The sequence below is a fragment of the Tachypleus tridentatus genome, chromosome 13 (genome assembly GCF_004210375.1).
Source record: "Tachypleus tridentatus isolate NWPU-2018 chromosome 13, ASM421037v1, whole genome shotgun sequence".
NCBI lineage: Eukaryota > Metazoa > Arthropoda > Merostomata > Xiphosura > Limulidae > Tachypleus > Tachypleus tridentatus.
Genome location: NC_134837.1, coordinates 250,365,408 through 250,487,722, shown reverse-complemented (window position 1 = coordinate 250,487,722; position 122,315 = coordinate 250,365,408). Strand labels below are relative to the sequence as shown.

The window sequence follows — 122,315 nt, the reverse complement described above, 5'->3', positions numbered from 1 at the left end:
CTATTGATAACCTAAATTATGTGCCAAATTTATCATTTACTATTATTACACAGTGGACCAACTGTGTGATCATAATGTTACAGATTTATTTTTTCTTCCACCAAAGTGAAATCTAAAAAAATAATATGTGATTTAAAGGCCTAATATAGTCTTTCATTCACCAAATTAAAGAATATATTCAGCATCTATGTCGCAGATTATATATTATATTTTTACCTTTGATGAAAATAGATCAGTAAAGTTGATTATTTACAATTTATATATTTAAAATATTTTAACATTACAACAAATGTTTAAGTAATATTATTAATAATATGGTGTTTATTTGTAGCATTTATAATTCTGTAATCATCAATTTTGAACAAATTTGTTTTCTTATTCCTTTAAAAAAACATTAAAACATTGCCACACGAAAAATGGTTTTTGATGGCGTCATACAAGTATAAATGTTACTGAATTCTACTGTTCATGCCTAGTCTTGAAAGAAATGTGAAATAAAAGTAAAAACAAAGAAACTGTACATGTGAGGAAAATAATGACCTATGTACTGCTAGTGTCAATAGGCTAATATCAAATTTCACATTTTTCTGAATAATAGTAAAGTTAATTCAAAAATAATCAGTTGAAATTTAAAACAATAGTGTTATTAATCTTTACCTTAATCTTAAATATGTTTAATGAAGTTCTGGTGAATATCTGAACAATTAATAATCCTAAAGTATTAACACCTAAGAATAATTTTGGCTTGTTTTTAATTTTGTGCAAAGATACAAGAAACTTATCTGCACTAGTCATCGCTGATTTAACAGTGTAAGACTAGAGGTAAGGAGTCAGTCAATACCACTAGCCACCAAATCCTGAGCTACTTTTTTTTTTTTTTAAATCAATAAATAATGGGACTGATCATTATATTATAAATGCCCCTGCAGCTGAAAGGACAATGATGTTTGGCAACAGGGATTCAAATCCATGACTCAAAAATTGCAAGTAAACTGTCCTAACCACCAGGCCATGTCAAGGCCTCTCAAAAATTATTCCATCAACTTTCTATCAAAAAAAAAAGTTTGAAAAATTGTAGTGTATCACAACATACATAACTTGGAACAATTAAAATTATATCTAAACATTTATGTAGCAACCACTTAACTTGTGCCAATATATTTATCAGCTCTTAACCATAAATGTTGAATATATTTTCAAAAAATTGTTTAAAGAAATACATGAATTACAACAACTATTTTTGGCACCATACGATTAGACAACACTTAAACCATTACCATAAAACATCAGCATAGGGTACGTGCAATAACTGAAATCTACAAGTAAAAGTGTTCTCACCTTTTGGCTGTATTTACCATAATATGGTTTATTTTCAATGGTAACCTCCTCTAACCTCTCTTGATTTATGAGGTAGTCTTTGGCATCCCATGCTTGGGAACCATCTTTAAACATGAATATAGCTCTGTGATCATCTACAAGAAACCTGTAGAGAGAATTTGAAATATAAATACAAGTCTTTTAAATTTAAAATATATGATTCTTGCAAGCAAAAGTATTTACAGACTGGAGTCAATCAGTATTGTGTAAAATGCAAATTATGAATTTTCTATGAATAACTTTTATAATATTTACCATCTTTAGTGTAACAAGCCTGTATAAGATTAGTTTTATATATAGCTAATAAGCAATAAAATTACAAGTTCCCAACCTTTTCCAATACATTAATATCAGTGTTGTATTTCTTATATTTCCCCAATTTCTACAGTAAACTGATATGAAAATGCTAGCAAAGTCTTTACATGTGCATTTAGCGATTTGTTTTTGCATAACAATTTGTTTTAAACAAGAAACTTGTGGAAAGTACACTCCTTCGCCATCAGGTGTATACAAGTCAACATACACACAATATACGTAGTTCGTGTAAGTACAGTTTTGTTTTGTTTTTTACAAAGGATACAGTGCTGGCAAAAGGACAGAAATGGTTTATATCTTATCTGTTTTCTCCTAATACTGTTTGACAGTTTTTTTTGTTAACATCAAATAACTAGTTTTTGTCAGATTATATAGCACCTGTACAAGGTTTCTAATGGATGCTTAGTTTTCCTGTTTAATGATGTACAGGTTGGGAAAAACCTAAAAGTATTAGCAGCTTCTTGTGAACGAAAACAATTTTGGTAAGTTATTACCACATTCTTTACTTTGTAGGAAGTTTTCAGCTAGTGTAATGCTAGCCATCATTAGGCTTAACAAAACTATATTATTAAAACTGCAAAAGATAGTGGGTATAATACAACAATTCAAGCACAGTTGCTAGTGCATAAGATGGCTAATAATAATAAAAACAACGTTGGATGAAAATTTATAACAACACAGAAGACGGAGGTGTTAGAACTTAGGACATAAATTTTAGAGTAAAACAAAAACAGTAAAAAATATACCATGTAAATGAATCTTTACCAAAAACAAAAACTTAAAACCCAGCAAATACCCATACAAATTTCAACATATGTAACTGATTATACTCCTTGACCTGTAATAATACTGATGCGTAATCACCACGCCTACACTTGTTGCAACAAAACTATTTCAAACCAACAGATTTCTTAGTAACATTATAAAAAGTCAAAACACAAACCTCTCGATAAAATGTGCAAAAAATTTCATATGTATTTTAATACTAATTTTATAGTAGTGTTGCATGTACCTATATATATATATATATAGTTTTGAAATAATAGCATTAAAATGTTAGTGTAATAAAATATTGTTTATAAAACTTGAAAATGTTTAATTTTAATCTAAACTAAACCAAAATTGAATTAAGAAATATGTTACTTACACAGACAAGCTACAAATGTTTTTGTGAAAAACCCTACTAGAAAGTGAGAAGAATGAATTTTATTGTTAAGAGAAAGGTTTAATGAATAAAAGAAAACAATATTTTTTAAAATCATATCTGTGCTATTGTAGTGCTAGTTGGAAAGTTGAAAAAACTTTTCATCTCACTTTTATTGTGAAATACATTACATACAGAGTATTACTACTAAGAAATTGTAATATACACATATACCATTTCCCACTACCAACAGATTATATCAAGTACTTACCGTTCTGCTGATATGTGATTATTCATCAAACTACTTTGCCATAATTTTGTTATTTCTTCTAATTCGTCTTTGCTTGGATTACCTGAAAACATACGAAATATGTTCAGTGTCTGAAGTTGGTTAGTGAAATGTGATGTACCTCCAAATATCATCTCATTAGAATGAGGAGACTGGATTATTGAGCATGTGAAAATGAACCTAAACAGGTTAACTTCTTTGAAACAATGCAACAAAACCTGTAAAGCAAAAGAACTGAAAACAAGTTTCACACAGAGAATGAACACTACTGCAACAATGGAGAGGCTAAATCTGTTGTGTTTTTTTTTTTAACGTCAAAATTATTTTGAGGTTTTTATGAATATTTTCCTCAATATTTATGGGTTTTCCTATGCTCTCACTCATGAAGATGAAGCATGGCTCATTATAGAACAAAGAGCTGTTGGATGAACCTTCTTCATTTGATAAAAGACACCATCTAAAAAGACAGAGGTTAATATGTTCCACAATATTTTTAATATCATTCCACCTTTCCCATGTATAAAAATGTGGCTTAATCCTGTTCTAGATTCTTTTTGAAAGAGTACAAGCTTACTTTCCTGGAGGGTGAAATCTGACATGAGTAACAAAAAAATTAGTGCTGCACACCATGTTAATAATAATAATGTTTGCTGCACACCTTTGATAATAGAATTCAATACACTATGGGTTTGAGCACCTGACAATATGCCCCTTCCCCACTGTGCACTTTGTATGCTGTGTTTGTCCATTGGATGAATTATATGTTACAGGTGGAATATTCCAAAACCTTTCAGGTATTCTCACTCCATTGTTGTCTCATGTACACATTTATCACAAATGGTACAATGTTGATTTTGTTTTATTTGTCAATAGTTATAGTTTGTATTGGTCTGAATGTAATTTGTTTGTGAAAATAGAATATGTTTGGTCACTAGTCCAAGTGTGATGTGATTTCATGTTATGATTAAAAGCTATTCTTCATCACAAAATATCAAATATTATTTGTGTAATCTCTAAAACCTCCTAGGTACATTTCAAATGTTAAGTTGGTCAAAGGTTTGAAAGCCATAAGAAATTTAATCTAGTCTACATACACTACCTCAGTTAATCTCTCGAGAGACTATCTTTACAGTTATCTCTATTTTCCAATGATTTAAAGAAAAAAAACACCTAATATTCTCTTCATAGACAAAAAAATCAAATATCACTTCACTATTTCTTCCTGCAGTAAGGAATCCTAAGTTGCACACAGTTTTCCAAAGGAAGTCCTTCCAAAACCTTACAAAAAGTAACAAGTTCCTTACTCTTAACTTAAAAACAAGTGGAATAAATGATGCAGATTAATAAGAAAACAGAAATTATGTAAACACACCTGATACTGAAACAAACATCATCAAAGTTCGTCCCTTTTTAGACATCTTTAACAAGTTTTCTGGATTAGTGGTATCCAAGTTGCTTAAGTCTATTTTCGGAGATGGTCGCAAATGCTCTGGCAACTCATCTTCTTCCAAAGGCTCTTCATCTTCCTGGAACAAAACAACAAAATTATCAATATTCCACATATGATTTCATCTCCAATGTCAGATCTGGATTTTACAATCTAAAATTAATTACAGAAATTACTTCAGCTCTAATTTATTTTAAATGTACAAAATTGTTTGACACCAGGTATATAATAATAAAGACAGGTTTATACAATGAAAAATAAGTATTTTATAACAATAATTATTGTATTTGAAGTAAGCAATGCCAAATAATATTAACAAACAATTAACTCAAGATATAACACTGGCTCACACAATGTCTACATTGCACTTCAAATGGCAGACATTCAGTTTTGTAACCAAATATTTCAGGTTAGCGATACTAGATACAGCATTAGTGATGATGAAAATACTGCTGTCTTGTTTTTATCAACTAAAAGGTTTTTTTTCATTAAAAACAAAATCTAACTGCAATGTAAACTTTGTCCAGCCCTCACCTTATGTTTGAAGATTAGAGCAAGTAGGTGTTATTTTTCTCCCACTAGCCACATTATTATTCTTCAAAATTTGCTGTAGTAAAACTAATCATTTCTTATATTAAATTTTCATAGGCAAGTATATATTCTATTTATCTGCATGAAAATTCCCTAATTTTAATTTTTAAGTATTTTTGAAAATGAAAACTGATTTCAATGATTTCACAAAAATTAAAATATATTTGATTTGGATGGAAACTTGTGTATCTAGACAACAACCTCCTGGATGAACAAAACCTATGGTACCCTTGCTGATGGATCACCTCACACTAAAAGAAGTATTTATCATTAAAAGTTATGGTTTAACTTCCAAATGCTGGTGGGGTACCAGAGTCCACTAAGCCTAACATTTGTTAAAAGGAATATGTAGAGAAAAAAAAAAAAAACCATCTGCAGTTCATATGATTTCTAACTCCTTATAATTTCCAATTAACGAGCACTTTGAGAACAGTATTTTTAACCACACTGCCAGCAAAACTTCACTTCAGAGGCATGTTTTATGAATGTAACCAGCTGAACCATGGGCTAATTTCCCTCATGACCAATCATACAAATCTCACTGTCTTCATTTTCTGAAACTTAGTCCGATATGCCATGCAAGTCCCAAATGGAAAGAGCAAACCCAGCATGACTCCAGCAAGTAGAACAATTTTATTAATCACAAATGCAGTAGTCTTCTGAACTCAGAAACTTGCAGTTCAAATTACTGAAGCTCACATAGCATGGGTGTACTTACTCAACAGTAAGAAGCTGCAAATCTTCCTTTTGAAATATGTACTACTAATTTGTTTCTAGTGCTTTCTACATTTTACTATCAAAACTGTGATACTAATCAATAATTTGCTAGCATTAATTTTGAACCATGTTGCCCAATAATAAATGTTTAATTTTCTGATCATTTAATATCCATATAGCCAAGCTTTCATGATGAATTAATGAGACATGGAAACAAGTTTTCTAAAAGCTGTAAAATATAATACTAGAATAAAATGTTATGATATTATAGCTACCAATTAACACTTTAAATTTAGTTTTTAGGAAAACAGCATGACCATTTCGTGTACTGCAATAACATATCTCTAACTCTTTAAACCCATCATGTTTTGCACATTCTGCCAGAACAATTTTTATGATTTCCTAATATCATCACTATACCTTGTAAAACTTCAATTTTTCTTTCATCTGTAGATATTAACATGGTTTGGATTAGTTTTCATCCAAAGATGCATAAATTTTATCAGACTCTGTCACTGTCTGATGAGTAAATCTGGATTTCTGGATGGATGCTGGCAGCTTCCACTTAGGTTTAAGGAGTTAACTGGCAGTTTCCAGGTCTTGTTTGATATTTCTCATGCTGAATTTTAAACCAAAAATGTGCTATTATGTACTTTGGATCCATACTTTGAATCCAAAAATGGTTTAAGGTAGATCATATACAGTTAAAAAGAGAATTCATGTAACATGAAAGAATGTATTAGCATAGTAATGATGTGTATTTGTCAATTTTAGTATTCACCTCACCCACTATATTGATGTTAATTTATTTTAAACATTTAGATCTTTCAAACAGTTTGAATCTAACAGACATGTTTTTAACATGCAGTCAGCCAGTTAGCAGGAAAGTTATGTTTAGATAATACTGGCCACAAGTAACAAGGTTTCAAATTAATTTTACGCACATTTAAAAATAAAGAATTTATCATTACACTTTCTTCCCAATTCAATGTAAAACAAAACATACTTACAAAACCTTTTAAAACAGGATACTTAAAAGGTTATGAAACCTGTTTTAAAAAAAATTATTTCAAAATAAAATCTAAAATAGATAAACAAGATTTTCTATTGCAATATTTGATTAACAGAACTAGACTTTGTATTTTAAATTGCACATTTTAAGAAGTCTTTACAAAACTTTTTAACATCAAATTTTATAAGACGAAATATTCAACTAAACAGCTTAAAAGTTTTGTACTACATTAAACTGGAAAGAAGTAACTAGTTCTACTTTTTTCTACACCACAACTGTAAAATATTAATTTCAAATCCCACCATTTTCATGTTTCAGCCTTCACAACCAGAATAATTAAAAGTTGACTAAAATACATAGAGAAAAACTGGGCATAATCCTCAAATCATTAACTAGTCAGTTTAGCAGAATTTGCAGCTAAAAATACTATATAAAATCTAATTTGCATGTATTGACATTATATTTATCCATTTTCATTCAAATTACTCATATTACAGACTACTACTGTTTTCACACTTGTTATTCATATCTATTTTGAAATTTTCATAACCAACTGCTCATTTTCAGTTTTTATATTTTACTACTGTGTACAAATAAGTATAAACGTTTTTAATTTAATAAATAAACAAAACTAGCATTTCATATTTACATAATTTAAAGAACTTAACTGAAGTAATCAAAGGCTTCTACATTTAAAATACACTCTATATGTGCAATGATTTGAAGCCTTCTGTGTTGTCTTCACGAGTTGTCTACAAGGCATACTAATTTATAATTGTTTTTTTTTTTAAGCTGGCATATATTACATTGCCTTCTGTATTTACATAATTCCTTAATCAAACTGTATACTACATCACACCATTAATAGATATTTTGCCCTGATGGCCCTTCATATCTGTTTAACACTTCTTTTCTAAACTTTATTATTTCTAGTGATTCTCTAATATTTGAAAGTGTAAATGTTATGAGGTTGAGCAGAAATTGTAGTTTTAATAACAATTTATTAATTAAATATTCTTGTCTTAATCATATTTTAAGGGCTGTAAACATATGTATAAAATGCACAGATTTTTTGCATTTTCATAGATTATTGTGAGAATCTCAAAAGTTGGTTTTAATTACTTATTACATTTCAGACAATTCCCCACAGCCAATCATTCATATTTATAAATTCTTCTGTGCTACATGTTTTTACATAATTTATAATGAATGCCCAACAAAAGTATAAGGTTCTTTATGACTATTAATATACACTGCAAGTGATTACAAGTTACAGTTTCAATGTTAACAAAAGTAATTATTTGAGTAAGTTCCTGTTATAAACTTCTTTAAAGATTACACAGAATCAGGTGAAAACCTAAATTATATGTAGTACAAAAAGCTACATCTCCAACTTATTGTTCAGCATATTATTTTGTCTCAGTTACTCATAATACTTAGTTGTCCTCTTCATAATTCAATTAATACTCAAAACTCTTCGATAATATATTTAATTCTTCAAACTTGTATGAAGGGCTAGAGTATGATTTTATATATATATCAGGAAATAATTGTTAAAATTCAAAGTACAGGAGTAACACTAATAGTAACATTGAAGGTTTTCAATGTTTAATTGGAAAATAAACATATTTTCTACCATGAAATAACATCCTAGCATTTAACATTTAAGTTATAAAGTAAAAACAAATGGTATTGAACATTTATTTATGTTGTTTTTATTCATTTAGGAGGGGCCAAGGCAGTACTAGAGAAGAATTAATCCAACAAAACATATCGATGAGCAGGTCTCTGTACTGATTGTATTTTGCAAGTTACAATTACATAATTAGTAATTTAACAAAAATAAAACATTAAGTGATACAAGAACACAGTCAAGTTAACTTAGTTATGCCTGATACAAAAGTGACGATCATGGAGTGTAACAATGCTCCAGTGTGCGTGTGTGTTTTCTTATAGCAAAGCCACATCGTACTATTTACTGAGCCTATCGAAGGGAATCAAAACCCTGATTTTATCGTTGCAAGTCCATAGACTTACTGCTGTACTAGCGAAGTGCTGCTCCAGTAACTATAAAAATAACATTTTAAAAAATTTAACTGCTGTTGTAATACTTAATTATGCAAATTATACTTTTCAAAAATATTAGTACTGTCAAGCCTTAAGCCAATAACTATATTAAGCCTAATGTTTCATCAATGTTTTACTTGTCAAGCCAGCAATAATTTAATTTATAAACAAACTGTTCTGTAACAGCACAGTTCTTTACAAACTATTATATAATGAAACTATTTAAAGGTTAATTTAGCATTAATAATTAATTTTGAGCCTACCTCCCACTGATCGTATAACCTTTCTAAGTCCGCATCATTGTAATCTCTGATATCCTTTTTCGCCCACGAAGGTTTATCAATTTTGTCCGACTTTTTGGCGAAAACAAATATACTTGAAAGTAAGAAAGTACATATAAAAAAACATAAAATTAAATGTCTACGCGTTAACATTATTGCATAATCAGTATTAATTACTAAGGGTACGAACAACATTAGCTGCGTAAGACGAGAAGTAATTACTATTCGTAACTTCATAAGTGACATTTCTAGTAATATATAAATATGGTCTTAATCTCCTATGAAAAGCAAAGACGTTCCAGGTTAATATACATAAATATTTATGTCTAAGTCTGTTCCAATGGAAACAGTTTAAAAATAATAATGTTTTTTATATACATCAATATAAAAATTATTCAAATATAGCATTTTATGACAGAATCATGAAAACACTTAACAAGAGTTGAATACACACATATATATTTTTATTAGATGTGTCAAATTTCAGTTACGAAACGCTCTTCCCCGCTAGTCTACAGATTTGCAACGTTAAAATCAGGGGCTCGATTCCCCTCGGTGGGCTCAGCAGATAGCCTGATGTGACTTTGCTATAAGAAAAAAAACACACACACTAATAAAAAACATTTCATTATATTTTCAATCAGCATCAGAAAATCTACAACTTTGACTTTCCAACTGCATAAAACATAAAAAATAAATAAATAGTAAAGATAGCCTGTAGATGACGTGACACACTGTTAATTAATAATTTTTCAAGATAGCAGAAATTATAAAAATAAACCTTGTGATCTCCATTACGTGATGATCCTGCATGGCCAGATGGTTAGGGCGCTAGACTCGTAATCTGAAGGAAACTACGATTGCACCAGACGAAGACAGTGTGTGTGTGTGTGTGTGTGTGTTTGCTTATAACAAAGCCACATCAGGTTATCTTCTGAGCCCATCGCGGGGAATTAAACCCCTTATTTTAGCTTTGTAAATCCATAGACTTACTGCTGTACTAGCGGCGGCACGAAGAGAAAAGGATGATGGAATCATTATATTAAACTATTAAGTAAGATCAAGGTCTTAGTGCTGTATTCTAAATTTCTTACGTTACATACGTTCACATAATACGTGTTAAAGAAAGGAAAGCTCCAACTCATATAAACTTGTACAAGTATCTGTAACACCCCAATAAATGTATATAACACTCCAGTAGGGTATCACAAAGAAATAGGACCAAAAAAGCTAAAGTCCTATTGAATAATTGTTGTAGTGTTAGTATAACGTGCTAACCTAAAAATTAGCGCAAGTGAATTCTTTGTACACATAGTTTACAAAACTATCATTGCCTAAATGCAATATACATACACAGAATTTTAAAGAAATGTTTGGTGTATAAACATATTATGTGTTTTTTACTTCCTTGAAACAATACAAGAAACTCTCGAAGTTTATTTTTACAAATATAACTAGTTTCCACAATAACACATTGAAGAAGGTCTTAAATTTTCTTGTTCACTTTTTTCGTCCTGGGAGGTCGATATCTGCAAGGTCATTCAAAGTATTTAGAGAGTATATTTTCTACTAGCAGTCAGAAAACCTCTTTCATATTTCATTAGGAATGACCAGTCACGTGAGCAGTGTTAATCATTTTATGTAAGTATATTATTTTATTATATAAGCAGGGATTTATTCAGTCCAGAACACGATCTCAGCCAACCCAGTCAAGAACAAGATATCAGAAGATTTAAACTTATGTAGAACTGATACGCGATTTATTCACAGCTAACTCTCCAACAGAGCTAGGTGTCTGTTAATTGTGAAATGTAAAGTATACATTTGAAATGTACAAGAGTATTTGTTCCAAATGAAGAGTATTTATGGTGACTGCGTTTGTATTCAGCCTCTTCTTATTACTGATGAATTTAGTTAACCAGAAAATATAAATTGTTTTTCAGTAGGTATTTTGATAAATATCCCATTAGTAAGTGGGATTGTCTTTTCACTCAGTAAATTATTTATAACTGAAAGAATTACAGTATATATAGGTAAGAGGAAAGTTTGGTGCCATGGCCAGAACATATTATTATGGAGTTTTTTGTGTGTTTTATATAACGCTTTTATCATCTGTATATATTCTCTTGTATATCTACGTTTAAAAAGCTTTATTTACATGGAAATGGCATTTTCCACAGCTCAAAATATTCGTGGACAGAAAGACGAATTGTTTCCTGACGAGAAATGGTTGTCTAAGAAAGTTGTAGGATACAGGAGAAGTTCTCTTCTTGACATACGCTCACCAATGCTGCAAAAAGCTAGGACTTCTATCTAATTACAACTAATGGGTCAGGGAGGAATGCTGTTCACGTCTTAGTCATCTAGATATGTTAACCAAGTTCTTCCTCTAAAGATCGAACTCAGAGTCATCGTTGTGGTCTGATGAATGTGCGCTGGTGAGCTGATAATCTATTGGTCAGATCTGGCCCAGGAAGAGTAGATTATATGGATGCATAAGAGAGTGTAAATCACGATATCTCCTAACACAAATGGTGATATGAAGTTTACAGTAAATGCAGTCTAATGTATCAGGAGCATGTAATACACTAAAAGAACCCATTCATGAATTGTTTGATATCCAAAATACAAAGATCATTAGTTTAGCCAATTATTTGTTTGAGGAGAGCTGAATCCCTGGCATTGTTTTGCAATTAGAGGTAACTGGAATGTTATCAATAAACAGTAAGTTAAGTAAAAGTAACCAGGGGAAGCAGTAATTCTAAGATTTTTTGTACTTGCACCATATATAAGGATGAATGCATAATTGTCAATTCATCTGGTATTGTCGATTGAGAACTATGCTATCAATCTAGATACAATGAAGTGATTTGTTTGTTGTATATTCTGATGTATTCTTGGGACCAGATAAGAGAATGGGCCAGAAAACAATGAACTAAAACTACAGTCATGTGAAAAAGTTAGGATACCTTACGAAAGCCTGTGTACTTTTAAAACATTTTTGGATATATAGATATTTAATCTCAATACTTAAAATACTGAGAGATGATAGGAATATAACTAAACAATTAACACTGAAGAAAAGACTTTTCAAGATCTTCTGTAAATGTAATTCTACAAAAATGCATATTTTAACTGAGGAAAAAGTTAGGCACCCCATCTATTCACACTTAAAATGGCTCAACTCACACACAGGTGTATCACACCAGGTGCATATGATTAGAAGATCGTTACTCAGCATTTTGAATGAGGCTTGCCCTATTTAAACCTCAGACATTTAGTTTGGTGTGCTCCTGACTGTTGAAGTAAGAGTGAGCACCATGGTGAGAGCAAAAGAGCTGTCTGAGGCCTTCAGAAAGAAAATTGTAGCAGCTTATGAGTCTGGTAAGGGATTTAAAAAGATCCCAAACGATTTTAAAATCAACCATTCCACTGTCCGGAAAATAGTCAACAAGTGGAGGGCTTTCAAAACAACTGCCAACATGCCCAGGTCTGGTCGTCCAAGCAAATTCACCCCGAGAACAGACCGCAAGATGCTTAAAGAGGTCTCCAAACACCCTAAAATGTCATCACGGGACCTCATACCAACTTTGAAGCTTGGAGGTGGAAATGTCATGGTTTGGGGCTGCTTTGCTGCAACAGGACCTGGACAGCTCACAATCATAGAATCCACCATGAATTCTACTGTGTATCAGAGGGTGCTTGAGGATGGTGTGAGACTATCTGTACGAAAATTAAAGCTAAAGCGGAACTGGACCCTGCAACACGACAATGACCCAAAACATACTAGTAAATCCACCAAGGACTGGCTGAAAACTAAGAAATGAAGAGTCCTGGAATGGCCGAGTCAAAGCCCAGATCTTAATCCGACTTAGATGCTGTGGTGTGACTTCAAACGGGCTGTACATGCAAAAAAGCTCTCAAACATCTCACAGATGACAGAATTCTGCATTGAGGAGTGTGGCAAACTTCCTTCAGACCGATGTCAGAGACTGGTAGATGTCTACAAAAAGCGTCTCACTGCAGTTATTTCAGCCAAAGGGGTTAACACTAGTTATTAGTGGGTAGGGTGTCCTAACTTTTTCCTCAGTTAGAATATGCATTTTTGTAGAATTACATGTACAGAAGATCTTGAAAAGTCTTTTCTTCAGTTTTAATTGTTTAGTTATATTCCTATAATCTCTCAGTGTTGTTGAAATTGGGATTAAATATCTATGTATCCAAAAATGTTACACAAATACACAGGCTTTCATAGGGCGTCCTAACTTTTTCACATGACTGTAACTCTATAGCTATACTGTATGTAACATTGTACTGTACTTGCCATATAACTCTATAGCTGGACATAAACTTCGATACCCATAGTGGATAGAGCACAGATAGCTTTGAGCTTAACTAGAAACAAACAAATCTAAAAAACTAAACTTTTTAGAGTTATTATGTTTTCCACAATTCCCAGAATGAGTGCAGAGGTTCAACTTAGTTCTTAACTTCTACTTTCCTTAACGGTTGAACTCGGTTAACCGAGGATTAAGGATCTGTTTATGTAACTGTAGTTGTTTTTATCTGGTGAGCCAAGTTATTCTCGTCGACGAATCAGGCGATGGTCGCGAATGGAATAATCTTTGATATTCACTTCTTATTGGCCAGCTGATCTAACAGGAACCAGTCACTTTAATTCGAAACTTGAGTGTTCTTCGAACTATTTAAGACGCTGCTGTGACTCATGAGAGCAGATTTCATAGCATTTAAGAGATTACGCAGTTTAAATATCTAGTAAAGTATTCAACCTTTTATGAAATGCATCTTATACCAATGTTAGGATGTTTGATGTTGGAGGACAACGTGGAGAGCGACGTAAGTGGATTCAAGTGTTCGATGGTATCACAGCCATCTTATTCCTCATATCATCGTCGGGTTTCAACCTCAAAGTTCGAGAAGCCCCGGACAAAAACCAGCTTATGGAATCCATTGAACTGTTCCAAGATGTTTGGTCAAGCAGGTCAGTTCATGGTTGTCTACCTCCAGTTAGAATATTGCAAAGTTAGAATATCCAAAAATGTTACACAAATACACAGGCTTTCATAGGGTATCCTAACTTTTTCACATGACTGTACATAAATATGGATGACAAGCGTTCAATTAAATAAACCACGTGAAAATATTCTTGCAGTACCAGAGATATAGACAACACTAAAGTACATCAGATGTTACAATAGAGAATTACGGAACCATCAGGCAGTGCTTGGCCATCTCCAGTCATGATTTTGAGATAGAAAGAAAGGTATTTCCAAGTTCTTTTTGATGATAAGAAACCCACTGAAGATGACCTAGGAAGGTCGAAACGTTGTTCTCTCCTTGTCAGTAAAAGTGTTAATATCCATACCAGCTGTTCTGAGATACATTTCCATGTTCTGTATTGATTTGAAACAGGCAGAATTAAATACAAAATAATTGATCGAAATAAGGTAAACTCCAGTTGTAAATTGTTGATTCTCTTTCACAGAGAACAGCCCTGAATATCGCTAGTCTATTCCCAAAGACGGAAAAAGGTCATCAATATACGTATGGACAAGGCCGGATTAAGAGTTTTATTGGCCCCTTAGACATCATAAGTAACACGATAAATGTGCAATACATTTATTGTCATAGCTTGAGGCCCCCTAATTAGTGTGAGACCCTGGACTTCAGTCTGCTAAGCTTATGCCTTAATCCGGGGTTGCGTAAGGCTATTGAATACTACACAAAGTTGGCTAAGACTTATCCATTGGTCAACGTATGACTAAAGTCTGCTGGTAAGGCATTGGATAATATGGTTTTAAGTGCCTGAAGATACTCACATGGACCAATCCTTGCCTACAGAGTTATAAAACAGTTTTTCAATGAAATATATTCTTAATATATTAGATGATTGCCAGGTCATCGATTATTATAAGCTAGAATAGACGTGGTTGAAAAATCAATGACAGACATCTAGTTGCAACCCTTGTTTTCTAAGATATTGAAGTGAAACTTCTATTAATATTTCGAGAGATTTACTTGCTAAACTATCTTTACTAGGCTATCATGACATAGAACATCCTAGACTACCTTTACCACACTTTAATATGTATATAACTTCTCTGTATGAAGTGAAAAAATTGTGCTTTCTCTAAATGTATATTAATAAGTTCACGTTGTAAATGCATGAATGTTAATTCTTCTATGGAATATTTATTTTCTGATGTATTAAACTTTAAATCTACGACTTTTCGATGGCTTATAGATGCCAACACATTACAAATCATATCTGTTCAAACACAACTTAGGTAAGACTACGACGGCTAACGAACTAATTTGTGTGTGTGTGCTACAAGTAATCTGTTATAAACAAAAATGCATGTATAAAGGAATACATGTGTGTGCTCTAAGAATTACGTATCAAACTTACATAATGTCATTCTTGAGTGTTGTATAACAAAAATTGGTCATTTAAACAAAACAATTATTGAGCAACATGTGAACGAAGATAGACTTTGATATGAATGTTAAAACTTTGTGACACGAAGTTAAATGTAAGTATTGATCTGGAAGGAACAAGCAGCAAAATGTACTGAGACTTGGGTCTTCTACGTTATACAACCGTAAAGATGAAAGGATACACAGTCTTCCATTACTGTGAAAGAAAAGGTTTGATGGTAACGCACAAATTTGGCACAGACCTGCAAGACCTTGACAACGGTCAAGAAAACCACGTGGCATGCCACTGCCATTGACAGAGAATTCCCAGCTACCTTGGAAAGCCTTCTAATGGGTTTGAAGTAAAATAAGACTAAATCTCGCATCACAGATTGGCATAAGAATTTAATGTACACATTTTTATATATCATAAAATCTGTGTATTTACTAATCTTAAATGGTCTGTAACTTCTATGCCGTTTTTCAATGATAAGTTAAAATTTTAAAATTAGTTATAGGTATCACTTCAATTTCATCCCTTTAAGTTCAATATTTGTTACGTAAGCATGTCTTGGATACACGCGCATAATGCAAGTATCGTAGTTGATTTTTATCTTTTTCGAATCCTAGTTGTTATTTTTTTTTACATATATTTATATGTATGCAATATGTGTGCTCCAAATTTTGATTTTTTTTGTTATTTCAATGTGTTGTTTGCATTTACCAGATTATGGGTTTACCTTTGAGATATGTTTACGAGGAAAGTGACCTACGTTTTGTGGTTAACGGCTCTATTTTATTTTAGTAAATGATCTTGTTGGTTTCAGTTTGATCAGTGGCGGATTTAAGGTTGTGTGGGCTCTACATCTCGTGTAATTTTACATGCGAGTATCATGATTAATATTCATATCGATGGTTAAGAGTTTTACTTCATGCTATTTGTGAAAGGGTTTATACTTGTTACTTTTCTACGTGTATCTATTAAATTGTAGCATTTTTCTATGTTAGTGGGTTTCAGTTTTGATTATTGTAAACATTTGTAAGGGTGTACTTTAATTTGTAATGTAGAATGTATTCTGTTTATTTTTACATCATTTAACTTGATCATGTAAGTTTGTGAAAGGTTTTTATTTCTGTGAAGGATTCATTTTGATTTGTGAAGTATATCCAGTCTCTTGTTTAAGTTGCAGAACCAAGAAAACATTTCTGGAAGCAAAGATAAAACGGCTGAAACCACTCTATGAAACCAAGTGTATATAGTGTCATGAATCTGTTCTAATCTATCATAAAATGCTCTCTACTCTATTTTGTAGGATCTTGTATCAGACACAAATTATCAATTATCTATTACAGTAATTTTCTACTCATTCCAAGTAGTTTAGTTTCTTATGTCACTAGAAATCTCTGTTAAAGTTGTTCACAACATTGCTGCCAACAGTTGATTTTCTTAAGTTCTACATAATGGTGAAAACACCCATATATATCCTCAAACATAGAACAACAGATGCAAATTTTAATGATATATTGGGATACGATCAGACGGAATTGCAAATGGTATGCTCATAAGTATGGCCCATCAGTGAGAAAGGCAAGCACACATAACTAATATTAAACAATCTGATTCACATCCATATTACACTCTAATTTAGTTCATATGCTATTCAGTGGTTTTTTGGCAAAGATGAGGCATTTCAGCTGACTTGTACAAATCTAACCCCACGCAGGGCCGATTTTATTGTACATGCCTTCTCTCGTAGCATTATTCTACAGGCAAGTTCTGGTTAAAAAACGTTTTTACTGTATATACCTACAGTTTTGTACAAGCCCGCAAGAATTTCCCAACTGGAGAGTCAGTACCCTGACTCCTCCAATAAAGTAATATCATATCTTTCTTATTAAGAACCAAAAAACGTAAACATAAATTTTCAATACTTCGATTGCTCTGAAAAAGTAACAACATATATTTGTTTTAAGAACCAAAACCGTAAACGTAATTTTTTCATTGTAGCTAGTTTCTAACGCATATAACATAAAACCAAATACAATTCAAATAGGTAATATGTTTTCACGATTCTTCTGATGAGCAAAAACATTGATCATCTCTTCCATTTTATTCTCCATCAAATTTTTTTTATTTCCTGTTCAATATTCGACGTAAAGCAGAGAATTATCTTTCAGCAGAACAGGATGTGGCTGGTACAGTGCTGAATATTTGCGCCAATAAGCTGGAAGGAGTTGAGAGATGTCATTCTCATAAATCCATTTTGACAAATTATATCCAGAAAAATAAATGGTGATTTTTTCTTGATCGAAAAGACCAACCACAATTTTTCTTTCTGAAAATAACTGATTCTCATTCAGTTTATAAAAGTCACAAAGAAATTAAATGTCTTCCTCTAGTTACATTATGATAGAAGAGAGACCGCAAAAAATATTTTTATCATTTTCATCGAAATGAAATTGACTTTGCTCTTTATAAGTTTGAACAGTGGAAAAGTAGATGATGTCCCTTACATAAGAGGTTAAACTATCAAAATCTGCAGTAGCAGATGCAAATCCAGCTTCTAAGGCACGTTCTGTTGGTATTCGGCAGCAAGGACGAGGAATGGTCAGTTCTTTGAAACTGATAATTGTTTTTCCTTAATTATTGCTTTTATGTCTGTCCTCAAATTTGTGGCCTCGCTCCATAGCTTCAAGACATTTTCGTTTGTCTCTAGTCATTTAAAATTGTTGCATCAGCAGATTATCTCGCCAAAAAGACATCCATTTTTCCTCATTGAAAGTAAGTTGATAAAGATGAAGTTTCACTCAAAGTGTTTTCCAAGATTAGAAGGGCAAAGATGAATTCTAAGTCGCAGACTGAAACTAAAAGGTCTTTACCCGTGGACAAAGTGCTGAGATCGTTTGAAACAATTTTAAGAAGGGCGAAAACTGTAGCTTCAATACGTTTCTTCAATACAGCTGCTGCAGCATGTCTTAAGGCCCAATAGGTCTCACTTAGACTGAAGTACAATGTTTTTCTCTCCGACAAAAGAATAAATTGATTATATTTTTCCTAGAGTATTCTTCAGTGATTGAGTTTTTCTTTAGGGCTTTTTTTTTAATGGAAAGATAAAGCAAGTGACCAACACAATGGATATAAATTGATTTGAGGTCACAGTTTTGATTAGACTTGGAAGCCCAGCATGTTCATCTTTCATGTTACTGACATTGTCGTATATTTGGCCAACTATCAAAGAAAGATCGAAGCCCTGTTGCACTAAAGTTTCCGTAATCAATCCTAAGAGTTTAAGCCTTCAATGATTTTGCCAAGAAGAAGGCTAAAAACTTTTCTTTAATAACATCTAAAATGTAGCAAAGGCAAAGAGAGTAGCTCGTCGCGACTGACATCCATGGTTTTATTTGCGATGATGAAATTAAAACCACTCGATTTTACTTCATTGGTCACTGCAACCAGATTCAAAATTTCATTTTGAATATCCCAACTCAACCATTGTTTATATCGGCCAAAATCTCTGTGAACTTTTCCTTAACCCATGGAAGCTCCTTACTCCGCAGGTGTTTGTTTGTTTGTTTGTTTGGGAATTTCGCACAAAGCTACTCGAGGGCTATCTGTGCTAGCCGTCCCTAATTTAGCAGTGTAAGACTAGAGGGAAGGCAGCTAGTCATCACCACCCACCGCCAACTCTTGGGCTACTCTTTACCAACGAATAGTGGGATTGACCGTCACATTATACACCCCCACGGCTGGGAGGGCGAGCATGTTCAGCGCGACGCGGGCGCGAACCCGCGACCCTCGGATTACGAGTCGCACGCCTTACGCGCTAGGCCATGCCGGGCCCCACTCCGCAGGTGTAAAAGCAAGAATATTCCCTCAATTTACATCAGAAGAATCACATACATTAAGACAATCTTCATGGTAGCTCCTAACGGCAATGTTTTGCATAGCAAGAAAAAAAAGTGTTTCTATCACTTTTGAAAGATAGTCTATTCAGTTGTACTTCATTTTCCTTTTGATTTTTGGCTTGAATTAGTACAGACCACTGACAAATTTCTGTTGCTTTTGAACGGATTCATGCTATCCTTGAATTTTCACGGCTTACGCTTTTAGCGTGTTTCTGCAATCTTCCTGGTTTTGATCATTTAACAAATGTGAATATCATACAAGATTTTGGAGCAAACTTCTCACAAAGGTAAACAATTGCAGAATCAGAATCCTGATGATAAGATACCCAAGGGAATCATTTATACCACTTAGCTTGAAATGATTCGTGAATCCTGTAGATAATCCGAGATGGGAAATTCTTCAAATTGTGATTGTTGTGGACCAGCAAATTCAAAACCACTAACTTTTTCTGTCGGCTGCTCTTTACGAATAGTTTAATTTTGATCATCTTCTGAATCGTCACTGGATTACCCTGGTTAGGGTAAAATACACAAAAAATGGCGTAAAATTAATGTTTTAAATTTTATTAAATTACTCACAAAATATAAATATATTTTACATCAAAATAAATATTTGATAATAAATTAAGAAAAAATATTTTTATTTTTCCTAAAAACATTTTATCACAAGACATATATCAATTATGAAAACAGAAGAAAAAATTATTCTATTCATTCATTATTCATCCATAACGAGACGTAACGAAAATGGATACATTATATGCAAAAACGGCTCGTTTGGGCTGAGAAAACACTTTTACATAGAAGAGCGAACAACGTTTCGACCTTCTTAGGTCATCGTCAGGTTCACAAAGAAAGAGGTAACTGACCGGAAGCTGACCACATGTTTGAAAGGGGTTGTGTAACTGTGTGTCGAAATGTAGAGGGAGGTATTAGATGTTTGAATATATAATTTTATTTATTTTATTAATATAGGTATAAAGGCGTTCCTTTATATTGTTTTATTTTGGGTTTAAGTTGTTGTATAAGTAAGGCTTTTTTAATTTTGCGTTTGTTTATGTTTGTTTCTTTATTTAGTATTTGAGTGTTTTCTATGGTTATGTTGTGTTTATTTGACTTGCAGTGTTCGAAAACGTGTGAAGGTGACTTTATGTTCTTTGAATCTGGTTTCCATTTTCTACTTGTTTCTCAATATAGAAGTCGTGGCAGTTATCACATTGTATTTTATAAATAATGTTGGTGTGGTGTTTGTCAGTGTAGTTTTTTACATAGTATAGAATCAGTTTTGTGCCTGGTTTTTGAATAAATTTGGTATTAACTTAAATGTCATATTTTGTTACAAGTTTTTGCCAAATGTTGGTTATTTGTTTGCTGATGTCAGGAATATATGGTATACAGCAGTATATGGTTTCGTGGTTTTTTGATTCGTGAGCTGTATTTACTTTAGTTGGTTGATTTTGCTTTCTGTCTAGGTGTGTGCGTATAACGTTTTCTACGGTTTGTGGAGGAAACTTATTGATGTTGGTGAAGTATTGTTTTATTTTGTCTAATTCATCGTTAATTTTATCTGGTGAGCATAGTTTTATGGCTGTGTTTATTTGGTTTCTTAGTATGTTGAGTTTTTTGTTTTGTTTCATGTGCTGAGTCCCAAGGAATGTATAGTCCAGTATGGGTGATTTTTCGGTGGATTTCTGTTTGAAATTGTGTATCAGTTCTTGTACTTTTGAGGTTAAGAAATGATATTTGTTTGTTTTCTTCCTGTTCACATGTGAAGTTGATGTTGGGATGTATAGAGTTAATGTGATTGAAAAAATTAAGTATGTGTTCTGTAGATTTGAATCCCGCAACCGTGTCATCTACATATCTGTACCAGTATAATGGTGGATGTAATGCTGTGTTAATTGCTTGTGTTTCAACTTGTGTCATAAAAATATTGGCTAGAACTGGTGATACTGGGTTGCCCATGCTTAGGCCATTTGTTTGTATATAGTTTTGGTTGTTGAACATGAAGTTTGTCTTTATCGTGGTGAATTCTATGAGGGTTGCTAACTGGTTACTGGGAATTTCTATAGTTGGGTTAGGGTCTCGGATATAGAGTTCTAAGGCTATCTTGCAGGCTTCAGTGGTTGGAACTTCTGTAAAGAGGGATATAACATCGAAACTGGCCATTAAGGCTTTATGATTAAGTTGATTTAGATTAGACTTGAAATTAAAAGAGTCTTTGATAAATGAGCTGGCTGATGTTACATATTTGGAGAATGCCCATGCTATGTATTTACCCAAGGTTGTAATTAAACGATTCATATGTGGACATTATTGGTCGTAATGGACAATCTGGTTTATGAGGTTTGGGGATGCCGTATATTTGCGGTGTGCGTGAGTCGGTTTTACGTAGGTAGGAATAAAGTGTTTGTGAAATTGTGTTGGCTTTTTTCATTTGTAGTAGTAATTTGTTCAGTTGCGTCTCGTGTGTCTTTGTTGGATTTGTGTGTATTGGTTTAAATTTGTTCGTGTCTGATAGGATGTTATTCGTTTTTTGGATGTATTCATTCGTGTTCATTATGACTATAGCGTTACCTTTATCTGCTTTTAGAATTTTATGTTTTTGTCTTGTTTTAGGTTTTAATGCAATTAATGTCTCTTTTGTAAGGTTGTTTTCAGTTTTCTGTTTTGTGAAATTATGTTGATGGTTTTGTGAGAAAATTCTTTGAAAAAATCGTTTAAGATGTTGTTTTTAGGTGTTTCTGGAAAATATAAATTTGTAATTTTACCTGGGAAGTTTGGCTGTTGGATGTCAATAAAATTATCTAAGTTGTCTTCTTTTTGTTGGTTGTTTCCTTGTTTTTGTTCTCTGTAGAAAGTATCACAAGTCTCCTGGCTAGGTCTTCTAAACATGTTTTGATTTCTATGGTTGGAATGTACCTAGGTGCTATAGCGAAGTTGAGTCCTTTGTTAAGTAGTTGTTTCTCGTCTGTGTTTAATTGACGGTCAGATCTGTTAATTATGAGGTTAGTCAACGGTTTGTCGTTTTGGTGTCTTTTCTGTTGTTTGCATCTTAGTTTTTCTAGTTTTTTGTTGTGGCAGATCTTTTGTCTCTGTCGTTTTAGTATTGATTTGGTTTATGTTTCGTTGTATAAGTCCGTAAATCTCTGGTTTAATGCAGCATGCCAGTTGATGGTCTAGATTCATTTTTTGTTTTTGTAAGTCATGTAGTTCTTTGTATTTTGTGTTCAACATGGCTTTCAGTAGTTTTTTCTGTAAATTTTGGATAATGTTTGTGTATGTATTAAAATTTTTTGAAAGTTTTACCTTTACAAAATTAGGGGTTAGTTGTTCTTTTCTACATTGTTGAATAAAATAAATGTCATTTCTTCTATTAATAATTCGTTGGTTTAAATTCCTTAGTTTCTTAACGATCGTGTGAGCGTGTACTGTTAATAGTGATGTACGGTATGCTAGTTCAGACATAATGGTAACAGGTAAGTACAAATACACAGAGAAAAACACAAAAAACTTACACTTCTCGTACAGTCGCCGTGATGAAATAATGATCAGTGATGACGAGAAACCCACAAACAAGTGGGTTTCTCCTCACTGAAAATGGATACAGAATTACGTTGGTCATTGTATCATTTCGCTTAATCCACTGTTCAATTGTTTACTGACATGTATGCGCTCGCGCTACGAATGTAAGTTAATAAGTTAAGAAAAAAACTAAAGCCAAATCTTAATCTTGATATTCGTACATATTTTTCAGTTTCTCTTTCCGTTCCATATTTTTTCTTTCCTTCAATCTTCTTCTGAAAACATGTGGTATTCTCCAAAGTGGGGAGTCAAATGATCCCCTGACCCCCATGCCTTGCAGTCATGGTTTTATACCAGTTAAGTGATAATTTTTTATATTAATTATAATTATCTAGACTCTTAAAAGTGAATTTTACAAAATTGAACCGAATATTTTATTGAAAAACTTTATCAAAAACCAATTTATTTATCACGTACAACGTTAATCATAACAAAATAAAATTAACACAATGGGTACATAACTCAGCAGACAAGGTTGACCAAACCTTAAAATGCCATTTGTCTCTTTTTTTTCTAGGCTACAAAGTGGTCTAGAACATTATCTTCTGCTATACAAATGTTTCGATCAACAACCAATCCATTAACTGTTTTGCTCCTATCATATTCTATAGCTGTGTTTTGAGGCACTTCAAACAGCTAAAAGATGACTCAATTTTACATGTTGTGAATGAAAAAATAAATAAAATCACTACGACTTATGAACTGACGAACAAAGAATTACGTGTACTTCTCAAGGTAGTTTTAATATCATCCCAAAGGAGAGTTCACTGCTTGTGTTGGCACATCCACTTTGTTTTGACTCCTAAATTACAGTCTTGATTTTTATTTCATACCTAACCTTTCCTTGCAAAACATTTGCCATTAAACAAAGATAATATCGTTAAAATTTCTTAAGTCACATCACGTCTAAAGGAATGGTAACTTTCATAAGATGTATATTTCATTAAACAAAGAACATTGTAAATTATTCCATTTGACAAAACTACCATGCCATTTCAAAAGCTTTTAAAAAGAAGCAAGCTATAAAAAATGGTGAGTATAACATGATGAGGCTAATGCTAACCATGAATTTATTTATTTATTCTTTATCAAAGCCATTTTGCAAGGAATTTGTATTTACACTTTATACGTATATGAAAAATATCTTCTATATAAAAATGTAAAATTAGTTACAAAATTGTGCTTGTTCTAATCTGGTATTTGTTTCTGTTTAATTTTAATAACTGTTCAACAATACTGTATACAACATTTACCTTTCATTGATATTAAGCCTTATAATATGCTAATGTAACTGTAATTAAAAGAACTATGTTTCCCAGTCAGTGCATGTGTGTATGCATGTTAGCTCATATGGAAACCCAATATTCCTATTGGCTAATGGTGCAATGGTATTTTCACATCTATAAGAGTGCTTAAGTGAAGGATCTTTAATGTGCATTTTATATACAAATGCAAAAGTAAAATATTGATAACATTAACTTTAAAGGCAATTATTTCAGTAACATAAACAAACATGCAAAAAAAACACTAAGTTAAATTTTAATATTTTCTGCAGCTTATAAATAATGCTATACCATTACATCTCAATACAAAGTCCACAGGCATTTAAAAATGACAGATATTTATAAAGTTTAAATATGCTTTATAAGTAAAGACCATGTTTACCTGTTATATAATCTATGACAATTAGCTTTAATAATCACTACCATAACTTCATTCATTTCTGATGCTCTACCCTTAACACTCTGTGCAATAGAAAATAATTACACGTTTCAGATGATATATAAATGTGATTTAGATGTGTACACACAAGAAATGTACGAAAAAAATGATAGGTGGTTGTTTTTTCATTTATGTCAGCTACATAACAATTAAAAAATATACCATTTTCACACACATATATGTATATAGTAAGTACTCCACTTAATAATACTGAATATGTGAAAAAAGTCTTTAGGTTTTGACTCATATGGCATGTCATACATTTTGTATGCAGGAGTCCAAGTATCAGCTTTGTTTATATACTAAACAAGGTTTCAATAGTCAAATACAAACATCACATGTAATGCTTAGTGTATCTTTCAGTAGTACATTGAAAAAATAGAGAAAAACTTTAATCAGTGATGTTGAGAAAACCCACTTGTAGAGAAATATATATGCAAAAACGGCTCGTTTTACGTAAAATATTTTCTCAACCCAAACAAGCCGTTTTTGCATATATAGAGAAAAACTTTCTTTGCCCTCAATCTTTGACTACAGGCGTAAAGATCCTGTTTAATTCACTTTTTTTTCAAATTATGAAAATTAACGTTTATATAATTTAGTACCTTTTGCGAAAAAAAAACTGAATTAATGTTTATATAATTTAGTACCTTTGCACTGAAAAAACTAAATTTTCATATCATTTAGTACCTCAGGATTGAAAAAACTGAATTAACTTTAATGTAATTTAGCACCTCAGCAATGAAAAAGCTGAATGAAATACAAAAAAAATAAAGCAATAATTGTTTTAAATTTGACAATACTGCTAAAATGACCTAAGATTGTACCAAATCTGAAATATTGTCACTTTTATAAAGCATACATCCTGTTAATGGAAAATATAGATTTCATTATTTTTCCATCTGGCCACTTGAAAAATTGTATAATAAGCAAATTATAAAACAAATTGGTGAATATATCCTGATAAATCTAATACCAATCATACATTTATCTATATTTAAATCAAAGTTTACATTTTTATTAGAGACTTTTACTTCACTCTTATTAACTCTTGAATAAAAGGACACTTGATTTTGGTTTTTGAACTTAAATACTAATCATATTTTTTAACTACAATATCCGACATATTTCATATCAAAAGTTTATACAAGTTATATTAAAGTTTTACAAATCACCTTATGGTACCATTTATATAATTGAAAATGTAAAATCCATTGCTTGCACTGGCATATTTACTTTGTCTGGTTTCCTTTATGATGGACTCATTTTAACTTCATAGCATGGTTTCAGAAAATAACTTCCCATGAGTGTGAAAATAAACTTAAACATGGTCTACAATATTCATCAATTAATTTGATTTGATGAAGAACTGTGAAGAAGGTAACATGTTTTCCATGAAGTAAATTTAAATTACTTTAAGTAAAACGTATATGAGTGCATTATACCCTAACTATATTTTTTACTGGTGGTAATATGAGAACAATATTTATCAAGATATAATACAGTGATAAAAAATATCCTATAAATGATAGAATCCAATAAGATTAGGTTTCATAACTAATTATCACAATCTTGTCTACTTGTGCTCAATGGCTCAACTGTTTGTTTTTATTGTAATCAATATAAAACCAGGATACAGGAACAATTAAATACTATATCATTAATTAAACTCCAAAGTATATCTAATGTAAAAATACAAAGCAAAATTGAAAACATTAAATGATTCACAAACAAAGCTGACAGCATACAGTATTACTTGTAATTTTTTGTAGTTATGCTAGAATAAAATTAAATATACAAAAACCAATGCTTAAGTACATTATCTTATCCCAGAGAAGAATATAATTTTACTGTTCAGTAGAATGTTTTACTAATGTTAATTTTATAATCTGAAGGAGAAAAAAAAGAAGAAAAAAAAGCAGGAAATTATACAGGTTCTAAAAGGATATTGAATTATCACCTATGTCATACAATCCACAGCAATTACCTTCACTTATGGAGTTGTCTTGTACACACAATTCAGTCTTATATTAGGTTTATCACAAAAATAACCTGAAGGATGTAGCCGTGAACTGCTATTCTTACACACTTTGGTAATGGCTTAAAAAAACTGGTTTTATGTAAGTATACACACGTATTCATTTGATTGCATACCAAGTGTTTACTTTCTTCCATCATCTAAGGCTTTTTCTAAATCTTGCATACTAATATCCTCTACATTAGTTGTACTTTTCCCAGTTTCAGAAGTCTGGTGCCAATGTTTAGTCTTCCCTTTACCTCGAGATGATGGTGCTCCACGGTGGAACCCTCTGGAACTTCCAAAGCCAAAACATATTGTTTTTGGAACTCTATAGAAAATCAAAATCACTGCATTAAAAAACAAAACACAACAAACTGAATATGTAACTCACGCTTTTATGACAGTTTATGGTCAATGGATGATAATCAAATGGTAAACACATACCATAAATTGATGGGTAGGGCAGTCATCAGAAATGGGATTTCTGTATGATCTGTTACTTCATTCATACAAACACACATTCCAGAAATCGTGCCCAATATGAGATTTTATTTAAAATAAAAAGCTAAAATAATTACCCATAAGATTCATACATTATTTCCAATTTCACTAATAGAGCACAGTCACTGTTGTTAGCATTTTGGATAAGACTAGTAGTTCTTGTATTAAAAATTATTAAAGTTTCTAAGGCTGAACACACACAATTTTCAGAATTATTAAGTTTACACTGCTAGAAAAAAAAAGTAATTTTAGAAAAGATAACCTTGAAGTTTGCCTAACTTTTCATTAACATATAATTTTTTATAAGTGATATTTCATACATTTGAAACTATCTGAACTAAAACTTCATGAATTACAGATTGAAATGTTCCTTTTGATCTAAGGACTTATTTTGAGCTGTAAAAAACATTAAATAATCACTTCACCAAGTACCTAAATCAACTAGCTAAAAACTTTTATTAAATATAAAAATGATCCTAACCTGGTCTGATATTTAATTGGTTCTTCTCCACCTGGTTTATCCACTTTATTGGATTTATTTCTATTGTTTAAGTCTTTTACTTTGTAACACACCTCATTCGTTTCCATGACGTCTTTGGTAGTGCTATAATCAGTGGTTCTTATTTAAAAATCTCTCATAAGATGCTAAGTAATTAAACTCACTTTTATGTAGGTTTAACCATGCACATTTTTATGAAATGTTTCAGGCAAACACTTATAAATTCTTAAAGTATAATTGAAACTATATATGTAAGTCCATCTACCAAATTTTCACATGCAATACTTAAATGTAAAACCACACTTTTTTAAGACTAAACATTTTTAAGTTTCAATAATTCTACATGAATGGATTAAAATTATTGAATAAACTAAAAAACAATGTAATAATTTCAATAAAAAACAATTTATAATATAACAATGTACAGTACTCTTCGTATATTCAAGCTACAGAAATTATTTTTTGGTATTTAGATGCATTTGTCTCTCAGTGAGTTTACAGACTTACACCACTACAAACCAGATTTTGAGTTTCCATGGTAAACAGAACATTATGTGCTAAATAACAATGATTTTGTTTTGTTTTTTATAAATGGCTTTGACACACTTCAGAAAATGATACATAAAGCATGGTTACATCAGTTTAAGCTTCTTGTACAGTGAATGCCTGTAATACATAGGTAATTCAACATACAAGATTAATGGTTTAAGTAAAGAACTGTAAAAAGTAAAGCTTCATTAATAAAGAAATTTTAATTGTTGGTTTGTTTTTGAATTTTGCACAAATCTACACGAGGGCTATCTGCTCTAGCCGTCCCTAATTTAGCAGTGTAAGACTAGAAAGAAGGCAGCTAGTCATCACCACCCACTACCAACTCTTGGGTTATTCTTTTATCAATGAATAGTGTGATTGACTATAACATTATAATGCCCCTACGACTGAAAGGGCAAGCATGTTTGGTGTGATGGGGATTTGAATCTATAACCCTTGGATTACCAACTGAGTGCCTTTACCACCTGGCCATGTTGGGCCAAGAAATTTTGAAGTCACATCTTATGCCTGTATCTTTAACACTAAACCTCTGTTGTCAGGCCTACTGAAAATTATTGAACATTTAGACAGAATTACAAAACATACCAGTATAGATGCATATGTGGAATTCTGTAGCTTAAAATTCAAGTGAAAACAGTGTTGTGGGAACTGAAGTTAGCATATACTTGTAGCATACTTTGTAGTCACAGTGTAAAAAAGTTACAAAATTTGAAGTTTCTTTAGAGATATTAGTGCACTTTTAAATGTATAGCCATAAATACTTTTCACATGTGTTCTTTACAACTGAAGTATAATAATGCACATATTAAATCACAATTTCCTAATGGTATAGTGTATTTCATATATTACACTTACATGTATTAGAACCTAATAAATACTAATATATATTTATATATATAATAGTCAACAACTACCAACTTATTCAAGCACTTACTTAGACCAAAAAGGCTAAATGTAAACACACGCTAAAAAACACGTCTTGTCAGAAAATTGAAAACTGAAAATGACCTAACTAGGCCTCACAATTCTGAACTTGATTTCGATCTATGAGAAACACTTTCTTTCCTATGTACTGTAATATCATAATTCAAATGAAATACAAAATGCAGTAATTAAGCTTTTTGTAATCATTAAAAGAAAATTATGACAGTAGTTGAAGTGGAAGTTATTCAGAAATACAGTTTCTTTCAGCAACATATCACCAAGCTAAGCTTTTATCACTTTGTCAAGATCTCTATGCAAGTCTTCTCTGAACTGGAAGTCACATGAGTTTATAAACTTCAAAATAATGCAAGAATTGCTTTTTTATATAAAACGGCTCATTTTGGTTAAGAAAATTTTTTAAGTAGAGCCGTTTTTACATAAATATTTTTCTCTACAAGTGGGTTTTCTCGACATCACTGATTAAGAATTGCTTTTATCAAGTGTTTAGATAAAAAGTGCATGACTTCTAAAAACCACTGTATCAGAAAAATACATAACATCATGAAAATCAAGGTGGAAAAACAAGATTATCTAAAATCAATAACTGACACTTTTTTTGAATTCACAAGGTTTACTGGTTTCTAATTAAGCACAAAGCTACACAATAAGATATCTGTGCTGTTCCTATCAGAGGTATCAAAACCTGGTTTATAGTATTGTAAATCCACAGACATACCACTTTACCATACTGAACTGAGAAAAATAAATTCAAGATATTCATAAATACTAACTTTTCATTTAGTGAATGCTGAAATCAACCCTAAATCACAATTTGTATGAATAATTTAAATGTATAAACTTTTTTTACCGAATAAATCTCAAATTTTAGAAGTTAAAAATAAAAGCTTTAATTTTATGGTGTAATTTTCCTCTCAGGTAACAGAAGCACTAGATATCATAGGGTTAACCTTTATTACTTCTAAAACTGATCTCTGATACACATACAACATGTGAAAGAACATCAGTATATTATTTTAGGACATTAAATTAAATGTCTTCAGGAGATGTCCAACATAAATAAAAAAAACTCTAACAAAGGGCTTAAATAAGAAAACTTAAGGCTGACAATTGCAATTTCAAAACTTATTTTAATGAACATAATGCTATGTATAACCTAAATATCTTGATTTTGTACATTTTTTAAATGGGCACACATCTTTTATGATACTATTATTTTTAATTTAGAATTTTATAATTAATATTAAAACAAAATGATAGCTTGATACCTCTGTGTTGTTTTCTGTTTAACGGTACTGAATCTAAAATCTGCAGGATACTTGTGTTCTTTTATCAAGTGTTCTTTCCTTTCTTGAGGCTCCTTGAACTTCAACATACAGCCTTCCACCAAACATTCAAATAATGGCTATAACAACACAGTAAAGAAGCAACTGTTTTCACAATAGTTTCAAGTGACAAGATAAAGATGTGTTAAAAAGGATTACAGTGCAATATAACATTGTATTTTCAAAAGAAAAGTAAGACACAACTAACAGTTTATACAGCAACATAAATATTCACACTGTGTGGATTGCACTATTATGTTCTAGTCATTTAATTGGTATAAAGAGATGTTTAAATATTATAATTCTATGCAATTCCTAACAACATTACTTTGTGTTGATGTGTAAAGACAATACTCCTTTCTAATTTTAAAGATTTTTCTAATGTGAAAGTGTTTCGATTGATACCTCCTCACACAGTTCAGCCACCTTCTTCATGTGCCTGTCTAAGAGAGATGTGTGTCAATAGTCTTGAAGCAACTTCCACCTAATTTCACGTCTTAATGTGAAGTATGATGTTATAAAGCAGCCAAAGTTCTCCACTCATAGAAAGGTGACAAAAACTGTAACTTCTTGTACACAGTTGTACGTGTGATAACTTCAACCTTTGATGGTACAAGAGAAGAATTTGCACCAGAAGTGGGGAGGAAAGATATGGAAGTGCAGAGAGGAATCTACTGTAAATACACTTCATAAACTTAGAGAATGATAACCCACCTTTCCACACATTTCAGCTAGAATACCATGTTAAAGTGGTGGAAGGGGCCAGTGTAAACTTTTACCTAGATTAACACCCTTCAAAAAGTGCCTGAAGGAATGTGGCACCTGAAGACAAGGGTTCCATAAAGGCACAGGACTGCCTCTTGTCTTCATCAGGATATACTCTTCACCTGGTACATAAAGGAAGAAGAAGTGAGTTCCACACATCACAATGACAGAGAAAATGAGAACATGACTGTCTGAGCATTTTTACACAAGTGATCGGTGAGCCAATATGTGTACAATAACTCTCTCATTTATCTGAGGGAGATAATTAGATAGAATGATGTAAATTGGTTGCTATTTTCCCAATGGCTTAGTGTTATAAAGGGAGGACGTGTAAACTAATTTTAGGACACCCAAAGAAAAACTAACCTAATATAAGACATAGGAAACAAGCAAATAAATATAGAAAACTTATGTTTAAGTGTTTTTAGAAAGTCTGGCACAAACATAATCACAGGGAATATTACATGGTAATGACCGACAAAACATATGTGTGATTGAAGCCAAGGGAAGTGTGGCCAGGCTGGTTTTGACCTGACTTCTCCCAAGAGTGGAAAAATACTTGCTTGGTGCACCTACTTGTTGTCATTACACAGAATAGGTCTAGGTGTGCAGTTTAAATTTTTCATTTTTGGCATGTGCCACAAAAAATGTTAAAAACTATATTTAACCAATGTATTTTGGATATTTTCCTTTAATTTCTTGAGAAACAACTTTATACTGGATCAACAGAATTACTGGAGAGTTACTGCAGTGTAGTTGGGACATGTTCAGACCACACTATTTGCTCACCTCAGCTCTACTGAATAGACTCCAGATGCAGGAGGAGAACAGATCAAGTATATATGTATTGTGCACTCACCTCAACTGAACTGAACATGCACAGATTCCAAGAGAAAGGCACAAATGGTACAAGTTATGGCTTAGAGGGGTGATAGTGTTATCACTGTCCTAATTTTTACTGTATTGTGATAAGCCAACTAGCAAGGGTTCTCCACGGTCCACCACGTCAATGGAAAGGATCTCTAATGCTTCACTCAACAAAGGAATGGAGCATTTATATTGAAGACACACAGAGAAATGTCTAGGTTTCATCAAACCTCTAGCAGGATAGGTCGTTTACTGAGAACATTTTTAAAAGCCAGCAGGTACAAGCTAAAGAAGTGGACAGAAAATTTCCTTGCTGCTGGCTTTCTACACGATAGTCCATGGAATAGGTGTAATCTGAATTCAACAATTGAATAAATATGTATCCATGAGGATACCTTAAGTGGTCTTGCAGGGTGGATGATATAGACACTTTTTATTATCCTGACTTGCTGAGGACTTTGAGTAAGTATAATATGGAAAGGCAGCACCAACTACCTGGTGGGATATTGTGAAATTAAAAAAAAAAAGAGCTTTGAAAGAAAAATAGTATGTATTCTTCTCAGAGATAATGGGGTGACTGAACAATGGCAACCAGTGGAAATCAAAGACTATCAGGAAATAAAACATTACAAGATGTAGAGATGGAGATGAATGTATGGAGAGTTGTTCATATGTCTGTTCACAGAATCACATCCTGGGATCAGTGAAGGATGGATATAAGGGAATAAGATATATGACAAATTGAATGCAAAGAAATACAAAATACCATGCTGACACCCACGACCCATGGTGAATATATTAGTTGGAGTCATTGATTTACCTATCCAGTAAAGGAAGGAGGAGATGAGTAGGGATAGACAATAGCAGAGAAGTAGATGACAAGGCACCTTGAACAGCCCAAACAGGATCCAGGTGGAAATCCAGGTCCAAACAGTCAAATCAATGAAAGACAAAGAAAATAGGAAAGAAGTATGATTATCCTTCCAAACAATCAAAGTCTTTAAGGATGAAAGTCTGGTCCAGGGAGAGGAGTATATAACTTCAGTAGAAGAGGTTGAGAGAAGTATCCATAGTATAGGTATTTGGCCTTCAGTAATCATAAGTGCAAGACAAAAGAAAGATGGTACAAAAAATCAAAAAGTTAGAAGCTCAAATGGTGTAGATATGAGATTATGCAAAACCCCATTAAGGTCTCAGTCAGGCATATGAATTGGGCAAGGAGAAGAGAAGATAATGAAAGAAGAAATGAGAGTGTAGTATCCAGATAGATAAAATGTCATGAACAAAACATCTTGATGACTGGTAAAGGCAAAGACCAACAAACTAAAAAGAGGCAGATAAGTGATTTACTTTATCATAGTCAGTAGGAAGGAGGAAAGTAGCACTAAAAGGACTGTCGCAGTCATTGTTAGACAAAGACAGTGAAAGGGCAAGAAGAATGACACACAATTAGAAAATGCACCTGAACAGGAGATGGATCAGGCACATCCCATGCATGGGGATAAAGGGAAGATATTCATAAATGCAAAAAAGATGCAAGAGGGTGTAGCAAAAGAGAAGGGATACTGGGGAGAGGAAGGGAGTCTGAATGTTCAGTGGACCAAGGGTGAGATGGTCAGAGGGCACCAACAACAGGACTTGACAAGGAAAGTAATGTGTAAAGTTTAGGGCCTGAGGGATAAGATAAATAACAGAGTAGGCATATAGAAAGAGGAGAAACAAGGCCTAAATGAGAAAACTGACAACAATAGCTGAAGGATAAGGAATATGGGAACAGAAGAGTAAAAGCACAGAGTTGAGAAAGGTGGCAAAATGGAACCATGAAGGGCATATTTAACAAAGAATAAATCCTATAAAAAACCTGGAATGTATTGATAATTCTGTTGAGAGAATGCTGACTAGTCCAAGAGAGATAACCCATCAAGAAGATTTGAAGTCTCCAGAAAATGACAGGCAATAGGACAAATCTGATGTTAAAGGGCTCAGAAGAGTATGTTTCATTCCTTACAGCAGAGAATCCAAAAATTGATGCTTCACGGATCAAGAGTGCGAGAAACAACCATATAATTGATTGATTAAAACATGACCAAGTGATCCCCCAATATGGACAGAAATGGAAACATGCTCAATTAATATTTAAAAGGTCAAGCAATGTGATGTTGAGCAAATGTTGGAAGCCCTGTTCTTATCCAGATATATGCCTGAATCAAAGAGAGGGAGGCACTGATGAAGAATGAGATCCAGTTTTAGAGGTGGTAAGGGAATGCTGCAAGTAGTATGAGCACAGTCTAATCATCATAATAATTCCTCAAGGAGAAGTTCACAAAGAAAGACAATACACCTCAATAAAGAAACACCTGGGTCTGCAAGATCCATAGTTGGAGATATGAGTGCATGTCTCAAAGAAATAAAGGATTCAAGAGAAGTAAGAGTCCCTAAAAGTAAAAGAAACTCTTACACAAGAAATAAATCACCTGGTTACCAGATATGACATAGCTCACAGGCAAAAAGGAGAAGACTGAAAATACTTGAGACAAGAAATGAAGAAAATGTCCAAAACTACCAAACATTGGGCATAATAAAGGACTTAGGTCCCAGGGTCTCTTCCCCAAATAAGAAGACACCTATAAAAAAGGGAGAAAACCACCAAAGAATGAATAAACAGAAGTATTGAGTTGGTTGATTTAGTGTTTTATGGCACAAAGCAGCTAGGCTGTCTGCACCAAACATCTGGAAAAAAGTTAAAATTAAAGTAAAACAAAATGAAGTTTAGAAAGAAACTTAAATAGCATAAAACCAATGTTTACATCTAGTCTACAATGTTAAGAGAAAAACTACAGTAATACAAGTTGTAAAGGACTTTCTGTAGCATAATTGTAATTATCATAACTCTCCAGGAAGACTAATGGGTAAGAACAAAAAACCACCATCAGTTGCCTGAAGTTGGCCTTTCCAGTACTGGTTCCAAGTTATTTGATGTTATGGCCACTTTCAAAAAGTAATAAAAGTTTTAAAAGACTTGTAACAAAATTTTAATAACAACTCACCAGGATGACTAATGGGTAGTTCAAACAGCAGTGCCAGCCACCTGAAGTTGGCCTTTCCAGACCTGGTTTTGAGTTATTTAATGTTACAGCCATTTTCTAATTTCAAATCAAACCAGATGGACTGTGATTCTTAAAAGGGAATCACATTAAAAAAGGTCTAATACATAAATTAAAAACCTTAAATGGCATTAAAATGATTAATGGCCTTTAAAAAACTAAAAACATTTTCAAGATGGACAGTGTCACCATCACCAATATCACTGTCTAATGTTATGGACAAACCCTGGGACAGAATGTCTTTAAAATGGTGCCATCGTTGAGAGTCATAACAGCAGCAAGACAGTAAAATGTGGCTTATTGTGACCTGAGTATTACACAGACAACAAATTGGTGCATCAGTCCCAGACAAAAGAAAACAACAAATTAAAAAACTGTGACCAATGCATAGTCCAGTTAGAACAACTTTCTCTTTCTGATCCTTAGTGAAGCATTTATTGGCCAAAGTCCAATACAGGGTTTTATTTAGAAAAGCTTATTTTCACGTCACTCACTCCAAATTGACTGCCAACTGATATGGAGCCGAGCCTTGAATACAGGACCATAGTTCCATGTACAGAACAAGCGCTGCAGTGACAGTGCCAGAGCAGACAGATTTAGCTGCAGTTTCAGAGAGCCCGTTCTTGCAAATACTAACGTGGCCTGGTATCCATAAAAATTGGATACAAGTAGATGTTAAACAAAAAAATGAACCAGTCGGTTTTGAATATCGGCGAGAACAGAGTGAGAACTAAGGTGAAGTAATTCCAGGGCCAGTAGAGAACTAAGTGAGTCAGTATAAATAGTGCAGTTTTAGCACTGCTTAGCTTCTATGTGATCCAGGGCAAGAGAAATGGCGTACAGTTCAGCAGTGAACACAAAAGCTATAGAGAGGATTCTACGCACAACCACTGAACTACAACAAACCATGGCAGAGCTCACACAGTCACCTGATTTTGAACCATGTGTATAAATAGGAATGAAAGGATGGTTTGAAAGATGTTCAGCAAATTGATTGATTTATTTAGTGTTTTATGACACAAAGCAGCTAGGCTATCTGCATCAAATGTCCGGTAAAAAAGGTAAAAATAAAATAAATGTAGTAAAATACATAAAAGGAAATGAAGGTAAAACAAAACATCATTGAAAAACAGAAAAAGCATAAAACTAATGTTGACACCGAGTCTACAATGTTAAGAGAGAAAGCACAGTAAGAGAAGTTGTAAAGGACTTTCTCTAGCAAAATGGTAATGATCATTTCCTGCCAGGAAGACTAACAGGTAAGTACAAGAACCACCGTCAGTCACCTGAAGTTGGCGTTTTCAGTCCTGGTTCCGGGTTATGTTGTCATAACAGCCATTATTAAAAGGTAAAATAATAAAAGTGTTAAAAGACATATAGCAAAATCATAATAAAAATTAGCCAGATGTCCCGTAAAAAGGTAAAAGTAAAGTAAATGTAGTAAAATTCGTAAAAGGAAATGAAGGTAAAAACAAGACAGCAATTAAAAACAGAAAATCGCATAAAACCAATGTTGACATCCAGTCTACAAAGTTGTAAAGGACTTCCTTTAGCAGAATGGTAATGATCATAACCTGCCAGGTAGACTAACAGGTAAGTACAAGAGCCACCATCAGAGACCTGAAGTTGGTCTTTCCAGTCCTGGTTCCAGGTTATGTGTCATTGTGGCCAGTACCAAAAGGTAATGTAACAAAAGTGTTAAAAGACATGCAGCAAAATCGTAATAACAACTTACCAGGACAATTAACGAGTAGTTCAAACAGCAGCGTTAGTCACCTGAAGTTGGCCTTTCCAGTCCTGGTGTCTAGTTATATAATGTTCTGGCCATTTTCCAATTTCAAATTGAACTAGAGAGATTGAGACTCTGTAAATGGAACCACAATTAAAAAGGTGTAATGAATAAATATCCAACACTTAAATGACATTAAAAAGATTAATGGCCATTAAAAAACTAAAAACTTTATCAAGGTGGGCAGTGTCACCAACACCAATAACACTGTCCATTGTTATGGACAAACCCTGGGACAGAACATGTTTAAAATAGTGCCATCGTTGAGAGTCATAACGATGACAAGAAAGTAAAATGTGGCTTAAGTGATTTGAGTGTTACACAAACCTCACACAAGTGCATCAGTTCCAGATTCAAGAAAACAATGAGTTAAAAAACTGTGACCCATGCGTAGTCTAGTTAGAACAATTTCCTCCTTCTGAACCTTATGGAAGCTAGATGGCCAATATAGGGTTTTATTTGAAAAAGCTTGTTGTCTCGTTGCTCACTCTAAGTGGACTGCCAGCTGGCACGGAGCCGAGCCTTGAATACAGGACCATAGTCCATGTACGGAATGGGTGCAGTGGTGATAGTGCCAGAGCAGATAGATTTAGTTGCCATGTCTGCAAGCTCATTCCCATGAATACCAACATGGCCTGGTATCCAGAAAAACTGGATAGAAGTAGATGTTAATGAGAAATGGGCCAGTCAGTTTTGAATATCAGCGAGAACAGGGTGTGAGCCAACGTTAAAAGATTTCAAAGCCAGTAGAGAACTAAGTGAGTCAGTATATATAGTGCAGTCGGAGTACCACTCAGCTTCAATATGATCCAGGGCAAGAGATACAGCATACAGTTCAGCAGTGAACACAGAAGCTGTAGAGGGGATTCTGCGCGCAACCACCGAACCGCAATAAAACATGGCAGAGCCCACAGAATTACCTAATTTGGAACCATCCCTATAAATTGGAATGGAATGATTTTTTGAAAGATGTTCAGTAAATAAACGACGGTGCTTCCAATCTGAAGTATCTGCCTTTTTCAGATGACTTAAAGAAAGGTCACATTTGGGGGCTGTAATAAGCCATGGGGGGATGGGCTGACCAGTGGATTCTGCAATGTTATCCATGGACAGACCCAATTCATCCAATTGTGCCTGGATGAGAAGGCCAAAAGGAGCAAGGGCAAATCGTCTGTTCTGAAAAAGTAAGGCCCACTGAGGAAGGAAAACACATCTCCAGGTGGAATGCTTTGGTAAGGAACAAAGTTTCGAAAAATATAGTAAAGACAGTTGCAGAGGAGATTCATGAGATTCTACATATAAACTTTGAGCTGGGGAGGTGCAGAAAGCTCCAGTGCAGAGTCAAAGTCCTTGATGATGAATGGAGTCCAGCATCTTTGAGGCCGAGGGTCTGACAGAGCCATAGACCATTGATCCACAGTCGAATTTTGATCGAATAAGAGCATGATATATCTTTAACACAGAACATCGATCCTCTCCTCAACTACTAGTAGAGAGGACACGGAGGATGTTCAGTGCTCTTGTGCATTTGACCCATAGCTGCTTTTAGTGTGGTATAAAGGTCAGCTCATGGTCAAAGATAAGCCCCAAGAACTTGGTCTCAGGGAACTGGTGGTAGAAGATATGCTAGTTGTGAACTTAATCCAAGATTCATTCTGGCTTTGACATCTTATCCACCTAGCATGTGCACTGGCCCGTTGTAAAGTGATGTGGTTCGAAAGTGTGGGATATCTACGGAAAGTATTCCAGGCACCTCAGGTGGGATGCTTTGGTAAGGAACAAAGTTTTGAAGCATATAGTAAAGACAGTTGCAAATGGCAGAGGTGCAAAGAAGGTTCATGAGACTATTTATAAGTTATGAACTGGGTAAATGTGGAAAGCCCCAGTGCAGAGTTGAAGTCCTTCATGATTAATAGGGTCTAGCATCTTTAAGGCCGATTGTCTGGCAGAGCCATAGACCAGTGATCCATAGTCGAGTTTCAATCAAATAAGAGCACACTATATATCCAGCATAGAACATCGATCTGCTCTCCAAGTGGTGGAAGAGAGGACATGAAGGATGTTCAGTGTTCTTGTACATTTGATCCATAGCTGCTTGATGTATGGAAAAAGGTCAGCTGATGGTTAAAGATAAGCCCCAAGAACTTTGTCTGAGGGACCACAGGCAGCACAACTTCACGAATTCAGAGTTCAGGATCAGAGTGAAGACCCAATTGGTGGCAAAAGTTAATGCCATTTGCTGTGGTCCACTTCAGTAAATGATTGAGGGCAGTCTGTAGCTGCTGCTCAATAACCTCATGTTCAACGACTGACATAAGATGTGAAAGTCGTCAACATAGAGTCTGTTTGCAACAGTGGGAGGGAGTTGTTCAGTGATGGCATTAATTTTTATACTGTAGTGTGACACTCAAAACACAGCCATGAGGGATTCCAAGTTCTTGTAGAAAAGAATGGGAAAGTGTCAAATCCACACAAACTTGAAATCTCCTGTTCATTAAAAAATTTTAAAATAAAAATGGGCAAATGTTCATGTAACCCACATATATGAAGGTCTCGAAAAATGCCATACCTCCATGTTGTATCATAAGCTTTCTCAATATAAAAGAATATTGATACAAGATGTTGTCGTTTGAGAAAGGCTTCTCTGATTAATGTTTCCAAGTTGAATCAGGTGGTCCATGGTGGAGCACTGTCATTAAAACCCACACTTGGTAAGCAAGAGGAGGTTGTTTGATTCGAGGAACCAAACAAGATGAACATTAACCATCCTCTCTAAGGTCTTACAGATACAGCTTGTCAAAGCAACTGGATGGTACTTTGAAGGAATCTTGGGATCCTTCCCATGCTCAGAGAAAGGTAGGACAATAGCCTGGCACCAGGCATGATGAAAAACATTCTCCTGTCAGATCCAGTTGAAAACAATCAGAAGAATAGCAAGAGAAGCAGGAAATGGATGGTGCACCATTTTATAGTGTACATCATCAGATCCAACAGAGGTACTACCAGACCGATGAAGGGTCAATTTTAGTTCCACCAATGTAAAGGGACAATTATAGTCATAGAGACAATCAGCTCAAAAGGAAAGAGGTGATTGCTCTGCCAAAGTCTTGATGGCTAAGAAGGTGGAGGAAGAAACAGAAGTGCTAGATACCTGGCAAAAGCTTTCACCTAGAGTATTGGCAATGTTCCAGGGATCAGCTACTTTCTGGCCATCGGAGAGCAAGATCAAGAGGGGGACAGATTATATTGCTCACTGATCTTTCAAATCTTGTCCCATGTGACTTTGGAACTGGTGGTAGAAGATATGCCAGTTGTGAACTGAATCCAAGATTCCTTCTGGCTTTGACATCTTACCCACTGAGCATGTGCACAGGCCTGCTGAAAAGCAATGAGGTGAGATAGTGTGGGATATCTAGAGAAAGTATTCCAGGCCCATTTTTGAGCCCTCCATGCAATGTGGCAGACAGGATTCTACCACGGATGAGGATATTGTGGGAAACATGTTGAGGTTTTAGGAATACACTGAGCAGCTGCTTGTATAGTACAGACAGTTACTGCTGCCACACAGTCATCTATGGATGACTTACATACGATGGCAGGATGAAGTTTTGTGAGAGTAGTGAAAGAGGGCCAGTTTATGTGATCCAGCTTCCATTGGGGCACATGGGTTAGGTGGCATCGACCAAGGCCAGTCTCTATCAAAATTATAAGAATATGATCACTGCCTTGTAGATTATTGTAAACTGTCCATGAAAAACGGGAGAATAATGAAGGGGAGCAAATTGAGAGATCAATAGTAGTAAAGGACTGACTAGGTGCATAAAAATAAGTAGAAGAACCAGTACTGAAAAAAGAAAGGTTGTGATCAGAGAGCATACGTTCTACAAAGCAACCCCTCCTATCAATATAAGCACTTCCCAGAGGGGATGATGTCAATTATAGTCCCCCAGGATTATGAAATGGAGACGGTAACTGTTCAATGAGAGCATCAAGGTCTGATTGATCATGTCTCTCCAGGGGCAGGTAGAGAGAACAAACAGTGATGGAATGACCCAAGGAATCACAGATGGGTACGGTCTCCAAGGGTATGTTGAGTGGCAAAGACAAAGTGGGCACAATAAACAGTGCAATCCCTCAATCACATAGCTTGTCATTTTTGTAGAAAAAAACTGCTAAAAGGTGATTGTATTGGTAGGTTTTATAAATGTTTCTTGTAAGGAAAGACGTATAGGATGGTAGGAAGGAATCAGTGTTTTGATGTCTTCCAGATTAGAACGTAAACCTCAACAGTTCCATTGTAGCAAGGTGGCCATTTTTATTTATGTGTAGGCAAATTGGGTGGAGAACCCTTTTGTTTATGACCATGTCTTTCTTCCTTACTGTCTTTATTTGAGGGAGGTCTATTGATTTCCATGGATCCTGCCCTGGGTCGACTGGGCAGGTCTTTGCTGTTGAAAGGGGATTCCAGTGACTGAGAATGTGAATGAATGATTGATTTACATCTTGGGGTGGGAGAAGATGTATCCAAGGAAATTCCTGCACCCAGAACCAAAGGATGTGGATCTTGGGCTTTTTTGAAATGTAAGGGACAGAGATGGATGTTGAAGTTGATTATTAACTTTTTATCCATGAGGTCAAAAGACTTTTCATTTGTTTCAAGAACGATTCTTTTGGAGGCACAGAGAGATCTGTCTGCACTCCCACTGTAGCTGTGGAATGAAGAGCAGCAGCATACATCCAAGATGAAGTTGTGGACAGCAACTTTTGAGCCTCAGGATAAGTAATGTTATGAACCATTTTCAAATGCTGCACCTCTTTTTCTTCCAACCATTTAGGGTAAAAACAAAAGTAGAATGAGTGAGAGCCATTGCAATTGATGCAATGAGGGTCCATTTCACACCCACATGCATCATGGTCCTTGCCACCTCAACAAGCACACTTCGGGGAACCATGACATGACATCTTTGAGTGACCGAACAGCTGATACTAGAAACATCAGAAAGGGTTTGAAATGTACGGCCATACCCTGCAATTACGATAACCTACCTTGATGGTGACAGATGGACATTGTGATGTAAGTGTCAGAACGAGGATATTGGTTGGCATCGTTATTCCATCTTTCCTAGTGGAGATACACCTCACTGCAGAAACCAGCGAGAATCTCTGACTCAGAGATGTTCTTCAAATCCCTTTCAAAAATAACTACTCATGATTAATTCAAAGTAGTATGAGGTGTAATCTCAATAAGTATATTCCCAATTGCCTTTGAATGCAAGAGGAGTTCACTATGTTGAGATGTGGATGTTTCCACCAATATGTCACCAGATCAAAGCTTCTTAACTGACTTTGGAGAGCCAGCAAGTCCCTCCAATCCCTTCTGAATGAAAAGGGAGATATTTGTCCTAAAGGTCTGTCTGAAAGAGAATGTAGTATAAGAAAATGAGGCACAACAGGTGTTAGAGATTTTAAAGATTGCTGCTCAGAATCTTCAAGATGTGGCCATTTACCTAGGGACTGTTTTTTCACTATTTTTTTAAATTTTATTTGGAGGATCCATAATAAAAAAGGAAAATTTCGGTGCCCACTGACCCCACCCACCATGGAGCCCTATAAGGGGACACACTATAATGTCAAATGAGGACACTGCAGCAATGCCAGGGTTTCATGAGCACTATGCCCAAACACCATCATCAGATACAATGTCCACAATCAATGCCTGCTGAGAACATCTGACATTGGTACTTGGTTGACCCTAGCCCAAGTGGACCAGCTGATTGACCCAAGGAGGGACCACCCCATGACTGCCCATCTACAGGAATTCAAAGCCAAAGTGGTGTTTTAGTGGTGTCTCTCCTCCCCTTCACGGGTTGCCAGGCATGGCATACACGTGGGTGGATGTTTAGATCCCAGAGGAGGTAAACTGAAAGAACAGAACCTTCCCTGGGAGGTCCTCTCACCATGTACAGGAATCCACATTGAGGGGCAGAAGTAAAGAGTACAAGAAAAGGAATACCAGCTCCAAGCCATGAATATGGCAAAGGATTTAATGATATCAATGAATAAAAAAGGGGCCAACACTAATTCAAAAGAAAGAGCAAGGAATGGGAAAACACAAAAAAGGTGGATTGACATGGAAAACAAATGTGATGTACGTAAAGGTGTCTGAAATGAGAACCATGGTTATCTGTATACTCAGTAAAAATGACTATAGATGAGGTTGGAGGGAGAAGAAAGGCAATAGGAAGAGTAGTGAGGAAAAAACAAGGTGGAAAAGGAAAAATGACTGTTGCCGAAAAAGAGGATAACAATAGGATAAGAGATAAGTACTTACAGGATCATAACTATCTGAAAGTCACTGACAAGAATAGATGAATTAGACTTCCAGTAAAGGGAAAATGATAAAAAGATTTCAGGTCTGGAACCTGAAATGGAACTGTTAGAGTAGACTGATCTAGATAAAAAAGAGAAGTAGAGGGTGAGGTGAAGAAAAGAGAAAACCTAGGAAGATAAGTTGAACAGAAGCTAGAGAACATTAGTCCATATCCCCAGGGAAAGGTACACTGCTGCAGGTATCCATGAAAAGAAAGACAACCAGACAAAATAACATGCACACAAGAAAAATGAAGGAACACATTAAAGAGAAACATAAATAGACCCAATAAGTCCCAACAGCTGGGTAACAAAGTAAAGAGGGATAAAGCAATGGATGTAGAACAGGATAAGCTGATAAAGAGAAGTGTCTTAGATAAAAGGCAAAGTTAGGAGAGAGAGAATACAGGAGGGTAGAGAAAAGATGGCAAAAACACAAAATTGTAGGGCATCCAATTACAAAGTTGGTGAAAGTGATAGCATGGACATAGAATCAAGAAAAGGAAGAAAGAAAGTTTAGAAGTTAGGACAAAAGAAGTCATAAATATTAGTGATACAAGACATTCAGTTGTAAGAGGGGTCATTAGAAAAAGGAAAGAGTATTAGTCCTAATAAATAAAAATGGGAAAAAAACAAGACAAACCTCAAAAACTGTGGATCATGGAGTAAAAAATGAATAATAATAAAAAATGTTGGCAAAAGATCAAAAAATACACCTGAGAATGAAATACCGAGAGAGATTGGAATAATCAGCTTATTTATCAAATGGTATTACTCAATTCAAATTACGTTAATGTTGTCCGTTAGATCATTCCTGACTAAGGAGAAATTCAGTCAACAGTACAGATGTAGGAGGCCCAGTAAACACGTAGTAATCCACAGCATGTTGATCAACAGCTACAATGGCTATAACAATTAACAAGTCTCCAAAAGCAACAGTACAAATAAGATCTTTGTGAACAATGCCACTTACACAGGACTAAGTAGAAATCACTGTCATTTGAGAATTCACAATAAAATTTAATGCAATTGAAACAAATCAAAGTTTCTTTAACAATGCAAATCTTAATTAATTGAGATAAGAAGAAAAAATTAAACAACTATTAAATAGAATGTCAAACAGAAGAATGAAACTATCACAAGTGCAAGGTACTGTACATGAAGATTGCATAGCCCTACTAGCAGTGGAGGGATTTTTTCACATGATGATGTCATCATGCACCAGTGGCATTCATGTTGAAACACAAGTTATGTAGGAATTGCCTCAAGGCTAATGGTGTAAAAATGTTTTAGAGACATGTGAAAGAAAGTTGAACTGTGTGAAGAGATGAGTTATCATCTCCAAGTTAGAAGTTTAACTGAAAATTAGACACTCACTGGAACGTAAATACATTCAACTATATACACGTACAAGTCCTAGGGTAAAAAAAAAGCTTTGTGTAGAATCATATAATACCAAGCAATATTTGTTTGAATTTTATAGTGAGCCTTGAATATCACAGACTTCAAGTGTATCAAGTGTGGAAACTTCATTCTTGAAACATTATGCAAGCACTGCAAACTTACATTGTAAAATAATCTCATATTTCTTTAGAATGTGTTGTAGTTACTAAATTACTTAATAAACATGTCTAGTTAAAAAATATATATTTTTCATCATAAATATTTGAAAGAAAAACTAAATTTAATCTGTTTACTATTGCTTGAATTGAGAATGTAGTAAATACTGTTATGATAGAAAATCTTGTGTGTAAATCAAACTGCATAAAAGCACCAAGACTCATGTAGTGTGTCATGCAGCCAAGGAAGAAGTAAGCATGAGTGCTCCAAAATATGCAGCCACTAACAAGTGTCTTTTTACACAAGATAAGTGTATACATAATTGACCTATCTGAAAGTCATCCACTGTATCAGCTACGCTGTAAATATTCGGCACTACAAACCACTAAGATATTACTACTTAGCACACATAAAATGACATAAATCCTTGGTGTTATTACTGAGATACAGCCTAACTAAATTTAATATTGTTTTCTTCATTTTTGCACACTTAATTTGTTTTTATTGTGTGCATATTTCAGCCATCAACTCAGCCTTTGTCTCATAAATTAACATCACCACTTCCTTCTTGTTCACTTTACTGGCAAGTGTTTGTCACCTGAAATAAGTTGGTTTTATCTGAAAAAAATCTAGATTTTAAACTTTCTTTAAACCTTGAAAAGATCAACAATACAATTACTTTTGATTCTGTGTAAAATTTGATGGAACTATGACAAGTAGGTTTCTTGTAAAAATGCTTGTAAAATTTAAAATTGCTCATATGAATGGTTGGAATTTAGGCTAGCTTACTGTGTAAACATGTGAAACTTGTAAGTTTTAACTGTTTGCTGACAGTCAGTATTTCTTTGTCCAAGCTTCTAGATTTAGTTGTGAGTTTAATTCATAAGTTTATTTTCCATACACACAAGTCTATATACTTGCATGCACTGTAGCTTGTACTAGTTATACATACATAGGACTCACTTGTATTCCAGTATTATTTACTATTCAGTATGTGAGTGGTGTGTGCTTGCTGTACACAGTTTATTCACATGGATTTACTAATATAAAAGCTTTGAAAGATGTTTTATCTAACTGGCAGGCTTCTGGATGTAACTTATAATTGAAGTGCAGTATTAACATTTTATGTGTCTGGTACTAATATTAGCAAGGAATTTTTGTCCTAATATACAAGTATAATAAACCTAAATGTATTCCATACAAAGATATGATATCAGAACGAAAAACAGCTTCATTGTTAAAAACAAAGCATGACCAAGAAAAAAACTTATTCGTTATGCAAACAGCAACTAAAATAATTCATATCAGAATGCAGCCAAGGCAAATAATGTTATTGGATACACTGTTTAAAATTACTTGCTAAAAAACGTAAATTCTCTATTTAGTTGAGAATTATTTTAACATGATGTTTGCCAATTTTATAAACATTAACATGAGATACTTCTAACTTGGCCACTTTTCTTTAATCAATACTAACATACACATAAGCATACACAAAATAGTTTACTTTTTAACATGAAATTTTAAACCATGTTTCCAGTAATACTGATTGCCTTGGTTACATTCTGATGTAAATTCTTTCAGCCACTGTTTGTGTAACAGGTAATGTTTTTCTTGGATTATTTATTTTGTAGACAAGCTGTTTTGGGTTTAGATAACATGTCACAAAGTAGATCTAAAAACGAAAACTAGTCAAATTACTTGAAAAAATGAGTTTTAAAAAACATTCATAACCTCTTCAGATTTCTTGGCAACAGAGAAAAAGAAAGAACTATGTGTTTCTGTAATGTGTATGGACAACAGATGATCCGAAGGGAAAGATTTTTTACATTGGGAACACACGTAATGATGAATGCTGTTGTAATGGTTTTCATAAGACAGGATATCATTAAAGCTGGCTTGACAGCCTCCTTCTCCACATCTGAATTCCTTATAACTGAAAAAAAAAAAAAAGGTAAAAGGATGAGTAAAAAGCAGATAACAAAGTGTGAAATAACACACAAGAGTGCTATGTTCTACACTTCATATATGATGCACAACAACTTTATGTAATGTGTATTCTTACATTTCATTAAACATTTTGATGTTGTGATTGATGATGTTTTAAGGAATATAAATAAACAGTTTTATAAACAACTTCTTACAAGAACAGTGGCAATGTCAAGGGGAGGAAAGTTTGATCCCTGAAATTCATCTGCATCCTTTTCACTTCCCTTAAGCTTTTCACTAAAAATGTTTCATTAATACAATATGTCCCTGAATTCAATACACTTAGTTACAATACACAAAGAAAGCCAATCAACAAAACATTATCTAATCTCTCATTAGTTCTCAGAATTTTTAATTTATATTCAGTGGATTTCCTTTCATTTATTCTTTTAAAATAAGCCTATTCCCACTAAGCCCATATGTTGGCTATCCTCTTCCCTCATCAATTTCAGAATTTGAGAGTTGACATTGAATCAAATGCTAGTATATAAAGTTGTATATTCAAAAAACATAAGTAAATGAAGTTAAAAAATAAATAATTTTTTTGGATGAAACAGAAATTTATTTTAATTACTTTTTACATTTGAAATATTATGCTTACTAGACATACCCACTTTCTATTGTAGTATACATTTAGAACATCTCTGTGTCTCATCCATGCAAAAATTTACTTAACTCTTAAAACTAAATTTGAAATTGTCCATCATTAGATACCCAAAGCTCTATTCTACTCGGTAATATTGTGTTACAATACAATTGGTCATCCATTCAGTCCTAGTATGTATAGAACGATAATTTTACATGTAATAAATATTTAGAAATATCTAACTACCTTTTATGCAAAAATTCTTCCTTATCCAACTCTAACATACACTGTTTTCTGGAAACTTGACCTGCAATAGTATTCTCCTGGAAATAAGGATCCCAAGGTGGAAGTCTTCCCAGAGGTGGAATAACACTTGCAATTTTCTGCTGTACATCATCAGGCAAAGGTGAAAGTATCTGGTTTGAGATTATGTATGATGATCTGCTGCTGGAATGTTAAAAGTAAACAAAAATAATGTTTTCATTTATATCACAAGTGTAAAATGGTTTAATGGTACTCATACTGTGCATAAAATTACATATACAAGTTCTATAGTTAAAATCTAATCAGCACGTTGTTTTATGTATGGGCCATTCCATGCCAACTCACCCAAGAAAAAAGAACTTTTCTCAATTTATGTCACAGATTTTTATTGAAAAAAAAAAATTCAAGCAAAAACTTCATTTTCGTTTATTCAGCCATTTACAGTTCTAAAGCTACACTGCATGGCTGACAACAAAATGAAGATTTTGCTTGAATTTTTTTTTCAAGAAATCTATTATATGAACTAGGAAGCCCTAGGTGAGTTAGCATGAAATGAACTATATGCATTTAATTCTACTTAGGTACGTTCTAGCACAAGGTATCTGGAAAACATCAGTTTGTGAGTGTTACATTAAACTGTTTTGATATATACTTTGAAAAAAAGGAAGGAAAGATACTTTACCATATTAATACTTGGTTTAAAAATGTTTATTAAACAAATTTTGAACTGCAGTTCAATTAATCCAATTATTTATAATTCTTAGGAATTTGACAATTTCCTTTTGGTTGATCTATTTGAATAATGGAGTAAATAAGTTGGAAATGAAATGCTAGGTATGAAGGGTAACAAGGTTATACTATAGAAACTTGGGCATATATTTATTCTTCCACAAATTTACTTCTCTGGCAGGGTAATAAGCTTAAGCAATGATTTTTATTGTGATGTACTGTGATCAGTTAGTTTAAATTAAACCTGTTTTAGATAAATTTATAAATGTGAAAAATTGCAATCTGGTCTAGTCTTGATACTTCAGTTGGTTATTTGTGATGAAGGAGCAATGGAAAAATGGCCCTCTATCACCTTGATCTTTAGATTTTTAAAAGTTTTAGAACTTCCATATGATCCTTTCACAGTTGTACTTGTTCTCATTGAAACATTAAAAGCAACATATCATTTAATTTCAGGGTTTTATTCATTGCAGGTTTAATCATACTATCTGTTGAAATTGTTAATTAGTTTAACAATCATGTGGTGTAAAATCTCTTCTAGGTCCCAAGTTCAATTCCATCTATATCTTACTCTATAGTAGCATTGGTCTAGCAGTGTACAGTACAGGGTTACAGCAAAAAAAGTATGTCCCAACTCTCCACGTAATTTTTTTTTTTTGCCCATAAGCATAAGGCCTCAACTGTTCATATTATTTTTTGACTTGTAATATATTAATAAAGAGTTAGTAACTTTACAAAATATATAAACAACACTATAACTTAAAAACTAAGTACTAAGTAAATTCAGCAAGAAGTCACATTATGTTGTATGATGGCTGTACTCCCTCTGCAATATTTGATTTGAATTTTTTCCATTATGACTGAAAAATTAAAAACAAACACTGTGATGAAATTTCAGTTTGCAATACATTTTTCTTCCAATATATTACATTCCCTACTTACACATATTAAATATTTAACCCACAGAGTTGGGGCTTTCTCCATCACAATCCAATACAGTTCTAAAATATTAGAAAAAGAAACAATGTATATTTCTTTATAAGCTCCTGGTTCAATGAATGATAGGAATTTGTGGTTATTGCATAAATACCCTTAAGTAACATACCAATAATGACTGGTAACTACCCAACAATATAACTAATAATTTGCCCTTGAATAACCATACAATTAGCGCAGAGATGATGGTCTACGAAAACAGGCCTTAAAAATGATCGTTGAATGATTTTGCTTTAACTTTTTTATTAAACAAAAATTTAAAAAATGGCAGACAAATATAAATATTTCATTCGTACTGTAATTCAGCTATCGTCTATGCACCAAAACAGTAATAATACAATTGTCATACAAACGATTCATCTTAACACACATGATCTAAGTTTGCTTATATTATTAGTATCTACATGCAACGAGCTACTATTATCATAATACCAATATTACAACTCAGTAACATATTTGTCGTTGTATTAGTTGTCATTATCACTTAAAAAATACGATGTATTTTACTCATGTTAAGATAAGATTTACAAATTAAGCTTTTTATATGAGCTGTCGTTAATAATTACTTAAATTATACAAAATCATAACCTCAGTATAACCAATTACCGAAACGTGTATTCACACTCCACTTTTAAATTTCGTACCTCGTTTCACCTTTTGAGTACCCAGGAGGATGTTGATTTGCAGCCATGTTTCTTGAAAACAATGGTGTCAGTGTTACCAATCCGTTTTTAAAAACAAAATGTATAAAAGTTCGGTAAGGACATAAAATGTATTGTTAGTTAAAATAAGCTGTTTTGTATAATTTTGTAGTAAGTGTAATAATAATTTTTGTATTGGAAAAATAAAAGACAATTTCTAAAACACATTACTCACTGTTTTTATTACTAAGAATGAGTTTTCTTTTAATTTTACATATTCATATTCGACCTGGTATAGTCAGGTGGTGAAGGCACTTGACTCCCAATGGGAGGTTATGCCATGGGTTTGAATCTCAGTCACACCACATATGTTCGCCTTTTCAGGCATGAGGGCATTATAAAGTTACAGTCACAGATTAAAGTTGGTCAGGTAGGTAAAAGAGTAGCTGTTGAAATGACGAAGGGTGATGATGATTACCTACCTCCTCCATAATTTTACACTGCTAAATTAGGGACGACTAGCGCAGATATGCTTCTTGTAGCTTTACCCAAAATAAAAAAAAAAAAACAACAACAAATATATGTTTGAATTGTTTCAACGTATTATTTTAAAACGAGTAGATTGCTTGCCATTTGTTTATTGTTGAAATTTATCGCCAACAAGTCACAGAAACCAACTGTAAAGAATACGGCCCATTGCATACAAAACCTGACAGTTATATTAAAACAAACAATGTTCCACCACAAAACTCTTCCTTATGCTTTAAAATAGCTGTTTGCCTACCTATAATTATACTAGATGTACAATACTGTGCAAAAGTGTTAGGACAAGAGCATAGTGTGTCATGCTTTCCATTTTATGGAGCTAATTCTACCATGCCATTAGAGAACGTGCATTTCATCATTATGGTAATGTTTCACTGATCCCTGTTGGCGACTGAATGAGCCAAAGTGAGAATACTTATCATTATTCAGAATTCCCATATAATTTTTACCAAGGGCATGTTGTAAGGGTTCTATTTGAATGAAAATACTTATCAAATTTAGTTTGAAATAACTGTCATGGTAACCCATATACTATCTTAACAGTTTAGAAAGAAGGTAGCTTATGGTACTGGTATATGCTAGAATAAATCAAATTGATAGTACTCCACAATTAAACCTTGATAAAAATAATGTTTAACACTATATATCAAGTTTTTCTTTTGTCATGCCATGATCCAAAACACAAAAATAACCATTAACAGATCAGAGAATTCGCGTAGCAGTTTTATATGATGCTAGTTGGACTAATTGCTGCAGTCTTGAAATATTCCCCTAAATACTGTTTAGTACACCCTAAGTAAGAAAGGAAGAAGCAGAACATCTAAACTCAATGATAGTGATGTTAAGTGTCTTCGTTCACGCAGTCTTTGGGACAAAAGTAAGACAGTCATTGATCTCAAACATAAGATAAACAAGCATTAGCAAAATGACAAAAAAGTGTTCAAATGTACAGTATCAAGAAGACTTGACGTGAATGGAATAATTAGTCATGTAGCAGTTTAAAAACCTTCACTTTGATCTGTGAAAATTTTCAAGAAATTGAAATCTACTAAAAATTACAAAACTTGGATTGTTTATGACAGGAAAAGTGTTACGGACGCACGAGTTCAAGTCTGAAATATTTAATTCAAAGTGTAGGTTGTACTTCTGGTGGAAGGAAAGTGAAATACACTTGCCTCAATGCATAGTACCTACCATTAAACATAGGTGAAGCAGCATGATGAACCAGTGCAAGTACAATCAGATCCTGATTCATTATAGGATACCTGGTGGTTTGTATATTATTAGTACAGGATTCTACTACGAAGAAGATGATGACCACAAACACTCAAACAGCCTACGTAGAAATTACTTAACTAAAAAAGAAGCTGTTGGAGTCATTAAATCATGTAATGAACCCGATAGAGCCCCTATCTCAACCCAATTAAGAAGATATGGAATTTGATAGATCAAAAAGTTAACAAATCAAAAGTCATTTCCAAAGAAACTGTATGTGAATGTATTAGAGGCATTTGGAATAAAATCCCAAAGGATACTTCAATCAAATATGCTGCAACAATGTCCGAAAAACTGCCCGAAGTTATTAAAACGAACTGTTGGCTGAACTCAAGCAGTTCCACTAAGTTTCTATTGTACAAAATGTAGATTAATAACATCAAAGATTAGATTTCAGGCTTCGTCCTAATACTTTTGCACATTATTGTTATTCCCAAGGTCCTGAAAGTGTTTTCTTTCAAGAATTAATAAAACTGAAATTAAGAGCAACACCTATTTCCATTTCTTGCTTTTGAAGGGTATGCATAGTTCTTGTAATTTACGTCAAACGCACGTTCTACTGACATCGCATTACAATTTGCAAAGTTAAGCGTCTCTTGTGTGATGTCATTTTAGTTTCTACTGATTGAATGATAGTCAACACACTACAGTATATTGGTACGAGTGGTTAAAACAGGTGATTCTTCCAAGATACTTTCGACCCCTTTTTGAGGGAATTTAGTACAATGTGGTTCCTTATTTAAGAAACACCTGACATCTGGTATTAAAATTGTAACCCTTCAGGAAAATGCCGGAAACAAATTACAACAAGTATATAAAATTAACAGGTTAAGATTTAAACTTTAACATAAGGTAAAGTATCAAAACTTAAACACATTATTTTGCTGTATAATAGACTTAATTGTACTTTTATTAGGTCCAACAAATTGTTTGATCTTAAAAAATCCCCCCTTCAGTGGCATAGTGGTATGTCGGTGGATTTATACTGATATAAACTGGGTTCCAATACCCGTGGATGGGCAGAGCAAATATAACTCTTTGTGCAGCTTTGTGCTTAACTACAACATCTTAAACATTTTAAAAGAATATAAAATGTACAAAATTCATATTGTTATACGTAATCACTAATCCTAAATTAAATATCGTTTTATTATGTCTTTTCATACAACAATATATCTGTATTTTTGAAATATGCATAATATAGCACAAAAAGATGGTCACGAACGAAAATATAGTCAAAGGAAATTATAAAAAAGTCACAGACTTTTAGCTTTTTGCTGCGTTTCAGAAACGTTTTATCACAATCCTTTCTAGATTTTGCTATGGTCTGATGGTTAGGGTACTCCTTTCTAAGTCAATGGGTAGAGAGTTCGAGTTTCCTTACTAAACATGTTAGCTCTTTTAGTCATGGATACATTATAATGTTTCGGTCAATTCCACTCTTCTTTGATAAAAAGTAGCCTAATAGCTGGTGGTGGGTTATATGTGTCATATGTAAATTATTGATGTATAGAACAGATAACCTTGAAGTTCTTATGCGAAATTCAACAATCAACACTCCTTTCTTCTTCACTATGAGAATTCTGGCGACCAACTTCATGGGAAATTGTACATTACTGCTTACAAATGCGTTATTTATGTTACAGTGACATTGTTTGACGAATATTTTCACTATCCAAGTACTCTCAGTTATAAATTTTATATTCTTTTTAGCCTGTAGGCAAGCTATATTAGTAATGCTGGATCTACTTGCTTTGATGTCATAAAATACCCTCAATACACATTTCTTGAAATATGTTTCAGAGAAGAGTAAAATTCACGCTAGAAACAGAACTTTGGATAAGCCTTTTTGTAATGATGTCACTGTGTAGGTAAATCTAAACTTATATTTTGGAATGAGTACATAAATTCTAAAAAATGAGCAAGGGCTTTGCATATGCGTGATACCCTTGCAAATTACATTTCACACATTTTGCGTAGTTACAAGACATTAATTATTAGAAAATCTCGACTATAAAATGTTGTATTCTTTCTTAAATTGTAAGATTTGATATAAAAGCTGCCATCGGTGTCATCTCAACCACCAGAGAGTTGCGCACTAGCACAAATAGGGTTAAGCAAAGTACAAAAACAATTTGTTATAATTTGTTTGCTTGTTAAATAACATACAAGGCTACACAAAAGCTATCTGCATCAGTTATGCTTAATTCAACATTATACACCACCAATTCTTGTGCTACTCTTGACGGACTGAAAAGTGAGATTTAATATTAATATTCTAATTCACCCATTGCCCCAACAATTGAGTGTAAATTACTATGTTAAGTATAAAAATAAATCTAACATTTTTAGAAGGTTTCAAATATTATATTATATTATATTATATTATATTATATTATATTATATTATATTATATTATATTATATTATATTATATTATATTATATTATATTATATTATATTATATTATATTATATTATATACAATGAAATACAGGCATATCATACACTGCTGACCAAAATCTTAAGGCCAGTGAACATAAAGAAAAATATGCATTTTGCGTTGTTAGACTCATCAGCTTATTTGAGTAGAGCTTCGAAAGATGAAAATAAGAAAAGGTAAAATAAAAACTTTTTAGTATTTAATAGGGAAAATGTGAACACTATGAAATTAGCCTAAATACTAGCTGGTCAAAAGTTTAAGACCATCCAAAAAGAAGTCCTAAACAGGGTAGGAAATGCCCAACAAGAGATCTCAGTAGTGAGTTGCACGACCGTCATTGCGAATAACTTCAAACATTCGCTTTGGCATGGTCGAAAAAAGCATTTGCAGAAGGCTGGCTGGAATGTTATTCCAAGTGGTGAAGATGGCTTCACAAAGATCATGCACTGTTTGGAATTGACGTCCATTTCTATAGGCTTCCCTTGCCATCAACCCCCAAACATTTTCAATGGGGTTCAGTTCGGGCAAACACGCTGGATGGTCCAAAAGAATCACGTTATTCGCCATGAAAAAGTCCTTTGTTTTGCGGGCATTGTGGATTGCAGCGTTGTCCTGCTGAAAGATCTAATCATTTCCAAACAAGCGAGGGCTTTCAGTCAATAAGGATGCTCTCTCCAACATGCCAATGTACCAACTGATGTTTGACGCTCATGTATAACCTGAAACTCCATCGTTCCATGGAAGGAGAAAGCATCTCAGATAATGATGGAACCTCCTCCACTGTGACGTGTAGACAATATCTCTGATTTAATATCCTTATCGTGCCAGTAACGTTGGAAGCCATCTGGACCATCCAGGTTATATTTTTTCTCATCAGAGAACAGAACCTTTGTCCACTTTTCCACGGGAATGTTTGTTGCTTCTCAGCAAAGTTTAACCGAGCTGTTTCGTGGTGTGGAAGAAAGCGTGGCCTTTGAAGATGTTTACATTTTTAAAGCTTTTATCTTGTAGATGCCGTCTTATTATTCTTGACTAAAATTCTGCGTCCGTAAGGGCCTTAATCTGGTTCGACGATTGGCTGGTGTTTTGCCGGACAACCCGTCGAATCCTCCTACTCAACGCAGGCGAAATTTTCTTGGGACGACTACTTAAAATTCTCGTTCCGTATCCCTTAGGGTCTGTTAAGAAATTTGCAACAGCAGTTTTACTACGCCCAATTTTACCAGCGATGGCACGTTGAGAGAGACCTTGTTTTTGCAGCTCGACAATTCTGCCACGTTCAAACTCTGTCAAATTTTTAGCCTTTGCCATGTTTTTACCCAATGTAACACAGGAGGTGTTCATGGGAGATGTTGACAACGCTAATACTTGAACACAAATGACTAAATTTCGTTACGTGTTTACTGATTAACGCTTCGTTTCAGTATGGTCTTAAACTTTTGACCAGTTTGTATTTAGGCTAATTTCATATGTTCACATTTTCCCTATTAAATGCTAAAAAGGTTTTATTTTTATTTTCCCTCTTCTTATTTTCATCTTTCTAAGCCCTACTCAAATAAGTGGTTGAGTCTAACAACGCAAAATGCATATTTTTTCTTTATGTTCATTGGCCTTAAGATTTTGGCCAGCAATGTATGTATTCTACTTACTTTAGAGATTTAGAACGTTGAGGATTATTCGCTTATTTAATGAGTATGTAACTTTCAAATAAACAGATGGTTAAGAAAGTCATTGCGATTACTTTGTTATGGCTGCTTTGTGTTTTTCTTTGTACTATATAATGTATTTTCTATCCAATAAGATACTGAAGTGGCATATAGCATCTAGTTTGAAAAAAATAAGCACGATAATATCCTTTGCTCGCTGAGCTGACGTTGTCTAAGTCTACAATGCTCTGAGAGAACAAAAGTAACAAGGTGATAACGTCGACTGTACAATGAAATTTAGTTTACTTAGTAAATTCAGGCTTGATCTTTTGGTTTGTTTGTTTGTTTTGGAATTTCGCACAAAGCTACTCGAGGGCTATCTGTGCTAGCCGTCCGTAATTTGGCAGTGTAAGACTAGAGGGAAGGCAGCTAGTCATCACCACCCACCGCCAACTCTTGGGCTACTCTTTTACCAACGAATAGTGGGATTGACCGTAACATTATAACGACCCACGGCGGAAAGGGCGAGCATGTTTGGCGCGACGGAGATGCGAACCCGCAACCCTCAGATTACGAGTCGCACGCCTTAACACGCTTGGCCATGCCGGGCCTGATCTTTTGGTTGACTTCTGCTAGAAGATTGTGAAGTGGTTGTGTTCTATAAATAAAACGTCTACAAGCTGAATGAAAATTATATGTTTAAAAGTGTGCAACACTAATTAATAATTCGTTAAAAAATCCAGTTGTGTGAGATAAAACATACATGATTCAGTCAATATCCATGTTTTATAAATAAACTGTTAATTTCGTCAAACACACATATATGTATAACATTTCCATCTTGTAGGGGGCATTACTCTACACTTCGGTCGAGAAAATATTTGTAGGTTATAATTTAGAAATACAATTGGAAGTTACTTAAGTTTCATAAATCCATATATTCTATAATTAGTTGTAACAAAGAAAAAAAATCAGAATGACGATTACAGAAGACTGTAAATTGCCAACTGAAAAGGAGTTAACTGTTGAAGAATTGAATATTTCGAGTCCTTCACTTCTTGCTGGATCTTATTATTTTGGAAAATACTGTGATGAACAGAGTAAAGTTAGCATTCCACTTTTTAGGCTTTAAAGTATTACTAGTACCTGTTTGTAGTATTATTTTTACCTGTGGTGTTGGTTTCAGTGGCAAATTTATATTAATTGTTTTATTTACTTAACATAAATCCTAACCCATTAGCTAAATGGGTGTAATTTTGGCACCTAGGCAGGTGCTGGACAAAGCTATTTTCACACTTGTAATTAAATGTTATTTAGGAACATTGGAATATTGTTAGTATTAGACTGTAGATGCATTACTAATAATTCCTGTTAGTGTTACTTTTATCCTTCATAAATCTACTACTTACAAATTTGAGGTATACACATTGTTTACCAAATAAATACATCAAATATGTAAAGCATTTATGCAGGAGCAAAAGAGAACAAAAACATCTGATTTTCTATTTTATCCCATTGTTTGATACACACTCTGAATGTTATTCAGATGTTTTCAGTTTATTGTTAAATAGCACATTGAAGAGAATTAGTAAAATTTTCTTGTACTGTGTTATTAAGGTACCTGATAATGTTAAAAGTATATACTTTTTTCAAGTATAATCACTGTTGTTTAAAGTGCAGAAGGAGGTACAAAATGACAGAAGGCAGTTTTGTATTTTGAAAGAACTCATTTATACACTAAAACAACCAGATAAAGCAGACGAGCTACTTATACTAGACTAAATGAAGTTTTATACATGAATAGAGATATTCATTCAATAACTATTAACACATGCTACATCATTAATTAAACCATCCTATGGATTTCTAACAGAATTATTTTGAAGAGTAGAACAAGTTTGTAGAATTCTAAATTTATTGACCTTATTAGTAAGGAAGGTGATGTTGTTTTCCTACAACTGTAATGATTCTAATAAATGAACAAAATTGTAATTTTTACATCAGTTATATGCTTCTATGTAAAACTGTAATATATACTGTAAACATATATCTATGCAAAAAAGGTTGGAATGTTTAATTAAATTCCAAGGAAATGACTTGTATGCTTATGAAATGTTCAGAAAAAGGAAAAAATCTAGAAAATTTTGGCTTAAACACAGTATGTTGTTTTATATTTTTATATTTCACAAAGATGGGTGTCAAAGAGCATTCTTGAAGGATCAAATGTATCCTTGGTTTCTGTAGGTATGTGTTCATATTAAAAAATTTCTACCAAAAATGAGATGTAATATTTATTTCAATGTCTTTATTTTTGAAACTTTTTATGAGGACCATATTTTTTTTCTTCATTATGAAGTTGTACATTGTTGATTATTTCATATTTCATTTCTAAAGGATGAAATGGGGCACTTGGCTTTTTTTTTTTTCCTTTTTACTGCCACAATATGGGACATCATATTAACTCCATTTTCTACAATCACTTTACTCAACTTATATTATTAGCCAACTTAAACTCCAGTTTTTCACCTTATTCCACATTCAAAAATAAATTATTCCCATTGATTCTAGTTTTTGCATATTATTTTGAGGTCTGAGACATGAGTCTTAGTCATGGTATTCCGTGAGATTGGAGTAAATCTAAAGGCGGAAATTCATAAATAATAATAATTTAGCTAGTACTGAAATCTATGTGGACCTCTATGTACCAAAGAGACATGTTTTACTGAATAAAAACTCAGTTTTGAATCTTGTATGGGGTGACGTTTTGATTCCCCAAGGTAAGTCTTTATCAGCTTAAGAGGTTCTGTGTTTATTTCTAACTCACTGATGCAGTTTCATTGGCAGTGACTACCAAGTTTATTATAACTAAAGTGATTGAATTTCATATTTTATTATTTATGAATAATGGAGATTTATTCTGTTAAATTAATATGTTGTCTTCAAAAAAAGATTAAACAAGCAATGAGAAGCTTCAGCAAAAGGGATTTTTTGAAGAAATGTGTCTGTTATGAAATATACATGACATTGTTGACTTAGGATACTAACAGCAAACATGAATTATGATATTAATTTGTGTGTGTGTCATATTTATGTTATTACTCAGTGCTCTTAATACTTACAATAACATTAAAGAAAAACTTTTAAAATGATTATGTTGCTGTTGAACATTTTTTAAGGAGTTCATGCTGTGCCGTAGAGAAGAAAAGGATCCTAGAAAATGCTTGGATGAAGGCAAAGCTGTCACTTCCTGTGCACTGGAATTTTTTCGTCAAGTCAAGAAAACGTGCCGAGAATCATTTGAAGCATATGCCCATTGCCTGGAGTATAGCAGTCCTGAAATGGCTTTTAAATAGTATGTGGAAATTTGTTGTAGGAAACTGTTTTTGTATATGTAGTAGTGTTAGTGTAAATGGAGGAGATAGGAAAGAATTATAAAATTCAGTTTTGGTTTTATTAAAGAATAAATCTGCAAATGTTTATACATGTTACTAATGACCACAAAATATTCATTTGTGTAGTTTTCTTGGTCAAAAATAAAGAACTATCAAAATTTTACTTATTAGAATTTTTTTCATGTAAAAAAAGCAGATTTAGGTGATGTTAAATACAGATAGTTTTTTTCCCACTTTTGCTCCTAATTTTTCATTTTGAGTTTAGTCACAGGAATGTAACAATAGCATTTCATATGTGTTTGTCGACTCCGGTCAGAAGATAGATTTGAAATGTTATTTACACACACTTGTGATTTTTAATATAAAACTAAATCAGACAAACTAACAAAAATGTAAAAAAAAACCTTGCAATTTACATGATTTGTATCATAAATTTTAGGTGTATTAATTTTCAATGTTTTGCTGGCCTTTGATGTTTTAAGTTGTATATTTATGGTCAAGACAAATTAGTTTTTTAGGAGAAAAAGATTATCCATGTCATTGACAATACCCCTCGGTGTGGATTCCTGTATGTGGTGAGGGACCTCCCAGGGAAGGTTCTGTTCTATCTGATTACCTTCTCTGGGATCTAAACATCCACCCACGTGTTTGCCGTGCGTGGCGACCCGTGAAGGGGAGGAGAGGATCCTGGTGGTTGAGGGGTCCAACCCTAACATACCACTTTGGCCTCGAATTCCTGTAAACGGGCAGCCTTTGGGTGGCCCCCCTTGGGTCAATCGGCTGGTCCACTTGGGCTAGAGTCAACCAAGTACTAGTGTTGGAAGTTCTCAACGGGTGTTGTGGACATTGTGCCTGATGCTGGTGTTTGGGTATAGTGCTCACGAAACCCTGGCGTTGCTGCATTGTCCTTGCATGACTTTGTTGTGCGTCCCCTTGTAGGGCTCCATGGTGGGTGGGTACTGAAATTTTTTCTTTTTCCTATGGATCCTCCAAAAAATTTAAATAAAATTGTAAAAAAACAGTCAGTGGGTAAGCGACCACATCTTGAATACTCAGAACAGCAATCTTCAACATCAGTAACACACGTACCTCATTTTCTTATATTACATTCTCTTTCAGAAAAACCTTTAGGGCAAATGTCCCCTTTTTTTATTCAAAAGGGACTAGAGGGACTTGCTGGCTCTCCAAAGTCAGTAAAGAAACTTCGATCTGGTGACATTGGTTGAAACATCCACATCCCAACACAGTGAACTTCTTTTGAATTCAAAGGCAATTGGGGATATACCTATTGAGGTTACACCCCATGCTACCTTGAATTCTTCACGAGGAGTTATTGTTGAAAGGGATTTGAAGAATGTTCCCGAGTCAGAGATTCTCGCTGGTCTCTCCACTCAAGGAGTTTCTGCAGTGAGGCATCTCCACTCGCAAAGATGGAGTTACACTGCCAACAAATACCCTCGTTTTAACATTTACTTCACCACGCACCTGCCACCATCAAGGCAGGTTATCTCATTTGCAGGGTTCGCCACACATACCAAACCCTCTTTGATGTTTCCAATGTCAGAAATTCGCCACTCAAAGACATTTTGTCGTGGTTCCCTGACATGTGCTCGTTGTGGAGGCAAGGACCACGATGCCTATGACTGTGACATGAACCCACATTGCGTAAACTGCAATGGTTCTCACCCTCTTACTTTCATTCTTGCCCAAAATGGTTGGAGGAAAAGAGGTGCAGCGTTTGAAAACGACACATAACATTAGTTATCCTGAGGCTTGGAAATTGCTGTCCACAACTCCATCTCGACATATGCTGCTGCACTTCATTCCACAACTACAGTGGGAGTGCAGACAGATCTCTGTGCCTCAAGAGAATCGTTTTCAAAACAAATGAAAAGCCTTTTGACCTCCGTGGTTAAAAAGGTTGATGAATCGACTTCCACACCCATCTCTGTTCCTCCCATACCTTCCAACAAACCTCAAGATCCACGTCCCTCAGTTTCAAATACAGGCATTTCTTCTGATACATCTTTTTCTCCCACCACAAGAGACAAAACAATTATTCGTTCGCATCCTCAGTCACTGGATTCCCCTTCCAATAACAAAAACCTGCCCACCCGACCCAGAGCAGGATCCATGGAGGTTGATAGACCTCCTCCGACTAAAGACAGTAAAGAAAAAAGACGTGGTCGTAAACCGAAGAGTTCTCCAGCCACTTCACCTACCTGTTCTTAAAAATGGCCACCTGGATACAATGGAACTGTCGAGGTTTACGTTCTAATCTGGATGATATCAAAACGCTGATTGCTTCCTACCATCCTGTTTGTCTTTCTTTACAAGAAACATTTCTCAAAACTCCTGATACTGTCTCCATTCGGCAGTTTTCTCTGTACAGAAATGACAGGTTGTGTGATGATCGAGTACATGGAGGGGTGGCACTGTTGGTTGATCAACACGTGCCCACCCTGTCTTTGTCACTCAACACACCCTTGGAGGCTGTAGCCATCCGTGTTTCCTTGGGTCATACCATCACTGTTTGTTCTCTGTACCTGTCTCCTGGAGAGACATATGATCAATCAGATCTTAATGCTCTCGTTGAACAATTGCCATCTCCATTTCTAATCCTAGGGGATTTTAATGGACATCATCCCTCTGGGGAAGTGCTATTATTGATGGGAGGGGCCGATCTGTAGAGCGGATGCTCTCTGATCACAATCTTTCTCTTTTCAATACTGGTTCTTCCTCTTACTTTCATGCACCTAGTTAGTCCTTTACTGCTATTGATCTCTCAGTTTGCTCCCCTTCATTATTCTCCCATTTTTTCATGGAGGGTTGACAGTAATCCACTAGGCAGTGATCATTTTCCGATCCTTTTGAGAGAGACTGGCCGTGGTCGATGCCACCCTACCCACGTGCCCCTGTGGAAGCTGGATCAGGCAGACTGGTCCACTTTCACTGCTCTCGCAGAACTTGATCCTGCCATTGTAAATCAGCCATCAATAGACGACTGTGTGGCAGCAGTATCTGATTGTATTGTACAAGCAGCTGCTCAGTGTATTCCTAAAACCTCGACACGTTTTCCACGATATCCTCGTCCGTGGTGGAATCCTGCTTTCCACTTAGCACGGAAGGCTCAAAAGCGGGCCTGGGATACTTTTCGTAGATATCCCACACTTTCAAACCTGGTTGCTTTCCAACGGGCCCGTGCACATGCTAGGTGGGTAAGACGTCAAAGCCAGAAGGAATCTTGGATTAAGTTCACAACCAGCATATCTTCTACCACCAGTTCCAAGATCATATGGGACAGGATTCGAAAGGTTAATGGGCACTACAATTCTGTCTCCCTCTCCATCTTACTCTCTGATGGTCAGGAGGTGACTGATGTTCGGAACATCGCTAACACTCTAGGTGAAAGCTTTTGCCGGGTATCTAGCACTTCTGCTTGTTCCTCCACCTTCCTGGCCATCAAGACTCGGACAGAGCGATTACCTCTTTCCTTTCGAAGTGACTGTTTCTTTGACTATAATTGTCCCTTTACCCTGGTGGAACTAAAAAATGGCCCTTCATCGGTCTGCCAGTACGTCTGTTGGACCTGATGATATTCATTATGACATGCTGCACCATCTATCTCCTGCTTTTCTTGATGTCCTTCTGATTGTTTTCAACCGGATCTGGCAGGAGAATGTTTTTCCTGATGCCTGGCACCAGGCTATTATTTTACCTTTCTCTGAGCCAGAGAAAGATCCCAAGATTCCTTCAAACTACCGTTTGAAAACCAAGATACAAGAGCACTGATCATGGGTCTGTCCTTGAATCAAACAACCTCCTCTCGCCCACCCAGTGTGGGTTCCGTCGACAGTACTCCACCACAGACCACCTAATTCGTCTTGAAACATCTATCAGAGAAGCCTTTCTCAACCGCCAACATCTTGTATCAATATTCTTTGACATAGAGAAGGCTTACGACACAACATGGAGGTATGGCGTTCTGCGAGACCTCCATACATATGGGTTACGTGGCCATCTACCCATGTTTATTAAAAATTTTTTAATGGACAGGAGATTCCAAGTAATTGTGGGTTCGACACTTTCCCGTATTTTTGTACAGGAACTTGGAGTCCCTCAAGGCTGTGTATTGAGTGTCACACTCTTCAGTATAAAGATAAATGCCATCACTGAACAACTCCCTCTCACTGTTGCGAATGGGCTGTATGTCAACGACTTTCACATCTCATGTCAGTCGTCAAACATGAGATATATTGAGCGGCAACTACAAACTGCCCTCAATTGTGTACGGAAGGGGACTCTGGCGAACGGCTTTAATTTCCAAAACTGTATGCATGCACTTTTGCCGTCGACGGGGTATTCACCCTGATCCTGAACTCCATATTGGTGAAGTTTTGCTGCCAGTGGTCCCGGAGACCAAGTTCTTGGGGCTTATCTTTGATCGTAAACTGACCTTTATACCACACGTAAAGCAGCTTCGGGTCAAATGCACAAGAGCACTGAACATCCTCCATGTTCTCTCTTCTACCAGTTGGGGCAGATCGCTGTTCAATGTTAAAGGTATATCGTGCTCTTATTAGATCAAAACTTGATTATGGATCAATGGTCTATGGCTCTGCCAGACCCTCGCCTTAAAGATGCTGGACCCCATTCATCACCAAGGACTTCGGCTGTGCACTGGGGCTTTCCGTATCTCTCCAGTTCAAAGTATATACATTGAATCTCATGAACCTTCTCTACACTTTCGCCGTTTGCAACTATCTTTACAATATACTTCAAAACTTCATTCCTTACCAAAGCATCCCACCTGGAATGTGTTTTCCTTCCTCGGTGGGCAGTACTTTTTCAGAACAGACGATCTGTCATTGCTCCATTTGGCCTTTGCATCCGGGCGCAATTGGATGAATTGGGTCTGTCCTTGGATAACATTGCAGATTCCACAGGTCGCCCATCCCACCATGGCTTATTACAGCCCCAAATGTGACCTTTCTTTCAGTCACCTAAAAAAGGCAGATACTCCAGATTGGAAGTACCGTCTTTTATTCAATGAATATCTTTCAAACAATCATTCAGTTCCCATTTATACAGATGGTTCCAAATCAGGTAACTCAGTGGGCTCTGCTATGGTTTGCTATGGGTCAGTACTTGCGCGCAGAATCCCTTCTACAGCTTCTGTGTTCACTGCTGAACTGTATGCCATATCTCTTGCCCTGGATCATATTGCAGCTGAGCAGTACTCCAACTGCACTATTTATACTGATTTGCTTAGTTCTATACTTGCCTTGGAATCGCTACACATTAGCTCACATCCTATTCTCGCTGATATTCAAACCGACTGGCCCATTTCTCATTAGCAGCTACTTCAATCCAGTTTTTCTGGATACCAGGCCATGTTGGTATTCGTGGGAACGAGCTTGCAGACATGGCAGCTAAATATGTCTGCTTCAGCACCATCACTCCTATGCCTATTCCATACATGGACTATGGTGTTATCTTCAAGGCTCGGCTCCGTGCCAGCTGGCAGTCCACTTGGAGTGAGCAACGCGACAACAAACTTTTTCAAATCAAACCCAAAATTAGACTTTGGCTATCTAGCTTCCGTAAAGTTCGGAAGGAGGAAGTTGTTCTCACTAGGCTACGCATTGGTCAGTTTTTTAACTCATCATTTTCTTTTATCTGGAACTGATGCACCAATGTGTAGTTTGTGTAACACTCAAATCACTATCAGCCACGTTTTACTTTCTTGCCATCATTACAATTCTCAACGACGGCAATATTTTAAACATATTTTTTCCCAGGGTCAGTCTGTAACATTGGACAGAGTTATTGGTTATGGTGACTCTGTCCACCTTGATAATGTTTTTATTTTTTTATGGCCATTAACCTTTTTAATCTCATTTAAGTGTTTCATATTTATTCATTACACCTTTTTAATTGTGGTTCCTTTTTTACAGTTTTAATCTCTCTCATTCAATTTGACATTGGACAATGGCCAGAACATTAAATAACTTCGACACCAGGACTGGAAAGGCTAACTTCAGGTGACTAACGCTACTGTTTGAACTATCCGTTTGAACTACTCGTTAGTCGTCCTGGCGAGTTGTTATTATACTTTGCTGCATATCATTTCACACTTTTACTACTTTACTTTTTTAGTACTGGCCATATTGACTCATAACCCGGAACCAGGACTGGAAAGACCAACTTCAGGTGACTGATGGTGGTTTTTATACTTACCTGTTAGTCTTCCTGGCGGGTTATGATCATTACCATTCTGCTACAGGTAGTCCTTTACAACTTTGTTGACTGGATGTCAACATTGGTTTTACACCATTTTCTGTTTTAATTGCCGCTTTGCTTTTATCTTCAATTACTTTTACAAATTTTACTCCATTTACTTGACTTTTATCTTTTTACTGGACATTTGGCTACTCATTATTACGATTTTGCGGAGTGTCTTTTAAAACCTTTATTCTTTTACATTTTGATAATAGCTGCTATGACACATAACCCGGAACCAGGACTGGAAAGGCCAACTTCAGGTGACTGACGGTGGTTCTTGAACTTACCTGTTAGTCTTCCTGGCGGGTTATGATCATTACCTTTTTGCTAGAGTAAATACCTTACAACTTCTTATACTCTGCCTTCTATCTTAACATTGTAGATTAGGTGTCAACATTGGTTTTATACTTTTTTGTTTTACCTTCATTTCCATTTATGTCTATTACTACATTTATTTTTTTTTTTTTACATTTTTACCGAATGTCTGGCGCAGATAGCCTCGCTGCTTTGTGCCATAAAACACTAAATCAATCAAGTCATTGACAATAAATAAATTTTTATTTCATAGACATTCCAAATATTCTACTATCACTATTGACAGGTGTAAAATGAACATTTCATGATGTATTTTATTAAGGAATTGTGTGTTCTATGATTGAATTTATAACAATGTATTCAAAATAGCATTAGAATAGATTGTAATGTTATAGTTACAATGTTTCAGAAGTATTATTAACAATTAGTAATTTAAAGAAAGATTATAATTGTCGTGTAAATGATATAAGTGTAGAAGTTAGCTTTCTTACTGAAATATGGTGTTTCTTTAAAAAAACAATAATATAAGTACAGGATGAAACAAGAATTACCAGCCAGTAATAGATAAACAATAACTATTACAGTTGGAGTCTCATTGACTTAGAACTTGGTTATAAATACAACATTCCTTTGTCTGTTGAAACACTGCATTAAAAAACAAGTAAAAAACGTTTCAAGAAGAGGAAATAAACATAGAAATGGCTAATATTAACCCTTCATACAGGATGCTAACAAAATAGTAGAGATGACATTTGCATCATTCATACATAATAACACATGCAAGATAATTGTATTTTTATCTGTTAACATTCTACTACACCATAGGAATGATCAGAATGCCATCTGTACTATCATGTTTATGTTGTGTGCCTATAGGCTTTAATAAACATTTAGTTCAGTTACCATGTCGAATTAATAGTACATATGTATTGTACAACAGTATTTATTTCTTGCATTTATTAAAAATGTTCAAACTGTATGTGCAAGTTCTTTATAAGTATAGATAAAACATGTTAAAATGTTTAAAAGTACAAAAGATTTACAGTTATTTCTTTTAGTGTTTGTCTTATAAAAATATATCTAATTTAGTTGCAGAAAGACTCAAGCTGCTTTAGATAACTGTATGATGGACAAAATGGGTTTGGAGAGGCCAGAACTTGGATATTTCAGTCGACCAAGAGTTCACAAGACTCAGCGACCTAAACCAGAACCCGAGACCTTGCCCAAGTATTCAGATCAAATTCCAAGTTTACCTGATGATTTCCCTCGAGAACCTGCCAAATATGGCTCTCGTTGGTTTTTCTTTAACTAGAGCATAGATTCTGAAATTAATGTGAAGATGGGTCTGTTTATTAGAAAGATTAATATACAAAAAAAGGAGGTTCATAGAATGTAGTTTTAAAGTTTTCAGGCATGTAGGGTTCTCATGTACAGTTTACTTTCAAGTGAGCTGTTAAATGTAAACATTCTAGAAGTTTAATAAACTTTATTTGTTGATATCTTTTTGTTTACTTGTCACTAGTAACATGCAGTGCAGTAGTAGCAAAATCCCAGCCTGGTTTTGTGTAGTAGTAATGAGATAAAGTGAAAAGTGGTGTTATGTAATCAAAAACAACTGTCGTAAACTGTTGTGTAGAGGTAAGTTACATAGAAGTATATCTTTATTAATTACAGATTTGTAAATTTTTTAAGCTAATCTTTAGAACAATTTTTGATTCCGTGATTGTTTTAATTAAGATAAAAACATGTTTTTTTATCACAGTAGGAGTTAAATTGGTAGATGTCATTTTTTTAGTTTGCAGAAGTTGCATTTTTTGCATCGGTCTTAATTGAAATTTTAGGGAAAATTTATTTAATATCGGTTGAGAAAGTTCATACTACAATTGTTTAAAGTGAAGTTGTATATTAAAACTAATGTTTTGAACATTAAAATTGTGCCACTATAAAAATTTGCCTATATTTATGCCATTTACTGGAACAGTTTTCTTCAGGTTTTAAGTTGTTATTTTTAACCATCCAATAGAGTTTTCAAAGAATATTATCAGACATAGAAAATACAGCTTCTTTCAATATTGAAAAACTAATACAAAGGGTCAAACTCATATTTTTAATTTTTGATACTTTTAGTGAATTTGCCTGATAGTTAATTGTACAGTGAAGGGGTTTAGATGTTTCTGTTATTGGATTATATGTTATCATTAGCTATACTGTTCTGATGTATACAGCAACAGAGTTTCATATCATTACATGATTCAAATAGAAATGTAATGTTTGTTGGTATTTGAAATTTGAATTTGTGCACATATTTCGTTTCTGTGAAAGGATTTCTTAGTAAGCCCTTTAGTACTATTGTAAGGTCACAATAAACATTATAACTTTTTACAATGTCTGTAATCACAGACTTACAAAACATATATATTCCATCAACCTTAAAATCACCAAATCCTGCTGTGTCGCAGACTTAGATTATATACTGTAAACAAATGTTTCTCTGATCTTGTGAAAAGTTCTCTTGGTTGACAATGTTCTGATCATTGTGGATGATAAGGTTCAAATCAACAGCCCCCAGCTGATCTTGTGAAAAGTTCTCTTGGTTGACAATGTTCTGATCATTGTAGATGATAAGGTTCAAATCAACAGCCCCAAACCATCTGTTGTTTGTTTTTCAATGGTACAGTTATTTCAATTAATTTGGTGTTTTGTTGCCTTTCAGACTAGTGAAGATATAACAGATTTTTATTTTTTTCTGAAAGAAAAGCAGATTATCTTGGAAGCACTTCTCACCTTTTCACAGGACTGAAAGCTATTAGCTTGAACTATTACCAAAAGATATTTTCGTGTATGTAACAAGGCTTGAATGAAACTCTTGTTTCTTCATGTGTTAACATGTACTGTGTATTCTACAATGAAATCAACATTAGGCTCTATCTTTCCTTTAAGATGAAGGCAACATATTCTGCATATGCAGTAGTCCCTTTGAGGTCATTGTCTGTTATCATGAGCTCATTCATTCCTTAGCACTAGTTAATGTCAAATATGTTTATATTTTGTTGAGATCAATGGAATTTTGTAATTTACTATTTTAAACTTACAGTTACCACTTGTAGCATAGTTCTTCTTAACTTTATTTTTTGGTGTTGAGAAAGAAAGACACAAATATTTAAACATTTTAGTAAGAATTGCTGATTCAAATTATAATTTCTTCTCTTCATCAATTTATAATATTTTGGGATGCTCTTTCCAGAGTCTGATATGCTTTTCCGACAGCACTGCTTCTCAACTTTATTAACCTGGTATATGGATTTTTATAATTCATCTCCAGTTTCATCATTAGTGATGAAGGATAACATTTATCTTATCTGAAAATCTATTTCAGATGGATATTCAAAGAACTACTTACCCTTCCTTCCCATTTATAGTGTTTCTCCTTTGCCTCATCCATAATGGGTTTGCTGTGACAAACAGTGCCCTCAAAGGGACTCCTGCACCTTTTACAAAGTGTCATCCTCCTGCTGATGGACGGGTATAATTTAATGCTTACTCCTTCATAGAGTGGTGTAGCACAAGTTAACATGTGTAGGGTGAGAGGTGATCTCCTTTCAAGGTTAAGAACATGCACAAAACTTTTTTCAGTAGTGGCACAAATTAATAACTGCCAGTTATGTGGAAAGTAAATATCAACTTTCCTCTTGGTGCTCTTTGGCTTGATTCTTTGATACCTTCTTTGAGAATTGTGTATTTTTTCTCAGTGAATACTGTTTTAGGAGGTGTTTTACAGACATCTTACAGAATAATAGTTTTATTAGAAACAACAAACTTGTGATATTTAAGCTGTATGTAAATATTAATAATTTGTTAGTCCTCATTTAATATTGGTTCTCTGTAATGTAACCAGTATATCCTGTCCTCGTATTAAACTTCCAGGAGCAATATGAAGTAATTCTTTAGAAGTTTATACCTAGTCCTTAATCATGTGTACGTCATTTTGTTTTTTCAGAATTACTATAGGAATAAACAACACTTCCTGTTATTTAGTCAGTTAATAACTTTATATATCTTTACAATTTTTACTCATAGTTCTGACAAACCTTTTTTATTTGATGAAAACAGAAGCTTTTTGTATACATTAGTTTAAGACATTTAAAATATTAATTAATTAGTTTTTCTATTTAATGATTCATTCAACTTGTAAAAATAATTTTTAATGCTAGATTTTGAACTAGGAATCACAAGAACGTAATGACATTTTTCAAATATAACATTTACACATGAATGCACATTTCTACTATTTCAAAGTAAAGGTTACTGTGAAGTTTTATGTAGTTATTAATAAGAAATACTGAGTGAACATAAAGAAAATGTGATAATACCAGTACTGTTATGTATATTATCAAACTATGATGAAGAAGTGTTGCAGATTGAACTGTATTGAGCTTAGAAGTGTAAGTTTTAACTCATTTCATTTTTGCCACAAGATATCAGAATTAGAAGCAAGGATTATTTAACATTATATCATTTATTCATTTTAATACTGTATCCTCATCACACCAAACATGCTCACCCATTCAGCTGTGGGGGCATTATAATGTGACGGTCAATCACATTATTCATTAGTAAAAGAATAGCCCAAGAGTTGGCAGTGATGACAAGCTGCTTTCCCTTTAGTCTTATACTGCTAAATTAGGGATGGCTAGTGCAGATAGCCCTCTCGTAGCTTTGGGCGAAATTCAAAACAAACAAACAATAATGTGTATTAATTACGTTTCAGTTCAACGTTCATTTCACTTCTGCGTGTGTGTCGTATCTGTTATTGGATTTCTTGGACATAATTAGTGGCTGACTTTTTTGAACTGAACATAAAAGTGTTTTTGTCTTTTAATAATTTATTTTCATTGTAAGTATACAAGTAGTTGCTCTTCGTTTAGTACTGTTATTAACTTTTGAAGTTACATTTACATCATTACTAACAGATTCTGATAATAGCTTTTGAACTTTATGATTCTTTTAACTGGTATATTTACACAGCCGAACATATTTGTAGTAAATTTTTGTTGAGTATCATGTTAGGAAATTGACTTCGGATGAATAGGTGAAAAGGATAATGAGGTAAGTTGATAAGGCTGTGTGAATTCCCTTTAAAGGTGTTATTGACGTTTTTGTTTTAGGGAATAACAAGGACCCAAATTATATGCAATATAAATGCAATACGAAAGAGAAAGACCACAGTGTGTAGTTTTGAGAACAAAAGATATAGATTTCATACACAAAAATTAAGATGAATGAGAATACATACTCATTCGACATCAATTTTCTTCCATTTTCTTTAGTTTGTTTGTATTTTTGTTAACAAATATTTGTTTATTTTTTAAATTCGCCCAAAGCTACACGAGGGCTATTTGCGCTAACCATTGCCAATTTAGCAGTGTAAGGTTATAGGGAAAGGCAGCTGGCCCTCACCACCCACTGTCAACTCTGGGGCTACTCTTTTACCAACGAATAGGGGGATTGATTGTACATTGTAAAACCCTTATAGCTGATAGTATAACAGGGATTATTTGAGAAAATATTCTTATGTGATAGAAGAAAAAAAAAGTATTATTTTCGAAATATTCGTAGTTGAATTATTGAAATTCCGTTATTAAAACCAAAACTTTTATAAAGAGTAAATTCGTAGGTATGTGTTATCAGTGTTTATTTCGAAAACAGTCTGCTTTCAAATAATTTAAAATGAACTAGAAACTAGAATTGATATACCTTTTGCTATTAAGTATCTAACATAACTTTTATAAACCAAACAATCAGTTGTAAATGGTCATCTGCAAAAAAACGTTTGTTTTGGATTTATTATTCTCACACACATATTTCCATTAAAGTTAAAAACAGTATATGTTATTGTTTGATAAAATGTTAAAACCTTGTTTTCTTAACAAAGATTATTGATTACAAGTTCTCTCAAATGCAGCTCAAGATTTGAATTAACTTTGTGTATTAGGTTTGGTTTGTTTTGAATTTCTCGCAAAACTGCACGAGGGCTATCTGCTCTAGCCGTCCCTAATTTAGCAGTGTAAGACTAGAGGGAAGGCAGCTTGTCATTACAACCCACCACCAACTCTCGGGCTACTCTTTTAACAACGAATAGTTTGATTGACCGTCACATTATAACACCCCCACGGCTAAAAGGGCGAGCATGTTTGGTGTGACGGGGATGCGAACTCGCAACCTGGGATTACGAGTCTAGCGCCTTAACCACCTGGCCATGCCAGGCCTGTGTATCAGACAACCGCTATCAAGCTTCTGATGGTGTGGAAACCATTAGTGGAATTAGGTTAATGTTGAAATTGAATGCAACTGGAATTGGGATTTTCTGCAAGTAAATAACCATTGTTTACTTGATTCACACGTGGAATATATGAAACAATGTATACAGGAAGCAAGTAAACATTTAATTAATTAAGTTCTTTAGACATCAATAAATGTACAATGTTGTTGGTCTTCCTGTAAATTTTCTCCTATGATTAATAACCATGACATCTGATCAGTTTGCCACTATTAACCCCCGCTAGTACAGCGGCATGTCTTCGGATTTACAACGCTAAAATCAGGGGTTCGATTCCTCTCGGTGGGCTCAGCAGATAGCACCGTCTGGCTTTGCTGTAAGAAAACACACATACATGCCACCATTAGGTTCGGTTTAGTTACGTACACGGCCTTGAGGGTTTGTTTATGGCACCTCTTTGAAAAAGGGATACAAAAATAAATAAACATTAACTTTCGTGTTTTAATTGTAGCTCGATAAAATATATTGAATTTTTTTTAAATAATGAATTAAAACACGATGAACAAAATACTTGATTCTTTAGTATATCAATATATTCAGGTTTTATGTGTTAGTGAACTGTATACACCTGGGAACAAACAAGTAGTTTTTATATGTTTTGTTAGGAATGATATATCTTGCCAAACTAATTTACTCATATCCAGTCTGTTAACTTACGAATGTGATATGAATTTGTGTTCTTTCTATTAGAGACCTAGCATAGCTAGGTTTTTAGTGTGCTCTTCTTGCTAGCTGATGGTTCGATGTTTGTTTTTTTAATTTCGCGTAGAGCTACACGAGGGTTACCTTTGCTAGCCGTTGGTAATTTAGCAGTGTAAGACTAGAGGGAAGGCACCTATTCGTCACAAGCTCCTAATGGCACAGCAGTATGTCTGCGAACTTACAACGCTCGAAAAAGAGTTTCGATACCCATGGTGGGCAGAGCACAGATAGCCCATTGTATAGTTTTGCACTTAATTCCATTCAAATAAACGAACAAACTATTCATCATCAGTCTCTGCCAAGTCTTGGGTTTCTCTTTTAACAATAAATAATGGGATTGATCATCACATTATAACGCGAGAATGTTTGGTGTGACGGGGATTCGAACCCCTGACCTTCAGATTACGATTTCGAGCGCCCCAACCACCTCGCCATGTCGGATTCTGCTGCTTCGGATACTCACCCTTTAAGCTCTGGAGTGTGTTATAATGTTATGGCCAATTCATTATTAAAAGAGTAACCCAAAACTTGGCGGTGGGTAATGATGATTAGCTTCCTTTTTTCTAGACCAAATTATGGGTAGTTAGTGCAAATAGTTGTAGCGTAGCTTTATTCGAAATTCAAAACCAAACCTTTTAATTGGTTCACGTCAGTGACGTTGACAAGTCTTTCACAGTTGCCTGAGTATCATCGCAGTTCAGCCAACTTTTAGGGTTAAGTTTGAGTGAGAATTTTGAAAAAGTAATATTTTAGTGCAAATTAAATTGCTGCAAATACCAAAAGCGATAGATTGCCTTCTTGAGAGATGTATGGTTGTGATTTTCCCTTAGAATTTTTATTTGATAAAGCATAATGGTGCCACCCGAGACATTTACTGGATTAATATGATTTTTTCCTTGTTGTTATTGAAAACTATTCATTTGACCAAAACGTGAGGTTATTTTGTAAATGAGTATGAACGTGAGAATAGGCCTCGTTCAGTGGATAAATGTGGGCTGACCTGCCACCTGGACTTGCCCACATTGCATACTTTGGTGTGGGCCTTTTGTATATTAATGTATTCAGAACCTCTATTGAGTCAGTATTTGTCCAACTCGTTAATCATAGCTATATTTTCAACTATTTGCCCAACAAGCCAACTGATCGAAGTCACTTGTTCAACTTCAACATTTTTAGTACAGCTAGAGTTACTTAAGAGATGTCATCAGCAAACTTGGCCAATTTACTAGTGATGTCACTGTCAACAACACCCTTTTGTTTTCTTTCATCCAATCAACCTACAAATAAATTATTTAGTTATAACCCAGTTCCTATCAATTTGACTTTCATACCTAATCTTGAGTTTATCAAGTCCATTTTGATATTTTAGTATTTTTATTTACCACCAGTATTTATTTATATACATGATTCAATATAACTTCAGTATTTTCAGTAGAATGTTGTGGGTCACGTTCCTACTATCTTTGGTAAAAATAGAAAAAAAAAAGTACAGGTTCGGACACCTCATAAGCTTCAACAAGAATTATGCTATTAGCAAGTTTAAAAGATCCAGCCGCCATTTTGATAATTTGCTTACCTTCAGCACACTGTAAAATTCCTTGCTGTTAGCTTAAGCATTCTGAATCAGCCTTTTCTTATACGCCCTCTGTGAGTTCCTAATTTTCTTTTCTTTTTTTTGAAATTATTCCCCTCGTTTTCCTTTAGTACATCTTACAATTCATTATATCTGTCAGTTTAAGCTTCTTAAATTAGTGTCATTTATTCCTGGTTTTATTTTTTATGTCCTTTCATGATTTCTTACACATACTCGTGAGTGCAGTAAAATGATGAAAATTCAGAATGATTCTGGAAGAACAGTTAAGGCAGACGAATGCTTATAAATTGATGTCTTTGTATAATACCCACGTCAATTTGCGGTACCTCAGTTCGTCGAATTCGCAATAGAAATGTTTATGTTTCACTGAAGTCCGGGAATTTTAACTCGTGATATTTTATATAATTTGAATACTTTTAATTTAGGCCCCGGCATGGCCAGTTGGTTAAGGCACTCGACTCGTAATCTTAGGGTCGCGGGTTCGAATCTCCATAACACCAAACATGCTCGCCCTTTCAGCAGTGGGAGCGTTATAATGTGACGGTCAATCTCACTATTCATTGGTAAAAGAGTAACCCAAGTGTTGGCGGTGGATAGTGATAACTAGTTGCCTTCCATCTAGTCTTACACTGGTAAATTAGGGACGGCTAGCGCAGATAGCCCTCGTGTAACTTTGCGCGAAATTCAAAACAAATCAAAATTTTATTTTAATGACTTGCGACTAGGACTTTTCTTCGTGGGAGAATTTATTATGGTTAGATTACTATTTGCAGAGGTCCATCTAATGATAGTTGTAATGTTATACATAATTAAATCATAAGTTCGGTTCTTAACTATGTTTATGATCATAGGTAGGCAAACAACGATTTATAGGACTTGTACCAAACTTCAGAACAGTAAAAATATATTGTTAACTCTAACTTTCACCTATCAACAACATAAAATGAAGCAACTTTGTCACATCCCAACGTATGCCAGAAATACTAATGAAATTACCGGCCTGTTTAATAATTTGATCATTGACGTAGAAACTCTACTCAAACCTTCATATAAAATCAACATCTTACTACCTAAACCATAAAGAATCTTCACCAAAGGAAAACAACAACCACAATGCATATAATATTGTGTGAATGTAGGAAGAAATACATAGAAAAACATCACGCCCCTTAGAAATAAGAGACAAAGAACACCAAGGTTACGCGTGAAGAGGTGAATTCCAGATTTCTGTCTTAAGATACCATCAATATGAAACAGATCACAAAATACTTTGGAATAAAATTCGTCTTGTACACCAATCCAGAACTAAAAATGAAAAAGACGGTTTACAAACTATAGAAATAATGAAAGCAAAATATCTCTTAATAAACTGCCTTCATGACCCTTGTCACGTCGGTCATATTTGGTAATATCTATTCCCTTTTCATACATTTAACCTTTATATACACACTCTCTCCTCTTTATAACAATATATAAAAATTGTATTGCGTAGTATCGATTATACATCCTACATCCAATTATTTTGACATTGGATTTATAGTTTCCTGCCTCCCTGAAGGACCACAAATTCGAGACCTGCCTTTGTTTCAGTTTTAGTTATTCGGTCCTGTATCGAGCTTTAGCAATAAATTCTATAGCCAAGATTTTGCCACTACCACATTTCGGAAAGTTTCAAACAGGAATTCCAACCAGATTTGTATTTGAACTGGTCATACATACAGAAGAAAAACAGTTTTTTTTTTTGTCGAAACATATAATATGTTCCACCATGAATAAAATTCTTACTTATTCTTATAAATTGTTATTTACCCACCTATTATTACATTAAAATAATGTGCTTCCTTACTGAAGTAGGTATGTGATCATCAACGCCCTTTTTTTACAAGTTTTATATAGTTCCAGGATAAATTAATTGGAATCTTTCTTGTACAAACTCATGGTAGTTTTAAAATGAAGAGACTGTATTCACATTCGAAATCAAAACTGACAATGAGTTAAACTAATACATTATTAACAAAGTTTTGAAAATAAATTTATTTCCGCTCCTTAAGCCTGTTTGGCCTCAGGTTGGTGTAATTGCCTGTATGTTTAACATGATTATCATATGATGAATGTCTTTAAACACTCGCTTGACATTTTCAGTGTCCGTAGCAGTGGTAAAATGCCAGTAGCACTTCCGGTTTTTGGCTTCTTTGTTCAAGTCGTAATACATTTCTGTTGTACTTAGACGCATATTTCTTTGGGGTTTCTTGGTTACTTCCTGAATTTAGAGACAAAATTGGATAAAGAAAGAAACATTAAAATGTTCTGATTCACTTGTACAAGAAACGTATACAAAAATACAAACACTTGTAATGATTAGTTATTTCTGAACATTTAAGAACCGAATAAAAATTAACTAATTTCTTAAAAATACAAACATTTCTGTATAACATGTTAGTGCTAGTGACAATGGAGCGGCGGCTAATTGTTTTTGTTATTCTTAAGCCTACAACCAACTTTAAATTTATACGAAACCTAACATGATACAATTTTCTCAGAGTAATTATGCGCCATCAGATACATATCTAGGCAATCTAGAACCCAGGGCAAGCCACCATATTTACGCCCTTCTTTGAGTCTCGTGGAAAAGTCATTTCAGTAATTTTTTTCCGTTCCTCATCGCTTTGTGCCATAGTTAGGGCTAACTGTACCATGGCCTGCTCAGTACTGTGGGCATAATAAATGTTGTTGTTGTTTTTTACTTAAATAGTTCTCAACTTGTCTCTAGACAATAGAAAAACTATAAGTTTCTTACCAAAAATTTATCACGAATGAAGCAGCGACACCTATGGTAATTAGGATCTTCTTCGCTGTCTCTGTCTAAAATAAAGTGTTTATAAAAATTAGTTTACTTTCAATATAGCTGCAATAGTGTACTAGCATACTCATTTATAAACTGTTAGAAAATAACATAGAAAAAAAAACACTTAAAGATAGCATTAAAAACGCAGAATTGTTTGGTGATTAAAACGTTTATTTGGAAAACAGATATATATATATATACATATATATCTAATGTGTCTGCAGGATACAAACTAGAAGAGAGAAATAGTTTTGTGGTGTAAATTGATTGTTATTGTTATATTAAATTTATTTGCAAGTGATTGTTCAGAGTTTTAACCTTCAAAGAAGAATTTGGTAAGTAAGATGAAAAAATATCTTTTGGATGATTTGTTTGTTTTTGAATTTCGCGCAAAGCTACATGAAGGCTATCTGCGCTAGCCGTCCCTAATTTAGCAGTGTAAGACTAGAGGGAAGGCAGCTAGTCATCACCACCCACCACCAACTTTTGGGCTACTCTTTTATCAATGAAAAGTGGGGTTGACCGTCACATTATAACGCCTTCACGGCTGAAAGGGTGGGCATGTTTGGTGTGACGGAGATTCGAACCCACGACCCTCAAATTACGAGTCGAGCGCCTTAACCACCTGGCCATGCCGGGCCTTTTTTGGATGAACTCAAGCAGTAGGGTTACGATTTAAAACAATTTCTGTATTAAGTATGAATGTGTATGTGTCCCCTAATGGACAACGATAAGTTTACGAACTTACCACTATAAAACACGGGTTTAGTTCCTCGCGGTGGCTTTGCCCCATCACAAAGATATACCCCCCCCCAGTGGTACAGGCGGCATGTCTGCGGACTCACACCCCTAAAAATCTGAATTTCGATACTCGTGGTGGGCAAAGCACAAATAATTCATTGTGTAGCTTTGCCTCTAATCTAAATAAGTAAATATAAACATACAAGCACATACTGATGTCAGCTATCAAATAGATTGATATCAAATAAATGAAGCATACATATAAATCGTTATAAGAACATCAGAGGTATGCGGATCACTCGTATTGATCCACATTTGTTGAAATTAATTTCACTTATCTCCGTTTTCAATAAATTTTTGTTAAATCACTCAGATCCTATCGGTACTGATTTCTTTACCAACCAATATTAATCGCTTCCTTAAGTGCTTACGAGAATGTTGTGGTAACTGGATATCAGTCATTGTCAGGGGCTTAGAAAGACTTAGCTGTAAATTAGCTATCCCAGCTACCTCCATAAAATTACTTGTCTGTCCTATACAATGTCAGAGGATAAACCGCTTGAAAGAAGTCATGCCCTAAGACAGGACAAAGTATTATAATATAAATAAACACACAACACAGTATAACATTAACGGCTTGTATCAGTAGGTAAGTAGATAAGACAGCTACTGAAGTTTTGTCAACACATGTTCATATTGAAAAGAAGTTTTTACAAAGTTTGGTTTCTTTCTAACACAAAGGTTATAGCTCTTCACTCGCAATACGAGGGTAGCGGGTTCGAATCCCTATCACAGCAAGCATGCTCGCATTTTCAGCTATTGGGCCGTTATAAAGTAATGGTCAATCCCACCATTCGTTGTTAAAATAGTAGCCTCCAAGAGTTGGGCGATGAGTAGTGATGACTAACTGCCTTCTCTCTAGTCTTACATTACTAAATTAGGGACGACAAGCGCAGATAGTCCTTGTGTAGATTTGCGCGAAATTCAAAATCAACCTTACCTTGAAGACTTAGATTGTAGGTGTTGAATTCTGGAAAATATTCTACTATTTTTGTTCCCGACGCTATCTTCTCTTTGAGTAAATCTTGTTTATTAAAGAATAGGATAAATCCACATTCTCGGAGAAACCTGTAATTGAAATAAAAAATAGTTTGATTTTTTGAGATCCGTTAAACAAATCAGGTTACATATCTTGTTCACAAATTCTTCTGTGTTATTTATACCTCCCATAATAATTATTTGAAATTAATAAGCATTTTTAATTAGGCCCGGCATGGTCAAGTGGTTAAGGCACTATTCGTTGGTAAAAGAGTAGCCCAAGAGTTGGCGGTGGGTGGTGATAAGTAGCTGTATTCCCTCTTATATTGCTAAATTAGGGAAGGCTAGCGCAGATAGGCCTCGTGTAGCTTTTCACGAATTTCAAAACCAACCAATTCTGTTCGTTAATCGTGTTGTAATAATATTTTGTACTTTGGATTATATGAGATAATTTTTTCAACGTGTTGAATATTAACCATGTAGGTACGATTTGTTGAACTTGACCATTGTGTTTTTAGTTCACTAATTCAGCGTTCAAACGAGATAACGATAACAGATTTAGTTTATTTATTCTTCATAAGTTTTACGAGCTTGAACACCGTTGAACTTGTAGGTCACGTTTATAAATGGTGTTACTCACCTTATACTAACGTCAATAAACACTTACTTGTTCCATTTTTCGCATGAAACGAAAATACAATGACTGATTCACTCTATTGGCTAGAAACACCTCTAGTGCTTATTTAATGTTTCATTGAACATCGTATATGTACATGTATCATAACCTCGAATTTGCTAAAAATTTGACGCAAAATGGTTTTCGAACATTTTTGGCCGACGTTATTAAACTTTACGATGCTAACATCACAATTACAACTCCTGGCTTCATCTCGCTAACAAACAAGTTACTACGTTATAAACATAATTTACAACAAGAAAAAGCAAAAGCTACAATCACTTTTAGCTCTATGATATAATTCTTTTTTCTTTCACTATTGGAACATAAAATCGATTCTGGCACAACAGGGAAAATTGATAAGTTTAAGATTGTTGTATTTTTCACATATATAAGTTTGCTTTTCTGAAACACACACACACAAAAACATCATGTAACTAATTTAACACAGCGTCCCATCAAATATACAAATGTCGATATTTCCAAATAAAGTTGTCCTTGTATTTAAATCATAGTATAAGTAACTGAACAACAAAATTAACAATTCATTTGTTTGTATAAAAATATACAACTAAATTAACATTTTCTGTATTGTTTAGATTGGTTAATTTCTGTGGGTTAAAGTGAGATAATGATAAAACCACATTTCGGGCAAGAAATCCAACCGCATACTATGCATGTCTCTCTTAGAAGAAAAATCACAAACTTGAGCCTTTCAAAATATCTGATGTTGTAGCTGGGACAAAGGTCACTTTGCATCATATTAATAAGTGTACAGTTACGGTAGATGAGATGTATAAGAAAGAATAACTTATGAAATATAATATGTATTAACATCTAAATATCTGAATACATTTACTTTGCAATATTCTAATTGGAGGTAGACAACCATGAACTGACCTGCTTGACCAAACATCTTGGAACAGTTCAATGGATTCCATAAGCTGGTTTTTGTCCGGGTCTTCTCGAACTTTGAGGTTGAAACCCGACGATGATATGAGGAATAAGATGGCTGTGATACCATCGAACACTTGAATCCACTTACGTCGCTCTCCACGTTGTCCTCCAACATCAAACATCCTAACATTGGTATAAGATGCATTTCATAAAAGGTTGAATACTTTACTAGATATTTAAACTGCGTAATCTCTTAAATGCTATGAAATCTGCTCTCATGAGTCACAGCAGCGTCTTAAATAGTTCGAAGAACACTCAAGTTTTAATTAAAGTGACTGGTTCCTGTTAGATCAGCTGGCCAATAAGAAGTGAATATCAAAGATTATTCCATTCGCGACCATCGCCTGATTCGTCGACGAGAAATACTTGGCTCACCAGATAAAAACAACTACAGTTACATAAACAGATCCTTAATCCTCGGTTAACCGAGTTCAACCATTAAGGAAAGTAGAAGTTAAGAACTAAGTTGAACCTCTGCACTCATTCTGGGAATATTATTTCATAATAACTCCGAAAAGCTTAGTTTTTTAGATTTGTTTGTTTGTAGTTAAGCTCAAAGCTATCTGTGCTCTATCCATTATGGGTATCGAAGTTTATGTCCAGCTATAGAGTTATATGGCAAGTACAGTACAATGTTACATACAGTATAGCTATAGAGTTACAGTCATGTGAAAAAGTTAGGACGCCCTATGAAAGCCTGTGTATTTGTGTAACATTTTTGGATATATAGATATTTAATCCCAATTTCAACAACACTGAGATATTATAGGAATATAACTAAACAATTAAAACTGAAGAAAAGACTTTTCAAGATCTTCTGTACATGCAATTCTTCAAAACTGAATATTCTAACTGAGGAAAAAGTTAGGACACCCTACCCCCTAACAGCTAGTGTTATCCCCTTTGGCTGAAATAACTGCAGTGAGACGCTTCTTGTAGCAATCTACCAATCTCTGACATCGGTCTGAAGAAAGTTTGTCCCACTCCTCAATGCAGAATTCTGTCAGTTGTAAGATGTTTGAGGGTTTTTTTGCATGTACAGCCAGTTTCAAGTCACCCCACAGCATCTCAATGGGATTAAGATCTGGGCTTTGACTCGGCCATTCCAGGACTCTCCATTTCTTAGTTTTCAGCCAGTCCTTGGTGGATTTACTGGTATGTTTTGGGTCATTGTCATGTTGCAGGGACCAGTTCCGCTTCAGCTTTAATTTTCTTACAGATAGCCTCACATGATCCTCAAGCACCCTCTGATACACAGTAGAATTCATTGTGGATTCTGTGATTGTGAGCTGTCCAGGTCCTGCTGCAACAAAGCAGCCCCAAACCATGACACTTCCACCTCCATGCTTCACAGTTGGTATGAGGTTCTTTTTCTGAAATGCTGTATTTGGTTTACGCCAAACATGTCCTCTGTTCTGGTGTCCAAATAATTCAATGTTGGACTCATCTGTCCAAAGAACATTATTCCAAAAGTCCTGGTTTTTGTCTACATTCTCTCTGGCAAACTTCAGTTTGGCCTTGATGTTTCTCTCAGAGAGCAAAGGTTTCTTCCTTGCACACCTCCCATGCAAGTTAAACTTGTGCAGTCTCTTTCTGATTGTAGAGGCATGCACTTTCACATCAACAGTAGCCAGAGCCTGCTGTAGGTCCCGTGATAACATGTTAGGGTGTTTGTAGACCTCTTTAAACATCTTGCGGTCTGCTCTCGGGGTGAACTTGCTTGGACGACCAGACCTGGGCTTATTGGCAGTTGTTTTGAAAGCCCTCCACTTGTTGACTATTTTCCGGACAGTGGAATTTTGATTTCATATTTTCTGGGGAATCTTTTTAAATTCCTTACCGGACTCATAAGCTGCTACAATTTTCTTTCTGAAGGCCTCAGACAGTTCTTTTTCTCTCACCATGGTGCTCACTCTCACTTCAACAGTCAGGAGCACACCAAACTAAATGTCTGAGGTTTAAATAGGGCAAGCCTCATTCACAATGCTGAGTAACGATCTTCTAATCATGTACACCTGGTGTGGTACACCTGTGAGTTGAGCCATTTTAAGTGGGAATAAATGTGGGGGTGTCCTAACTTTTCCCTCAGTTAGAATATGTATCTTTGTAGAATTACATTTACAGAAGATCTTGAAAAATATTTTCTTCAGTTTTAATTGTGTAGTTATATTCCTATAATCTCTCAATATTGTTGATATTGAGATTAAATATCTATATATCCAAAAATGTTACAAAAATACACAGGCTTTCATAGGGTGTCCTAACTTTTTCACATGACTGTATATGGCAATTACATACAGAGTTACATACAGTACAGCTATAGAGTTGTACGGCAAGTACAATATAGAGATATATATGGCAAATACCGTACAGAGTTACATACAGTACAGCTGTAGCTCTCACCAAAGGTAAAATTAAAAAGACACACTGTAAGGCCTACTGCCTTATATGTAACACGTAATATATATCATGGAATAATGATTTAAGCACCAGTCGTAAGATTACTCACACACCTAAGTTATTTTAGGTTATTATATCGGTGATCGGAAATGCCCATAAATTATAATAAAGAGGTTTGGTGACTGGCTGAATAGAAAGGTTGTTGGGATAATAGAAAACAGAGAGCACTCTTGACGGGTAAATGGATGGATGTGGAGACAATGGGCTGCTAGAAGAGACAAAAATTTAGTTTCAGGGACAGGCTGCTGACTAGGTGGTAGGAAAACGTATTGACGAGTTGTTGTAAGGCAGATGATAGATATGTCAAGAAAAGTCCTGACATATAAACCCAATAGACTTTGTATAAGACTGAACACAACTGTTATGTCTTGCTAATTAGCTCTATAATTTAGTAGTCTCGGAAAGTACCAAAGAAATTGCTTCGTGTGCTATATATATAATTAATCTTATAGAAGAAAACCAAGAACCGGGCGTGGATTGTACCGTGATAGAGATTTTAAGTTAATTGTAACCATCGTTACGTTTATATGAATAACACAGCTATTTTCATTTTCGCGAGAACTAAACTTGAAAGTTGACTGCCATTTTGTCAAAATAATTTCTTTCACTAGTAATATCAAACAGACAGTCAAAGTCTATATTTTAGCAAAAGTCCAGAGGCTAGTAGTGTGCAGATTTTAGGTGATATTAAACTTGACTTCTATGGATGGGAGCCAGAGTCGTGAAGTTAAAAGGTTGTAGTTAGACGTTAGGACATGAGAACACTGAAACTTTATTCTTAAGTTATTGTAAGTTGTTCTGTGAAATGCACGACACTATTTAGGGAGTAAAGATAATGCAAAAAATTATTTCTGGTTTTCATTTTTCATTATAATTAGTCGATAACAGAAAAAAAATCCAACAAAAACTGTTTATCTTATATTGAATAGGGATAAAATAATATATAATGTTAGAAATCTGAGTGCAAAAATCCAAAATATTAATAATATTATTTGTTTGTTACTGCCTCCCCCAGTAGCACAGCGATATGACTGCGGCCTCACACAGCTAAAAACCCGGTTTTGATACCCGTGGTGGGCAGATCACAGATAGCCCATTGTGTAGCTTTGTGCTTAATTTCAAATAAATAAGCGATCCATAATTTTAAACTGCTGATCATAAAGAAGACAATCGGGTAGAAACATCTACTACCCAACTAATGGGCTACGCTTTTATCAATAAATAAGTAGAATTAACCATCGTATTATAACCACCCCACAGCTGAAGGGGAGAGTGTCTATCGCTGGGTTGTAATCCTGCTACTCACGGATATAGAGTTGAACGCATTAACCACCAGATCACAAATAATATTGACTATAATTATTGATGACCAATTATCGCTTTTGAAATTCAGTGCAGTTCTCGATTTGATATCTGTAAATAATCATAATAGTTAGAACACTTTTATGCATCAAAAAAACCAACACTACACACAGATAAACAAAGAATAAAATAATAATATTTTCGTGAATTGGTGTCATTAAATCAATAGAAAATACGAGATGTCCCATAAGTTGGTGTCCATTAAATCAATGAAAAATACGAGACATCCGATAAGTTGGTGTCCATTAAATCAACAGAAATTACGAGATGTCCCATAAGTTGGTGTCCATTAAATCAATAGAAAATACGAGATGTCCCATAAGTTGGTGTCCATTAAGTCAACAGAAAATACCAGATGTCCCATAAGTTGGTGTCCATTAAATCAATGGAAAATACGAGACGTCCCATAAGTTGGTGTCCATTAAATTAACAGAAAATACGAGATGTCCCATAAATTGGTGTCCGTTAAATCAATAGCAAATACGAGATGTTCCATAAGTTGGTGTCCATTAAATTAACAGAAAATACGAGATGTCCCATAAGTTGGTGTCCATTAAATCAACAGAAAATACGAGATGTCCCATAAGTTGGTGTCCATTAAATCAATAGCAAATACGAGATGTCCCATACGAGAAAAGAGTAAACGAAAGAAAAAATATTTTATTTATTTTATCGATAAATAAAATGTTTGGCCAGAGATAACCATAGCCGTGAAATCAATAAGTGTTCGAGGAGTACAGTACTGTTTTGCAAAGTAGTTCGTAAAAAAACAAACAAACACAAAACAACAACTGGAAAACAATGGATTATTGTTGTTACAGCCGTGTGTGTGTGTGTTATCATGACAAAGTAATAGAAACGCTAGTGTGCAACGTAGATACGGGTGTCGAAATTGATAACACGCTGTCCCTAACTGATTCGAATGGACGTTTTCTTTAGATTTCTCAACTAAAGTCTTGTATACATATGTATATTTTAAAAGTTTAGTGACTGTCAACCCGAAACTGTAATTGAAGTATCAATATAAAAGACATAGTGACAGTTGTAAACATTCATTTTGTGCAAAATAACATAATATGTTAGTTTGTTACTAAAATAGAAACAACAACAACACTCGAATATAAGCTGCAGAAGTACAATAAGTTTGCTTGTTGTTAGGTAGAAAGCAACATAACTGGTTATCTGTGCTGTGGGTGTTGAAATTAATTTTTTCGCGTTTTAAGCCTCCAGGACTTATCGTTGAACTACATGGTAAAGGAGGAGGGGCTTGGACTTTCAGACAGTGGCGTCACCTGTTGTAAAAGTGGGGAAAAGCAGTTTTGTTTTTCTGTAGTCAAGATATTCACAAGTGTGTTGAAGTCTGATAAGAATGAGAGGGGCTTTGATGTTAATTGTTCTGTTTTAGGGGGAAGAATGGATCGTATGTGAACTACATTATACTCGAGTGTAAACGTACGGTGTTTCTAGACACATGAAAAATAATTCAAATAGTAACAAATCTCGTATTAAGAACACCTTAAGCGATGAAGTGGGATACTGTATGGTGCTTGTAAACACACTAAAAGCATTGCAAGGCAACATAACTGGTGTTAAGAGCACCTTGAGGAACGAACTACAAAACTGTATGGTGTTTGAAGAAACCCTAAAAGCAGTACAATAAGGTAACAAAACTGAAATTAAAGGCAGCTTCAGGGGTGAATTATATAGGAAACTGAGGAAGAAATATTTACTTTCCAAAAGCGCCGTTTAAATTATACATTTTTTTTTCTCTCTGATGTATATTGAAAACATAATTTGTTAAGACTATCGCTTTGAAGAAAAAAACGTTCTAAACTTTGAAGAGTAACTTGTTCTTAGACCTTTGTTTTAGTGTCTGCTGCTAGAACAATCTTGTTATTCGAGAACTTACATCGTTTCTTGTATTTTAGAAGATCTCTTTCAGACGATAGGTGTTTTGAAACTCAAAGAACTGCTACGGTAAAGATATGTCTAAACGATTTTGCATATTTATCCTACTGTCTCTCCGACATGTTATCAATTTTATGAAGCTATATTATTCTGGTATACTTAAACTGGATATGCAGAAAAAACTTTAAATTTAATTTCTTTCCAGAATGTCTCTCCCCGTGGCACAGCGATATGTCTGTGGACTGCGCGAGTAGAGATCAGGTTTCGATACCCTTGGTGGGCAGAGCACAAATAGCCTATTGTATAACTTGTGCTTAGCTACAAACAAGCAAATAAAATTTTTAGAGTAAAAAAAAAAAAGTGTTAATCAAAAACTGCATTCGTGCTTGAAAAAAAATCTTCACCAACCACTGAGTCTTTATATTAATTAAGTACAAGCTTATGGTGTATAATCCATGAAGTAGCGACTCATAATTTATTTTTTGCGCTAATAGGTGTGTAACACCCATGCTGGCGATGCCTAACACCTCATAACACTCAGGATAGCAAAACTTGCTCTGGTATGGCCATGTAGTTAGAGCGTTCGACTCGTAATCTGGGGATCGCAGGTTCGAATCTCCGTCCTACGAAACATGTTCGCTCTTTCAGTCGCGGGAGCATTATAATGTAATGAACAATTCAACTATAGCTTTGTAAAAGAGTAGCTTATGAATTAACGGTGGGTGGTGATGACTAGTTGCCTTCCCCCTAGTCTTTCCCTGTTAAATTAGGAACGCTAGCGCAGATAGCCCTCATGAAGCTTTGGGCGTCATTCATAACTTAACATACCTAGCAGAACTCAATCGGTAATAGGTGTACATCAACCCACCTTGTGAAGCACAGTCATAAGTTCTGTTATACTGTGAAAGGAGTCGTTGTCAGCGACGAATAACAAATGAGGTCTTACTTAATGAATAGTGGGATCTGGCCATCATTCTCATACAGTACTTACAGGCCTAAAGTGTGGAGTACGTCTAAACGGAAATGGGTCACTAACCATGAACCCTTAGTTACACATTCAGTGCATGCTATAACCGCTAGGCTACACGTCTGATTTCTTTTAATTTAAAACTTCTGACTAGAAAATTGATCAGCCGCACTCAGCAGAAACCGCCGTCTCTGTAAATATTTTAAACTTACGATTGATTGTTACACTTATAATGTCGTAACAGAAGTAAACACGGATCTTGTTTAAAGGTATATCGCGACTCGAACCTTGAACTTTCTAATTCATAGCGCGACATGCTAGCTACTAGGCCACACCCGAACCTTCAGAGACATAACAGAGTTTCGTATAATTCTGCACATAATCCCTTCAAGAAGCCATCTTTTTCTAAGTATGCTCGTGTTGACGTCATTATTCTGACGTCACTTGTCTTTTCTCCTACCTGGCATACTTATAGAGAATACTTTTAAGGACTGCCTAAAAAAGTCATAACTTACCAAAACAGTTGAGAACCACCACCATATTTTTTCGGGATTTCAACTTCAAATTCAATTTTCTGAATGTCACACGTTTTCTTTCTGCAACACAGGATGTCCTGAGAGAATTGTGAAAATAAATTGTCACTGTAGAAGAGAAAAAGTCAATGAACTAAAACTACAAAGCAGTAATGACGAAAAGAAACTAAAGGACTTCGTAAAGTAACAAACATTAATCCTATAAAACAAAACGATTCTTCAGTCCATGAGTTTGCGCATGCGTTAGGTATCTTGAAAATAGATTAAAAAGTAATTGTTTCTAATAATATAATATAATATAATATAATATAATATAATATAATATAATATAATATAATATAATATAATATAATATAATATAATATAATATAATATAATATAATCTTTCATCCACCTTACACGTGAGCCGAAGTGATCGTTTCTCTTTACAGAATAATTTAACGAGTAGGTAACATGTAATTTAGAGAAGACATACTTGTTCCCAGGACAAACAAATGCCTAACATAAATAATCACCCATAATTTAAGGGTAATATTACACGTAGTCAACGTGTAATCTGAAAGAAACAGACCTTGTTCGGGGCAATCCTACAAGTATTTAACATATCATCTGAAGTAACTATCCATGGTTCCAGAATATTCCTACATGCAGTTAACATGTAATTTGTAAAAAGCATGTGTATTCCACTGTTGACCTTACGAGCAACTAATACATAATGTAAAACAGTTATTCTTACCAAGAGCAAACATGCACTCTGGATTGTTTGTTTGTTTGTTTTAGAATTTCGCACAAAGCTACTCGAGGGCTATCTGTACTAGCCGTCCCTAATTTAGCAGTGTAAGATTAGAGGGAAGGCAGCTAGTCATCACCACCCACTGCCAACTCTTGGGCTACTCTTTTACCAACGAATAGTGGGATTGACCGTAACATAATAACGCCCCCACGGCTGAAAGGGCGAGCATGCTTGGCGCGACTGGGATGCGAACCCGCGACCCTCGGATTACGAGTCGCACGCCTTAACAAGCTTGGCCATGCCGGGCCTGCACTCTGGAAGAAGCACATCTAATTCAATAATGAATGTTACTATAGTCACGTAACACATGACATCAAGAATGTATACACAGGGTCCGAGGGTATTTTGTAAGCAGCTAACATGAAATCTGTACGAAACAAACTTAGTCTGAAGGTAATACCTAAAATCAGCTGACAAACGATCTGAAAGAAACATACCTGGTCAGAGGGTTTGTAATCCGGACTTCGAATCTCGTCAACTTTGTCAAGGAAACTGCAATAAATAAGTGAGCTTAACGACACGTGTTACAGAATTTATATAAGTTTTCTGAGAACACTAGCAGTGTCTCAGTTGGTGTTTTTGGTCAAAATTTGTAAAATTATTTTGTAAATTTAACCACACTTGCCAATTATTATTTTCAGATAATTGTCCCTTGACGAACGTCTAGATACATGGGTTCAGAGTTTCATTATTAAACTGAAAAAAATTCTAAAATCTATAACTTTTTATATGGAGTAAATGTTCTCTTACTGTTTGGCACAGTCCATCAGACAGAATTCGTTGGATCTTCGATAACACTCCTGTATTCCTTCATCTTCCCAAATCCTTTTAACGTGGTCATAAAACTCCTACAGGAAGAGGAAGTGCATATTACTCGAGTAACTTATTTTGTTACAGAATATGTTAAAAACTTAGTCTCACAGAATGAAGATATATTGAAACTAAACATTTGCTTCAGAAGTCTAGTTGGATAAATTTATGAGCTCACCAACATGAATAATTTAATAAATATCTTCTGAGTAAGATTTGTATACACACTAAATGCTTTCGTATTACACACCTACAGAGACTGAGCACGCTGTAATAAAACATATTTGAGGACTCTGTATCTCGTTACAGTCCATGTCGCCTCGTCAGGTCATGATGACATTTAGCGTAATTTGCAATACAGAAACTTTAGCCTAAGCTTGTCACGTCCAAAGCACGTTATTGCTTCCTATAATCCTTCCATAAGCACGCTATTACTCCCTATAATCTTTCCATAACCAATCCAGTGTACGAGGACGATGGCTTCCCAGCGTCTGTTTCAAAAGACAGATCACATAAGAATCTGTAGGTGCTGCATCCGACAACTTGACCAACAAGTCTTTACACAGAATAGTATAAATACCTGTTTGATTTCCACCTTTTGATACGCGAGAGTCCAAGGTGTGAGTCAGTCGTGGAAGCAACTTCTGTCCATGTGATTTGTATCGCTTTCCCAAGTGAAGATCCTTCTTGATTATATTGCGTACTGTTACCCATGGTATATGGGCTGATTTTTATCACTCACCCTTGTGTTCGTGGATTTTCACCTTTTACAACGGTTAGGGTACGACGTGGTACAAGTTCATCCTGGTTCTCCAGGTAGATCCAAGTTCCTTTGTATTGTATTACCATTACATACGAGGGATATCCCTGTCTTGGAAGTTCTAATCCGATCTAAAATACGTTTTTATTATTTTATTATGCGAATATTTTTATTGGAAGAGGGTGTTATACACTTTTCGAAAAGCTAGATAAAGTGAAAATATAGTTGCGATACATTTCTTTGCAACTCAACTTTGTAGCGGCTGTGGCTGTCACACGGTTTGTAAACTCAAAACTGTTTTACAATGACGCACTTAACCCTGTGTATATGTATCATTAAACCAGTATCAGTATTAATCACCGTCTACCATCTTGGGATACTTCCTTATAACATATGTCTACATAAAATATCTATATGTATGTCTGTCCTTTCAGCTATCCAACAATGAAAACTATCGCGATGGCTTACAACATATATATATATTTTTAAATTATACTGTCTTTTCCTTTCAAAAGTTCCCCGAAGGCTCATCGCTGAGCTTAAAGGATTATAAATAAAAAAAAAAAAAAAAATCAGGGCTCTTTCACCTCGGCGATTTTTGCAGCCCATTAAAAAGCAGAAACGAAATTTTATCGGTATTTTTACGTTGGTGGTTATAGAATTGTTATTGGTAGAGTGTTTCATGTCGAACGAAATACTCAGGCATATGCACATGGGATTCATGGAAAGGTTTTCCACTTGTTTTTGACAATGGCACTAGGAGCACCATAACTGTGGTTGTATTCACATTAGTTTCATATATAAGCGCATGACAGATCAACAGCCGCTATGGTGCTACTAGTAGTGGAAGAATATGAAATTTGGACCAACTGATTATATTGGGAGCATAGTGGACAGTTGTAGTACTGACATAGTACTCTGGTACAACTGTCCCAAGATCAACATAAGACGTGTGTCATGTTGTGACCAACTTTGATGGAAGGATATATAATTAATCGTCTTAGGAGACGGTTTGTTTGTTTCTTTTGAATTTCGTGCAAAGCTACACGAGGGTTAACTATGATATTATTATTATTATTGATACCTCTCGATTCCATGAAGGAACAGAGGGCCGCAATCTCTTGCGGATTCATTAACAGGCTGATTTTTTAAGTGAGTAGATTGTTAGCCTACTGCACAACCCCCACCCAGGAGGAGAAACCGTAGCCGTCCCTAATTTTGCAGTGTAAGACTAGAGGGAAGGCAGCTAGTTATTACAACCCACCGTCAATTCTTTTACCAAAGAATAGTGGATTGACCGTAACTTATAACGTCCCCACGGCTGAAAGGGACGAGCATGTTTGGTGTGTCCGCGACCCTCAGATTGCGAGTCGAACGCCCTAACCGCTTGGCCATAGCGGGCTTTAACGCATCTGTTTAACGTTCGTTCTTTAACGAACAGATGCCTATAAATATGAGAAGTCTTGGCTATGAAGAGGTTACTCGATGCGAGCAGTGTCGGGATGTGGCAAGCAGTTTAACAGTGTGGAAACTTGTCTTTGCCCTACTCATGCTATCTTACGCTGTTTTAGTGGGTACAGGGGTTAAAAGTGCTTGACTATGAATCCCGAGAAGCATTTACAGTGGAAATTATTGCGGAAGTTGTAGTTGACGAAAGCTGAATGTACTACACATTTTATGCTCCCAATATTCATGCACGTACATAGTAGATTTATACACACATTACAATCTATATTATACACTATTAATTCTACATCTTTCTAGATATCCATACTGATTGATTTTACAAAATCCTGTTCATTGGTGATATTTGGAACTAAAATATGTGAACTTAACTATTGTGAATGTTTGTTTCATCCCAATGCAAAACTGGGAGAAACTATTTTCCTCCTGGTAATCACGCCTATGAGGCTGTTTATAATAGCGAATTTACCGTAATGCTTAACTCCTAATTATACAACATTGCTTGACTGTAGGTAATATATCTCGTTTATCCTTTGTATTGAGCTGTGTATGACTTTAATCCGACTCGTTTAGCTGCATAGCTTGCATATGCGCATATTTTGTTTGTCAAATCTCAATGATAATTTACGATACAGTTTTACTGTATTTATTGGTTACTAACAGTATTTTAAATATTATTAGGGACCTGTAATTACATTTGCTTATTTTGAGCACAACATGCTTTATTTTAGTAAACACAGGTTTTCTCGTTTATGAAAGAAAAATAAATTAAAGTTTTCATTTTTATAGAACATTTTCTACTGTTTTAAGATTTGAGCCTTACTTTTGGAAAGGTATAGTTATCCATTGTATCTATGTTGCAAATGAAGTCTAAACTCCCCTGGCTTTCGGAGTTGGCTAACTGTACAGGTGGTCGAAGATACTTCATATTAACAGTAAGTTCCTGTGGAAAGATTGAGTTAGAAAGTATGAAACATGGAAAAAAATTAGTCCACAGAACCTAAAATAAATTTTGACAAAAACCCATTTCTTGTCATGATGTTACTTAGATATTGATGTTTCTTAGATATGATGTTACTTTGGTATGATGTTACTTAGGTCTAGGGCTTGGTTAATATTTGGAATTAAATGTAACATAGTATATAATTTTATACTAGTGTGGAAAAGCCATACGTAAGGTTCACTGGGAAGCTATTCAAAAAAGACAACAATAATGTTTTCTTTTGCTCTTTTAAACAACTTAGATGTAATACATTAGCGAATGTAAAGTGTCAAGTTGATCAGGCTTTTACGTGATTACATTTTGTGACTACATTCTTTGAAATCAGATGCGCTTCAATGGCTAGACGAACATAATTTAAATCACCGAATGTTCAGAATGACGTCAGAAGCCGTAAAGCGATAAATCAAAATAATCAAGATTGTAAGCAGTTGAAGCGTGTGAGACATGAAATATCTTCCTTGTCTTCCACTAATTAGTTTGTATTATATACAGACACGTTTGTATTGAAGATGTTTTTGTATTTCTGTGTTATTGACAAGAGTAGCTGGTTACGTAACTAAGGGAAGGACAGGCAATATTTTTCCCACAACGATATTTTGTTTTTAAACAATACCTTGTTCTGGATTTATATATAACCACTTCGTGGTGTAAAGAATGTTATACGTACGCCTGATGGTGTCTTTGTAAACTATTTTATAATCTCAGCATCACTTAGTGGTTTATAGGCTGAAGTATTCATTTTCACGTCAGTTACAGTAAATATTTTTAGTCGCGGCACAGCGTTGTAAGTCCACAGACAAATCGCTGTGCCACTAGGGGACTCAAAAATGAAGCTTACCAAAGCTTGTTTTGTTTATTTTTTTGAATTTCGTGTAAAAACACAAGAACTATCTGCGCTATCCTTTCTTAACTTAGCAGTGTAAGACTAGAGGAAGGCAGCTAGTCATCACCATCCACCACCAACTCTTGGACTACTCGTTTACCAACAAATAATGGGATTGACCGTAACATTTTAACGCCCCCACGACCGAAAGGGGCGAGCATAATCGGTGTAACGGGGATTCTAACCTGCAACCCTCAGATTACGAGTCGAGTTCCTTAACCATCTGGCCATGCCGGGACCTTACCGAAGCAACTTAATATCGTAAATTAATAAAATTACAATTAATTACTGTCGAAGGTCCTATCCTTCACCTAATCGTGATCTGTGCTGACTGAAGATCCTGGCGGGCACTAAGTGAATTTCTAGTCACTAAAAATGGTTCTAGTGTACCCTTAGAGGAACCACAGTGAACTTTACAGTGTTAAGAAACAAAATAAAATTCTAAAGAAAAAAGTATTGGTGAAAGAATTTTTAAAATGAAATCAATCAATCGGTAATTTCGTTTCAAATTTAAATAGTCTTCTCATTAGATAATAAAAAAGGACATATCAGTTTGATAAAGAAAAACAACAGTTGTTTTAGAAATAATTGTAAATAAAATACAAATATAGATCTAAAAACAGAAACATAATCACCTTAACCGCTTGCAAAACGTTCTGCCTGATTTCTTGAATTTTAACATTCCTTTCTCTAAAGAAAGAGCAAACAAACAAAGAAAAACATAAGTAAAAAATCTAAGTATATTCTGCATTACATAACCAATAAAAATATTTAACAGTTGAAAAAGATGACCGTGTTGAGATTTTGAAAAAGCAGAATACTTTATATAAAATTATTTCGCTTGTAAATGCGTACATTAATGAATTGCTCAAAGACCTTTGATCAGAAGATATAGATGGTTTTCGTTAAGTCAGTCCATTGGCGAGACACGTGCCTAATATGCACCAATTATTTTGCTTAACATGTCATGTATATAAACATTCTTATACATAAAAGTTGTTCGTTTTGAATTTCGCGCAAAGCTACTCGAGGGCTATCTGCGCTAGCCGTCCCTAATTTAACAATGTAAAACTAGAGGGAAGGCAGTTAATCATCACCACCCATCGCCAACTCTTCGGCTTTTCTTTTACCAACGAATAGTGGGATTGACCGTCACATTATAACACCCCCACGGCTGATAGTGTGAGCGTGTTTAGTGTTACTGGAATCAAAATTGTTCGATAAAGTCCAGTTCTAAAACTCATCCATGGATACACCAAAACCTTATGTGAAAAATTACAACAAAACATACAAACTGAAACACAAATGTCAGTCGAAGGCTAGCAGTTCGAATGGTGTCGGCCCAGCATGGTGAGGTGGTTAAGACACTCGACTCGTAATCCGAGGGTTGTAGGCTCGAATCCCCGTCACACCAAAATGCTCACCCTTTCAGCTGAGGTGGCATTATAATGTGACGGTCAATCCAACTATTCGTTGGTAAACGAGTACTTCAAGAGTTAGCGGTGAGGGGTTATGACTAGGTGCCTTCCCTTTGGTTTTACACTGCTAAATTAGGGACGGCTAGTGTAGACAGGCTGTGCGCGAAATTCGAAACAAACCTAACCAAGCGAATGGTGGTAATTTATTCACGCTAACTAACAGGACCAACTACGCTAATAAAATTGATATCATTATCGTAAGTCTTAATTAATTAAATAATAAATAAATATAATATGGAATTCAGGCAAAATAAGAGTGGAGCGAAACAGCTGAGAATCTCGTATTTATAATTTTTAACTGGGCGAAATTAGATCTAACGAGTCGAAATACCTTGTATAAATTTGAATTTCCGTACGTTGTTTTGTTATTGTTAGGCTTTTGCAAATTATCAAGTTTATCCTTAGTGTTTGTTTTCTTAATATTTATTTTAAGTTAAATTCTCCTTTACAGCTTTAGATCATGCAAGTAATTTTAAAGTTACCAGACTGGCTGGCAAGACAAGAATGGCGCTGATTATAATAAAACGTTAGATCATTCAGCAAGCCCCCCAGTGGCTTAGCGGTATGTCTGAGGACTTACAACGCTAAAACCGGGTTTCGATACCCGTGGTGGGCAGAGCACAGATAGCCCATTGTGGAGCTTTGTGCTTAAATCAAATTATCAACATTCAGCAAAATAAATGTATTAAACCAACAAAACGTTTCAGTTGCAAGCTTGTTTTCAGCAGATGAAAGAAAGTGACTCTTAAAAAATGTCTCTGTGGTTCAGCTTCAGGTTATGTGATGTCAAAACTTAGGTTTGGTTGCACATGAAACACAGATTCGCAGTGGTGCAATTTCAAGCAAAAGAAAACAAAAACTTAGATCACAATTCATTTTTAACGAGTTTTTCAGCTGAATTTTGTTTGGAATTCCTAAGATTATTAGAAAACAATAACTTAAAACGTGTAGTTTTTATTTGTACACGTTACAGAGTTATGATTTTATGTTTATTTTTCACTTTAAGAACTTTCAAAGTGAAACAGTTTCCACGCATATTTTGTCCCAAATTAAACGTATATGTTTAGGTTTAGCATTCAAGACACTCACAAAACCACATCCTTCTGAACAAATTTTTTTTTGATTTTATTTTTGAACAACTTTAATACGGAGTGCAAGAGAGGAGACTTAGGCTATGTTATCATAGTTCATCGGAAAATGTAACTTAGTAACTTGTAGGTTATTGGTGCTAGTTTCAGCATGTCTGTACTCACGTTTCAGAAAATCCTTCTAAGTGCAAAATTTTCATTTGTTTTAGTATTGTCGTTTTTCCAGACTCTCCTGATCCTGCAAATAAAAAAACACCAACACCAACAGTATATGTATATATGATATATATATTTATTTGTTTTATACGATCACCTCTGACTTAGTACTAATTAGCAATTATTATATATGTATTACTATTAGACATTCATTAATAATTAATAATAATAAATTAATAATTAGTTTATATCTTACGTTTCTCATGCTATTCTTCTGACGTTTTCAGGGAGGAGGTGTACGTTTGTTTGTTTTCTTAATTTTTCGCAAAGCTACACGAGGGCTATCTGCGCTAACCATCCCTAATTTAGCAGTGTAAGACTAGAGGTAAGGTAGCTAGTCTTGGGCTACTCTTTTACCAACGAATAGTGTGATTGACCGTCACATTATATCGCACTCACGGCTGAAAGGGCGAGCATGTTTGGTGCGAGGGGGATTCAAACCAGCGATTCTCAGATTACGAGTCGAGTGCCTTAACCACCTGGCCATGCCGTGCCCAGGAGGTGTATGTAGGGTATATATTAACATCGTTAAAGGATTATCTTTTATACCAATGATCTAATATTACACATCTATAATTACTTGTCTGTATATGGCACTAAACAGTTTCTTTTACATTTAGAATAACTGGGAATGCAAATAATTTATCGAGCAGGTATGTTATAAATTATTTTAAAATGATGTAATAATTACATTTTCAAAGGTAATGCTGCATAATAGTTTGTACTTCAAAACAACAAAAACACCAGTTAACAGCAAAATAATCTGTTATCAAAATATCAAGTATTTTTCAAAGGTAATGTTATTTTATTTAACTGGAAGTTAAAAGATGTGTTAAATACGGCGTAAAAATTACACTTTATATTTTTACTGAGTCAAAGGCAAGGCCATAGGCTATTACAAAGTTGATTAATATAACTTTTTATTAATGATTAATTATGGATTATGATTAATATAACTTTTCATTATGGAATAATCACCTGTACGTCATAAGAGTATTTTTGTGTTCATTCATTCCATGTGATATAACGATAAATTAACGTTTTACACTTTCAGTGTTTGTTAGGTGGTGAACCGAAATAATGTTTTTCTAGAGTATATACGTATTATTACACCTCTCTAACAAAGTAATTGAATACGTATTTACGCGATACGGTATTCAAATATGAAAGCGCGTAAACGAGTTTTATTCCCTAAGGAAAAGTACAAAATTTGCACATGAAAAACTAAAGTGGGAAAAAAGTTATTTATTAGCACATGACACATTCTCAATGAGAAGAATGTGAAAGTAGGAGAGTTATTAGCTTTAACAAAATAATTCAACAAATATTCTTGTAATTCTTTAAAAGGTAATTATTATAATAATATACAATTTGTTCTGAGCAGTTTCTCCTATAGTATATATTTCTCTTTATTAACAGAACAGGTATTTCAATGCAATTGTTTTCTTACAACAAAGCTCCCCCTACTGGTACAGCGGTAAGTCTCCGGATTTACAACGCTAAAATCAGCGGTTCGATTCCCCTCGGTGGGCTCATCAGGTAGCCCGATGTGGCTTTGCAAAAAAAAAAACACACACACACACACACACTCAACAAAGCCACATGGAACCAGCTGCCGTGTCCACCGACCGGAAACGCACCCATAATTCTAATGTTGTAAAATTCGAAGACCTGTCGCTGTCTCAGTGGGGGACTATTTTAGTGCCTAGATTTGACAAGACATACTGGTTAATAATAACCTACAAAAGATTTGATGTTTTAAAACAAAACCCAAAACTCTAGCACTGTCAAATATTTTACTGGTTTTTCTTTAGTAGAATAAAGGGTTATGTTTATTGTGTTTGACGAATTTTTGCTTAAATTTCTCAATATTGGTATTACTTCATATGTATGATTATTTTCTCTGTTTCCCATCAACTTTTGTCTTTATTTTATTTTTATGGAAATTGGTTAACATTTCTTATAACTATTATCTCACTTTAGTCTTTTGTGAAGTTTACACACCTGTTTGATACAAATTAAACCTGACAGAAATAGCTCTGGTGTATGATTGGGTAGTTCTCAAGGTTAACTCATATTGAACATCCGAAATCAAGCCAATTGTTTGTGATACTGTAGATATCTTTTCACGCTCAGAAGAGACATGCAGATATAAACGGCTTAATAACAAAATTATGGATAAAAAAGATGTAATAACATACGAAAAGCCATTCTCGTAATGTTGCATAATAACCTTAAGAGCTCATAAAAAACTTAGACAAAACAGACGATTTTGTTCATGTTTGAAAACAAAATATTGCTTTTCTTCAATCAACTCTTACAATTGCTTACAGCGAAGACAAGGGAAGTTCTATATAAACACAACAGTGACAGGGAGGTTCTATATAAACACGACAATGAGAGGGAAATTCTGTATGAACACAACAGTAACATGGAGATTCTATATAAATACAATAGTGACAGGGAGGTTCTATACAAACACAACAGTGACAAGAAGGTTCTATATAAACACAACAGTGTCAGGCAGGTTCTATATAAACACGACAATGAGAGGAAAATTCTGTATGAACACAACAGTAACATGGAGATTCTATATAAATACAATAGTGACAGGGAGGTTCTATACAAACACAACAGTGACAAGAAGGTTCTATATAAACACAACAGTGACAGGGAGGTTCTATATAAACACGACAACGAGAGGGAAATTCTGTATGAACACAACAGTAACATGGAGATTCTATATAAATACAATAGTGACAGGGAGGTTCTATACAAACACAACAGTGACAAGAAGGTTCTATATAAACACAACAGTGACAGGAGGTTCTATATAAACACGACAACGAGAGGGAAATTCTGTATGAACACAACAGTAACATGGAGATTCTATATAAATACAATAGTGACAGGGAGGTTCTATACAAACACAACAGTGACAAGAAGGTTCTGTATAAACACAACAGTGACAGGGAGGTTCTATATAAACTCGACAATGAGAGGGAAATTCTGTATGAACACAACAGTAACATGGAGATTCTATATAAATACAATAGTGACAGGGAGGTTCTATATAAACACGACAATGAGAGGGAAATTCTGTATGAACACAACAGTAACATGGAGATTCTATATAAATACAATAGTGACAGGGAGGTTCTATACAAACACAACAGTGACAAGAAGGTTCTATATAAACACAACAGCGAAAGGGAGGTTCTATATAAACACAATAGTGACAAAAATGTTCTGTATAAACACAGTAATGACAGGGAGGTTCTATATAAACACAGTAGTGACAGGGAGGTTCTATATAAACACAGTAGGACAGGGAGGTTCTATATAAACACAACAGCGACAGGGAGGTTCTATATAAACACAACAGCGACAGGGAGGTTCTATATAAACACAATAGTGACAGAAATGTTCTGTATAAATACAGTAATGACAGGGAGGTTCTATATAAACACAGTAGTGACAGGGAGGTTCTATATAAACACAACAGCGACAGGGAGATTCTATATAAACACAGTAGTGACAGGGAGGTTCTATATAAACACAACAGCGACAGGGAGATTCTATATAAACATAATAGCGACAGGGAGGTTCTATATAAACACGACAACGAGAGGGAAATTCTGTATGAACACAACAGTAACATGGAGATTCTATATAAATACAATAGTGACAGGGAGGTTCTATACAAACACAACAGTGACAAGAAGGTTCTATATAAACACAACAGCGAAAGGGAGGTTCTATATAAACACAATAGTGACAAAAATGTTCTGTATAAACACAGTAATGACAGGGAGGTTCTATATAAACACAGTAGTGACAGGGAGGTTCTATATAAACACAGTAGGACAGGGAGGTTCTATATAAACACAACAGCGACAGGGAGGTTCTATATAAACACAACAGCGACAGGGAGGTTCTATATAAACACAATAGTGACAGAAATGTTCTGTATAAATACAGTAATGACAGGGAGGTTCTATATAAACACAGTAGTGACAGGGAGGTTCTATATAAACACAACAGCGACAGGGAGATTCTATATAAACACAGTAGTGACAGGGAGGTTCTATATAAACACAACAGCGACAGGGAGATTCTATATAAACATAATAGCGACAGGGAGGTTCCATATAAACACAATAGTGACAGGAGGTTCTATATAAACATAACAGTGACAACGAGGTTTTATATAAACAAAACAGTGACAGGGAGGTTCTATATAAACACAATAGTGATAGAGAGGTTGTATATATGCACAACAGTAACAAAGTGATTATATAAATATATATACATTACTGTGACAGAAGGGTTTTGTATATACACAACAGCAAGAAACCAATAAGTTCAAGCAGTATTTGAACTTTAAATTAATAACCCGCTAACAGTTTACAGACTCATTGAATACGTCAAAAAGGGTATGCCTCCGTTTGTTTAGAACAGATGATTCCCTAAGAATACTTCATTCACTAAGACAGTTGGCATTTGTAAATCTCTCTTGATACATCAAAAAAAATTGTGAACTTTTGAAACATTGTGTCCTCATTTTTGTGTTGTTAAGATCTGTCTAGATTTTGCTGTAAACTTGTTTCTAATAAGACTAGAGTTAGATTCACTCTCAAGAAACAATATTTTCCAACAACAAAGCAAAATTCCTAACTACCAGATGTATAACGTGAATTTACTAAGTTTAATTAAAACGGTTAGTGCGTAGAATAAGTCGTAAGTCCTCATAATAAAACAAATTGTAATGACGTCGGTGCGTGTCGCCACTGCTTCACAGGTTATGAAATCTATTCAGTTACTTGGTAAATAATACAGCTTGATAAGGCTTTTGTATGGGTTAAGAAGGTGTAACCGATCTACCAAATTCTATGAATGTAGCTGTAGTGGCTGCAGGTTTTTGTGTGTGTTGTCTCAAGAAACTTAGTTATACTAACAGAGAGTTAAACTACAGTGGAGTAGGTGAAACAAACCTACCAGTTTCAGGGTTAATCCAGACAAACATTACACACGAGGAGTTTCAAATCATCAAGAGGGTATGTAATGAAATCGAGTTAAGTCTCAGATCTAAGGTCGAGCTGATTGGAAAGGGAAATGATAGAATGTTTATTGTGACGGATGAAATTACTTCAAATAAGTGATCTTGTGTGTTAAAGGAACCAATTAAAAGACTTACCTGACATGGAATAGGACTTACTGATTCAGTATAACATTAAAAGTATTAAGTTTAGGGCCCGGCAAAGTCAGGTGGTTAGGGCGCTCAACTCGTAATCTAAAGGTCGCGGGTTCGAATCCCTGTCATACCAAACGTGCTCAACCTTTCAGCCGTGAGGGCGTTAAATGTTACGGTCAATCCTACTATTCATTGGTAAAAGAGTAACTCAAGAGTTGGCGGTGAGTGGCGATGACTAGATGCCTTCTTTCTAGTCTTACACTGTTAAATTTGGGACGGCTAGTGATAACCCTCGTGTAGATTTGCGTGAAATTCAAAACAAACAAAAGTAAGTTTATTCTATCAAAACATTACACAAAGGAAAACAAAGACACACACATGACAAAATGTACCAAAACTCTCTTTTCATTTAGCTGTTCTACATGCAGAGACTAAGTTCTAACGGTTTGTAACGAAATGTGTCAATTTTTAAAGATAGCAATAAACGATGTTCCTATTCATGTCTTTTTCATGTTTTTTTTTTCCATAGCCTTTCCATGTTTATGCTAGAAGTGATAGAAGACATAAGCTACATATATATTGCACAGGTTTTAGTCTAGCAGAATTCTCTTAACATTCATATAACTATTCTTGATTGATACTACACGCAGCGTCATTAAAATTCATCCTCAGAAAGAAGCCCACGTATTTTCTATTGAAAATTAACGTACGGTTCGAGCCACATTGTAAGTAACACATTCATATTAAAACTGACAGAGAAATATTTGGTAAAACAGTCGAGATGAAAGTTGTTAAAAATAAGCTGCTGTTAATAGAACAATTTTGGCAAGAAGTATTAGTGATAAAGAAACGTGGCTAAATTACTGCTATATTGCTGTACTTTATTCATCAGGGTGACGAATGGTGTACCCTGATGTATGATAATGAAGGGCAGCTAAAGTGAATGTGTGTCAAAGAGAACGTATCTTGAGTGTGAAAGCGTTTTTTTCGTCAACTGTAATTTTGGAAAAGTATACAATATTTTTTTAACATATCAAATTGTGGTGTAGTTCTATATACAGTTAAACAATTGTTATATAGAATAATCGCTGTTTCTGAAAAAAAAATAGTTAAAAGATTATATAGTTGAAGTCTCACTAGCTATTAGATCAGTTTAGTTTATATAACAAAGGGTAATTTTATTACCATGTTACCATAACGTTTACGCTCAGTAAGGCTAACCTGTATTTTATTTCTCTTTAAACTTGTTTATGTGTTGCAAAGCTTAACTGTATTTAAGTTGTTTGTTTACATTTTTAAGCCTAAACTGTATCTTTTTTTCTTTATATGTCTCGTTTTGCCTTCCGGTATGTCTGAAGATTTACAACGCTAGAAACCGGGTTTTGATACCTTTGGTATGCAGAATTCAGATAGCCCATTGTTTAGCTTTGAGCTTAGTTTCAACCCAACAAACATCTTGTTTTGTAAGACTCAAATGAATATTTTCTGTTTTTATATTAATTTATTTTTAGTAAGGCTAAGCCTTGCATTAGAAGATAGGATAATTGTTTAGGATAGACATGATTTAGTGATTAGGGCACTCAACTTGTTCTCTGCGGGATGAATACCCGGCGCCAAACATGCTCGTCATTTCAGTAGTGTTAGAATTATAATATGGCTCCAGTTTCACTGTTCTTTAGTATGAAAGACAAATGATGCCGGCTTGTTGCTTTGTGGTCAGCAGTCCAAAAATATGGACAATGGCAAATAGTCTTAGTAGCCTTTGCCAAAAAATGTGTTTTTTTATAGCAAAGTCACATTAGGCTATCTGCCATAAAATAACAAACAAAATATAATTGCTTGATGTTTGTAATGATAAATTTTTAAATGTTATAATTCTAGAATAAAACCACAAACTGCGCAGATAAAAAAAAATTGTAGTGTATAAATATCTTATTATTTAGGGTCCGTTTGTGTGATAACTGTTTACAATAAACATTCTGTCAGATGAAATTTCAGTTACGCACATAATACAACTGTGTTTACACATAATAGAACCAATATACACATTCATGTGAGCTTTACAATTATCTGATAAGAAACAAGAGTAAATTATTCTATTCAAATATTCACAAAGTTCGCTGACAAATTATAAGTTCCTCCCCGATACGTTGATTGTAATCCGACGATATTCATGACACAGCTCAGACAAGACTAAAATGATACGGTACACTTTGTTATCAGAGTTGTAACAGGCTTAGCATATTCTCTACCTCAGCTTTTGCTTATATGTGCGTGTTTGTTTTGATACGTCGATTTGTAAAACGAAAAACACTTGGAAATAAACACTGAAATTCTTCACTCGTATAATTAAATGGCTTACCCAAGAGAAGTAGTTTTATTGTTTTTTTGTATTGCCTCATCCATTTTATTATCTGTTTGTCCAGTTCCTTGCTAATTCGGCGGTTTGGATCGTTTCGCTGGAAACAGTTCATGTCCTGATGGAATAAACAAACGAGACACTCAAGAAATTAGGTTATGTTAGAGTTATCTTGGCAGACATTTTTTAAACCATTTATATAGAACATACAAAATCACTCAAAGATGTGGAAGTGAACACGCTTTATCCGGCTTGGTTTTAATTGTTCACTGATGTTAAATTAATGTACTTGTATGTTGAATGTTACTAACATTCAGATCGGTACCGGTAGAAATTCTGATTTTGGCAGTTTCGTGCATATGACGTTTCATTTGTTTTATACCACAACTCTTACTGATGTATACGGTTAAATACATTTCAGTTTTTGTAACGTAATGCAATGGCAGTTTTATTCAGTTAACAAAAACAAACAATATTGATTTATATTTGTTACCAAGTTTCGTGTTTGGAATGTATTCTGATAATTAATAAAACGTATTTCCATAGATCTGAATATTGTTTTAACAGGCCATCTTTATTCTGCCATCATCAGGAATACAGCAGAAATTTATCATTATAAGCCGCCTAGCTTAACAATGAACCACTTGGCGAGTATATTTGAAGCACAAGAGCTGCTGTGATTATGAACTATACATTAGTATTTCAACATGATGTTCACGTAATCTGTGAGTGAGTGCATTGCTTAGTGACTGAGGAACTTCTGCGAATTCGGAGATTTATTGTTTGTGTCCTGTTGCTGCAAAAACGCATTCCGAATTTTAAGACTGTGGGTACGCTCTTAGTGGGGGTTCGTCCCACATTTCGGTCACACAAAAACAGTCCAACAGGCTAGTGTTGAGGGTGTATCAGTCTTTTCTATCAGTTTGAATTAAGGACGCCTGCAATGTGAAGTATCTGAATCATATTCCGTACTGTGCCTTACGTTCGGAACCTCTGCGATATTTATTACTCAAGTGCTTGTACTAACATGTATACCCAGCAATCTAACTATCCGTTTAGGTTTCTATGCTGTCTGTTTTTCTCACTAGTTTACTTATATGTTTCGACTGAAAGAGTAAGTGTGGTTACGTTTGTGTTAAAACTAAGGGATTATTTTTTTTAAAGTTTTGGGCAGAAAATGGTCGCTTGTTTGCAGTTTTCATAGTAAGTGATAAACATGTTCTCATTGTCTAGTGTTCTAGAATTCTCTCGTGAAGCAATAGATAACAATTCCTGGGGGGTATCTAATGTTTGTTTGTTTTGGAATTTCGCACAAAGCTACTCGAGGACTATCTGTGCTAGCCGTCCCTAATTTAACAGTGTAAGACTAGAGGGAAGGCAGCTAGTCATCACCACCCACCGCCAACTCTTGGGCTACTCTTTTACCAACGAATAGTGGGATTGACCGTCACATTATAACGCCCCCACGGCTGGGAGGGCGAGCATGTTTGGCGCGACTCGGGCGCGAACCCGCGACCCTCAGATTACGAAGCGCACGCCTTAACGCGCTAGGCCATGCCAGGCCAGTATCTAATGAATGTGGAGATAAAAGTGAACTAATATTAGTTACTTTCGCCTATGCGTAGTTTGGTGAACGACTATACGTAAAACTAACTTATACATATACATACCTATTTATATCGACATTGTATAATTAATTAGATTAGTACTTAGTATCATACTTACTACCAATTTTAAACCTAATCGAACAGAATTGTCGCTGTTCTTTTCAATGAAGTATTTGTAGCTGGGCTGGGATAATAACAAACACCGCTAGTACAGGAAGTCAAATCAATAGGACTTCGTTATCTGGCGACATTACAGGTCGACATCACAAAGTTGGGAAATCTCTGTTTAATTTCTACAAAAGTTTTATTTTAATGTTTTTTTAACTGTTTCACAGAGAGTATGTAAAGACAAATGTCCCAGACACCCACTTTAGTTTATCTCGTTGAACATGTTTTAAAGATGTGTACAGAGATTACTCGAACCAGTACGATAACATTGAACATAAGTGACTGAAAAACAGGATTTTCGAAACTATGTGCTTATGCAAAGATGACAAAGCATACGACTAATTACCAAACGTTTTTCTATTTTGAAAACAGAAAGTGAAAAAAAAAAATGTTTTGAAACCTACTTCCAATGTCAGTATTGAAAAACAAGTTTCATAATTCCAGCTACCAGTTTGGCCCGACATGGCCAAGCGTGTTAAGGCGTGCGACTCGTAATCTGAGGGTCGCGGGTTCGCATCCCGGTCGCGCCAAACATGCTCGCCCTTTCAGCCGTGGGGGCGTTATAATGTGACGGTCAATCCCACTATTCGTTGGTAAAAGAGTAGCCCAAGAGTTGGCGGTGGGTGGTGATGACTAGCTGCCTTTCCTCTAGTCTTGCACTGCTAAATTAGGGATGGCTAGCACAGATAGCCCTCGAGTAGCTTTGTGCAAAATTCCAAAACAAACAAACAAAGCTACCAGCTTCTCGGCATGGAATAATCCAGTAGTTAACATGCTCGATTTAAATTTGAGGGTCGCGGATTCGAGCCACCGTCACTAAAATTGCTCACCCTTTTAGCCTTGGAGCGTTATATTAATACGATTAATCCCACTATTCTTTGGTAATAGAGTAGCCCAAGAGTTGGCGATGGGTGATGGTGTCAAGCTGTCTTCCCTTTAGTCTTTGACTGCTAAATTATGGATGGTTAATTTAGATAGCCATCGTGTAACTCTGCGCGAGATTCGAACCAAACAGAGAAACATAGAACATTAATTTCTTCATAGTATGGAATCAACATTTCGAAACAAAACAGCTGTAAGATATATATATATGACGTCACAAGTATGAGTTTACGTGTATGCAAAACGTTGGGTGTACAGGTAAGTAAAAATAAACATCGTGTTTCATGATGACGAGAACCTCAGTTTCAAAATGTCTTCGTTAACCTGAAAAGGACATCACTTTTATTGCATTTACGTGGTCCAGCAATACCAAATACAAATGAGTAATAGCACCATATTCAACTTACCTACCAGTGTATTTACGTGTATGTAGAATGTAAAATATTCACTTGAATGTTTTAAATCATATACCAGTGTCTCATAATCAATAGAAAGTTATGCTAAGCGTAAAGAATTGAAATACAAAACAACAATAACAACAACATAAAAACGTAATTAATATTAAGAGTCAGCCGTACCTGCCTGTGTCACTGTGGTCTCTTCAAACAGAAGAAAAACTGAACCAGAAATTCGACTCAGTAATCCCCAGTCTAATGCTACTTACAAAGTTCTGCACACCGTCTACGCCAGCTATGGGTCAGTTCTGAAGCTTACACTGATTTTTCTTATCTACCATTTTCCGTCTACCTCCGTTGTGAGAACAATGAGAAATTAAACCTGTATATGATACCAGTCTATCATTGAATATGTGTGTGACAGTGAGCACGAGCTTTCAGCACGGCGTCATTCATTACATGGGTACAAAGGACACTTGACGTTGAAATTTTTTGATTGTTTTCGGATAATCACACAAACCTACTTAAAGACTATCTGCATTAGTTTTCTTTACTACCATTATTATCTAACTATAGAGGACGCTGGTTGTTTAATGTTAAGCACCAAGCTAATCAACACCATCTGTGCTACTCATCACGGGTATCGAAACCCGATTTTAAGCGTTATAAGTCTTCGGACTTACCTCTGAGAAACTGGGGGACGGGAAAAATCTTGGGATTTATTTGTCTGACTCTATAGCTGGCTTCACCAACGCGTTTATGACGTAGCTTCAGATTACGAGAGTCTAAAACTGTTCTACAAGATATGTTTTTATGTATTTTAAAACGTACATTTTAGAAGAACATGTTTTAACAAGAGACTTTCCTGATAATTCCAAAGTTTAAAGCGTACATCTGAGAAGAACATGTTTTGACCCATAGATATTCAATACTCTCAAAAGTTACTCAAAACAAAGATATAAGAAAATATGAAGTCCTCAGATCTGCTTCTTTCTTTGCTAACAAATAAAAGTGAAAGCTCTTTTGTCCATACTTTTGATACGCTGGCCAAAGGGTGGGCAACCGACCGATAGCACTCACTGCCAAAGGTTGGACTACTTTTTTGCCAACGAATAGAGAGACTGACCATCACATAATAATTCCTCTATTGTTGAAGGGTGAACATAGTAGACTGACCATCACATGATAATTCCTCTATAGTTGAAGGGTGAACATAGTGCAGAGTTGCGAATTGAGCGCCTTAGCCACCAGGCTAGCCTAGGCCTAAAGAGAAAGTGAAATAACACATTCGCGATGATTTAATTACATGAATTTACAAACGGTATAGCAGAGAATGAAATCTGGCTTGGTGTTAAAGTGGATGATCTGAGTAGATAAGTCTAATTGGTTAAGATGCTGATATATTTTACAATTTTTCTCATTCTGTATGGATAGAGTCCTAGTGTATGCTAATAAATTGGGATTTGTTTACTACGTGAAACCAAGTAACGATACTTCAATGGATCGGATTAAGATAGAGTAACTTTAGGGTCGGTCGGAATGTCAGTTTGGGGATAGGAAATTAGTCATTAAAACTGTAACGTTGCTATTTATAAAGGGAAATATTCTGTTTATATTTCTATAGATGTTTATAGATATTTTTGTTTATGACAACATTCCTTAAAATATTTTTCACCGTCCTTAATTTCCAGCATGTGACTAGAGAGAAGGCAGCGAGAAACACTCGGCATACACGTTAAGGAACTGATTGTTACTCTTATAATGTACTCACAGCTTAAAATTCAGGAAATATTTTGCGATACTGTGGTTATTCAAACCCATCTTCGCAGCTCTGAAATCCTGAGGTTGATCGCATGGCTATTATTTCAAGTTGTTGTTGTTTTGAATTAAGGACAAAGCTACACAATGGTTTATCTGTGCACTGCCCATCACGGGTATCGAAACCAGGATTTTAGCGTTGTAAGTCCGAAGACATATCTCTGAGCCAGTGAAGGGGGCATTATTTCAAGTATCAAAACAATCCTAAGTGTTTAAAGAACCTCGTGTCGAGGATCACATTTCAAATTTGCGAATAAAGTCAATGTCTGCCAGAATAAAAATAATAAGAAAAATATTTACCGAAACTAGGAAAATGCTGGAAATTAAAGAAGCAAACTTAGCTTAAATAGAAACAAAGTACGAACAGAAAAATAACTAAAATTAAGTATGTGAAACGTTTATAATTGAGTAAGACAAAATTACAAAGAAATAAAAAATAGTACAAAAGAAGGGAAAAGCCAAAGTGAATTATGATATTTGAAGTAAAACTGAAAAGAAAAGAGAAAAGACAAGAACACTCTGGTATTTGTTTTATTAATATTTCGCCAACTGTTAACATTAGTAGAGCTTCAGGAAGGGTCCGGCATGGCCAGGTGGGTTAAGTGCGACTCGTAATCTGAGGGTCACGGGTTCGAATCCCCGTCGCACCAAACATGCTCGCTCTTTTAGCCGTGGGGACGTTATAATGTGACCGTCAATCCCACTATTCGTTGGTAAAAATGGTAGCCCAAGAGTTGGCTGTGGGTGGTGATGACTAGCTACCTTCCCTCTAGTCTACACTGCTAAATTAGGGACGGCTAGCGCAGATAGCCCTCGAGTAGCTTTGTGCGAATTTCAAAAACAAAACAAAAGCTTCAGAAATGTTAATATTCATTAGGCTTACGACAGAATATGTGTATTTAAGGTTCATATTTTAGTGTTTTATTAAAGCCTATATTCGAGTTTTTTTCCATAAAGTTATGTTTGTTGTGGAATGTATATTTTTGAATTTGGATGTTGTAGAATGTTAGAGTGATGTTTACTTCTACGGAATTTTGCGAAAAGCTACTAGAAGGTTATCTGCGTTAGCTGCTTTTAATTTCGAAATGATAGATTAAAGGAAAGGCAATTAATTAACACTTCACAGCCACCAACTTTGAGCTACTCTTTACCAACGAATAGTGGAATTGATTGTTACATTATAAAGTCCTCAAAGTTGAAACGTCGAGTGTGCTAAATAACAGGTTTCGATCCCACAGCCTGGGAACTTAAGAAGTAAATATATTTTCAGATATAAAAGTCCCTTCAGCGGCTCATGGGAAAGACGGAAGCTTTATAACACTAAAAACCTGGTAGACCCCTAGTGTCGTAGCGATATGTTTGCGGACTTACAACACTAAAAACCGGATTTTGATAACCGTGGTTGGCAGAGCACAGATAACTCACTGTGTAGCTTTGTTCTTAACTCGAAACAAACAAAAACTGGGTTTCGATACTCGTTGTGAGCTCAACACAGACAACTCACTGTGCAGCTTTGTGCTGAAAGAAAACAAAAACATACAAATATATAACAATATTAAAAAGCAAAAAAACATGAGTTAATGTAGAAAACGTTTTACAGGGTTACTTAGGAATAGAATAGGCTTATGTTTTTGGCACTTGAAATGTTCCTTAACTCAGGTAAAAGTGGAACATCTTCTATAGACTCGTGTTATCAATAATAGAACTCGATTATTTTAAGAGAGGTTTTGTAAAGGACACAACTATGATATTGGTTGTGTCATTACAAATAAATTCCGAAAAAAAATATTCACTTATTTTAAATAATAACACAACTATGACACAATTACTGTATATTTACTTTTTATTAGATAATTATATCACCATGTAAGAAGTGTATAGAAAAAAATAATTATTTCTTTTAAAGCTTAAACGTCACAGCAGTGGATGAAAACAAACCTATTCATTTGGTAATTCTGTTAATGTACACAAGATGGCGATACAAAGCAGGCAATCCTCTAACTATATTGGTAATACGATGCTCAAACGAGAAATACTAAACACTAACAGTATATGAACTTGACCTCACTTATTGTTCGAGTATTAACGGGTTCCACAAATTATATCCTGTCTCCTCTCAAGAACTTAAACAGATTTGCTTACAGTAAGTACTGAATAGTTAAATTTCTTGGATCCAAATACCACATGAAACGAGGCAGGTCTTGGTTAAGTTTGGGACTGACGGAGCATCCAGGTGTCTCCATGATAGAACTGGGCGTTTCGTGTATCTTTCACACATTAGTAAGATAAATTCATAATAACGAAATTCATTGAAGAAAATCTTGTTCAAATGAGGTATCACGGTGAAAATATTTTGAGATGTTCCCTTACAATTTCATAAGTTATTCAGGTTTTACTATCTTGTACATAAGTGAGTGTTAAGTGCTGACGAATGGGGGCGTTCATAACTATAACTACACTGCACAACAAGGTTTTTGCTTTTTGAATACTGTTGGGTGTTCCTTATATATTTTTGGCTGCTGATCACGAAAATCACATCCAAATTTTCCCATCACGTACCGTTTCATCAAAATCTTCAGTTTCACCAGGACATTGCTACAATGGAAACACGATATCAGGGCAACTGGAATCCGTCAATGCTTGCTGACTACTGTTGGACACTGCAACGTCATGCACCGGACATTGAATACAAACGAAAAGCAGGAGCAAAACACTTTTAATTATGTTGAACTTAATAACGTATTAGAAACATAAACGCAATTAAATACGTTATTGCCGGTAAACAGTTAACTGTCTATTTCTCAGGGTTCCTACGTGATGAAGCAAAACCAAAACTATATTTGTGCATACCCACCAGATACCTGTCACAATCAGCAAAAAGTCTTCAGGAAGCAAAACTTAAAAAAAATAAAATAAATTGTGCAGTATTATTGTTTAACCTTTTCATTAAACTTTTGGCTTTGAGGTGAGTGATCATCACCAGGTTTAATATGAAAGTGTTTTTTCCAAGTGGCTAGTGTCGTTTTACGCATACATGTGCAGTAATATGCAAGTGTTACGGCAAGAAAATATTTTGTCATTCTGTCCAATTTATGGTACTAATTCTTCCATGTCATTACAGAATGTAAATTTCAACACTATGGTAATGTTTCACTGATTCATGTTGACAACTGAATGAGTCAGTTGAGAATACTTATCATTCTTTAGAATTGCCACATACTTGTATCAAAGGCATGTTATAAGGCTTCAACTTGAGTGAGCATACTGACTAAATTTATGATCTGAAATAACTGTCATGGTACTCCATGCAATGTCTTAACTATATTGAAAGAAGCTAGCAAGGAGCTAATACATGGTACTGGTGTATACTAGAAGAAATCTATTTAATAGAACTCCACAAACAAACCTTGATTAAAACAGTGTTTAACACTATGTATTAAGTTTTGTTGTCCTGCCACTGCACAGAAAGCGTAGAGACTTGTCAGTGAAGCAGAGAGTTCGAACAAAAGCTTCACGTAATGTTAGTTGGACTCTGATAAATTGCTGAAGATTTGACATGGTCCCTAAACATTATCAGATACACCCTAGATCGTGAGACCGAGAGAAATAAGTTTGGAAATAGAAATGGAAGAGGCAAAATACCTAACTAAGTTAAGTATCTTTGTTTATGCAGACTACTACTGATCTCAAGTAGTACCATGTACCAAATGACATAAAAGTGTCCAGATCCACAGTATCAAGAAGATTCCACATGGGATATTTGGTTCTGTAGTAGTTAAAAACCTTTACTTTGACTTCCAATTATTGTCAAGAGGCTGAAATTTGCTTAAGAGGACAAAACGTGGACTGTTGATGATTGGAAAAAGGTGTCGTAGACGGATGAATTCAAGTTTGCAATATCTGATTCAAAGCGCAGGCTGTACATCCACCAGAAGGAAAGTGAAAGATACTTACCTCAATTCATAGCACCTACCATGAAGTATGGCTTGAGGGTGTTTCTCTGATATTTGCAAAATGCATGGAACCAGCACAAGTTACACCAGATAATGATTCATCATTATACACTCATTGTTTTGCATATTATTAGTAAAGTATTCCACTACCAAGAAAACAATGGTCCCAAACACTCATCCAACTTATGTAGAAATTACTTAGCTAACAAAGAAGTTACTGGCGTCATTCAAATGATACAATGACCCTCAAATATCTCCTATCTCAACCCAAATGATCAGATTAATTTTAATAGAAGAAAAACTTTACAAATCAAAAGATACTCCCAAAGAAACTTTACGGGAGTGTATTAGAGACATTTTGAGTAAAATCCCGAAGGTCACTTTAATTAAATATATTTCAACAATGCCTGAAAGACTGTTTGTAGTTATTAAAGCAAAGGTTTATGTTATATTAAATACGTATATTAATAAATTGGTGTATCACTCGTGAATGACCTCTCATTGTTCTTTGAAAGCAGTTTGAAATCTCATCTTTAATTGTTCCAATATTTTTGCACAGTACCACGATTCTTCATGAATTGTTTATAAATTGTGTATTATGCCGTTGAATTCATTATTATTTCAATTTAATGTTGACGTGCACAAAAATATATTTATATATGTCGGTGTACACGTGTGTTTAGAATATGTATGTTATATACGTTCCCTTTTTTATTTATGGCCTGGCATGGCCAAGCGCGTAAGGCGTGCGACTCGTAATTCGCAGGTTCGCGCCCGCGTCGCGCTAAACATGCTCGCCATCTCAGCCGTGGGGGCGTTATAATATTACGGTCAATCTCACTATTCGTTGGTAAAAGAGTAGCCCGAGAGTTGGCGGTGGGTGGTGATGACTAGCTGCCTTCCCTCTAGTCTTACACTGCTAAATTAGGGACGGCTAGCACAAATAGCCCTCGAGTAGCTTTGTGCGAAATTCCAAAACAAACCAAACAAACCAAATCTTTTATTTATTGTGGATTATTTAGTTTAAGATGCTGTTCTAAGCCACTGGGATGGATTATAAATCTTAAGTATTGGAAGTAGCAAAATATTTAAAAGCTGGAACTGTTTGTTCATAAACAAGTGCCAATCACCACACATTGTGAGATGTAATAATAACAATAAAAGAGTCAGTAAAATAAATATTTATATTTTATAGATGTATTAGTTATGATTTGAGTCAGTACTAATATTTTTATCGACTTCAAACGTCAATTTTCAAATTAAACAAAACTCTTTCGATTTACATCTTTCACAGGTAGTTCGATGTTGATAAAGGCTTTGCAGAACCGATGTTCCACTGATAGAATTTGGCAACTAAAAAATAGGAGAAGTAGGTGGAAAGGTTTTTACGTGAAACCTGTTAACAAACATCTTCAACAACAAACAACTGGAAGAGTCAGCGCTAATTATAATAACAACAAACTACTGGAAGAGTCAGCACGAATGCGTTGAAATGACCAACAAAATGCAATGCGAAGGTAATGCCTTAGTGTTATTTTTTGGTACAACACAGTTTCCTTGGTGACAGAAATACACGCTAATCCATTGGGTATTATCAGAACTGTATGATCTATGAATTATTTCTAATGGAAATTACTCGTCATTTGGTTGGTATGCGAGTTATAGAGATACAGTTATCAAGTATTTGAGCGCCTAATATTGCTAGTTTTTGTTTATCTTCCCTTTCCACAACTGTTTTTACTTCAGATGCATATAATACATATAATTAATTAATATATTAATTGTTTGTTTTGAATTTCGCACAAAGCTACTCGAGGGCTATCTAGCTAGCCGTCCCCAATTTAGCGTAGGACTAGAGGGAAGGCAGCTAGTCATCACCACCCACCGCCAAATCTTGGGCTACTCTTTTACCAACGAATAGTGGGATTGATCGTCACATTATAACGCCCCCACGGCTGAAAGGGCGAGCATGTTTGGCGCGATAGGGATGCCAACCCGCGACCCTCAGATTACGAGTCGCACGCCTTAACACGCTTAGCCATGCCGGGTCTGTTATATTAATATATTCATGACTGCAGAGTCTTATGGGGAAAAGACGTGAAAAATGTATTCACTGAAAGAAAGTTTGTTTGCGATATGTTTAGCAAGGAATAATGTTTCGATTATCTTTCATATAAAAGTAACTTTAGACAAGAAATCTCATCAAATATAGAATTTTCAACACATAAACATTATTCTATGCTTGCATATATATGCACGAGTGTCTCACACTGAGCTTTCTGTTTATTTTTTCTGATTTTTATAAGATTAAATAACTCGCCCCCTAGTGACTCAGCGGTATGTCTGCGGACTTACAAGGTTAAAAACCGGGTTTGAATACCCCGCGGTGGGCAGAGCACAGATAGCCCATTGTGTAGCTTTGTGCTTAATTCAAAACAACAACAACAATTCTTCAACTTTCCAGTTAAAACCGATATGTGGTAGTTAGTGTAGTCTTTGAAGCTTTTTTAAATACAATTTTTAATTTTTTACTTCTGCTTGAACCATCGCAGGGTAGCTGAGTTTTGATGAATTGCAAAGAATAACAGCGTGAACGGAAGTGTAGAGGTGTTATCCAACACTAAAGACCATTAAACATATTCACGAAACGTTCGTTGGAAAAGTAACGGTAACAAAAACACAATCGGTTATGAAACGAACTGTTTGAACAAGAGAGAATATTGATCGAGTTTATGGAGTCATTCCCAGTTTCAAGCAGTAGGTTCCTTGGAACTGGGAATGGCAAAGACAACCGTATTAAAAACTGATTTTACAGCTAATACTTAGTATGTTCAAGTGCTGCATGAGTTGAGAACAACTGATTACTATAGACAAGAGATGAATTTTGTCATGTTATGTTAAAGATGCTACGAGAAGATGAACATTGTTGCAAAAAACATGTATTTTTTTACTAGACGACTTTCCATTAATCCGGCAGAATTAAGAAATACAACTTCAGATTTTGGGGCACGGAGTAGCCACAGCCGATTCGTTCGAGACTCACCAAAAGTGAACGTATGGTGTCTTCTAACATCTTCTTACGTCACTAAACCATTTCTAATTCGATGGAAAAATCGTCAATACAGAAACGCACTTAACCATCTGAAAACATGTTCTGTGCTTCTCGACCATCTGAAAACATGTTCTGTGCTTCTTGACCATTTGAAAACATGTTCTGTGCTTCTTGACCATCTGAAAACATGTTTTGTGCTTCTTGACTATCTGAAAACATGTTCTGTGCTTCTTGACCATCTGAAAACATGTTCTGTGCTTCTTGACCTTCTAAAAACATATTCTGTGCTTCAACTACGCGGAAAACGTTCGATACATTTAACTCATCTGCAGCAGGATGCTGTGTCCCCCAAAAATGGATCGATCGAGATGGACCCGTTGCTTGGTAGCAAAGATCTCTCTGCTTCACTCCACGTGACTTTTACTTTTTTATAAGTTTCATCAAGTATGGTGTTTATGCGCTCACGGCCCTTTATTGAGCTTCAAGATCGCATCATAGACGTTGTTATGGATACATCTTGTGCCGTCTGTACAAAGGTTATGGAGGATTTTGTTGAACGTCTCCAGAATAAACTCGAGTTTTGGGTCTTCTTTTGAAATACACACATATATATATACATACATTACTGTATTTTCAAATGACCGAATTAAAATTTGTGTGTGCTACTTTTAACATAAAATTTTTCAAAAGTAACGTTTAAGTTATACTAATAAATAATGAGATAGTTTTAAAGATAAATAAAGACAAGAATAATGAAAGACTACTTGAAATTACCATCATTTGAATGAAAAGCAAAACTTAACAACAGAAAACACAGAATTTGTATTATTTTGCTAAACTGCCGTTTATAAAGATTACATTTAAGTTAAGTGAAATGTACGCAATGTTAAAGAAAAATAATTTTCAAAGTAAATATTTAAATGTTTAGAAACTGATTTGTTTTTTTATATTGCATATTTTCGTTTGTCGTATTAGTATTTAATATTAATAATAACGAGCACCAGCAATTTCATTGTTCAAAAGTCAATATAATGCTATTATTTTAGTAATATCTTATGGAAATGCATAAACAAATGGATTTCTTCAAACACAATTTGGGCTAATGAAAATAAAATGGAGGACATTTATATTTTGTTGGAAAAAAAAGAGCATATTTATACTTTTTAACTATAGAGCTTTCAGTGATTAAGCGGCAACTCAGAAGACTTATTAGGCTAAAATTAGAGTTTCGATACCCGTGGTGAGCACAACACAGATGGCTTATTGTGTAGCTTTCTGTTTAACAGTAAACAAACATGGAAATATTTTTACAAAACAAGTTAAGCTATATTATGATCATATTATACGTATTATATTATATTATGGTTCTACTTATATATTTTTAATACTTTAAAGTATTGGTTTTAAAAAAGAGTTAAGTACTTAATCACCCATGTTGGCCAGGTAGTTAAGGCACTCGACTCGTACTCCAAGGGTCGTGGGTTCGATTCCCCGTCATACCACCATGCTCGCCCTGTCAGTCGTGGGAGCGTTATAATGTAACGGTCAATCCCACTATTTGTTAGTAAACGAGTAGCCCAAGAGTTAGCAGTAGGTGGTAATAACTAGGTCCTTCCCTCTAGTCTTACACTGCTAAATTAGGGACGGCAGTTTTAAATTTCTTTTGCTTCCACACACAGTAGTGTAAAATGTCGAAATATTCAAATGTAATTATAATCTACTTCATATTTGCTTACTGTTAAGAGTGGTCAAACAGTGCCTTCTTCGGACGAAACGTAAATATTACACATTTTCTTTACGTTGACGCCATTGACCTGAACTTGTTGTCCAAAAATTCCTTTTTCTCTATATGTATTTTGACGATATGATATAATTGAATACTAAATCCTGGTCTAGCCAGACATTCTTTCGCAATTTGTCGTAAAATTTGTTTTAGAGCGAAGTCAAGTTGAACTATTTCCTGTGTGGACCGTGGGATATCGATCCCCGAATTTTAGCGTTGTAATCCTGTAAGCTTTCCTCTGTTGTAGTGGGAGACTTTGTAGTAAATAAATAAGTGCATATTCCTTTAGTAATACATATATGTTTCGATAAGTTAATAATAGCATAAAGTTTGAAAGTTTATTCAATAGTCAGTTTTGTTTGTTTGTTTTTGAATTTCGCACAAAGCTACTCGAGGGCAATCTGTGCTAGCCGTCCCTAATTTAGCAGTGTAAGACTAAAGGGAAGGCAGCTTCCACCCACTGCCAACTCTTGGGCTACTCTTTTACCAACGAATAGTTGGATTGACCGTAACATTATAACGCCCCCATGGCTGAAAGGGCGAGCATGTTTGGCGCGACGGGGATGCGAACCCGCGACCCTCGGATTACGAGTCGCACGCCTTAACGCGCTTGGCCATGCCGGGCCCGATAGTCAGTCAAACACTGAATAGTTATGAGTTAATTCTTTACTGTAGATAAGGGTAGAATTAAACATGGTCGAGTTCTGAGATTTAATTATATCAAAAAAGCCAACCAATGATATTTACAAACGGTTGGATTTCAACCAGTTTTGGGTAGATAACTGTTTGGAATACGAATTATATAATCTTTATCTTATCAGTTTTCGAGGAAAGTACCTTTTCTATTCATTTCTGCAAAGGATCTAAGTGTAAGAGAGTTTCCGAAGCAAAATAAATATTTCTTTTCTATGTCTTAGAAGGTTTTGTTCAGCGCTAACTTCTTACAGTGAACTCGGTTTCTTTGTTCTGGGATGTGTTTGAAACTGTTAAAATACAGGGTGTTCGGATAGTCACTGTGCAGTTTTGTAATCAGCATTCATTCAGTCTATTTCAAGCCAGCAGCTGATAGCGGTGTTTAGAAACAAAATAAGAAGGATCCAGGGCTGTATTGATGCCAACGGGGGTCACTTTCAACATTGTTTATAATTGTCATTCATATTTACCTCTTGTATTCTATATTGAAACATGTCTTTTAATAAATATATAAGTGCACAGTGACTTTCCAAACACCCTGTACATTATGGGGATCGAAAGTAAACTAAACACGAAGTTTTGCTTAATGTTCAAGTAATTCAGTTTTATTTAGAGATTTTGTTTGATTCATTTCTAATATTTCAAAGTATCAAGATATATTACAGCGAGTGAAATGTAAACTTAATGGATTGTAGTCTAAGTCCATTACATATACTCTGATTTAAGAGATAAAAATGATACAAAGGCTATCTGTTCTAAAAAAAAATCTTCCTTGTTTCATATGCATTAGCTTAATGGAATTCAGAGCTCTGAGATCAAAATACATTTCATTCGTAGGATATTACTGACTAAAAGTAAAGTAGCATAACAACAGCTCTGATCCATTAGAATTATCAGAAAACAAATGTGTATCGAAGTATTTTGTAAAATGATTTGTAACAATAAGCACAATACTAGCAAAGATTGAAGGATTTTTTTAGAGATGTGAATATGAGACAGATAAATAGGTGTCCCATATATTAGGAACATTTTAGCTTATGAGTATTGTTCGCTGCCAGATCTTAATTTATTCTGTAGAATAAGGAAAATATCATCTGGTGTGACAGCGGCAGGCTTACAGACTTACAATTTTAAAATACGTGGTTCGATTACACTCGGTGAACACAGCAGATAGCCTAACATGGTAAAAACGTATTGAAGAGACAGCTGGTATAGACTAATAAAATAATATTAAAATCTTTAATTAAAATAAAGGCAATTTGAATATGTCTTAGTTGACCTGAAGATGACCTTAGAAGGTCGAAACGTTGTTTTTCTACTTTATTTTAATGAGCCATTATACCAGCCATCTTGAGAACAATTTTTTTAATTGAAATGGGTTTTTTCCATCACTAATGAACCTAATGTGGTTTTGATTTAAACCAAAGATAAAAAGAAACGTCCAATTTTTGTCTTCATAATTTTTATACCGAGATTTACTAATGAAAATAAATATTTATTTCTTTAAATATCATTTTTCGTTTATAAGTGGTCATAGCAAGATAACTTGTCACAGGTTACTTACTCTAATGTCTTAAATCAAATTGACGTTACTAATCCCCGACGTAATAACAATGTTAAAATGTCACAATGCAAAGAATATGTCAGAAGCTTAACAAAGATTACGTTCTCTGAGTTATTTGAACAAACACAAAATTTCATGTTCATAACATAACCAAAACGAAGCATGTCATCATTTTAAAAGGAGTAACAGAAATATGTGGTCCTCATTTAATTAAATAAATCTCAAGATGTAAACCTGAAGTCCGCGTAGCCACTGTTAGAAAACTAGCATTTCATGAAAGTAACATAGGCTCTAACAAAGTTTAAGAAAACTGGTCTGGGATTGAAGATGAATTTAAACTTCAGGAAGTTGAGTTACGTGTCCCAAGGAATAACGGTAACCTAAGATACTCAATAAATTGAATATGCCCTAACTGAATAAAACATTGCCTTCAACTCAATAGAACGAATTTGGATTTATAGATTTCAGCCACTCAGTGACCTTGTTTAAGGGGACGTTTGTTGACATGCTTTGTTGAGAGTTGTTTTATTTCTTTTCGTCATAATTGTAATCAGCAATCTTGGCCTTCTCTTTGCCTTTTGGACTTCCGGACATCTGTCAACTTCCCACAACAGCCAAATTAGTAGATACCACCAATCTCTGAAATTTCTTTTAACTCCACAAACTTTCCAAATTTTCCTTTTTTGATAGCGTAATATTAATGTCCCTGAACACTCAAGTTTAGGAAAATTTATCTTTCCCCCTTAAAACCTAAATACCTACCGTGATTTTTGTTTTGTTTTTTTTAGAACGGATAGTTTTGAAGAAGATCATACCATGACAAGACCAATTAAAGTATACGACGGTAAAAACGGAATACATTAAAATTCATCAGCATCGGGGTGTTCTATAGTATCGTAAATACAATACAGAGGAAGTTAAAATATCCCTCAAACTGATTACACAGTTTTTAAACTGCGAGTAAAATGGTAACGTAGAGAGGTCCTCTTATCATGCATACTAACCAGCATACTATAGAAAACTGTACGAGGAACAATGTCGGCAATCCCATTTAAAATACACACAGAATATGGAGGACACCTCAATAAATTACACCGGATTGAATATATGTTGGAGAAGGAAAACGCATAAGTTGCAGCCTTTGAGACGATATACCGGATCTATTTTCCACTGAAGCTAGTCTCTGGTCTACTTGCCAGTTGGATGCAAAAAAATCTGTTTCTGTTATTCAGCCTAGTTATCATTCACCTGATATACTTTTCGCCTTAGATACATATATTCACTATCCTGCACACCAACACCCACATTGGACGTACTTTCATAAATATCAAAGAGGTGTCATATTTGATCAGTTACATAAAAAAATGGAGAATAATCTCATTCTATAGAAATAGTTTAGATATAGGAGGGGGCCCGGCATGGCCAGGCGGTTAAGGCACTCGAGTCGTAATCTGAGAGTTGGGGGTTCGAGTCCCCGTTACACCAAACATGCTCGTCCTTACAACCGTGGGGGCGATATAATATCACGATCAATTCCCCTATTTCTTGGTAAAAGAGTTGACCAAGATTTGCGGTGGGTGGTGACGACTAGCTGCCTTCCCTCTAGTCTTATACTACTAAATTAGGGACGGCTAGCGCAGATAGACCTCGAGTAGCTTTGCGCGAAATTCAAAAACAAAACAAACTATACGATGGAGGAAGATAAACTTACTCAATAAATCTCTCTTATCTACACGTAAAGTTTCATAACGATATTTTAATGAAACCATCATTACAGATGTTTATCTTGAGAGCTCTTCTTCTGCCGCCATTGTTAACTTTTTTTGCTTTCCAGACATTCACACAGATATTGAACTTGTAATCTCGGCCGTATTGCATGCTAATAACAAAACTATTGTTGATGATTTTAACATCAAAAGTAGAGTCGGTAACTGTGCTACAGG

At 34.7% G+C, this 122,315-nt stretch overlaps 4 protein-coding genes across 10 annotated transcripts; 1 reads left to right on the top strand and 3 right to left on the bottom strand.

Moving 5' to 3' along the window:
- Nucleotides 1-1,239: 1,239 nt before the first annotated feature.
- LOC143238381 (LDLR chaperone boca-like) lies at nucleotides 1,240-9,494 on the bottom strand. Of its 2 annotated transcripts, XM_076478531.1 has the most exons (5): nucleotides 9,223-9,494; nucleotides 6,301-6,499; nucleotides 4,498-4,651; nucleotides 3,108-3,189; nucleotides 1,240-1,483 (listed from the first exon to the last, which is right to left on the bottom strand). In XM_076478531.1, the coding sequence occupies exons 2-5, from the start codon at nucleotides 6,325-6,327 to the stop codon at nucleotides 1,255-1,257; spliced, it is 492 nt and encodes a 163-aa protein (XP_076334646.1). In that variant the 5' UTR covers nucleotides 6,328-6,499; nucleotides 9,223-9,494; the 3' UTR covers nucleotides 1,240-1,254. The 2 variants fall into 2 exon arrangements, with proteins under 2 accessions (XP_076334646.1, XP_076334645.1); XM_076478530.1 differs by lacking the exon at nucleotides 6,301-6,499 and having other exon boundaries at nucleotides 9,223-9,490.
- A 16,977-nt stretch (nucleotides 9,495-26,471) lies between these two features.
- l(2)k10201 (zinc finger protein 511 lethal (2) k10201) lies at nucleotides 26,472-50,498 on the bottom strand. 4 transcript variants are annotated; one of them, XM_076477176.1, is made up of 6 exons: nucleotides 50,393-50,498; nucleotides 48,006-48,206; nucleotides 46,919-47,120; nucleotides 30,674-30,810; nucleotides 27,894-28,016; nucleotides 26,472-27,239 (listed from the first exon to the last, which is right to left on the bottom strand). In XM_076477176.1, the coding sequence occupies exons 1-6, from the start codon at nucleotides 50,437-50,439 to the stop codon at nucleotides 27,053-27,055; spliced, it is 897 nt and encodes a 298-aa protein (XP_076333291.1). In that variant the 5' UTR covers nucleotides 50,440-50,498; the 3' UTR covers nucleotides 26,472-27,052. The 4 variants fall into 4 exon arrangements, with proteins under 4 accessions (XP_076333291.1, XP_076333292.1, XP_076333293.1 ...); XM_076477177.1 differs by having other exon boundaries at nucleotides 48,006-48,203; nucleotides 50,393-50,476; XM_076477178.1 differs by having other exon boundaries at nucleotides 48,006-48,200; nucleotides 50,393-50,456.
- A 6,642-nt stretch (nucleotides 50,499-57,140) lies between these two features.
- Nucleotides 57,141-67,788, top strand: ND-19 (NADH dehydrogenase [ubiquinone] 1 alpha subcomplex subunit 8). Its single transcript, XM_076474270.1, has 3 exons — nucleotides 57,141-57,402; nucleotides 59,474-59,649; nucleotides 67,379-67,788. Exons 1-3 carry the CDS (start codon nucleotides 57,274-57,276, stop codon nucleotides 67,599-67,601), a joined length of 528 nt encoding a protein of 175 aa, XP_076330385.1. The 5' UTR covers nucleotides 57,141-57,273; the 3' UTR covers nucleotides 67,602-67,788.
- A 9,144-nt stretch (nucleotides 67,789-76,932) lies between these two features.
- On the bottom strand, nucleotides 76,933-107,893 carry LOC143236037 (guanine nucleotide-binding protein G(s) subunit alpha-like). Of its 3 annotated transcripts, XM_076474267.1 has the most exons (12): nucleotides 107,693-107,893; nucleotides 104,461-104,575; nucleotides 96,854-96,926; nucleotides 94,758-94,812; nucleotides 93,060-93,179; nucleotides 89,953-90,050; nucleotides 89,640-89,694; nucleotides 88,392-88,489; nucleotides 81,123-81,302; nucleotides 79,509-79,636; nucleotides 77,720-77,784; nucleotides 76,933-77,182 (listed from the first exon to the last, which is right to left on the bottom strand). In XM_076474267.1, exons 2-12 carry the CDS (start codon nucleotides 104,570-104,572, stop codon nucleotides 76,985-76,987), a joined length of 1,182 nt encoding a protein of 393 aa, XP_076330382.1. In that variant the 5' UTR covers nucleotides 104,573-104,575; nucleotides 107,693-107,893; the 3' UTR covers nucleotides 76,933-76,984. The 3 variants fall into 3 exon arrangements, with proteins under 3 accessions (XP_076330382.1, XP_076330383.1, XP_076330384.1); XM_076474268.1 differs by lacking the exon at nucleotides 77,720-77,784 and having other exon boundaries at nucleotides 107,693-107,891; XM_076474269.1 differs by lacking the exon at nucleotides 104,461-104,575 and having other exon boundaries at nucleotides 107,693-107,833.
- Between the last annotated feature and the right edge of the window lie 14,422 nt (nucleotides 107,894-122,315).

Excerpts from the sequence above, each read along its gene's own strand:
- LOC143238381 (XM_076478530.1), bottom strand. The coding sequence starts at position 9,486 with ATGTCACTTATGAAGTTACGAATAGTAATTACTTCTCGTCTTACGCAG. Across the intron at positions 4,652-9,222 it reads GGTTATACGATCAGTGGGAG|GAAGATGAAGAGCCTTTGGA; the intron begins GTAGGCTCAAAA and ends GTTTTGTTCCAG. Across the intron at positions 1,484-3,107 it reads AATCACATATCAGCAGAACG|GTTTCTTGTAGATGATCACA; the intron begins GTAAGTACTTGA and ends TTCTCTCTACAG.
- ND-19 (XM_076474270.1), top strand. The coding sequence starts at position 57,274 with ATGACGATTACAGAAGACTGTAAATTGCCAACTGAAAAGGAGTTAACT. Across the intron at positions 57,403-59,473 it reads ACTGTGATGAACAGAGTAAA|GAGTTCATGCTGTGCCGTAG; the intron begins GTTAGCATTCCA and ends ACATTTTTTAAG. Across the intron at positions 59,650-67,378 it reads CCTGAAATGGCTTTTAAATA|TTGCAGAAAGACTCAAGCTG; the intron begins GTATGTGGAAAT and ends TATCTAATTTAG.
- LOC143236037 (XM_076474267.1), bottom strand. The coding sequence starts at position 104,572 with ATGAACTGTTTCCAGCGAAACGATCCAAACCGCCGAATTAGCAAGGAA. Across the intron at positions 96,927-104,460 it reads AATAAAACTACTTCTCTTGG|GATCAGGAGAGTCTGGAAAA; the intron begins GTAAGCCATTTA and ends TTTTATTTGCAG. Across the intron at positions 79,637-81,122 it reads CAAGATGTTTGGTCAAGCAG|GTTTCTCCGAGAATGTGGAT; the intron begins GTCAGTTCATGG and ends TTTCAATTACAG.